The sequence below is a fragment of the Strix uralensis genome, chromosome 4, assembly GCF_047716275.1.
Source record: "Strix uralensis isolate ZFMK-TIS-50842 chromosome 4, bStrUra1, whole genome shotgun sequence".
Classification (NCBI taxonomy): Eukaryota; Metazoa; Chordata; class Aves; order Strigiformes; family Strigidae; genus Strix; species Strix uralensis.
Genome location: NC_133975.1, coordinates 10,440,134 through 10,584,312, shown reverse-complemented (window position 1 = coordinate 10,584,312; position 144,179 = coordinate 10,440,134). Strand labels below are relative to the sequence as shown.

The 144,179-nt window shown below is 40.3% G+C and overlaps 2 protein-coding genes across 6 annotated transcripts; one reads left to right on the top strand and one right to left on the bottom strand.

Moving 5' to 3' along the window:
* Positions 1-9,315: 9,315 nt before the first annotated feature.
* TNIP2 (TNFAIP3 interacting protein 2) lies at positions 9,316-17,335 on the top strand. Of its 2 annotated transcripts, XM_074865620.1 has the most exons (7): positions 9,316-9,862; positions 12,179-12,484; positions 14,393-14,476; positions 15,016-15,297; positions 15,675-15,794; positions 16,294-16,589; positions 16,976-17,335. In XM_074865620.1, the coding sequence occupies exons 1-6, from the start codon at positions 9,392-9,394 to the stop codon at positions 16,573-16,575; spliced, it is 1,545 nt and encodes a 514-aa protein (XP_074721721.1). In that variant the 5' UTR covers positions 9,316-9,391; the 3' UTR covers positions 16,576-16,589; positions 16,976-17,335. The 2 variants fall into 2 exon arrangements, with proteins under 2 accessions (XP_074721721.1, XP_074721720.1); XM_074865619.1 differs by having other exon boundaries at positions 16,294-17,335.
* Positions 17,336-63,368: 46,033 nt separating this feature from the next.
* On the bottom strand, positions 63,369-142,717 carry FAM193A (family with sequence similarity 193 member A). 4 transcript variants are annotated; one of them, XM_074865617.1, is made up of 22 exons: positions 142,583-142,717; positions 110,900-110,965; positions 108,172-108,417; positions 105,653-105,819; positions 105,193-105,360; positions 102,236-102,470; positions 98,908-99,032; positions 94,094-94,238; positions 89,209-89,286; positions 87,542-87,654; positions 87,146-87,388; positions 85,037-85,190; positions 84,756-84,935; positions 81,510-81,761; positions 78,901-79,099; positions 77,377-77,649; positions 76,764-77,046; positions 74,324-74,510; positions 72,206-72,436; positions 69,494-70,337; positions 67,088-67,169; positions 63,369-64,253 (listed from the first exon to the last, which is right to left on the bottom strand). In XM_074865617.1, exons 3-22 carry the CDS (start codon positions 108,259-108,261, stop codon positions 64,160-64,162), a joined length of 4,143 nt encoding a protein of 1,380 aa, XP_074721718.1. In that variant the 5' UTR covers positions 108,262-108,417; positions 110,900-110,965; positions 142,583-142,717; the 3' UTR covers positions 63,369-64,159. The 4 variants fall into 4 exon arrangements, 2 of the variants coding, with proteins under 2 accessions (XP_074721718.1, XP_074721717.1); XR_012628622.1 differs by lacking the exons at positions 110,900-110,965; positions 142,583-142,717 and adding an exon at positions 68,569-68,703 and having other exon boundaries at positions 64,239-64,253; positions 108,172-108,399; XR_012628623.1 differs by lacking the exons at positions 63,369-64,253; positions 110,900-110,965; positions 142,583-142,717 and adding an exon at positions 68,815-68,881 and having other exon boundaries at positions 67,104-67,169; positions 108,172-108,399.
* Positions 142,718-144,179: the final 1,462 nt, after the last annotated feature.

Sequence of the window (144,179 nt, the reverse complement as noted above, 5' to 3'; positions counted from 1 at the left end):
GCAGGAATAAATACATGGGGATAACAGCACTTTGAATGTCATGTGCTCTGTCAGAAGAGCTACAGAAAAGCCATTGACATGACAGGTGTCATGGTTCCCTTGTGGCAAAAACATCCTGTAGTTGTTACGGAGATACGCTGGTAAATTTTGAAGGTGCTGCTCTGGCAGAGCCCCGTTCAATTTGGTTTATATTGCTCTGCAGGAAAGGTACTGAGAATTTTGCTGAGGTTGGAGACATTATTAATGAAGATGGGAAAAGGAGAGGCTGAGAAATGTCTTTAGAGTATAATCTTCTGTATAGATTGACATTAACCCATGAGTGAACCTGGGAAAGAAATTCTGTTTTCTGACTATAGTAAACACCATTTTTTCTATTAACAGTAGTCATAAAAGAATTCTGCTCCTATTATTATCAGACACTACACCTATAACATCGCCTATGTATTTGTACTCTTTTCCAAAGTCTTTTCAGTGTTCTGTAGCTCAAGCACTTTATGCTTCTTCAGCTCATAGTCTTTTGATGTTATATGCAACTTCGAACAAATCTCTTGATATTTCACTCCTTCAGGTTTCTTCATTTCAAAATAGAGAAAAAAAAATTCTTGCCTGCTTCTATGAAGCGAAAATTGCAAGAGCCATTGTAAATGCTACAAAATACGGGTGTCCTCCCCAACCCCTTTTTTGGAGTAACATTCTGCCACTTACTTCTTGTACTGGGTCTGGTTGGGCTAGAGCTAATTTTCTTCACAGCAGCCCATATGGTGCTGTTTTAGATTTGTGACCGAAAGAGTGCTGATTAACAGATCAGTGTTTTAGTTATTGCTGAACAGTGCTTGCACAGCATCAGGGCCTTCTCTGCTTTTCACTCTGCACCCCCAAGGAGTAGGCTGGGGGTGGGCAGGAGTTTGGGAGGGGACACCGCCAGGACAGCTGACCCAAGCTGACCAGAGAGATATTCTATGCTATATAACATCATGCTCAGCAGTAAAACTGAGGGCGAGTGGTGTGTCAAAAGCAGCCACTGCTCAGAGGCTGGCTGGCCATGAGTTTGCTGGTCAGAGTTGATGAGTGATCACCTTTGCATCACTTGTTCAGTTTTCTTTCTTTCCTCTTCCCTTATTAAAACTGTCCTTATCTCAGCCCACAAGTTTTTCCTGCATTTGTCCTTCCGATTCTCTCCCCCATCCTGCTGGGGGGTGGAGTGAGCAAGTGGCTGGGTGGGGGCTTACCTGCTAGCTGGGGTCAACCCACCACACTCTTCTAGTACCTCTGAAAATCAATAATGCTCAAAGCACAGTTTTCTCAACTGCTAATCAATCATTTGGCTACTCTCATTATCACGCAAGTGAACTCCTTCACTCCACTTCCTTTAAGTTTACAAGAAACCTATAATTTTGCCTACAGGAAAGAACCATGAACCAAGAGTCGGATTCATTATCTGGCAAATTCATAGCTTTTCTTTCATTCTGAGACACTTCCTGGAGAGCTCACAGGAAGTAAGAGACGAGGGAGATTATGTTTCATTTTTTAAATCTGTTGGGTCAGCTAATGGCCATCACCATCATTTTAGAAATCAGATTAAAAAAGCTACAAGAAATTGTTTTATCTGTAAGTCACAGTAGCAATGGTGCAAACGTGATAGCCTACAGATATAACAGAAGCAAAGTTTGTAGGGGGAGACAGAGCAACTAATCTGAGGAACCAGAGATGGTCTCAAAAGATCTTCGTTTTTTTCCAGCTATATCAGAGGATCTAACGAAAACACTCTGTCCCCCTCCAAGCCATACTTCTCTTGCAACAAAATCTTTAAGTTTTTTAAAAAGGTGTAATTTCAGCAAATATAAGATTATGACAATATTTCAACCAGCCCTCAGAGAAACAGGAATATTTCCTAAGTCAGTTACATGAAAACCATGACTTTGGTGGAAATCCTTAAAGTTCAAATCCAGTGTTTCTGAAACTAGTCCTTCTAAAGGTGTCTATGTATCTGCACACACTAGAACTGGAACGTCATAATTATACTAAATATCACTTACTTAAGACTAGCTCCCAAAGAAGCCAGTATGTGGAGTATTCCAAGTGTAGAGATCATTTATTATTTTGTTTATGCAGGGCCTAACACAATGAACCTTCTCACAGCTGACTTCTAAACATTTCAGCCAGAAGCAGATAAGTGTATCAATAAAAAAACTCATAGTGGGTCTGTTAACCAGTTTTAAGTCAAAACTTTGAGATTTTGTCTAAAAATTAAGTAAGGGTAAGTAAAAACTGAGTATGATCTTCATTCCATGGACCAAATACTTAATATTCTGCAGCCTTTTTGCCTTTAAACCATCTACAACAAGAAGTCACTATTACCATTAGTGCAAGGTTCAAATGGCAAACTAAGCTGTTGCAAGACTTACTCAAAGTCAAGCAGTAAACTCAAGGGAAGAGACACTAGAAATCAGTGTCAATCAATTCTCAGATTATATTCTCAAACTCACTCCATTAGACGGTGGCTCCTCTATTTGTTCAGTTAAATATATTAGTAGTTCTCATCAGAAACGTTAATGAAAACCATACATCTAGGATTCCCTGTGGTCCTTCCTCTACAGCTCAGGGCAAAAAGACAGTATAACAATTTTGCCAAATAGCCATCTGCCCTAAAATGTACATTAACTCAGAAACAATCATAACATATTGCATAAATATAATTAAACGGAGAAAGCATTTCATTTAGAGCCTGTTGAAACAGGCATATTTCACTGTATCACAAGTGTAAGTTCCTGTGCCACTTGGTGATATCTCAGACAAATTTAGCCATGAAAAACAGCTGCAGTGGCTTTTTTCAGGAGTTATCACTTTTAAGAAGTATGGTATTTTTATTATGGTTTCCTGATTTAACCTTCTATAATCCACACATATCTGCATGTCCACATTAGACTCATTTATTGTGCTAAGGCTGAACAGATAGTGGTATGCAGACTCCTCAGAAATACTATTTTTTCATGTTCTGTGAATTCTGTTTGAGAGCAGAAAGAGTCAAAATGCTTGTCTACTTCAAATATGATGGACAACTCTTCCACGATTAAGAATATGCTTACTCTTGTTTATAACAAAAACATTAAAACAAGAGCTGAAGTTTTCAGCAGTTGGTATCTATATGGCATTATTTCTTCACTTCAGTCTACAAAAGACTATATTAATGACTTGAATTTAAAACTCTGCTGAAAACTGCTTTTTCTTGTCCTGCCAGGATGATTGATGGATTTTCCACTTTCTAGATGGAGCTACAGAGGGACACTACTGTGCCATTTCTTGCCTCTCAACGGGATGCTAATCAGAATTTTGGTAAATGTCATTATTTATGTGGAAATAGCATGGTGTGTGGGAGGGGAGTGGCAAGGACACTTCCACTTTGTTGTTCTGTTTACTTAATTCCTCCCAACCCTTTTTCAACATTCTAGTTCTGAAAACTATTTCACCATCTAGTACCAAGGACATGCTAAGAAGCCTCCAATATTTCTTTTTTCCTGATTTATGTATAGAATTTCTACTCAACTACGATTTCTTTGGAAGTTCCTGATAGTCTTAGGAAATGACCTTTCCCAATCATTCTTTTAAAACAAATATTTAAAATAAAACATTTAAATCAAACATTTATCTAATCAAACTCTAGAGGTCTGTTTGCTCTCTAGGTCAGAAAAGCTAAAGATCAAAAATGTGTAAACTGGTTTTGTTCTAGCTAGAATGAGTGGTCTGGAGCAGAGACACCATGGAGCCTGCATTAGGAAGCTTCATTAGACAACATGAATGTATAAAACAAATCCACAAATAATTGAGTTTTCACCTGCAACCTTTGGTTTCCAGTCTGGCAACTGAATGCCTGGCATTTAATCATATTTAATAATTTTATCCCTGCCCCCCTCCCCCCCCCCCCCCCCCGCCAATTTAGCTTTAAAACTGCCTGGCCTTTGAGGAAAGGTGAATAACAGAAAACTCGCAGCACTCTATATTAATCAAAGCAGAAAATTCAATCAGTATCTATAAAATCCCCAAAGAATCTATCACATGGATCATATGTTAAGAATGTCAGAGTTGGGGAGTGTCTCCTGTAACCCAAAAGAAGTTTGTCTGGAGTATTTCAAAGCATCAGTTTTTAGGAAAAAATGTCCTACAACAAATACAAGCCAGTGTATCCTACACTGCCCACCAGGAACAGACAGACATGGGCAACCCCCTAAGTTTTATAAAGCACAGGCTCAAAGAAGTAACTTGCTCCTAAGCAGGAGTGGTAGCTGTAGTGGTCTAAGCCTGAGCCTGCGAGTATGAAAACTGTCTCTGGTTGTTTATAACTTGTGTTCAACAACATTCCTGTAAATATCATTACAGCTCAAAAATCAGTTGTCACGATAAGAGTTTTGTAAAGGATGAAGCGTGCTGCTTGAACTTCTCAGATCAAGAGACAGCATCAGCAACAGAAATAAATTCTGATTTGCATGGGTAGACCCAGTGAACGTGTACTATTGTGCCATGGGCAAACAAAGAGAAACTGCAAAAAGTAGAAATATCCAGAGGAAACTAAAGCAGCGCCTAAAATAGCTGAACGCTTCGGGGGGAATATCCAATACAGGACCAGGGAGCCTGCACAGAAAAGTGATTTGCAGCAAAGATCTGCAGCATTAAAGAGCAACAAGGCATAATAGAAGTCTATTGCCTGGATACAGACCTGAACTGATCAAAAGACTTGTGAGAGATACATACGAGTATATATCCTGCTTATCTACAACACCTATAAAGATGAGACTGAACCATCTTAGTCCAAATAAATGTGAAAGAAACACTTCTTAGGGAAAAGCGAGAGGACTGCTTTGGATCTGACCAATGTCATGGCTCTTCATTCTGGTTATTTCAGCCTTACTGCTATTTAGAACACAGGTCCCGGGATTCTGCCCTAAGCATCAGAACACTTTTGGTTTTGACATCCTCCAAACTTCTAACCGTCAAAAAAAAACACATGGGGAAAAGCTTACATGAGAAATCAATAAAAACCATCCTATTTCTCCTAACTACACTAAACATTTTTACGTTTATAAACAGAAAACAAGACTGAAAGAGGAATGTTGTGATCCAAATCAGAGCCTCAATGCAGAGAGACGGCTACATACGCACGTCATAGCAATGAGTTCACCCAGTTTCAGGAAATCTGCAATGCCCTTGAGCTAACCTCTCCATGACTGTAAAATATGTAGAACATTAAATTATCAGAACATCCAATATAGTAATGTATAGTGAAGGATGTTTACCCCTTCCCATGTAAGAAGTGTAAACATGACTGCATCTTACAATTATTGTTAATCTATGAGTCACAGAAGCACAAACATTCTATTTGTTCAGCATGAAAATCAGATTCTTGGACGCATGTAGAGCTCTAAATTGGGCATCTTTTGTAGCAGTGAGTATATCAGATTATTTCACTGGGGAAAATAAACCATTATGAGGTTTAATTTCCTTTTGTACTGCACAATCAACAGCAAAGGAAATGTGAACTGCTATTGATTTTTTTCAGCCTACAGCATCAAGAGGATCACTTACTAATTTCTAATCAGTTCTGCTTAGTTAGGTAAATCAGCTCAAGGCAACGGAACATTTCACACGTGTCATTAGGTCATGACTTACCCTGCAGGACAATTAGTGGTGACTTAAGACAATGGGGAAAAACACAGCTTGATTAGCCGAACAATGTCTGGAGTTCACAAGTAAAAGACAAGAGTTTCTTGCAAACTGAGCATACGTCACTATTTGGAAAATGACAGAACTCCCCCCAATATGTTTTATAGTCTTGTCCACACAGAATTACACTTTTAAATATAGAGACTCATTCTTATATGATTTACACTAATGTTACAGAGATATAACTACAACATTTAGAGGAATTATTCTTACCAACTCTACAAGATATTCATGTTTTAAAATGGATTTTTAAATATATTTATGTCTTAATGTAATCTAACTATACTGTTCACATTTTCTTCTTCCTGGTTTTCTAAGATCTGCTTAACCTCCTTTTTGTTTCTAGGTAGTATCTAATCACTTTTGTTCATACGCTGTATGACACTTGTCACACATTATAACAGCTGGTTGTGATGTGGATAGATTACTTATTCAAAATAACTTTGTTAATATTTCTTTAACAAAATCTAATTTGAGGTTAAATTTTTCTCACATGGCTTTAATATCCTGTTACATCCTATACTGAGAGTTAAAGTGAACTTCATCTTGTATTTCAAGTTAAGACCAGTAAGGTATGGAAAAGTTTTCTCCTTATATAAAAGTAGCGTGGAGCATACCTGTTGTTCATGCAATTACTTGCTGGCCAGAATTACTGTATTTAACAAGCCTTAATTCTGTGTCTAAAACCCAAAAAGGACAAATGTGCCACTCCACAGACCAGCTGCTTTATCAGCAACGCAGATGAACAGCACATGAGAGGCAATCCAGGAAAAGCCAGGTACACTAAAAAACACGTCTTAAGATATGACTCATTCTTTGGCAGCAGCTTCTCTTACTGAATTCCCAGGAATTCCTCTGTATTTCAGAACTGACAAAAGGAAACAGTCATCTAAGGGCATTCCCGAGAACATATGGGATCAGTTTCTTACTCAAGACTTACGCAGGTCAAATTTCCCTTAAGTCAGTGGTGTTTTCCTCAGGGGAGTGATGGCTTTATCCAAAGAACGATTAATACCAAATTTTCAGTAATCAGACGCAAAGCTTGATTTTAATGTACTGATACAATATTACAAATATATTATGAAGTATTCTGTTTGATAGTTAACTAAATTCCCTGATGTTTGGTCTAAGGACATCACCACCCCATCTGCTGACACAGGATTTCTGAGTTTCCTTGCAGTTTGCTATTTGAACTGGCAGGAAACCAAACAGATTTCTCCATTACTAGGGCTTCATCATATGTTTCTACAAAATATTTTGACAGTCAGCAGAAGCAATCTTGCTCCAAATCTTTCACTTAGCTCTCTGACTGTAGCACAATGATGCTGAAAATATAAAATGAAGTCTGTGTAGTTTTTTCACTTCTCCTACTAATTATATGAAAACTATAAAGTGTGGGTATTTTAAAGCAGGAACTTTCTTTCTTCACAGCAAACCCAGTGTCTTAAGGTTGCAGGGTATTACTCTGTACAAGTAAAAAGCCAAAAATTGTATTCTTTCAACTTCCACACAGATTTTTGACTGTCCTTACTCACAGATCATTTACATATTTTATAAGATGAAATAGCAAATACACCACAGACCTGTACCTTAGGCAAGTGTTTTACCCTCTTCTGTCACACAGTATCTTCTATGCACATAAAATTCAGTTACATTTTTAGAAATGGCTAACAGACCATTTTGAATGTATTACTCCTAATATTTTGAAGAACCCTTTCTAGCATAATTGAAGTGACAAAATAATGACTTTCGACCTTGAAAAAGCTGAACTGAATTGCAGGATAATTCATGTTGGGAAGGACCTCAGGAGGTCTCTAGCCCAAACTGCTGCTCAAAGGGCTTTCAATGTTTGATCACCCTTACAGTGAAATAGTTTTCCTGGTATTTGATTGCAACCTCTCGTCTCAAGTTACACCCACTGTCTTCGTGAAAGGCTGAAATGTTGCATTTCATATGAAATCTTGCATTTCATACATGCCAATACCATGAAGCTTCTGATCCATCACCAGTGGAACTGAGCGTCTCAACTCTGAAGTTCAGTATCTCCTCCTTTAACCACGTTCTGATCCCTGTAAATTCTTCCACACAAATTCTTCATTGCAGTGTCTTTTTACCCTGACACCTACGAGTAGCTAAGGTGCTAACACAGGAGGCTGCTCTCTATCACGCTGACAAAAGTCTTCTCTTTCTGCCCCCTCTACCACTTGCACGCAATGATTTTCACTTGCCCTGTAATTGGACAGACGTGCTTTTTGGTCTAGAAACATCTTCTACGACTGTGCTGAATGCAGTGCAATAAGGCTGCGTGCGCATATAGAGCTCCACGTCGCATATGTTATTATATATGTGCCTACGTATACACACAGTAAACATTATTACAAATAATAATAAAATGTAACCTAGCCTTTCTTTTTGTACTCGTTTAAGGCTTCTTCTTCCCAAGCTGTTCTACCACTATGATAACACGGGCATAACTAAACCAATCCAAAAAATACTTTACATCAGTCCAGCTCACCATACTCCCCTCCTCCTGTGAGAAATACTACCCCAGCGTAACCTCTCCAATAGCTACGTCCTTGGTCAACAGGTTCTACCTCTACGCTGCTAAGAAGCGCGGCCCACCGCAGGGATGGCTGGCAGGCGCCTGTCTGCTCAGTGTCAGGCTTCCCTCTCAGCAACGCGATCTCCACGTGCAGTCCTGAGGGTATAAATGATGACATGAAGCTTGATCACTGGAAGATTCTGGTCTCTTCGAGGCCTTTCCGAAGCAAGCGTCTCCTCCAAACCTGCAAAGGTGTGCAGCCTTGGAGGGGAGACGTGCGGCTTTGCCTGGGTGCGAGGCCCTCCCGTCGCTACCCCCGCGGATCCACCACACAACACCGGACTGTTCGGGACCCCGCGGAGGCGCCCGGCTGGGCCGCCCCGGGGGGGTCGGCGGGCAGGAGGCCGCCCCCACCAGCCCTTGGCCCGCGGCGCACGCGCCGGCCTGGCCACCGCCGGGGCCGCTGGCGGGGCGGAGCGGAGCGGAGCGAGCGGCCGGGCCGCGGGGGTCGCCGCCGGGAGGGGAAGTCGCCTTCCGAGCCGGGGAATTCCCGCGGCGGCTCCTGCTGGGACGCGGCGCTATGGGGATTTCGCAACGCGGGGCCAGCCCCCTCCTCCAGCCCCTAGAAGGGCCCCTGCGCCCCCTTCTCCCCCCCTCGGCGGCCTCTCGCCGGTCCCGTCTTCACCGCGACCGCCCGCCGCTCGGCCCGGAGCCCCTTCAGCGTCCCCTCGTCCTCCGCGGACCCGCTGCCCCCCACGGCGGCCCCTCCTCGACCACTCTGCCCCTCACGCCCCTCAGCCCGGACTTTCCCCGGCCCCTCAGCAGCCTCCCGCTCGCCCCCAGGTTCCAGCCCGCTCCACGGCGCAGCCCCCGGCTGCCTCCTCTCTTCCTCACCCTTCGCCGGGGTTCCCCGGCCAGCCTTGCCCCCGGGGCCGGCTCCTCCCCCTCGGCGGGGTTCCCCCCTCCCGGCAGAGGCGGAGCGCGGCCCGGCCCTACCCCAGCGGCGGGAAGGGCGGCGGGCGGGTCCTGCGAACCCTTAAAGGAGCGCGGCCGCCCCCTTCCCCCGGCGGGGAAGGCGGAAGAGCGTAGCAGCAACAGCCGCCGCGGCCCTGTCTGGCTCCTGGACGGGTTTGTATGCACCTGGCCGGATTGCTGCTCGCCCTGGAGAAGAGAGAGAAGAGGCAGCAGCGCGCCCGCGGCTCACCTCCCTCGGCCATGTGCTCGGTAAGCGAGGGCAGCAGTACAGACCCCTTGGCGGCCCGCTTCAAACAGGTGGAGGAGACGCTGGAGAAGCTGCACCGGGAAAACAGGAGCTTGAAGAATAAAGTGCCTCGGTACAACGCGCTCTGCACCTTGTACCACGAGTCTGCCCAGCAGCTGAAGCACCTCCAGCTGCAGCTGGCTGCCAAGGAGGCGACTATCCGGGAGCTGCGGGGCAGCCTGGCCCGGCGGCAGCAGCAGCCGGCGGGCGGCGAGGCGGCGGCGGCGGGCGCGGAGCCGGCCCGCTCGCTGGTGGAGAGTCTGCTGGAGCAGCTGGGCCAGGCCAGGGAGCAGCTTCAGGACAGCGAGCGACTCTCGGCGCGAAGAATGGAAGCTCTGAGCCAGGTAAAACCGCGAGTGCCCTCGGAAGAGCGCTGGCAGGCAGCGCCTCGCCGCCCCGGGGGCGCGTAATTCCCGAGGAGCGGCAGCTGGGCTCCCGCGCTCCGCTCTAGAAAAATCAGTCATTTCAGTTTAGTAAGTGCAGCAGTGGTTGTCTTGAATGGAGGAGGCAGCCGCTTGGCATTCAGACTGCTCACTCGCGTTCGTGGAGACAGGCACCGGCGCTGACGACTTGGCTTAAGTGACGTGGCCCGGGTGGCCCAGCGAGCCGGTGGTGGCAGAGCCCGGACCAGAGCGCCAGGGTTCTGACACCCGTCCTGCCCTGCTGGTGCGCTTGACAGGACTTGCTCGACCACTGCGGGCCCTGAGTTGGACTGTGCCCAAAGCAACTCGGCCAGCTGTATCCAGCAGTAGTTCCCGCTGCCTTAAGCTCAAGAAGGCAAACCATAAAATCCTAAACCAAAAACTTAGTGTGGCATTATAAATCTTCATGCAACTATTTTCACAAGGAGAAGGAAAATAGTAAAAAACCCTAAATTGGGAAGTTCCGTATTACTGAAGACCCTCCTCTTTATCAGATGCAACAGTTTTGTTCTGTAAGATAACAACTGATGCCACCACTTCTTCTATTACAGTGCTTTTTTAAAGTGCACTTAAAAGTGGATTTTTGTATTGACGTTAAGGCAGCACGTTAATACTTGCAGAAGTAACCAACAAGTCTGGATTGTGAGGACATAGATCAGGGAAACCGGTAAAAAAAAGTCTCAAAACTCTGCCCCTCCCATCTACCACAAGCACTGTTTTTCTTACTGTCATTAAGACTTTCCCATGTTCAGTCTGAAATACTTAAAGAATTTTAAAGCATTTCTTTCTATATGAAGCTGCATAAAGGAATTTCCAATCTGAGAAGCAGTACTTAAAATTGAAACAAGTATTTTTGTCATAAGTAATCTCTTGACCTAATGCTTATACAAAACATTTTCCATATATGACACTCACCTAAAACACATTTAAGTAAGTTCAAGTTTGGAAATTTATAATAAGAGATGATCTTACTGACACTTTGCAGACAGATAACAAACCTGTGGTATTTGAAGATATTTTGAAGTCTGATGCTGAATATCTTTATAGCAAAAGGGAAATATAGCATTTAGCACGATGCTAAAGAATTTAAACATCAGTAATAAGAACAAATGCTATTTCTATAAGTTAGGTATTTAATTCTTTCTAGAAATAAATATTTTATGCCCAATCAGAAACACTGAAATCATTGTCACTAGAAATAATAACAACCAAAGAAAGACATTTTGCCTATGTGCTGGCAAAGGAGAGTGCTCCCTGTGATCTGGAGCTCCATTAGCACTCCCAAAGAACTGGAAGGGTGGAGTCAAGCTTGTACCTGTCTCATGGTCTATGCTGACATCCAGGGCATCACTGCTTCTGGAGGAGCAGTGCTGCAGAGCTTTGTTACCAGCATCTGCTACTTTTTGAGGATATCAAGCACAAGCTGTTTTTGACAAAGTCAGGACTGGTGTACTTCAGATGCATGGTACTACAGAGTGGTTTACTCCAGTCAGCAAGCAAACTTCTTCCTTCTGAAGACACCTGTGGAGACATTAACTTAATGCAGTGGGGATGATCCCACAGAGCTTTCAGTTCAACCAGAACCTGTGGCAACAAGATACACAGTTGTTTCTTAAGAGTATGTCAGACCCCCTCACATATCTTGGAGAGTCAGCTAGGGCCAAAATAGAGTCATTGCTGCCACACAGATTTAATTTCCTGTTTGCTTGTCCTTACCACTCATCCTTTCCTAGGTGGGAGAGTTGCTGTGTATGCCCTCTCTGCTTTGTCCTTGTGATGCTGTCAGGCAATGAATACACTTCACTGTTTTTTGATGACTTTCCAGTTCTATTTTTTTTGAGAAAAATTTCTACTATCTGGTATTTTAGAATGCAAGACCTGGAAGCGTTTCTCAGTCTCTACAGCTATTCCTTTTAAACTACTTTGTTTCTTGAAAGTTCTATCTTTAGATTGTTGCTGCTGTAAATCTTCCTGATTTTTTGCTGGTTGTTTTTTCATCCTACTGACTAGGAAGTGCTTGTATAGCTGTCTGAGCAGTTCTTGATTTTGATTGATTGATCTGTCAGTTCCAAGGTGTGATTATACAGAAATGAATTGGATTTATTTTACTTTTCAAGTACTTTGCAGTGAGTATAGGAGCAATATGGAATTACTGCAATATGGAATTCAGTCTTCAACAGATTTTGGCTTTTGAGTTCACTTGGCTTTTAAGTAACTTCCCCTCCCCCTTATGTTTAGGAAGTACAGAAGTTGAATCAGCAACTAGAAGAGAAGAATGGAGAGATACAGCAGATGATAAATCAGCCTCCATATGAAAAGGAGAGAGAAATCTTACGACTTCAGAAGAGCTTGGCAGAGAAAGAGAAGGCTCAGGCCACCAGTGATGTTTTGTGTCGTTCACTCACTGATGAAACTCACCAACTTCAACGCAAATTAGCATCCACAGCAGAAATGTGTCAACATCTGGCAAAATGTCTAGAAGAGAAGCAAAGAAAAGAGAAGGGGAATTCAGATGACCATATACCTGCTGGAAGATCTGATCAGGTATTCTTACTGCTACTATGTTTCTTTAAAGTCTTATCAGCTTCTGAGGTGTTAATTACAGTATGCTAGTAGTAACTGGGGAGTGGTGAGAAACATCCCTTAAAATAATTTCATGTAGGGTGAAGAGACTACCATGGCAAGCTTTAAATAATTCCAAGTACCAAAAATTTAGGATGGAAGCAGTTGTCAATCACTTCCATTTTGACCATCTCACTTTTCATCAGAGGCTTTGTTTTTTGGGAGGAGAGGATCCTGAGAGGTCCCTTCCAACCTCAGCAACTCCATGATTACAGTCCTTCCCTGCACATACAGGAGATGGTACCTTCATACCGCAGGATGCTTCTGTGCATCACTAGGTGGTGCTGTACTTTTGAATCTCCCGATTACTTGTTAAGCATCTAAATCACAAAACAAAGTAGAGATATTTCAAAGGAATATTTATGTTAAGAACTCTATAGCACGTGGTCTTCTCAGATCAGGATTTGGCTTTGCACACGTAGTACAGACCTACTGAAAGTTGGTCGGCAAGAATGAGTCAAAGTATCTTTTTTTTTTTTTAATCTGGGGTTCCCCACTGGCCTCCCAGTGCAAGGCAATGTTTCTCTCCAGCAGGGATGTTTAGAAAAATTGCTTCATGATAGGAAGGTGGCAGAAGTGCCACCGAGGGGCACAAAGAAACACCTGGATTTTGGTGTACTTTGCTAATGGCTGTGGCCTCACTGCATCATCACCTTAGCTGAAGCTTTTCAGCACAGGGTAGAGGTAGATTGTGCTGTTCTGTTGTTCCAGAAGTCAGGGTGGTTCAGAGTTGTTAGGTAATTCATGATAATACCATAAGGAAGTAACATTAGCGGTGCTGCTGCTAATATAACAGATCAGAATATTGAGTAGAATGCTACAGGCCAGTTCTCAAAAAAAGAATAATTCTGCCTCATGCTCTTACTGCTACATAGTGGTAATGCTGTGCTTCATATGACCACTCATCTATGCTTTTATCATCAACTCTATACATGCTCACTTCTGCTTTGTAAAACATCCCAGGAGCATTTCCAAAGAAAACTTATTCACATTAAGGTTACCTGTAAGAAACAGAGATTGATGGGATAAAAGAAAAAAGGACTTTTTAAGGGACTTGGAGCATTTAGCATTATCATATTTTACGTGTAATTGATAGACAGGAAACCTGATTGACTTTGATATATGTAATAAGTAGCTAACCTTGTACAGTGGGGACTTCCCTCTTGAAGAAGAGAAATTTCAGATGCAATTACTAGCTGATTCTAGGGAATTTTGTACAAAAGTGTTCTATATTACTCACGTACACCGGGGTTTTTTTAAGCAGATGTCACAACTGTAAAAAAGAGGTATCATTTTAGTCAATTATTTAGCAAGCAGGGTTTTTTTCCCTCAGTAATTTCTTCCTAGTACTGGCCAAAATTGACAGTAACAACAAAGCAAGATGAGGGCATATCTGTGTCTTTGTCATGCATTCCTCCACTCCAAACAAGTAGTTTCCAAGGAGTTTGTGTAAACCGTTAAGCTCTTTTGTCATCAGTGTAGACCCTCATGCATGTAAAATGTGTGCTATTTTTCTTGTTACCTTCAGTAGGCTCAGAATTTGATAAGACAGATATGTTTTTATGACACTACACAGATCTACTGAAAAGCAGGACCAAGATGGTACAGCTTTGCTTTGCTTAATAATAATAAAAGCTGTAGGTTATACTATTAGTATTTAGAAATATACTATATAGAAATAAGTAGACCCAGATGTATGTATTTGTTCACTGGGAGCAAATAGTTTTAGAGGAATTTAAAAAAAAAGGTTACTTCCAGTTTAACAGCATAGCTAAGTAGCATTTGGGATTTTTATGTTAAAGTAACTCTTCCTTTATCTGAAAATTACAGCTTTTAGACAATGACACTTCACTTCAAGCTCTTATCTGCAACCTACAAGATGAAAACAGGATGTTAAAACAAAAAGTAGCTCATGTGAGTACTTTCATTTTGTACAAGATTAAGATTTGAGTATTTTGAATTACAGTAAATTTGGAGTAGGTAAGGCCTGGTTAATATAATTAAATGGCAGTTTAACGTGAGTCCAAAATTTTTCTTAGTCCTTCAGCATGGCACATAGTCTTTGTTCCCTTAGCTAAGAACAACTTATTATATATTATTACTAATGCATTGGGGTTTTGTTGTAAGAATTTTTGCGTTCCTTCCATGCATCAGTATTCCACCCCAGGAGAACAGCACTAGGCCCAAGGTGAGTGCCAGCCCCTCCCATTCCATATTCTTCAGTACTGTCCCCTAGGGATTAGGGAATGGGAAAGGCTGCTGTGAGGAGCCTGGCTTATAGCACAATAATCTTCTGCTCTCCTGACAAGTGGCTTGTCCACACTCAGCAGTTGAGTCAGTGTATTATATTATCTTTTAGAGAATTTTGGTCCTGCACATAGAGACAGTCTGTGAAAGCTTGGAAGTTTGTATCTTCATGTTCTTAATGATGACTCTCCTGGGTAATCTTTCAGGTGGAAGACTTAAATGCAAAATGGCAGAAATATGATGCGAGTAGGGATGAGTATGTGAAGCGACTCCACTTGCAGCTAAAAGAGATGAAGTCACAACTAGAGCAGCAGCACTGCGTAACTTCAGCACAAACGAATTCTGACCTGATGCACAAGGAGATATTCCGGTTAAACAAGTTACTGGAAGAAAAAATGAATGAATGCATAAAAACAAAGAGAGAATTAGAAGATGTGAAGAAGGCTAGTGAAGGAGATAATGAGCGCATACAAATGCTGGAGCAACAGGTCATTAAGTTTCTTTTTCCTAGAGGTGGGAATTCTTAGTTTCTCCCCAGACCACTGAAGTCCAAGGGAGAAAAATGAAATTATTTCTTTTGATATTGCCACTTGTCTTGCCACGTTTGGCTATACAGATGCTTAACACAGATTTAAAGGAAACTCACTACTTAAAGAACAGCGTGCAGTTCTGCTGGCTTTAACAAAAATATGAAAGATCTGAAAAAGAAATACAAATACCTTTAAAGTACAGATATGATAGAGAAGATAATATTGAGATTCTGGGAATAAGTATTTACAAACAAAAGAATCATAGCCCCAACTTTTTAATCTAACCTACCAATGCTCTAATTTATAAAATATTAACATAATAATTCTTTTTTCAGGTCCTAGTTTATAAAGATGATTTCACATCTGAGAGATCAGACAGAGAACGAGCGCAGAGTAAAATACAAGAGCTTCAGGCAGAAGTTGCATGTCTGCAACACCAGCTAGCAAGAAGACAGGTAAGAGAGCAACATACTATTTTTTTCAATTAAAGCATGTCAACAGGATTCAGGGCTGAAATATACTTTTAAATATATTTTAAAAAAATCTTAGCACTTCTAAAACCATTTCAGCTCAGTGTGCAGCTATCATAAACTTAAATTATTTCATAGTCAGTTCCAGGGGACGTGCTTCCCAATGCACAGGTAATACCCCTTTCCAGTCCATTTTCCTTCTATTTAGGATCAACATAGTAAGGGTGAATTCTTAGAAGGAAGAGAAGGATGGCCATGAGCCTTGTAATGGTGCCATCTTTAAAGTCATATACTGGCTCTATTCTGTGTTTCCTGCCAGCCACCTTTACAACTATATTAATAAAACTACAAAAACTGATGCGTATTTTATTTACAAGTCTTCTGATAAAAACATGAGCAGTGTTTCAGATAAAGGTGATAAATATTCTGTTAAAGAATATCTTCCTACTGCATCTTTTTCAAGAGCTCCTCTTTCTCTTTCTAGGACTCAAGAGACACAAGTAGTCATTTCAGAGTTCACAGGGGTAACCAAAATCATATGTATGTACAGACAAACGTCGAACATCTACGAGGCAATAGCCCAGGCCAAACAGGCACGAGAAGAACATCTTCCCAGTCTGAACAAGCCTCTCCTCCTGCAGACAATGGGAACTCTGGATCCGAGGGCAGGGCACAGGGTGAACTCAGATGCCCTCATTGTATGAGGTTTTTCAGTGATGAACTCAGTGATGAATTCCTCAAGCATGTTACTGAATGCTGTCAGTGACCATGGCATGTGAGGTGTGTAAGTCGATCACTACTTTATAGACAGTAAAACTTTGCTCTGTACATATCTCCTACAGTCCTAAAACAGAGTAATTCAAATGGACAGCTCTTAGGAATTAGGAGGATGAACAATATCTACCTCTTACTTGATTTCACCTTCTCTTGGACTGTATGAAAGGCTTCAAGATAAAGCAAAGTGTTTTTATGAAGAATTATTTTTGACGACTACGAGGAAGGCAAGCATAATGCAAATTCTACTACAAAGTAAACTGAAACTTACAGTGCTAATTAGCTTCAGAGTGCAACTTGACTTGTATTTGAGTCTAATTCTTTACAGCAGTCTGAAGGCTTGTGAAAAAAGTTACTGAACTTGAAATTTTCCTCCTCTTCCAAAAATGTAGGCTGAAGAGCAGAGGGGAGAATTTTGGCCGAAGACAGAAAAAAAGAAAAAACTACTCTGCTTTATCTGGATTAAAAGTGACAGTATTTTTTTTATTGAAGCCAAACTTTCAGACATCTCATGTGAAAATCCTTGTGTTTAATTGAAATCAGGAGAAGTGAAGAAAATATAAAAGGGCTGGTTATTGACTAAAACTAGCCTGTCTTTTTGCACAGAAACAATGTACAGGGTTATTTATTTTTTCTGTGCCATAAGTAACTATTTTACATACTTGTAAATGTGTATTTGTGTAATTATTGATTGTATTCCTATTTTACCTAAGGATTATTTTTATAATAAAAGTGATTGTGTACTTGCTTTACTACGTTAGTAAAGTGGTCCAAAAATCTCTCTTTCAGTGTAAGTATTTAAATGTGAAATAGTCCCAGTAACTATACTAAGGGCTAACCAAATGTCATGGTTTCAGATGTGAGTTATTTCATTACTTCAGTGATAACCATTGTCTTGGGCTATTTTCAAATACATTGAAAAATCACTCTGCATTTATGAGAGGAAGAATGACCTTTCAGATGCACAAGAACACATTTAACGCCCTACCCTGCCGCACATCTGTGACAAGGCCAATGCTAGCTTAAATTCCTTCTGAGCCTGTCTACACTGGAGATAACTTCAACAAATAGCAGGGGACTGTTTTGAGAAGAAGTACCAGAAGTTCAAGTGTATAAATGTAACAGGGCCACAGGTTTTTTCAGCCTTGGCTCCAGGTTTTTCTTCCCATGTCAGAGGCCAAGTTAAGGATGGGATACAGAGTAAAGGCCTAGTACAACTGTAACCCTTCATAATTACAGAAAACTTACTTTGTTTAACAACACTCCTCTCTTCTGCTTTGCTTCCCTCCCAGTACTATGCTTTAGGACGATTATGGATATTTTCCTTGGTAATTCCTTTGCAGCCCCAGAGGAAGATGATTGATTACGACAATGTTGCCTTAGGAGGGATATTACCAAAAGAGATGCATGGGCCACTGCACGCCATGTGCAGGTGCAATGGTTCTTATTCAGCTAATCTTGAACTGATTGCAAACCCGTGATTGATTACAAACTTGTTTTTCCCAACACAACATGCACAAACATGCAGAGATTTTTATTTTTTTCTGTTTTTTTAGTGACCTTTTTATACATCGCCTTTTAAGGTCTTAGAGATCAGATGCAGCCCACAGAATATAGGCTGAGAAACATATGATTAAGCTTCCTGTGGCATAAGCTGATCTTACTTTTTCTGACTGTTCTCATTAGACAAACCTTGTTTACAGCTTCAATGTACATCAATACTATATTGCCAGTGATTGATACAGCAGAATATGGGCCTTTTTTTCTAGTGATTCACATCACAAGACAATTAAGACGAACACAACAACAAAGCAAGGTAGATCTTGGCAGCGCATTTTTTTTTTATTGCATTTGAGATCATCACTGCTTTAATATACATCAGTCAGAAGCTCAAGCCTGCTATAGATTTCCACTCATTTTAACCCCTGTGGGTATAGCTGGACAGACTGATCTACAACTATTAGATGCAGGAATTAGATACAAGAATCTGCAGTACACAGAAATTAGCAGTACATATTCTTGTGGTTTTAAGACCTGTGAATCAGTTCCCTTGTCAGAGCAGAGTCCGAATCCAGGGAAAGGAGGGCACTTCAGTGCTGGGACACAGGGTATCTCTCGATGGAGGATCACACTGGACCAACATACACAAACAGGTTAAGTTACAGGTCAAGCACAGACTACAGCTACCACCTAAAGCTATGCAGTAAACGTCTGGAATTTGAACACCTGTGGCAAAAATCTAGGACAGATCTGCTGTTTTTCAGTGTAAAAATACCTCACTTCAGAGCTATTTTATTTTACCATTTCTTACTGAGGTTGGTTTTTTTTTTTCTTACATCTGGTAAAAAGCCTTACTTACTTCTTTCTTGTTTTGGCTTAACCAAGAAAGCAGTTACACACACTATGAAGAACTACCAGTGTCTCATATGCAAATGTTTGTTTCAAGGTACAGGGCATAAACTATTCCTCCTAATAAAACTTGTCTACTATTCAGTCCTTTGACTTTTACACCAAAGTCACTGGTGTATCTCTTGAAGAAACAGTATAAAATCTTTGCTTGCCCTCTCCTCACCACACAAAGCATACACATCAAGGCATCCCAAGCAATTATCACCACCACCTACATTCACAATTCACATTCCTCAACTTGTAGACCAGAAAGCAAGCATATAAACTGTCAGCTCCACTGCCCCAGCACTGAAGTGAAAGCAGCCACAAGTTCCCAGCATTTTTTGAACTCTTTAAATAAAGGAAAACTCCTCTGGCCTCACACAGGTGTTCTCTGCCCCCTTGGATTACCATCCAAGTAGCGTGTGTCTTATTTGGTTAAATGGTAAAAGCAACCCAGCTCCTTTCTCAAAAGAAAGCAATAAAGGCATATGAGTAAGAAAGTAACTGCATAAAGTGAAAGGAACTTCAACAGCATAAACTTTACGAACTTTCATTATCCATTTGTACCGCACTAGTTCACTGAAACACACATCATCTGTAAAACTGCAGAAAAGTCCTCACAAGAGAGGCTCTTGAAACCATACAGAAGAACTACGTGACCATACATATGGGACTGGGTTCCTTATGTGCTGTATTGGTAACAAAAGTCATCCATGATAACTGAACCCTGCTATCTGTCAAAGTTAACATCTGTTTAGGCTTCTGTAAAGCTCTTGTTGCTGGTGAGCAGCGCCTGTACTAGAGAGGCATGCCAATTCTAGAAGACAGACAGAGGGACCTCTGTAGGTCCAGGGAGGCTGGGAGGAGGAAGGATAACTGTCTCTTCTGGGACTTGCAGAAGTGTGTCTTAGCATATTAAAAGCTGCCAAGATATATTTGTCCAATTACCTTGATGATTAGTCCCTCCCCTTTTTCTCCCTCATTAAATTACCTTCCCTTAGTTTTGGTCTCCAAACCAGCCTGAGTTCAAACCCAGGACAAGCTCAGCCATTTTCAGAGCATATATTGTCCAAGTGCTGGCAAGCTGGTTCTCATTACTCCTGGACCTAATTATAATGTATTTTGCTTGGGATTTGAAAGCAAATGCTGTTTACTAATAACTATGCTGGTTGCCATGCAGAAGTAGGCCCTTAGCACACAATCATGACAGCAGCTGTAGGCAAGACTGACTCACTGAATCTCAGAAAATGCAACTGGAAGAAGCCTCAGAAGTTAGTCCCTACCCCAAAAGCCCCTAGGGAGAGAAGCTCAACAATAATGCTGTCTTCTGTAGCATGGGCAGTATAGAGCCTAAAAAGCTTCTCAAATCTTCTGCAACTTTTAAGGCAATGTCTGCTTCCCCCTCCAATGATTTAGGGCATCACATCTTTTAAAACAAGCTTTAAATGATACCTCAAGATTAAGTGCTCACTAATAATAAAACTGACAAGAATAAAATTTGTTCAAGAAGCAGATACCTATGCTCTTTGGTATTTTTTTTTAAACTTCCATTTCCTGTGGCTTTGCTGCATGTGTATATATAGAAAGCAAGGGAAATTCCAAACAAGATGCCACACCGTTGTACTCAGAACAGCAGTGCTTCTCATTCTAGAAAAGGGAAGTCTCAAATACTTTTTCTACAAAATCTATGTGAATTCATAGTATGCTGTAGTAATATTTCCTAGTATCATGTTCCAGTAGCTATCAGCTGGGGGGTGTTCAGCTGAAAACCTAAAGCATAAGAAATACTTACAAAGCACTAGGTCAACTCAGCAGGACCTAAGCAGAGGGACAGGGTATCAGGTTAAGCACTCCTGTCTTCTCACCTGATGCCTCAAATCACTCACTAAGGGCAAAGCGCAGCCCAACACCCTCACTGAAGCTATATAGGGGACTCCTGAAAGGCATCAACCATCCCAAGTGGCACAGCCTCTACTCCTGCTGCTGTTCAGTGCATTCTTCCCCTCTCCCTTTGGTACGTTCACTTTCTCCTCCTTTTTGACATTCACTGGTAAGAAGCTGTTGGTGCCAGAACTCTTCACAACATGCACAGGACGTATGGCATCTATAGTGGCCGACAGCCTCCCCCAGGAGCTTGAGATATTTCCATAGCACATGGAGCTCCATTGTGAACAGCACCGAACCAGATGGTGAGTTGAGACAGATTACTTTTAGAAGGCACCAAAAAACCTATTTGAAGTGTGCACTTGGCTTAACCACGCTTGTTCCCCTGACTGTCCTTTCCCGGGTCAGCCTTCCAGCCTGCCTTCTGGAGACCTGGCTGACGGATGGGCCAAGCACCCGTGAGCAGACAAACTCTGGCTGCTTGTGCTGACGCCCACCTCCTTGGTGTCACACAAACCCACCTTGACTGAAGCTTTCACACTCTAATTTCTCAAGGAGTGGGAGGGAGGAAAGAGCAGTGGGACCCAGTTCTGCAGCGCTTGCAGATCCACCTCCATCCCCTCCCTGTCACCACTGCAACCCTCTCTCTCGCCACCTCCTCCCCCATCTTGCACTCACCCAATCTCTTTGTCAAATCTGTCTTCATAAAAAAAGCATTTGCCTTTTTTTTTTTTTAATCACCAATAGACACCTTCTTGGTTACATGCAACTATTACAGGCTGTTTTTACAGGAGGGACACACGTGTCACCAGGCAAGTCTAGCGTCTGCCCTGTCAGCTCTTCAGCCAGCACGACCATCCTCCATGCCTTGCTGAGCTTCCTGGTTCCTGCTGCAGTCAGACTTCCTCCAGCCACGTCCCAAACCTCCCTTGCACAGCCCAAAATGCCATGGCTGAATGGGACACTGGGTTTCACAGCTCGATGTCCCGCTCCACAGCGGTTCAGACTTGGGCGATGCCCAGGTTTACCTTCTCTGCTGAGACAGGAGCCCACGCCTAGGAATAGTGCCTTGCTGGCACGAAAGACAAGGTGCCAACCTGCGGTCTCCCTCCAGCTGTGCCCCCGCAGCTCTCCCTGGGTTGGGCCAGCTGCAGCTCATGCAAACCAGCCACCTGTGCCCACCACCTGGGCCCCGGGCTGGGAGGGGAGCCCCAGGCACATGCACCAGCTCTGCGAGCAGCCCCACTCACAAAGCCCTGGGGTTTTTCCCGCCCAGTGAGAAGCAGGGAGCAGGTCTGCTACAGGGCAGGGTCTCCATCTCTCTCAGGACACACAGTGGGGGAGGTGAGAGAGCTCACATCTTCTCAGACCAAATGATCTCAGCTCATAAGACGGGGAAAAGAAGTAAAGAAAGGAGCACAGACACCCACAGAGGAATCAGCCCTCATTCTGACCATCACCACCACATCTCAAAGAAGCTCAGGCATCCAGAGAGGCATGCAAAGGTCCACAGACATTGGAGGAAGAACACCATCTACCAAGAGAAAGGAGGACTTGGTGGGGTGTGAAGTCATTCATGCACACCACAGCTGAGCACAGTCTAAAAGAGCATCCTACTTCTCCTTCCCACCATCTGAACTTGCCCTCAGTGATGAAGATCCAATTGAGTGGTTCTCAGCTCTTCTGATCTCAGTGCTGAGCATCTGCTCTATCTTCTGCAAGGCCTATTCTTACCTTCCCAGGTAGACAGACAGGGCTTTCCCATGTGCCACCCCCAACAACAGCTGGCAAACAGGAACCAGACATCTCTGGAGGGAAAGGGATCTGTGATAATGGCCTCTCTGCCCTCCACTAAGACCAGTTCTAACTTGAGCCCCAAACTTGACTAGTGGTTGATCCTTACCAGCAGGAACATCCGTCACCCATGAGACACACCTACTGGGTGTATTACACCCTACTCTGCACTGCCAGAGCCACCAGGCAAGTCCCATTAGAGACCTGGTGTATGGTTCCTAGAAAACAAGAGCTAGAGCGGTCCCCATCCTTAATGGCATCCAAGACCTGTTCAAGCACTTTGCAAAAACCCATCTCTGCCCCTCGCACATCACCACAGGGCAGTCAAAGCAGAGCCAGAACAGCAACAGCAGCACAGAGGCAGGTGGTGCAGAAGTTCACCAGCAGCTGGTATCTCCTTACTCCCAACATGGCATGACCCCTAAAACACAGCATATTTTCCAGGCAGTTAAGTGATGCACGGAAACAGCACCTTTACCCACAGGTGTGGTAGGCATGAGAAAGGACGTGTTTTTAAGGGGGGCATCTTTCCCCATGTTTGGGCACCTTGGTGCAGGTCCACCTGGGCGCAGCAGTGGGGAAGGTCTCCTTCCCAGTGACAGCTCTCCAGCAAACCCTCACCTGGGAGGGAACAAATTGTACCTGTAGTTGAGGATCAAACAGATGCCAACTGTGAATGTACATGAGATGATCCTTAGGAAGAGGGACACGTCCCCTGTGCTTCACTGCTGCAGAATGCAGAGGAGGGGCAGCACATGAAATGCAACTGCCTGGAGAGAATATGAGGGCTAAATGTTATTAAAACTTACATCAGTGGCAGGAATGGGAAAATATAAGTCTTCATTTACTGCAATTACAGAATTCATTGATGAGGTCCACAGTGATCTACTCTAATGCTCTTAATTGCTCTTAAAAAAACCATCCTCCCAGTTACCAGTATTCATTTGTCTGGGATGCTCTTTGCCACGTGAGCATGTTGAGAGGGGAAGAGATGTGACAGTCCAGAGCATGTAAAGATCCTACAGAACAGTGGCTGCAGCCTGTGGGAAGAGCAAGCAAAATCCAAACTAACCTCATTACTACAGAGCCATGTCCTGAGAGCAGCTTTTAAACAAGAAGCTGAAGCTCACAGTACCTGTAATTGCAAGGTCAGGCCTAAAATTAGCCATGAAAAACAACCCTCCAAAGAGAAGTTGAAGGGATATAGATGAAGGTAACACGGCATCACCAGGGAGTGATGGAGAAATGGAGTAGTTTGCAGGGAATTTGAAACTTAGGTATAGCAGGCAAGAGGCACGCACGTGCAGGTACACACACTTCTCCTTATGCTAAAACAAGAAGGGATTTTAGCCTTTATTAGAGGGTGAATGACGCAAAATAAGCTCTGTCTGCCTCTCAGCTTGCACCTCTTGCCTTTTTTTTTTTTTTTTATAAAGCAGAATTTTGTCAGCTCCTCCATGACTCTAAAATAGCTTTAAAACCACGAGCAATCTCTTTTAATAGGACTGAGGAGGCTGGGCCCTCTCTCTCTCCTGAGCAGTCCACTTACTGATCATCAGAGACCATTTTTGCCCTATTCCAGTCACAGTCAAACACAAAAACAAGAGCAGGACCCATGACACTGGCCACCCCAGTCAAGTGCCTCTAATCACCAGGACACACAGCTCAGCCCCAAAACCACCATTCTTGCTTCTTCAAGTACCTCTTGCACCATCAAGCTGAGTGGTCATCAAAAGGCATTTCAGCTCCAGTGGTAACATAACCACCTTCCCCCATGGCACCTGCGAGGTTTTACACCTTTTCAGGGCCAGTCTTCTTGCAAGATTGATACTCCAAAATATACAGCACACAGATTGTGCCCAGTGGTGTACTAGGACCGATGGGAGGTCTCTGACAGCCCAGAAGATTTCTGCTATGTGCCAGCCAGGAGTTCATGAAAGGGATGGCTCTGCAGCACTCGCCACCGAGCAGAGAGGGTCTGGAAAGGGGAATAAAGTGGAATTTGTTTGAAAGAGACACCGAGGCAAAGAGGTGGACTGGACCAGGGTGTTTTAGAAATAGTTATGTACACCAAGTCATCCTTTTACATGAATCTCTGTGGCCGAGACTAGGAGCCAGTGTGCGGTGCAGGCAGGCTTTCCCCTCCCACACAAGATCCATCCTTTGATAACCAGATGCGGAATCCCCTAAACTCTCTGCATGTTGACAGCTCCTGGGGAGGCACAACGTGCAGTGGAAAAAATTGATGAGCACAACCACTTCATCACCATCACCCAAAGAATGGGCGACTACTTATTTTATGCACTGTTTTGAGCCTTCGTTTTGTTGCACCTACACACGCTGGTCACACGGCACCGCAACCCCTCCTACAAAATGTCAAAGTCTTCAACTCCTAAAAATAACCATTATGGGGGAAAAAAGAGTGTGTGCTGACCAGTGTAATTCCTGTGCAGTGGGGATTGCACTGGTCTTGCCTTTCTCCTCAATGCAGAGTTTGCACTCACCTTGTCCTAAGTTTCCTCCTGGTGGCATCTCTTTTGACAAGCAGTGGGCAAATACTAATTTTTACCTCTGTGGTAACTCTCTCAGGGAAAGTTTACTGGAGCTTTATCTTTCCTGAAATGGCAGCAAAGCCGAATAACCACTTCCTCTTAGCACAGCTGAGGAACTTCAAATGTGCAGTGTTGCAAAACAGTGTGAGGACACTCTCCCTCCTGCCTCTGCCGTACTCTCTTGCGTGCATTAGTATCAGTTGTTACACACACTGGGCAGTAACAAGGTTGGGAAACACTTGAACAGTAAAAGCCACTCTCACAGTCTGGAAAGGCAGGCCAGTGCTACCTTTTACTGTCCCCTGCAGTCAGCTTGTGCCTTTGCGTTCCCAGCAGCTGTAAACAATCCAGATCCTGCAGTCACTAAAATTTTCACCTGGACCTCTTTTAGACTCTGGGCAACTGAATGATTTTGAGCCAAGCCCCAAAAGGATGCCTGCACTATATGTGCTTGCAAGCATTTCTGTTCTGCTGCAATAGTGAAAAAACAAACTGTGAGAACAGATAACTTGTAACAGCTTTACACAAAATTGACCTCTTAGGTTGCTTCCTTAACCAGAGGGGCACATCATGTCCCCAACCCTACAGAAAAGGACCCTGATGTCTGTAAGAAGCTGGGCTTGTGTACCTCTTCAGCAATTGTCTCCAACCAGTGTTAATATTGTTATAATGCTTAATATTAGAGCGGCTAATGTCTGACTGGACTTTAAAAGTCAAGTTCAAGTCACCTCTATGCAGCTTTTGACTGGAGGAAGACAGAGGACTGTGAATCATATAGGTGCTGTGCCTCACGGCACCGTGCAAAACACCGGGGTGTCCCTGCAGTTTTTCTAGAGATGGTGCTAACACAAACCAGAATAAGCTTTGTGCAAACATTGCAACTGTTTTACCATCATTTCAGTGAGACAATCCTGTGATTTCATGTAGAAAGCCCTGGTCTATGTATGCTAAAATTCTCAGACTCACGTCACCTATATAGACACAAGCTACAGACTCCACTGGGGCTCTTCTTTCTATAGACATCCATGTCATTTAAATGTTTTTCCTCCCTGTGGCTGGCAAAGAATGAGCAAGCAGGCAGGCCTAGTTCTGTACCCAAATTGTCTCAGCCCATTTTTGCAAGGACCAGCAAGTTGCATCCACTTGTGCTTTTAGGCAGTCACCAATTCGACTTGTGTGGGGTGAAGAGGCTAACTCTGAGGCCTGAGGTACTGCTGTAGTCTAAGGCTGTACCCGCATTTGGGGGTTATGTATTTAAATAATTACAGTGATCATGCAACTTTTTAAGTGCATTAAAAAACACCAACACAAAAAACCTCTGAAAGCTGTATTGACTGAAAATCTGAGCTATAGAAGAATGAGCAAGTCTCCAGTACACCCAACCCCATCCTATTACTTGATGTCCATGAACAGGCTGTGGTTCAAAACCTGCCTTACTCAATATATCAACACATCATTAACACCTATTTCCAAACAAATATGGTTTGTACAGTGAAAGTGCAGCCACTAACGAGTTCAGGGAGCACTTGTAGCAGCAATACAACCTGCAATAGCCGTTCAGGTCTTCAGTGCACCAAACCAATACAACATGTAGCTACACAGTTGTTCATACTGGCGCAATTACTCCAATTACCAATGCAATTGCTCATGAGTCAAGATGAGTCTGATCTACACAAGAGGCTGACAGCTGAGGCAAAGCAACAAACTCAGACTCCAGTGTAAATAGTGCAGGATCCTTCACATTTGGAAAGCCAGAATCTCTCTGAAGCAAGAGCTGTGGACTACAGGTTCAAAAAATGTCAACTTGTGTCTGTGTGTCTGGAGTTTGGGATTTCCACTCCAGCTCTTTGCAAGTGAGAGGTCAAATATGAAAGAGAATAATATAAACACATCAAAAGGCTATAAAGGCTTACTGATTTGGAAGCCAAGACTGAAGGAAGGGATTCTTAGAAAATAAACAGTAGAATAGCTTCTAAGCATCCATTAAATCAATAATGGAAAAGTCTGTATGCATGCAAGAGTACTGACAGGAATTAAACGTCACTGAAAAGGACATGGGTACCTAAAGGAAGCAGAAAGAAACTTACTGGAGCTTATGAAGACAGCAGGTCTAGGCATGAATTGGCTAAAATTTATGACTATCACAATCAATAACAAGTTTGCAAAAAATCACTGAATAGTCAAGCTTGGGGAGAGGAATGTCTGAAGATCATCTCGTCCAACACGCCCTGCTCAAAGCAGGGTCAGTTAGAGCAGACTGCCTGGGGCTGTGGCCAGTCAGATTTTGATCATCTCCAAGAATGAAGAGTCCACAAGTTCTCTATACAACCTGCTCCTCGGTTCAATCACTCTCACAGTAGAAAAGTTTTTGCTTATGTTTAAATGGAATTTAATGTATTTCAACTTGTGTCCATTGTCTCTTGTCCTGTCACTGGGCACCACTGAGAAAAGTCTACATCCATCTTCTGTACTGCCCCCCCATCAGGTATTTATACACATTGGGAAGACCCCCTGAGCCTTCTCTTCTCCAGGTTGGACAGTCCCTGCTCTCACCTCTCCTATTTAACAGGTGCTCCAAGGCCTGAATCATCCTTGTGGCCCTTTGCTGGGTTCTCTCTAGTATGTCCACACCTGTCTTGTGCTGGGGAACCCAGAACTAGACTCACTGCTCCAGGTGAGTCTCACCCATCCTGAGCAGACGGGAAGGATCACCTCCCTTGATCTGCTGGCAATGCTCTGCCTAACAGCAGCCACCTTCAGTGCAAGGGACATTCTGATGGCTCATGTTCAACTTGCCTACCAGGACCCCCAGGTTAACCTCAGCTTGAGCTCTTCGACACCAGTCAAGCAAAGAACCCCCAAAACAAGCAACCAGCAAAACACTTGTTGATTTTGACAAATTATTATTGTTAAAAAATAGACCTGTTTCTCCCTTTCTCCTGCCCCCGCTATGGCCCCAATCCTGAGACAGGTATTATATATTTATTTATTAACTGTCACACTCAAAGTAGTTAAGATCTCCAAGTAAATAATACCAGGTAAATAAATAAATAAATAATACTCTATGGCGATACAGAGGAGACACTTAAAACCTCAGCTAAAACACTAGACAAAAGTGACACACTTATCTCAGGAACCAGTGCTGAATATTCAGAAAAATGGCATATTTGGCATGGCTCCTAAAACAAACACTTCTTGAAGTGTTTATAAGAAAGATGACACAGTCCATTGTTGGCAGGGTTTGAGGGTGAAGAGGAAGGAAAGAAATCCTCTACTTCTTTTGGCAGACTCTAGAAATTCCTCAATTCAAATGCACAGGCTTGTTTTAAAAACTCAGCTAACAGACTGGTACAAAGCAAGAGAGCCTTGAAAACCTGAGAGGACCAATGCAGGTACCCATTTTATTCCTAGGTCCCCTAAATCACAGCAAGTTAAAATCCTGATGATGTGGTTTCACTATACATATGTTAGACCCTCTCCCTCTCCTGGTTGGATATTGAACAGAGTTATCCCTTTCCTGAATTCATAGTTCATAACATTTGTAATTTTTTGCACTTTGTGAAGGTTTTACAGTAAGCCTGGGGTACAGCAACTGTTTCCGTTCTTTTGTTATGCCTGATTTCCTCAAGGCTCAATTGGATGAGATTTCTAAATCGCTCTCATTGTAGCTGCTCTCCCATTTTGTGAATACGATGAATCACACCAGACTATGTGCAAACTAGTGGGCGATAACATAAAAATCCCTCACATTTACTGTCAGAGCCTGTAGTATTCCCTCCTCTGTCTTACAATGCTGATATGGCTCCATGGCTCACAAAGGTGAGGAAACAGTAGCGTTAACTAAAACCAAGCAGTCATTTTGGAAACTCTCCCATGAGTTTGTGAATGCATCATGAATGTGACCTGCAACCTCTGCACTTTCCTAGGCTACACGAAGGTGGCCCCGAGATGTTGATCTACATCTACTGAAGAACTAGAGCAAGACCAAGCACAAAACACTTCCGTTGTTTTCTAAGCCAGGATCTGAATTGCTGGTACTTACAGTAAAGAAAGGCATTACTCACTACTGCTGTTACTGCATTTCTGATCTTAGTACAACAGTGAATGTATATATAAAGTACACTGAACTTCAGCATGTCCTTCTGCATCTCCCTTGCGTGCATATTGCATTTAGGACCCTGGTGTTAAACTGAAAGAGGAACACAAAGGAAGGGAGTTGGACCCTGACTGAGACAAAAAGACTGAAATTTGATACAAGAAGTGCACAGTTCCTGCTGTCTTTACAAAAATCAGCTGTACCAGAGCAGTTAACACAACAAACACAAGTGATAACAGGAACATGAAGTTAAACTAGGCATTCGTTGGGTACATTAGGTTTTTCAAAGTGACTGTTCTGATGCTAATTATCATAATGTTTATCATAAAAAATTGGTTGAATCTTTTGAATTCTCAAAGATATTCAGGCTTGTTTGGTAAATCATGGATGAAACTCCAGAAGCCCCAAAAGGACAAACATCTTTAAAATGAAAACAAACTAACTTCAATCCCCCCTCAAAGGAACAAGCAGATGCTTTTTAACTGCCTACCTGACAGCAAGGAGGTGATTTATTCTTGACAAATCCATGTTGGCTGCTACTCATGGTCAAACTGATAGTTTCCTTCTTTTTCAGGATAACAGCTCTTGTGGACAGAAGAAAAACAGTAGATATTGTGAGAGATACTGAAAGTTTCAATGCCATTTTCACATAACATTTCAATAAGCAAACTCTGAAAAACATTATCTCAAGGGGGGCAAAAATCAGTCTGGGAAAATATATCAGCAAGGCTCCTCAGATATTGGTCCTGGACCTAACAATCAGATATTTTCATTACTGCTTGGGGCATGGGACAGAGAAGATGTATTAAATGCACATGCAGATCCCAAATGAAAAGGAGGTGCCAGTGCACTGGTGAAAAGAATCAGAACAGCTACAACAATTGGATAGGTGGTTTGGAAAATGCTGGCAATTCAGCAAGGAGAAATGCAAAGTTATATAGTTTGAGGACAATGAATTGCACAAATACATGACAAGGAATCACTAACAGGGCAATTCATCAAAAAGGTTCATAGGCTGGATTGAGTCACAGGCTGCTGCGAATAAACCAGACATCAAAATGCAGAGGATAAACAGGAGAACTGTCAGCTGGATGTGAACAAATCCCTTTGCTCCGTGTGGTGTTAATAAAGCACAGCTGAAGTACTGCAACATGCTTTGAAAACTGTACATCAAGTAAAATATGGAAAAAAAAAAACCTAGACAAAAGACCACAGGACTTTAACAAAAGATTATAAAGCACGACAACAGAGAAGACTGAGGGAAGTCCAGCCACATCCTTGCAGAAGGCAAGGAAACCATGCAGCCTGACTCGGGTGGTGTGGATGGAGCACTTGCTGGTGAATATTGAGGCAAAAGAGTCGTTGAATACCTCAGCCTTCTCCATATCCTGGGTAATCTAGTCTCCCGTTTCCTCTGGAGAGGGCCCACATTTTCCCTGCTCTTCCTTTTATCACCAAACACACCTACAGAAGCTTTTATTGTTGCCCTTGGTGTCCCTGGCCAGATTTAATTCTATCAGGGCTTTAGCTTTCCTAACCTGATTGTTGGCTGCTTGGACAGTTTCTCTGTATTCCTCACAGGCTATCTGCCCTTGCTTCCACCTTCTGCAGGTTTCCTTTTTTGTATTTGAGTTTGTCTAGGAGCTCCCTGTTCATCCATGCAGGCCTCCTGGCATTCTTACCTGACTTACTCTTTGTCAGGATGCATTGCTCCTGAGCTTGGAGGAGGTGATCCTTGGACATTAACCAGCTTTTTTGGATCCCTCTTCTCTCCAGGGCTTTATCCCATGCTACTCTGCCAAGCAGATCCCTGAAGAGGCCAAAACCTGCTCTCCTGAAGTCCAGGGTAGTGAGCTTGCTTGTGCACCCTTCTTACTGCCCTAAGGATCTTGAACTCCACCACCTCATGGTCACTGCAGCCAAGGGTGCCCTTGAGCTTCACACTCCACTCCAGCTCCTCGTGTTGGTGAGAACAAGGCCCAGCACAGCACCTCTCCTCAATGGCTCCTTTATCAGTTGGAGAAGGAAGTTATCATCAATGCACTCCAGGAACCTCCTGGATTGCTTCTGCCCTGCAGTGTTGTCCCTCCAACAGATATCGGGGTGGTTGAAGTCCCCCATGAGGACCAGGGCTTGTCTGTCTAGGGGAGGGCCTCATCTGCTCGGTCTTCCTGGTCGGGTGGTCTGTAGCAGACCCCCACCATAACATCTCCTGTCCCTGCCCTCTATTTATTCCTGACTCAGATGATCTCAGTCGGCTCCTCATCCATCCCCAGGCACAGATCCATGCACTCCAGCTGGTCACTGACATAGAGGGCAACATGCCCTCCTCACGTCCCCTGCCTGTCCTTCCTAAAGAGCCTGTATCCTTCCATGCCAACACTCCAGTCATAGGAGTCATCCCACCATGTCTCTGTGATGCCAGTCAGATCGTAGCCCTGCAGTGGTACACACGTCTCTAGCTCCTCTTGTTAATGCCCCATGCTACGTGTGTTTGCATAGAGGCATTTAAGTTGGGCCCTGATGAAGCTGAGTTACTGGCTGGAATTCCTTTGTGCTGCTCTTCAGGTGCTCTCCTGCTGACCTGTGACCCCTCTCTAGGCTCTGGGTATCTATTGCTGGCACTGGTGTCAGACTGGTAGAAGTGGGATGGATTGAGGTCCCCCTCCCCTGGCAACTTCAGTTTAAAGCCCTCCTCACCAGCTTGGCAAGCCTATGACTGAAGATGCTCTTCCCCTTCTCTGACAGATAGACCCCATCAGCCCCCAGTAGACCAGGTTTCTCAGAGTGAGTCCCATGGTCTAAGTAGCTGAACTTAGCGCAGCTGAACCTGTGGCACCAGTCCCATAACAATTTGTCGATTCAACAGATTTGACTGGCCCTTTCAAACTCCTTCCCTTTGACCAGGAGGATCGATGAAAAAACTACCTGCACTCCAGAGTCCCTTACCGCTGCTACCAGGGCTCTGTAATCCCTCTTGACACTCCTCAGACTGCTCCTGGCTGTATCACTGGTGCCCACGTGAAACAACAGCAGCGGATGATAGTGGACTGTACGAGGCTTGGCAGTCTCCCGGTGACATCCCTGATTCGAGCCCCCAGTAAGGAGCACACCTCTCTAGGGGGTGCATCAGGTTGGCAGATGGGTGTCTCTGTACCTCTCAGAAGGGAGTTGCCTGCTACTATCACCCATTGCCTTTTCTTAGTTGTGCTGATTGTTATACGGGGACCAGAGTGGGCTGCTTCAGCTCCAGCATCTCTCCTGACGGGATGGGTCTTCCCTCTTCAGTCCGCAAAGCAGTGAAGTAGTTCAACAAGGGCACCTCGGGCTTTAGGGGAAGTGTCTTCCTCCTGCAGGTCCTTGCTGTTGCAAACTTCCATTCTTTCTGATTATCAGCTCCACTCCCTTCCACGTGTGCCAGCAGGGGAGCTTTTGGCTGTTTGGCTGTCGGTCCACTGCAGACTGCGCTTGGAACCAGCTATCCAACTCCTTCTCAGCCTCCCTGATGTTCCACAGCCTTCTCACCAGATGGCTGAGCTGCAGGAGCGCCTCCATCTGGGCACAGCTTTTGCAGGCAGGTCTGCTGCCTGTCCCTGCCCCAGGAGAAAGGTCTGGGCACTTCCTGCAGCCTGAGGCCTGCTCTGCAGCCTCTCCCTTCAGCAGCTCCAGATGGGGGGAGGTATTGGCTGCTGCTGGGGTCGATGGTGGGGATCCCCCAGCCTTTGTTCTCAGACGAGTGCCCACCATCCTGCCTTGGGGTCAGATAGGATGAGTGCCCTTGGTCTGTGCAGATGGCCGCAGAACGATGCCTCATTGCTGGGTTGTGTGTACTTCAAGTCTCTCCAGTCAGCCCATGGAATGTCACCGGGGCGCTCTCTTCCTGCATCTCCCCTGGAAGAGTCAACAGTTCACCTGATGTTAAGTTTCAATAAAAGCTTTGGTTCTGCTAAGTTAGTTTTCTCCAAAAACAAAACCAGCTTTTCAAAACCTCCCAAATACCTCCAGGCTTAGTATTTCAATTCTTTCAAACATCTCACCCTGTTTTCATTGATTCCTCAAACACTGCAATTTGAAAATGACTTGGTTCCATGTTCTGCAAAGTGCATGTCTGTGAGCTGCATCATTTGCATACTTCCTCCAATGCAAGGACACCAAATACAGACAAAAATTTTGCATCCCCCTTGCACTACTCAGGACTAGAGAAATTATAAGAGACAAGAGATTTTGTTCTTCTAGCCTTCAAAGACCTTCAGCTACGCAGATCCAAGTCATGTTTTCATGAAGCTGCACGTTTACAAGAAGCTGAATCCCCTTTGCCAGCTCTTCAGTTCCTCTTTGCACCCACCTCTTCCCTTCTCCACCCTTCCAGGCTTAACCTTTTGTTCATTTTTTCTTGGCTGTTGCACAAGCCTTTCCACTAAACACCACCACCTTGGGGATGACTGACATATGGAGACCTATTGTATAAGTAGGGTTTGACTCAGCAGTTGTGTCTATCAGTTTATAACTTCCTGTTCCTTGACACAGTAGTAATGGGAGTCACCTTAATGTATTTAATCTGGGCTGGGCTTTAATCAACACTGGTGACTAATGCGAAACAATTGGAGACTGGGGGGGGGGGGGGGGGGAAGAGTACATTCCCTGTGCCACCCCCTATCTGTAACAAAAAAATCCCTGATGCCAGTGATTAAAGTTCCTGGATTTTTAATCCCTTGATCCAATTTCTCAGGCTCCTTTCTAGATCTCAGCCTCACAGCAGTAGGGTAGTCCCACTCTTAATAACAGACTTGCAGTGGTTAAAGCTCCTACAGTTGCCTTAAAACACAGCTGAGACTGGAGTGACTTAACACCCAAGTGTGACACCCAAGAAGCCTCCACTGCCAGGGCCCGCTCAGTGCCTGCGATGGGCGGGAAGGCACCGAGCAGGAGACTGCTGCAGCCTCCAGCAGAGCAGCGATGGGGTTTCGCTGCCCACAGTGTGGGTGAAATGGGTTGGCACGCAGCGGGATGCAGGCAGCTCTGCAGCAGCAGAACATGGGCCAGCTTCAGAGCTTCCCAATAACTCCAATTCATCCAGTTTGGTGCTGCTAAATGAGTGCCCAGCATTGCTGCAAAAAAGGACAGCATAGAAAGGCACTAAATTTATGGACAAGTGGAAGGGCTGATGTAGAAAAAATGCCAAGAAAGAAATCCTGTCTTCGGCAGCGCTGGGAGAACTGCACATCTGACTTCACCTCCTACTTCCCTGCAACGCACCCCTGCATGGGTGGAGGGTGGCTGTCGGAGCAGGGAAGAGACAGGATGCTGCTACAGCTGCCTCCCAGCTAAGGGGAGGTCTCTCTGGCTGCAGCCAGGTGTCCTGGCCTCCTAAGTGGAGGTACCATGTACCTGAAACTGAGACATCGGCCACAGGGCTGTCTCTTCTGCTAAAAAGGAGACGACTTGGGAGAGCTGAGGAAAGCAAATAAAGGGGGCTGGGGGTCAAAATAAAAGGCAGGAAAACAAAAGGGATTTTGTCTGATAATGATGAGAGGAATGCCAGACAAAATCATCCAGGAAAAAAATAAAAATGAAGTGAGACAGAAGAAGACACGATGCATACTTAACACTGGCTTTGCATTCCAGTCCAAATACAACATGACTTCACACAGAGACATAGCAGAAGGGCTGGAAGGTAACAGAGTCCTGCAGAAATGGAAGTTGAACACTACTAAGGTCTGATGTCATCTTTGATGTGCTTGTTTTCTCAGGACAAGGGGCTGTATAAAGATGGTATCTTTCACTAGACCAGCTAATACCTTGGAAAAAACAGCTAATCTTCTATCTCAGCTCAGGCTGAAATAGTATTTCATCTTTTCCACATAATAAATGAAGCCCATCCCAATTTTCCAGGACAGCAGGACCCCAGAATTGGCCTTACTTGTGGTTAGGCTGAAAAATTAGTTAATTTTTTTCCTCCAATTTTTCCAAAAAGAAAAAGATCAACTGTTTCAGAGTAAGACTTGTGTTTCAGAACTCATTAAGGTTCTTTAAAAAAATTCTGCAGTGATTTTCTCATATTACCTCCCAGAGCTTTCCTAAACACCTACATTTCTTAGCATACATTTGGACCTTCCAGTACACTTGAATATATATATACAAAAGAGCCCTGATGCTTAAAGTTTCTGTAGGATCAAGAATGTATCAGCACGTATCATTGTCATTTAAAGTTTCTTTATGCTTCTACTTTCCCACAAAACCAAAAGTAGTTCAAACCAGTAAAGCCAATGACAAAATTCCTCAGTTGCTGCAAAACCCACAGCACTTTCCATCCCTTAAGTCTGAGTTTGGGAATGCTTTTGAAATCGAATTCCTCACACGCATCACAGATCAGACTGTCAGGATCAGCTTCCTGTTTTCTGCTCAGCTCCTCTTATAATCAAAAGAAGAAAATTATTTGCTCTTGTAATCCTGGGAATTATTAGCATTCTGAAGCACAACTCAGCTGTTTTCCTTTGGAATCAGAAAAGGAACCAAAACAGTTTTAAGGAAGATTTTTTCCATTTCTCAGAGCTGTGTCATTTGGGATGAGAGAGAGGAACAGAGGGAAACAGGCATGGAACTTGAAGAGGACCAATGACTATAACCTATAACAATGTAAAGCCATTCTCTCCCTCTCTAGCAAGTCACCTTTTGTAAAAATCACAAATCCATGTCTTAACTGATATGTATTGGCACATCCTTCCACAGAAAGTCTCAACTAGCGCTTACAGGCAGAGTATCTTTTGTGAGTCATTCAGGAAGTGTTACGTCCTTTGCCATTTCAAGGTTAGTTTTAAGCTCCCTGAACATACCAGGGCAGCGATCAGGTGCCATGACAGACAAAAAGGAAGCTGGGAATTAGAGAGAGAAAGAAAAGACATTCTGCTATCTTATTAATCCATTTCTCATCACCACTGTACAGCTTGTGTCACCTTCTAATAAATCGAGATGCAGACAACATACAAAATACACAGAAAGGGAACCAGATACAGAAAAGCTTCTGCACAAGGGAATATTAAATAAGCTCACATTTCTTAAGTAGGAAGAGAAATGACTGATGTCTGAGGCTTATAAAATCATGAGTGAACAAGGTGGTGAATGGAGAATTAGTACTTGCTGGTTTTCATAATGCAACAGTTCAGTATCAAGCGGAAAAAAAAAAAAAAAACAACAAAACCAAAAAGTTATTGTGTTAAAAAGGTATAATCAGATTTGAGAACTCACTGCCATGGGATGTTTTGGATGGCAAAAGGATAAATGGTTTCAAAAATGATCAGCTGAATCGAAGGAAGAAAAGTCTGTTGGCTTTTAAGCACAAGTGTGGATGCAGTATCTGGCTCAGGAAGTCCCTAAAATCACTAGCTGACAAAAGCCAGCAGGGAATCCTCAGGGAAATAAGATTAGAAACAGAGCAAACACAGTCATCACTGTATTATTCATTACTGGCCTTTGTCAGAAGCAGATCCTAAATTCTTTATCAAGGACTGCAGTCTTCACATTCTTGTATTGGCATGTACAGAAAGGGAACAAAGCTCTGTACCTCTTCTTGCTTCTGGGAGATTCCTACAGAAAGTCCGTCTTGGTCTGGGGGTTTGTATAATTGATTTTAGTCCTGTTCATTCTAGCCGTGTCTGGAAAACTGACATACGAGAGATAAGAAATCAGATTAGTAGATGATGTAATTCATTTTGATGACTGTAAATTACCTGCTGGTGCACACGTAGTACTACTACAGCACAACTACCTGAGGAACATACTGAAATTACGAAGTGTCTGACATTGCATAATGCTCTATTGGATCCAGCTTCTTTCTGTAAAACACACCAAAAAGGGCCAATCCAGGTAGCAATCCAACTGAAAGGACAGACACCTCTATTGTACAAAGCAAGGAGAAACTGTTGGTTTCTGGCCATTCATCTACCTTGCTTCCTTCCCTTAAAATCCCTCCAAGAATTCTATTATTAAAAACCCACCAAAATCTAAACAATCACCAGCTAGATGATCTTTATTTGCAAGCCACCTTCAGCCAGTCTGTTCAACAGAAGAAACAATGGTTGCTTAGTGTCTGCCATTCAGTAAGAGTGGTCTCTGGTAATATCACAGCACAAAGGATTCCAAAAACTCTGGTTTCCTATTGCTGCTTTTAAAAGGGACCTTTCTGAGGAATCCATTTTAATAGTCTTACTATAAATGCATTATTCGGTGAAGGTACTTGAAAGTAGTGTCCTTTACAACAGGTATGCTTGACTACAATCTGACTACTCATCTTGACACTGCTAACAAGACAGGAGAGCTCTTAAGTGTGTCATGACACATCCCTCTTCACCTGACAGATCTGTTACAGAGTCTCTGAATGGCCTAGAGGAACCTAAGCTTGAAATTTTTAGTATCTTCCCCACATCCTCCACCCCCAGGATTTTTTTTCTCTGAATGCCCACTGAATAACCTGGAGGAAGACACACATATTGTGGTTTCCCATCTCTGCATCGAAGTGAAATTCCCTTTGATAGCTGTATAACATGGCATTTGCTTCACAGTTAACCTTAACTAAAAGGCACATGGATACCACAGCTGTGTTAGGTTCACAAAACTCCACCGCTGGAGATTTTTACTTTTGAAAACCCAGGGATTTTGTATTTATTTGCTCGAGAAAAGGAGTCGCTTCCCGCAGTTCTTTGAACATGCCCCCCCTCACCCTCATCAATTTTACCCCGGTACTTTTGACCACGACCACGCAGGAGGACAGAACGTTCACTTCCTTCTCTGGCTCACTGGAATTCCCTGATTTCACCACGCAGAGTACGCTGGGGCGCCCGAGGACGCGGCACAGGAAGCCGAGAAGCTCACTTCTTAACGAGAGCCAGAGGACACCAGAGCTGCCTGGGAAAGCATAACAGACACTTCACTTTAATTATTCAAACAAGTTTTGCAAGTAGCCATGACTGGGGGCACGTGCATACACACAGGAACACAGATTTATCATGAAACCTTGGGTGACAGCTAGAAGAAGCATTTACTGCCACCTCTACAAACTTTTCCTGGAACATCGTGTTTTTAAATTTTTCCTGTCACAAAAACCTTGCTGCAATAGGGAACACCACAACCAGCTTAACTTTTATATGACCAAGCATTTTCAAACCATGCTGGGAATGAAACAGCAGCATTAGAGTCCCATTAGTCACTGCAGTACCATAATGCCTTTATGTTACTTAAAATGGGACATGTTTTATGCCTGTAATAAATAGGTTAAAAATTCCTCCTAGAAGTTAGAAGAATTACCTTGGGTGATTTATCTCAGTATTGACCTGGTGCAACTACCAATAACACCAGGAACTGCAATCCTGAAATTTTTTTCATTTAAACAACTTTAAACACATCTGCATAGTGCATCAGAAGAACAGGAGTGAGTCTTGAGGTGATCACCTTTAAAGCAAACTACCAGCCGCAGGAACCTGATGCAGAAATGTCAACTGCTTGTGTTAATTACCCTGCTACTTACCACTGAGCAGCATTGCTCATGTCTGCTCAGAGCAATCAGAATCAAAAATCAGAGCAGTATTACTGGGAACTGCAAACACAGAGAGTCTTAAACAGCCCTTTGTTCCTGGAAGATAAAGCCCATCCCTGGAAGTGCTCCAAAGATGATCTCTAAACACACCAGGCAACATGACACTGCAGGGGCAGTTGTATTCATTCATTCTGAGAGCTGACCAAGCCCCCTCCTCTCCCCAGCCTCCTCTGACCATACAGGAACAGGAGAGAATTTCTCACGTTTTCTGGACAGGAACGTGGAAACGTCACTGAAATCCACTCCTGAGATAGGAGTACTGATGTCCAAAATAAAATCCCTGCACGTTAAAGGCTGTTACAAAACCATCAGCGTTCAAGTAACCCCAAAGGGCTGGCGTCACTGTGCATAACCAAGAGGACCCAGAAGCAATGTGGAAATTCCATCCTTAAGTCATCGACTGCGACATCCTCCGGCAGTTTTCATCACTAGTACTTCATGTCAAAAAAAATTAAAATCTTTCATCTCACAGTGTGGCCTCTTTTATGGCTTGTTACTTGAACTGTTATGTGTGCAGGTTTTTTCTGGTTCAGCATGCAGCCAGAGGGCCAAGAGGGTTTTTTGGTTTTTTTTTTTTTTTCAAGCAGATTTTTAAATTCTTCTGGGTTTTCCCCCCTGTCTCCCCATCCAGCGACTGAACTATGTACCTGCGGTCAGAGCTGCTGTGTGCCAGACGTTATCTCGTGGCCAGTCTGACATATCACACGGCCACGTGGGCTGTGTCACCCCTCTTGAACAGGTTCCTGGTGCTGCACGTTCCCCCTCTGTGACCAAGGGACTGCTTGTCCAAAAATGCAGGAGCACATACAGCAGAAGTATGAACCATGAATGGGCTTCCAATGTTACCACGAACAGGTTCATGGTATGAGCCATGAACCAGGAACAAGCTCCAGATCATCTTTCAGAGCCCCAGTGACAAGAGGTGTGAAGGCTTTAGAGATGCAGGAGAGTGTTGAAGCAAAGTACGGACAAAAGAAAGACCATAGCTGCTATGTTCACTACATCAAATCACACTTCTCCCACACAAATCTTTCTCCTGCCCCAGGATGCTCCTCATACTTTTAAACCATTTCCTTTTTCACTCTGGCACCAGCTGCCAGTCCAACACAGAGATGTACTTGGTAACAACCACCAACCCTGCAAAAACTCAAGGGGAAGGATGAGGGAGAGAAAAATAAGACAGACAATATGTTATCTCTCATTACATGCATCATAGCACTTAGGTTTCTTCACTCAGTAAGTGTTAAATTCAACTGGTTTTGGTCCTTTTCCTTGTCAGCAGAAGAGAGGACGAGACTTTCGAGCTTGTGGAAGATGCTGACTGGTAACTGTGGCGGAGACCAGAGAGCAGGTATGACACACGGTGAGCTCCCGCCTGTAGCCATGGTAACACAAGGCAGAGGGGAGGCTGCAGTCGCTGCATGTAGAGAATGTTAATCTCTAATCCTGCTGTGAGGGCTGAGAAGGGTCCTCCAGGTCAGCAAGGTCTGCCCATGGGTTCACTGCTTATTATTGCTCATTACTGCCCTGTGAAGGCAAACTCAACCACCCTATCCGAGATTCTGCCTGCAACAAGCACCAGGAGGGCATCTGTAGGAAAGGCAGCCATGCCATACCCACGTGGCTTCTTTCCCATCTCCTGGAAAGAGAAGAAAATAGTTGTGCTTCAAGGAAGAGATGAACAAACATAGAAAAGACACTGAAAGGAAAAAAATCCCTTAATGCAAATGTAATTTATTCAGCATACTACAAAAAAATGCAGTATAGTGACCAGACCTAAAGAGATTATAAGAAAGGGATTATTTATTATAACAAATAAATATTCATTTTAAAAGGGTAGAAAAAGTAATTTCTTATGTGGTCAACCAACACTAGAAGCAGAATTTGGCCTTCCACTAACTTGTTACAAATCTTGAGAATAAAGGAGAGAGGTGGAATTAGTCCAGACAATAAACTATGAAATCGGATAAATCAGAGGAAAGTTGGAAAATTCAGATGAACTTGAGAATTCTCAGAAGACCAAATTAAACAAAAGGAACAGCACAGGAAGAAAGCCTTCCAACAGATGAGTTGGAATGTCATGCAAACCCACAGTTTCTTACTTTAGATAAAGGCCCTCATTGTTTTATCAGAAAGTTATGTTATTGTTCTATGAGGATGTTGTAATTTCTGGGAGAATATTCCTGGATGTGAGAGAGAAAACAGGAATAGCTTCAGGTGCTCAGTAACTTCTGGACAAGACAGGGTCGAGATTTTCAACATAAATTCCAAGTTCCAGTTTTGACTTGGTGCTAACTTCCTATGGTACCTCCTTTGGGTTTTGTTCAACTGATTCCTTGTACCAAGAAATGGAGCTAATGAGTGATTACCATCCTTTAACAGCCCAAAAAGTGAATACTACACAACTTGAGATTGCTATGGCACAGGTAAAACATAGAATTTTGTTTCTCCTGATCCCATGGAGAGTTACCACTTAACAGCAGTGATACTTCTTTTTAACAAAGATGTGTATTTAAAAAGTTCAATCAAATATGACATTCTGACCATCACTGAGAAGGTTATTTTCAGTGATCTTTTGTTTGTGCTCAGTACATTACTAGCCAATATAACAGCATTATCTAAAATCAGAGACAGCATGTTCAAAGAATGCCTGACAGGCAGCATTACCTTTCAACAGAAAAACACCCACCCAACCATAAAGACTTGTGAAGGACAAAGTTGAATAGAGAACACAACTATGGATAATCAGCACAGTCCCAAAACAGGGCATCACTAGTGCAAGTGAAGGAATATCTGATTCTGTACTGATGCTAAGTGAGCTTACATCCTAGTAAAAATAAAAAGCCACGAGGTACGGGAAAGGGAAGGATCGTGACGGTAGGCAACAAATGGCAACTTCAAAAAGGTTCCAGCTAGTGTCTGAATTTTCATTTGCTCTAATCAAAACCTGGTACAATCTCAATGCATGACCTCTTCAGCACGCACACAACCTGAAAAAGAACTCCTGCTGTTCTGAAGTTCACTGTGATGAAGGTAGAAGCAATGTCCCTCCTCCCCTTACCCCAGCAAAAAAATCCACCCCAAAACCCTAAGAGGAATTGATACGAGCCTAACAAGTGTTGGCCCTTTGAGGCAGAGACAGTGGAACGTCTTGGGATTTCCTACCCAGCATGTGCATTCCCATTGCAAAGCAGTGAAATTCTTAGGGCTGTGAAACTGTGCCACCTATGTGATCTTTCAGACGGTTTTGGGGAGGGGGGGATATGTGATAATTCTGTTGCTGTGGTTTGGTTAAAGATGGTTTCCTGTGAGGCTGGGCCTTCAGCATATAAGCTTCAAGAAAAAAAAAAAAAAAAGGACTGATAAGCAAGTTAGACGCAAGCTTAGACTCTCCAGGAAACCACAAAATAACCCCTCTGAAGACTGCAGAAAGTGCTATTTCTGTGCCTCTATCATCTTTTAAGGAGACAAGAATGGAGGAGGAAGGGCTAGAGAAGAGAGCTGAGCGTGAAACCAGAGCTTAACACATGCTGAATGAACGCAGGCACGAAGGAAAGAACGACTGGGGAATGCCAGACCCTACTGAAGTAAATGGGAATTTCATCAGCAGCTTCATGGAGCTGGGGCTGCACACAAAGATGAAAATCCTTCTAGACAGGAACAAAGACAGACACCGGGTGTCAGCACGAGAGCCATGCATGGGAATGCCCCTGTCAAGATGAGCAAGCTACGCATGTGAACGGTGCGCTGGAATTACCAAGCTGGCTAGAGCTATTGCAAGGTTAAGCCACCACAACCAGACTGTGGTTGAAGGATGCTGATATTTTAAGCAGGTCTTCTGCATAGTAGGGAAGATAAATGAGGTGTGGAAATTGTTAGTGGGATACCCTCTGTGCATCATTAGCTGTACTAGCCTTCACCACAAGGGTTTGGAAACCTCATGGCCAAGAGCAGAGGTTAGCCTCAACACTGCCTGTAGCAGAGATGCTCTGTATTTGCTCCAGCTCAAAAACTGTAACTGAAAAACATGTAGCTTGCAGAAATAATGCAGGAGTATGGTTCATCTGCTTCATTCGGTTTTGACACTTAAAACTGGGCAACATTTCAAGAAGAAATCAGCTAGGAGAGGAAAAGCATTTATATCAGATTAATGGCTCTTAAATGACAATGAACTGATCTTCCCCTCTGCCATGCCTTATGGCTCAAATTCATTTTCTAGCAGTGAAAAAGCATAGAATGCTGCATTCATTAGGGTGAACTCCAGCTTTACACTACACTTGCACTACTGGAAACCACAGGCACCTATAACAGGCTTCAAATTATGATTACTAAGAACTAGAGCAGAATCAAACACTAAAACCAGAGAGATATCAGTTGGTTGAAAGACGTTCATTTGACCATGGTGAAACAGTGCTTTGCAGGAAACTGCGAGGAAAACTCACTTAAATATTAAAATCAAAATATTAAGTGAGAAAGTCTTCTGTAGCAGGTGACATCTATCCTGTAAGAAATTAAGTACAGAGCATTTTTCAGCACAAGCACATTTCTTAAACACCTATTTTGAACATTATAGTCTTTCAATCAAGTGACAGATCCTTTTTAACTGTAGTTCCAAATATATTCATATTTTGCATTTGAATTGCATGAAGTTATTTTTGAACTTGAATTTGCAACTGTATTATGGTAGCAAGGTAAAGTTTGCTTTTAAAAACATGTTTTGTTTCAAGTGAAACAATAAAGCTATGGGAGGAAAGAAGACAAAGTACCTTTTCTTATAACAGGAAAAGCCTTCTTAGGAATAATGATTAGCCCATACTAACACAGACAGACACCGCTAGCTTGATGCATGAGCAACATCTGTGTTTCACTATAAAATTATTTAGGCCATATTTAAATGGGTCTCTAGTTTGAACACAAAGAAGATGCTCCATGCTCTGACAGAGACTTACTGTATTGCTTCCAGCAAGTCATTTAGCTTTGCAGTTTACCCTCCCACTGACCTTATGAATGTGATGCATGCCCTCAGCATGAATGTGTATATGAAAAGTGCAATCTAAGTGCAAAATAATCTTATCAGAGCACTTCTTTTTCGGTACTTGTTTACTAGCCTGAACTACAGTGAAAGGTTATTAGGGTTGCAAGTATAAGCACACTCACAGTTAAAAAATTGCTCTCTCCAGCGAAGCATCAGTTCAGTTCCTTCACTTACATGCTATGGCTGCATATTTATAACTATATCATCACCAGGAGATTCTTGCTTTACTGAAAGTGTAAACGGACTTAGCTGGGGGCAAGATCACTGCAGTGAAGGAGATGTCGGTACACCAGGCATTCTCTACATGAAGGCACGCTGCAGAGAAATAATAAATCCTAAGAAAAATCCTTCCTCCTTTGCCAGTACTCCCTACCTTTCATCTCCTCAAATACAGAAGCTCTGTATTTGCTCCAACTGAGGATGAGCTGAACCAAGGCTGAAGCTCAGGTATATTGTGCCTGCAGCAGAGAGGCTGTCTGGGTTTGGGCTGCCTCTTTATTTCTTTGGCTTCCCACTGTGGCTCAAGTCTACTTTCCACAGCACAGATATGCTCTCTGGCAGCTGTGTTTCCTTTTCCCCTGAAGGTGGGTCATAAGACAGGACAAAGCAGCAATGCACGGAGAAGCAAGGTCCTTCCTCAGTGCACCTCTGCAGAGACCAATGTGCCAGGAGCAGAGGCACACAGCTGATGAACCTGATGTGGAGGAGCTGTGGTGAGCTGACCCTGGCTGGATGCCAGGTGCCCACCAAAGCCTCTCTATCACTTCCCTTCCTCAGCTGGACTGGGGATAGGAAAATATAATAAAAAGCTTGTCAGTGGAAATAAGGACATTTACCAGTTACCACCACAGGCAAAACAGACTCAACGTGGGAAAAGTAACCTAATTTATTGCCAATCAATTCAGAAGAGGGTAATGAGAAATAAACCAGATCTTAAAACACCTTCTCCCCCTCCTCCCTTCTTCTTGGGCTCAACTTCACTCCCCATTTCTCTACGTTCTTCCCCCAGCAGTGCAGGGGGACAGGGAATGGGGGTTGTGGTCAGTTCATCACATGTTGTTCCTGCCACTCCTTCCTCCCCAGGGGGAGGACTCCTTATGCTCTTCCCCTGCTCCAGTGTGGGGTCCCTCCCATGAGGAGACAGTCCTCCATGAGCTTCCCATGGGTTGCAGTTCTTTACAACTGCTCCACCATGGGCTTCAGTCCTTCAGGAACAGACTGCTCCAGTGTGGGTCACCAGTCCTGCCAGCAAACCTGCTACAGCATGGGCTCCTCTCTCTCCATGGGCCCAGAGGCCCTGCCAGGAGCCTGCTCCAGCACACATTTCCCATGGGGTCACAGACTCCTTTGGGCATCCCCCTGCTCTGGTGTGGTGTCCTCCCCAGGCTGCAGGTGGAGATCTGCTTCACCATTAACCTCCATGGGCTGCACCATGGGCTGCAGGGGAATCTGCTCCGGCGCCTGGAGCACCTCCTCCCCCTCCTTCACTGACCTGGGTGTCTGCAGAGTTGTTTCTCTCACATTCTCACTCCTCTCTCTCAGCTGCAATTGCTCTCCCACAGTTTTTTTACCTCTTTCTTAAATACGTTATCACAGAGGTGTTATCACCGATGCTGATGGGCTCAGCCTTGGCCAGCCGCAGGTCTGTCTTGCAGCCTGCTGGCATTGGCTCTATCAGACACAGGGGAAGCTTCTAGCAGCTTCTCACAGAAGCCACCCCTGCAGCTCCCCTGCTACCCAGACCTTGCCACAAAAAACCCAATACAGGTATGCAGCTGATGCACCCGATGCACCAGGGACAGAGGTATGAAGCTGATGCACCGGGGGCCCAGAGAGCGCAGGGTAGCTCGGAGGGTGAAGCTGGCTTGGCAGTGGAGGAGCATAAATCTTCACTTAGCAGTGGGTATGGAAGGGTGAGTGTCCACATGAGACTGAATGGAGCCAGAGCTTGCTTTGACAGACCTTGGTATTTAAAGTTACTTTGGATCAAATACCCTGTTACTGCAATATAGCCACCATTAATGTACATGATGACTTGTTAGATTATGTTTTAAGGAGCCTGCAAATGGGAAGAAGCCAGAAGTTCGATAAAATAGATGCAAAAGCATTAATCAAAGAAAGAGAAAGGAAACAATTGTTTGTGTGTAAAGTCTCAGTGCCTGTATTGAACATGGGACAAGTAGGCAAGGACAGAGTGATCATTACAGCACAGCTGAAAAAATAAAGTTACCCAAACACTACTCTGGTAATCTTGAACAACAAAAACAAAAAACCCACTTTACTATGATTTTATCAAAACACACATGCCCTCAAATAAGTGGTAAACTGAGGAAGTTACAGTAAGATATTCTTGTACTGTCAAAGCATGTCAAAAGCCCTACTCCTTGAAAAGGATTCTGCTAACAGGCTGTTTCCACCTTCACATCTGCCTAGTGACAAGCTGCATGCAGTAAAATGACACAGCAAGGCATTCCATCCCAAGGTTTTACAGCTGCCATCAGTCTCCCATCTACTTTATTGTAACGTTTCCACCATAACCAAGTCTTGCAGGACACACACTCTTGGCTACAGGCAGGTACAGTAAAGGAGAGCACAAAACTGCACAATCTGGTCACAGCAGCTGCATAGCACAGGGAACACAGCACAGCTATAGGTGTGACAAAACAGACAATTACTGTGCTATAGAAGCACAGGGTTTGAAATATGTTACAGAACATGGAGACATCTCTTGAGTTTTAACCAGCATAAGAGAAATCCATTTGACAGTGGACAGTATTTGTTGTGGGGGTGGGGGGGGCAGGATGGGGACAACACCACACAGGGGACACACAGACAGACACACAGTGCCACAATGACTGACTAGTTTCTCTTTTGAAAAGTCTCTCAAACTATGTACAGCAGAACCCCCCTCAAACAGAAAGGCCAAAGAGAAGTTACTAAGATACTACAGCCATTGAGCACATTGTAACTTCTACAGCTATGGAGAAGTGCTCAAGGGAAGTGTGTACTGAGCTCCTAGCAATTGTTCTAGGACAGTTCCTCTTCAGATAGTCAGGGCATAGTTTAGGAGCTATCACAGCCTGGGTGGAATTCACCTGAAGAACCCTGGACATGAAAAAAAATAACTTCTAATCATCAATAGTTGCACACAACTGAGTAGAGATGAGGATGTGGGAGGAGGGAACTGCAGTCTTCCAGCTTCTGAGGAGGAGGAACTACAGGACTGACGCCAGTTGATTCTGCTCCCTTACACTGGAGAGAGGAAGAAAAAGTTTTCCTCCGTTCTTCCTCATTGGGGACTAATTCTCAAATCCACTGTGGGACAGTCAGAGCTCACCATCTAGAAAAACACTGAAGAAAAGCACAATCTGCTTGAAGAAGGCTGAACAGAAGTTATCACAGAGACAGAATACATGCATGTGTTTGTGCAAGTGCGTTAAGTAGGTGAAAGAATGTATTAACGTAAATCAGCTGGGATTTAGCATATTTACAAGCTGTCTTAAAGAGTGACAAGTGTCATTCTACAGGTACAGAAACCCGCCCTATGTCATAGAAGCTGCATATGAAAGAACCAGATTAGAAATGCCTGTATCTCCTACTGTGTGCTCGCTCACTTGGCCCTAGAAAGGGATTACAGAAGACCTTTTCCCAGGATATAACAGTACCGAGGAGCGACACGCCTGATATTTCCTACACAAGTGGAGCAGCTCCTTTCCTTCCCAAAAAGATTAACTGTGACACCAGAATCAGTTCCATGGAAAAGGAAAATTAAGGAACAAATAGTAGCCAGTGTCCCTAATCTCTCTCCAAGACTCTCCCACTCTCAAGGTGTATCACAGGGGGCCTCTCTGAAGGGCCTGTAGACAAACAAATGCTGCAAAACAGAAGAAATTGGAAGTCCATGTGCAGACACAAAGCTATGATACCTCTAGGAGTAGAGCTGCGGTGGGATAATTTACAAGACTGCAGTGCTGTGTGGATGGACGAATGACGACTCTTCAGGAAGCAAAAAAAAGAGAAAAGAGAGCTTGGAGCTGTGCTCTATGCAAAGACGTGACCTGAATGTGCAGAGCTCTGCAAAGCAAGAGGTGACAGACTGGTCAAAAGCTTATGGGTCAGGACAAGAGAGGAGGCCAACGAACATAGTAGTGTGATGGGTGTCTGCTACAGGCCACCAGAACTGAAAGTGAAAGAAATCAGCTGTAATCAGCCGGGAGAAGCCTTTTGACTGCAGACCCTGTTTCTCCCTGGGGGTATTCACCACCCCCAGTATCTGCTGGGAGGGCAAGAAGGAAGGGTGCAAGCAACTGAAGAGAGCAAGCCTGGAGGTCAACTTTTTGAAAAAACTGACAAGTCAATTAAGAGAGACACTCTGCTGAACCTGCTACTCGTTAGTCAAGACAAACTAGTTAAAGCTGTGAAGGCTGATCACAGCCTTGGCTGCAGCAATCATAAGATGGTGTTATAAAGATCCTGAAAAGTGAGGTAGGCAGGTAGCAGAATAGAGATCTTGAACTTTGGAAAAGCAAATCTAGGTTTGTTCAGGGAACTGGCAGGCAGGATCCCATCAGAGGCTGGGGCAAAAAGGCCTAGGAGGGTCGGTTGATCTCCAAGAACAACCACCCAAAGCAGAACAGCTTGTTCTGATGTGCAGGAAGTCAAGCAAACCTGGCAGGGGGCCAGCTCTGCCCAAGGGGGAACTCCTGACTGAGCTCAAACACTAAAAGGAAGTGTATGGGAGGTGAAAGAGGGGACAGGCTGTAGGAGGAATATGGACAGGACACAGGAGGATAGGAAAGTAAAAGCTTAGCTGCCGTTGAAACATGGATGGGGTGCAGAAGGCAGCAAGAAGTATCTCAGCAGCAAGGAGCAAGTTGGTCCATGGACAAAGGGCACAAAAAAAGACCAAGGTATAAAATGCCTACTTGGCTGGGAAGGTATGCTCTCAGACCGCCCTGAAGGTAGTGGGAGAGTCTGTGCAAGTGAAGCATGACCCAGAGTAGGGAAAGAGTGGATTAGGGGTCACTTGAGCAAATTAGACATCACACAAGACAGCAGGAGGCTGAACTAGATGACCTGCAAGGGTCCCTCCCAACCCGAATTAGTCTTGATTATAAATTCGCAGGGATTACCACAGACTCTACTACTAAAGAAAAATCAAGGTAGAAGTGACATGTCATCCTAACCACAGCTGTGCCAAAGCTAAAAAGCTGCTATATTTGAAGACAGAAAACATAATATAACAACACATATGATAAATAACAATTTGAAGTTCACTAACAGTTCATGTCCATATACACTACATTGTCAGATGCTGACATCACTGGAGTTCCGTTTTCAGACACCAATCTCTCAGGTGAGAACAAGATGGGGCCAAACATAGTGCTGCCCTCTAAACCATAACAGAAAAGCTGTTAACATCATTGCTTCCCCCTATTACCAAGGGGTAGACAGAGATCTGGTGGCTGAATATTTAATCCTGTAATACTCTAATATTAAAAAGTCCCCAAGCCCTTAGAGCAAGCATATCCATTAATTGCTTCAACAGTACAGTAAACTCATTTAGGATTGAAAAGAGTAACAACTTCCATGTGGAAGACATCCTACCCTGCTGTTTGTGTTGCTAACTTCTCCAAGAGTACCTGAACTTCCTTTAAGTCTGGTCTGTAGGATGCAATTGCTAAGGTATTAAGAAACCTTTCCCAGAGGTCATCAGCATCCTGTTGCATTGTCTAGTGGCATTATTTTGATGTAACATCAAAGCAACCATTAGAGCAAGAGGGAAAAAAAGCCCCTACAGTGCCACCTTCCAGAACTACTTGGATCACAGTAATAACCAATTTGAAGGAGCTAGTCTGCAAATACAGACAAGTATATTGGCTCTGAAGAGAACAAATGAGATGAATATTAGGAAAATGAGTAAAACATGCATACATCATCAGTGCTCTCTGAAGGTCCCTTTACTGAACCATCAGTCAGATAACTTCACATGCTCCAAATTCATCGTTATCTTGCAAACGCAGAAAGCAACAGTTTTAATTATTTTTTAAATAAAGCAAGGTCAAGCAATAAAGCAAAGCTGCTGTAACAATCAAATAGCAACACAGTCCCAGTGCTACAGTAGGAGGGAGCTGAGCTGTAACAGCCTGTACCTTCAGATGTTGGAAGCTTTTAAAGATCAAGCCTTTTTCAGACCCTTAGAGGCTGAAACATTCTCAGTTGAGTACATACACTCATAGATGCTCGCTTTAATGAACTGAAAGTGTCAACTTCCCATTGGTGCGTCAGATGGACTTTTTCTCAAGCAGTGGAAACAATTGTCTAGGTAGCACTTGCGTGGGGCTGCAGACACCACTGAGCTGCTAAAGTACCTTTTATAATAAAATTGAAACTATGAGGAGAGACCATTCATTCTTTATGTCTGAATCAGGAAGTCCACTCATTCAAGCAATCATCAGCTCCTGTAGCAAAACACGTAACATTCACACCAGCCTCGCCACTCCTCCTCCAAGCATTAACTCACAAAAAGCTGCTCAGAGGCTTCCTCAAGCCCACCAGGAAAATCAGCGGGGGCTTTTTGTAGATGTAGCTTATGGTAGTGTAAGGTCAACAGCTAATTTCAGCCAGGGAAAGCCCATTGCCATTTATTTACTATTTTCTTAATGTAACTTACAAAGGGTGAGTAGGTGAAAAAGGGAAAGGCCTGAGACAACCATGATGCAGCCAAAATGAAACAAGGCTCCTCATCAACAAAACCAGCCTGAGACAGTATTAACAGACATATCACACTGCATGCCGGGTTTAAACAAACAAACATTACCATTGCAATGCTCACACCATTATTGTCACATAGTGGAACAACCTGCTGCAAGAACATGATCTCTACCTCAAGGCTGATGTAAACCAGGTGCTTCACCATCCAATGGATCAACATTTAAAATATATGAATACAAATTGTCATGAAGAGCTTCTTACCCCAGTACCTAGAAACAGGAGATCTGGATCCTGTTCTCATCTCAACATCCCTATCCTTCAGTTCCTCAGGAACTGAGGTAATACTTGCTTACTAGAAGAAGCATCAAATGGTTTGTGATATCTAAAGGTACTACAAAGGTCCTAGCAGCAGCCCAAGATACATGGAAAACAGCCCTTCCTCCTCTACCACTATCATAGGTATGGGTAGGAAACCATGTAAGGAGAAAGAACCTGGAAAAGACAGTGTGAGTTTTAAAAAAAAAAGGGAGGGAAGATGCTTAAAGAAAATGGAAAATTGGGAATGGCAATGCTATTTCACTTTCAAATTCTTGAAATGTGTGGGTTAATCCCCACTCTTTCCCCAGAACTTGCTTAGAAGACATGAGATTGCTTTTAGCAATACAGACAGAAAGCTTAGAGACATGAAAGATGAGCCTAAAGGCTAGAAAGTAAATGAACAATAATAATAATAAAATGCCAATTTATTACAACCAATAAATCAATGAACAGATTTCCCAGAGAGGTTGCACTCTCTGTCTTAAAAGGTTTTCAAGGCCAAAACGGATAAAAACGCAAGTAACCCGATCTGATCTCAAAGCTGACCCTGCTTAGAGCAGGAGGTTGGACTGGAGACTTTTGTAAGTCCCTTCTGACCTGAATTATTCTGCCCTGCATCCTTCCTGGGTTCAGCCTCTGACTAAAGAGGCTATCAAATTCCTCAAGCCTGGCAATACAAACATGTTCACATGCAGCCTTCAAAACTAAAATTCTCCTTGCAGGCTTTCCAGCTTTACAATATTAAAGTGAGGAAGTCATTAACCCTCCTGCCCAATAAAACAGAGCCATCAACTCCGCGATTATCTATTGCTAGGTAGCGCAGCAGCTTTGAGAGAGCACCAGAGAGCCGGGCAACAACCCTTGAAGCAGCACAGGGAGGGAGCTAGAGAGCATCTAAAAGGATGCCCAGGCTGTAATGTGTGTTAAGACTTCACTACCCTGCCAGATTTCAGGACTCACTAGAAACCACAATCACTGTGAAAATCGCAGCATATACTTCATGTCTGTAATCGGGCTGACATATGAAGCACAGCAGGCAGGGTGGCAAGGAGGTGGCATCTTGTAGCAAGTATGGCCCAAGCCCGTCTCCTTGAAGTGTCAAACCAGACTGAGCCATACAGAATTAAGTCAAGTTCAAAATTTTAAAGGGAAGCCAAAATCCCTGCAAAATGCCCGTTTCCTGATTATCGGCGGCCAGCCTTCCACTGGGTGCGGACTTTCCCCAGCCACCACCTCGTGTCTCCCAAATGCATTGCCAGCAGGGGCAGGATGCTACACCAGGAGTCCTCTCTAGAGCACACTACCAGCCTTCACTGGTCTGTGCTAAACATTCATTTTCTTAATTAACACAGGGAGAAGTGCAATTAAAATTCCAGCCAAACTCATAAAATTAATCTCTCTAGCCATCATCTGTTTTTCTCATCTGTTCCTGGCTAGCAGTACTCCTAGCTAATTGCCTTAAGGAACCAGCTAGAATTTATAGCATTCTTTTTGATGCCCTGTTGGTTGTCCCATTTATTTTGACAGGAATAGCATCAAACTGCATTTGCAGCTTTATTGTTACCTGAAAATTCACCACTTTTTCTTTCCCCACCCCGGAAAGTGCAGCTGCTAAGTTCTGTTCAAAGAACTCGTTTGTCCTTTGAGGTATGTCCACTGAGACACCACGTATGGGGTAACAAGGACAGAGAACTGGAGATTATTTAAAATTTGGATAAACTTTAAGACATTCCAGAGGCTGATCCCTAAACACGGAAAAGCATCTAGTGTTAGCCACGGGAAACAGCAGGGGATGATGACAGTGAACATAAAAAGGAAGCTCACTTGGCCACGAAGCACATGACCTTCTGTACTGGCCACACCACTCTCACTATGGCCAGAGCATTTCCTTTCCTGGGCAGCTTCAACAAGGGACTGCCAGAATGCCACTATAAAAGGGAGCAGAAGTATTTCAGCAACTCATGCTAGAGGAAAAGCAGGACATAACCTCCACACACCAAAAGGGCAGGATTCATACAAATTATTTTTGTGTTTGACAGGTGAAATTCTACTACTATGTTTTGAAACCCAGGTTTCCAATGTAACCAAGCCCCTGCCTTGGTTACACAGACAAAAGGCAAACCAAATTGCACCTAAGTGAATGTTACCCCAAAAAGGCACTTTAACCCTTCAGGGTAACCTTTGGGTCTCATCACCACTGAAAAAGTTACAGCTTTTGCAATCCTGTCAAGTCCACTTTGGCTGAAGCACAGCAAATGACATGTTTTGGTCTTCGGCACAGATTATGGCAACTCTTAAGTGATCTAAAATCATCACACAGTCCTTACATAAATCTAGCATCCAATATCTTGTCTTGCTGGTTAAAGGTCTGAAGACCAAGCCGCTGAAAAATACTTTTTTTTTTTTAAACAAAGTGTCAAATTTCATAGTGAATGCTCAATAAAAAGCTTTAAGAGGCAACTTTTCATTCTATTGGAATAAAGTTATCCCACCAGACTAAGTTGGTTAAACATACTTGGCCAAGCTCTTCACATACACCTGGTCTCCTTCCCCATGTGTTTGCACAGCAGTAGATGATTTCAAATCCCTCTACACTTCTCGGCGGGAAATGGCAGATTTAGTAGCTGAATTAGATGAACGCATTCTGAGCTGATTGTTGGAAATTAGCTCACTCCCATGCAAATGAGTACATCTGCTATGAGACAAGGATCCTCACTCAATGCAAAACTTGCTAATGCTGGTGAAAGCTCTCAGTTTCTTTCTATTAGCAAAAGTAAGGTGAACAAAATAAGTCATGTGCTTTCCTGGAAATTCATTTCTAGTAGGTAGAAACCACTGCCATTCTACAAAGTAGACAATCACTGCTGGAGATCACATTTATACCATAGCTGAACTGCATGAGGTCCTGTACCTTTAGAGTTCCTTAAGCATTAAACATATAAGTCAGCTGATTCACTTCCTCATACATAGTGATGCTGCACCGGGTAGCCAGTCTATGCAATACTGACCTCAGAATGTAACCTACACCATTAATTAGCATTTAATGTTCCCATCACCTCACTTAATAGTTGCTGCTGAACTTCTGCACCACACCTTTCAGATGAGAATTCCCCCCATATGCTTGTTCCACACTCTACAGACCAAGCACCCTGCAGGGGTATAGAAGTATTTAATAACAATTAAGCCATCTTTCAGAGGTACCAAAGTGATACATAGTTTTAGGGTCACTTCACAGTTCCTATTCCCACATGGAAATGTGGTCACACGTGATGGAAAGCAGCAACCAGATTAACCCGATACCCTGACATGGTAAGACAAAAGACAAATTTACTACAGCCAGGAGCAAGAGGGGAAACCAACCCATAGAAAACTGAGCACTAGTGATCTTGACTGCAGTCTGGCCACAGCTGTGAGGTACATGCTTTCTGATTTATAAAAATGTACCAAGAGAGATTATAACATGCCAGGAAACCAACAGCTTCTATCCATCCCAGTGACTGCCTTCTCTAGCACAGGACATGCCATTACTGTGCCAGGAATGAATGAGCTAAGAAACAAACACCAGAACCCTCGTCTTTCTCTCATCCAATGCTACTTAAGAGAACAACTAGGAGTTTTACTTCATTCTGACCCCACCGAACTTACTCGCAACACGGTCTGACTACGGCACAGGGCACTCCATCTGTTTTCAGCCACACAGCTGTCCACACACAATAAGAAACACTACAGTGTGATGGCGGCATTTCAGGTGCACATGAGATAACAGTTTATCTGAACAAACTAAAACCCATAGTATTAATTCCCAAGTTCTTTTGTCAAAAAGCTTCAGGAGCACATGACCACTTACACAACCCAATCGCTCCTCAGGTACTTCCAGGGAACCTCAGCCACAAGGTCTGTAAGGAACAAGAAGGATCAATGAGATGGTCTGGGAGGTGGTGTGAGGAAACAGACGAGGAAGAGAACATTTGGTACAAAAATCACCATGAAGCAAGAGGCCAATGCTTCATAGTGCTTCTCCTCTTTTTTTTCATCCTGTGATAGTTCTTTTACAAATCCTCATGACGTAAGACAGGCTTGTAATTCAGCCACAGACTCAGGCCTCTGGATAACTGGGTTCAAGTTTCCAACTCTGTTTCAGACTTGCACTGTGGCTGGGGCAAAGCTGCTTCACCTCTTTGAGGATGTTTCTTCTGTAAAATGGAGTAAAGTCATAGTTGCCTCACATCTTTCCTGCCTCATCTATTCCAGTTGTACACCAGTGTAGGACACCAGTGTCAGCTTGCAGACATCTTTACCACAGTTCATTAATAATCCTCCTAAGGAAAGACCAATTCTCAGTGCAGTGATGAGCTACTGAATTGCATGGGTAACAATAAACCAGAAATACTGTCAGCAGGTTAAGGCAAAAGCTATTTAAGAAAGTAAGTGGAATAAATCGGAGTCATGTACCAAAAGAAAGTAACACTTTTCCAAAAAGTTGTAGGACACAGAAGCTTGCACTAAAGATTTACAACAACCTTCTTTTTCACGCTTTACAAATCAAATTAAAATGCAAAAAAGAATTGCCAAAGACCTTAGGATGAAGAAAAAAAAATACCTTTAAAAAAAGTACTTAAAAATAGCTATTTTTCCTTTCTTCCATTCACCCACAGCTACCTAAGTTTGCTTATCATACAAGATACAATGCTTGAAGTTGTGCAGAGCACAACAATTGCTCCGCATGGCCAAGAAATCACACATTTTACAAAGTTCAGGCCTATAAAAATGTTACCACAACCAAAATATTAAAGAGGAAGTGGGATTTTAAGAAGTCATCTCTGTGCAACGTTTAAGTGTTACACATATAAAACAACGCTACCTTTAGGACCAATACCATTTTAGACCATTACACATTAAAACAGGGCATCCATATTTACACACATAACTGAAGTAACATGCTTGGTTTTCGTACTTATGCTGCATTAATCTCCTGCAGTCTAACACAAAGAATGCATTCCAGGCTATACCCAAAAAGAATTAGGTTTTGTGTTGTTGTTTTTCTCCTCCCAGTCATTTCAAAACACTATCACTTCCACAATTTCTCAACCAGCTGCACTGTTTCCTCATTGGGCTACTTTTGTTTGGGTGATTCTGTATTACAGCAACATTCACATTGCTTAAATTGCCAACGGCTAAATATTACGAAGTGTCAATTGGCATCAAATTCAAATCCAGAGTATAGATGATAATCTCCCAGTTTAAATACTTAAGTGCTTGGGGGTTTTTTGATTGGGTTTTTTGGGGGGTGGGGGATCGCGGGGGTGTTCGGTGGGTTTTTTTGGTTTTTGGGGTGGTTTTTGTTTGGTTGGTTTTGGTTTTTTTGTTTTGTTTTAAAAGAAACTGGGCAATAAATAAGATCAGCCAGCCAGCCTGGAGACTGATCTACAACTGTATTTGGGCTCCAGCTGTTTTTAATCAATGCTTCTCCCACATCATGCCATGACATGCTGACATATTGCTGGCATGAGAAAAGGGAACTGGCAGCAGGTCATGCCAGACCTTACCTGTCCCTACACCACGTCATTTAAAGGATTCCAACCCAAGGACAAACATACCTTTGTATTGGTAATGACTTCATTTTAAGACTTCTCTTCCATGTTTAGTCTACTTGCATGCATCACGCAGATTATCATGTCCTAGTTCAAGGCGTTGCCAAAAATCTACGTCTCTGCCAATGCCTAATCCATTCAAGCCCCTGACTCCCACGCCTAAGATGTTCCAAGGCATGTAGAGATGACGATCTTATTACACAAGTGTAGATTAGTGTCCAAAAAAGGCATCTGCATCAAGAAAGAGAAAAACAGTAAGGCTACACTGGCTAACACTGACAAAAGCAAGAGATTGAAAGTTCAGACCACATGAGAACATGCCAACTCTCTCCAGTAACTCAGCTGTGACCAGTTTGGATTGCCCAACTGTTAAGATGGGTTAAAAATGGATTTCAGGAGAGCAGTTACCATAATGATCACAACTGGTGGTCTTTGAATGAAGTGAAATGAAGAAATATTTTGGAAGAGAGAAAAGTTCTGATGTGTCAAGATAATTATTTCTAACACCATGTAAACACTACACTGACTTGCTTAATTCTTGCATTTCCATTTGGTCACCTCACTATCTGGTAGTACAGCTGTAGCTCAGCAGATAATTTCAGAAACACCTGAAACCTCTTATGACTTTACATGTGCACTTACATAACCCTTTCACCAGGGCTCAACTACCAATTATGCTTTTGTACCAAAAAAGCAGCAAAACACAGTACAGAGAAGTTGAGTGATGTGCTTGCAACTTTCTCTGGCAGGTTGTCTGATGAACTGCTTTGCTAGGTGTTAAAGGCCCTGTAGTGTGAATAAGGAGCCACATAGCACACAACAGACTTAAGCCTTTTGCCTCACAACTCTGTTCTTACCCACTCAGTTTATCTTCACTGACATGATGCCAGCTTCTTCCAGAATTACACTGAAGAACACAGGCAGTCCCAGAATTTTTAATTTTTTTTTTTTAAATAAAAAAAGAACAGTCAATACACAATTTCATACCTCTTTACTCAAAGAGCATAACTTACAATACAGAAAGGATAGGATTTTCTGCAAGACAGTCTTCAGAAAGTTTCCTCACCTGGTAAAATATGACCAATATAAATGACACAAAGGCTCAGAGGCAGCTAGGGAGAATCAATGACTAAAACAATTTCACTATAGACCACAAAATGGCTCGGGCAAGTGACATGCACTGCAGTTACATTACTGAAAAGGTTAATTCTTTAAACGGACTTTTCAGACATGCACTTTCAGTCTAGGAAGGAAAGAGTTGTTACCTTTTAACGCTTATAAGATAGATTGATGGCACAGAAAAGAATAAGTAGAATCCCCATATATAAAAGGTAGCAAACTGCATTTTCATTACTCTTTTCAAACATAAAAGTTTGTTTACTTGTTAACCAGAAGACAAAGACTTTATCTGTAGACTGTTATAGAAAGTAAGAAATTTAGGAGGTGACCTTGCATGACAGGATAAAGACAACAGTATTGTTGCTACATTAGATACTAGTGTACTAGGGCACTCTCTCTTCCTCTCCCACTTTCAAGAAACAGTTCTAGCAATCACATCTTTCATAGTCAGTAGGACTACACAACTATGGTTCTGCTTCCAGTCTCAAGAATTCACTTACTAGAGCAAAGAGCTCACACCCTGATATAATCAACACACATAAGTGAAAAGGCTGATGTAATGTTACTTAAAACTTGTCTTTCCCTGTTAGTCTGTTAAGATTGTCCCAAGAGGACCTCTCTTACAAACTGGCTACTTCTAATCCACCTTCAACTTAACAGAAAACAAACCAACCAAAAAAACCCGAAAACCTCAACTTAACTGGCCTTAACAATACTGCAGAATCCATTTAGCAGTCAAGCAACAGATGGACAAAAACTTGTATGAGGTCTTGAAAACAGAGTGCATGAGACAAGGTATGTATGTTCAAACATCTGACTTTGAGTGACTTGATTCCCACTTTTTTTCCCTTTTGGAAGAAGAAGGCTTTGCTGATTATGTATTTCTAGTTTATATGGAACCACGCTCCCATGAGCTGATGCAGATGAGTGGTTGCAGCATGAAGTCTGTTGAAACAACAGCAGGCAGCAATACACTCATCTGGTCTGATGAGTTCAGCATTCCAGCTTCTCCACTCCAGAGCCCTGGATTCACATCTCTTATTTCAGTCACAAGCAAAACAACCTTAGACAACATCATGCTGTTCGCATACAAAAAAATCCTCCAAAACCAGCGCAAACCATTATACTAACTTGATTTTAGTCAGCAGTCTGTTTAAAAGAAACCAGAATGGGAAAACAAGTCTAGACATCTTTCCCTCACAAAAATTAAACTTGTATAAGCTGGCTGAGTGACATACTTGGTGTGGAACGCATGCTAGTTTATGCAATATAACGGACATAATTATTTGTGAGTACATCAATATAGATTTTTATTTATTCTTTTGTTTAATACTAGGCACCACTTTTTCTTCATTCTTCTGCCCACTGCCTCCTCTCTTCATAGGTGGCAAGCTGGACATAAATATTATTTGCAGCCAAAACATTACCTTCTCACATGTTCCTTGCCAGTTAACAAATCTGAAGTTGTCAGCTTACGGGTATTACAGCATTATAAAAGAGATGGTAGTTTTACTTTTCTGTTCAGCTTCCAGGAAAACTGGTGGAGAAAATGGAGGTTAAGAGCTGACACGAGATTTCTGAGCACTCATCACCGGTAGAGGTTCAATTTCTAGAAAAGAGCTGTCCAGTAGATCCCTCTTGACACATTGTGTCTATGAAGATCTGTGGTTTGCTGTACTTCTGCAACACAGACATACTGAAAGGAAAATGTAGGTTAAACAAACATCCAGACTACACAGTCCACTCTCCTGGCCACTCTGCCTAAAAAGCCACTAATGACACAATAAAACTACATATTTTCAATCAAATAATACCTGGTGAAACAGCAATATTAAAGGCTATGGACCTGTGATTGAAGTATGAAAACATGCTTCAAGCCATCCTAAAATGAGACATTCAAACTAGTAGAAGTTTTAAAAAAAAAATCACTGAGAAAAACATATTGGAGAAGACACAATCAAATATATATCTTCTCTCATTTTGTTTTATGTCTTCCACAGAGAGAGAAATTGGACACCATCCACTCTAAAATCCCATACATACCTATCATCTTTATAAGCAAACCAGTAAAAACCCAAGAGTAGTTACAGGAAAATATAGGTTTACCTGGTATGTTTTTCAACAATTTATGTAGACCCAGAGTGCATCAATAGGTAGTTTCTTCCACACCTCTAAGCACTGAGCTGGGAGAGGCCCAACTGTACAGATAAAAGCAGCAGCAAAGCTGAAACTAAATACACAGACCTGTTAAGAATAGAAATGAGGCCCAAAGGTTTGGTATTGTTACTTTGTTCAGTGGGGAAAAAAAGAGAAGAGAAAAACATCCTCCCTTTCAACAACAGTTCAATTACATCAGCTGCCTGTAGCAGCAGTACAAGATACAACATTTTTATGATTATTTAACATTTTCAGCTAATGACAAATGGGGTAACAGGACAGACAAGTTGTTGTTGATTAGGCAGGCATTTAAAATTCAGAAAATTGGAATTTTTTGGAAAAATTCTTTCTGATGGACAGGAAGAGGAAGGGAGACATCCCAAATCAACACTTCTGTGACTTCACTTCAGAGAACTCCCCTACCAATGGTTTCAGTCTTCAGATTTCCTGGAGATTTAAATACAGAGAAAGAGCCAAAGACAACAAAGATATTACACACCTAATCTTGCTCAGATGTATGTTACAACATAGCAAGCAGAGGTGTTTTGTTTTGTTTGTTTGTTTTTTAAGAATAGCTTCTGCAATTACAAGTTGCACACCTTCATTTGTATTGGGAGATGTGGAAATTGTGAATATTAGTGTAAACAATCCATTAAGCATTAATTTCTCCATCGTGATACAACAGGATCCACACTAAAGTGAGCTAACCTTTCACTGAAACAGAAAGCAACTTGCAAAGCATTTTTGAGCAGCAGTGAGCACACCAAACGCTTATGCGCTCAACAGTCACTATGTGAATTAATTTTTAAACATATCAATCCTTCTCAGGCTATGGTGAGATCTGTGTTGCCAGCATGCTGAACTTTGGCTACACAGTTTTAGCTACCAAAGATGCCACACCAAAACAGCGTGCTGAAGACTTCTGAACTCTGTTACATTACCTTGGAAAGCAGCAATAATGAATGACAAGCAGAGACGAGACATCCCTGTGTAAGAGCTGTCTTGGAGTATCCAATATCAACACTGTTCAAGATACAAACGTCTAGTGTAATTACAACGTCTTCCGTTAAGGAAATGCCTGAAAAAGTATCACACCCTCAAATTCGGCAGCACTGGTATCAGCAGACAGGCCTAAAATAGGTATGTCACCAGTCACCTCCAGAACTTAGATATTCATCTTTCATACAGGTTAAAATGAGTAAGGAATAAGGGGACAGGTTACACTACAGTTATCCAAGCAGCCCACTCCCAAAGGTGGAATTCTTCCCCCTTCCAACTCTCATGAGGAACGCAAATTTACTCAGTCATTAAGTATTATTTATAGAGGTCTCCTCTACTCAACATTACCTTTGAATATATTTTATCTGGATTGAATGCATCTGAACTACACAAATACCAGTGTAGAACATCTGTGCTTCCAACAGAAGGTTATAGTGTTGCACCTAAACAGATTTCACATAGCTACTTATTTAGGCATTAAGAAACATACTCATAATTCAGCAAATCCTTAACAAAACCATTTAATGAATGCAGTAACAGTAGCTAACTCATTTGCCCAAGGCCACAAAAGTGGTAGAATTGAAGCCAGTACTTTCAAATCTCCTGGCTCCCAGACTGGTCCGTGCCTATCTTCACTTAATTATGAATTTAGAAAAGTATGACTTGCCTTTCAGTTCTCATCAAGATGCAACAAGAGCAGATCCAAGGAGACTCATTCTTCATGCATTCTGTGTAGTGTGTGGAATCATGTCAGCTATAATAATATACCATGATGGAGCATAATGCAAGGATCTCTGAAGGATATTACAAGTACATACATATATTCCTCAAATGCAAAAGGACTTCTGTTGTCTTAACCCAGGATTTCAGAATAAAGAGAAGCACATCATATTCACGTATCATTCTTTGAACAGCTTTGTTAGTAGAGAGTAAAGACAACTTTCTATCCCATTTAGTAGTGAAAGCAAGTACTATGAGTTTTCTAACACCATTAATAATGTCAGTACTTTCAAAGCATTCCTAGTCTAGAGAAGCTGCATCAGTATTTGCCCATGTGACATCAACTAGTTTTTGCATCCCATGACTCCATTTGCTGAGCTCCCTGACAGAAATTACTACTGATGACATACAGCGCCACCTTGTGTTACAGTTGAAAACTGAAAAAGCCTGGCAAGTTGGGACTTCACACAAACATCCAGCTTCATCTGTTTTAACAGCAGTTTCTTTTTCTCCCCACAGCCACTGTCCCACATGAGAAGCCTCTTCACTTTTACATAACTAAGACCTAACTCAGGCTGCAACAGATGCAAGCCTCCACGGTCCCATGAAACAAAGTTCATTCTTCTCCACTGACAGACGCAGATATTTTCAACAGTACATAGTTTTGCAGAGACAGTTGATGCTAAGTGGCACAGACGTTACCTTTTAGGTTTGAGATGCTATTCCTCCAGCACAAACAAATAAATATGTACGCTACAATACTGCATTGACAAAAAAGTAAGGCTAAGCCTGAATCTGAAGAGTAATAGAAGTTGTCCCCTTTATGTCCCTGGACTATATTTTGAGAATGGGTATTGTGCCATTCCCTCCCCTACAAGAGGAGACTGCAGGCTCATTTACCTACAATGGCTGGATATAAACTGAGCAACTATATTCTGTACCAGCAGCACACTCCAGGGCCAACAAAGGGATGCGAAGTTGTAGATATGTGAGTAATCTCTAGCCACCCAATCCTCCTGCTACATCTGGGCCTCATAGGGGACATGGAAGCAATCATCCACTAAACCTTCTCAAGTCCAAAGCTGAGCGCAATTACACTGTGTCTTGCAAAGCAGTCCTGAGCCCAGTGGATGTATCACAGAAAAATATGTGTTAACAAGTAGAAGAAAGATGTGGAATGGTTCTGGAAAGGGACGTTAGTGGGCTTTGAAGCTGTATTGTCCTTTTAAATATGTGCTGAGTGGAAGCCCTATTTTCTTCCAAAAAAATTAACAGAAGACTGCCTTATAACTTGGGTAAGTATGGTCATCTGGAAGTAAAAAGAAAGCTTCTGTTGTTTCTATTCCAAATAAATAGCACAGCATCAGAAAAATTACACGTGCAGCATCTTTACACAGATCAAAATCCTAAACTACCAGTTCTCTTCCATGCTGGGCAATACTATGCAACATGTAAGACATTACTACATTGTTAACTCTTTACATGATAGTAGCATTGAGCCTACCTACTTCATTTCTGCACTGACATTAAATTGGAAAATTTTGTATTAACTTGTTTCTCACAAATTATCTATTGAAATAGAAGCATTACAGTAATTCACAGAATTCACAAACTTAATTCCAGCATTCAGCAGGAGTCTGTCTTGCTCTAGCAGATAGTAGTTTTTCCCCATCAGGTGAGCTGTCAAACAAGGAATATACTGAAGTTAAGTAGCATTCACTGACCAATTTTGACATAAGATGAAATTTAGTTTAAAAAGCCATTATTTTTTTGGTGTGTTTCTTTCCTCCCTTTCCCCACCCAAGCAGAAAAAAGCAAGACACAAGTCTTCTGCCATACTAATGTATTCCATCTTTCAAAAAGAAAGACATGATTTTAATATTACTTAACAATATGTTAAAAAAGTAGCCAGTTAGGCTTCAGTGTTAATACAATTATACACTCTATAACAGATTTGATAGTGTGAGTACTGTTCTTTTTTAAATTTTCTCATTCTGCAAGTATTCTTACACAAGCTGGCTACAAGTCAGGAAAAAAAAAAAATCAAAACACAAATAGCGTAACTTGTACACTCTTAAACAGTAGATTGTGAAAGAACTGAGGAAATATTTGTCCCATAAGAGCCTCTTTTTCATGAAGTCATGTCAGGAGAATTCTGGAGCAGATGAAAGCACAACTGACTAGGTCCATTCCTTTGTCAGGAGTCAGAATGACAAAACATAGCTAGATGCAGAAGTGACAGGAGCCACTGCAGATGATGCAAACTAGCATTTTGGCCTCCACCCAAGCCTAAGCAATTTAAAGTCTTTGAGGCCAAGGCATTCAGAAGGAGATGGAAAAGAGCTATTGTTCCAACTCCAACGGCATACAGCTACAATCAAGTAAGTCTCACTCACAGACTACAAGCACACAAGCTAACAAATTCAGGTAGAAAGTGGCAATTTTTCAGTCCGCAAGAATTATCAGGCCAAAGGGTTCAGTGCAGATCCACACAGCACTGGGGACAAGGCAAGGCAGCACTGGCTCAAGACCAGATAAGCTCTCAGCACAGCAGGACAGATAAGTGGAGTTGTCGTTCATTGATTCCTGCAGGGTTCCCTCCCCATATTGTGTCATTTCAATGTGCAGCAAAGGTGGTTTTTTTCAAGCTAAAATTGGACCAGTTGATGGAAAGTCTCTGCCTTGTCTGTCTGGCAGAATCCAAGCAGAATCTGAAAAGAAGAGAGCAATAAAGTGAAACCAATATACTTAAAATCAAACCACAGGTGTTATCCCTCTTTTGAAGAGCAGCTGTCATTCAGAAAGACAAAACCTCTTAAAAAAATAACTTGTCCATCACTCAAATACATCACAAACCAGTTACTTTAAACACCAATGCATTATCAAGATTAAGTGAATGAAGTAGCAAAGAATACTGCATGTTTAGCAGTATATAAGCTACTTGAACGTTAACTAGAAACAGAGCTGACATTGCTGTATTTACCAAAAGCCTTGTTAACAGTAAGACTGAGTGGTAGGTAATGTGTAAAGCAGCAGCACCAATGACATGGGACACTGCTGCTTCTCTTCTGAATACAGCGAAGTTATGTTTGAGACAAAGACTTAGGGAAAGAAGGCTTGTTTATAATGCAGCAGATAAGTAGCCCACATGCCTGGAAAAAAGACCTTTAGAACAAAAATCCACTTATTTGCTTTCACTGAACACAATTTATAGAAGACATTTTGAAAAAGGTTGGCATGTGCAAGCATTTCAGTGATAGTTAATTCATGCTGGAGAACTTTATTGAGTCAAGGTGTAGCTTGTTTAGGCTAAAGGCTTGCACAACAGCATCAAGGTAGTGCATACCCCTCCTTATGAAGGCTATACAGCTTCTGCAACAACTGAAAGCCAAGAAAGGGGAGCAGACAGGAGAAGCAAAACAGAAAAGTGGAAGGTAATTAAAAACAGACTTATTTTGTTCTTTCTATACTAAAGTTAGGTGTAGCTTGCAAAATTAATTCTGAAGTCAGGGTGTAATTAAAGTATTAATCTATTACATCACTACAAAGCAAGAAAAAAAGGTGATGAATTAGCAAACTATCAGTAAAAAGTATGAATTCAGTAGGTCTGTTCAGCTCATTGACGTGGAGGGTTATTAAAACAAGCAACGTTGGTAGCCTTCTAAGTATTACGTTGGAAATGATCAAGTGATAGAAAACATATGCATTAAAGGTGCCTTCCTGGCATTAACTAGACATTTTCCTCCCCTAGAACAGCACCTATCAGGGCTTTTCACAGAATCATCTAGGTTGGAAAGGACCTTGAAGATCATCCAGTCCAACCGTTAACCTAGCACTGACAGTTCCCAACTACACCATATCCCTCAGCACTATGTCAACCCGCCTCTTGAACACCTCCAGGGATGGGGACTCCACCACCTCCCTGGGACACCTTTCAGACACCTTTCTAAACAGGTATACATAAAACACTCGGACAGTTACACATGCTTCCTAACAGATGACAGTAAAGGAGTAGATTACACCAATTACTGAACTGATTGCAAAACAGTACAGTTAGAAGTGTTAACTCTTCATTTGGAATCACGTTTGACAAGTTTATCTCCAAACTTTAACTGCACTTCTACAAATATAAGACACTGCTTCATTTGTCCTATTGGGAGTAGAGAATGGGTGAAAAGAACTTTTCTATTTTCTTGTTACAGATGGTGCAAACTTGAATGAAGCTAAGAATATTCCATGAAACCCAAAGACTTATGCTATAACAACACTAGCACAATCTAATATATGCCACATTTCACCCAGAAAACCCATATTTTGATAAAAAAATCCTTTAATTGGCACCACTCAAAAATAACTTCTAAGAATAGTGTATACACTTTTGAAAATTTCCTTGCCTAGTACATCTTAACTCTATAAATAATCAGACACATACATTTGATATAGTAGTAATAAGCAGCACAGACAAGCAGTCGTACTGTCCTTTGCAAGACACATACATGCATTACGTCCCAGGCACGCAGACTATGAAAACTATATAAATATAGAAAAGAACTTGAAATTCATAGTGAAAGCCCTTTCTTAAAAAAAACCCCACCCTTTAAACAAATAGTTTTAGTTGTTTTGTGAAATACTACTGTTGATTCCTAAATTACTGAATTGCAAGAAACTGATTTATTTGTAACATTTCAGATTTGTCTATCATGATGAGACACTTACTAGATGTATTCATGGGTAACTAGCATACCCAGCCACCATTAAAAAGCACAAATTTGACTATATTTCAGTATTATGAAAGAACATGTGCTATATTATTTAAACATGAGCTGTCTACCCATATCTGAGGAATTCAAAGGTAACTAATGTGATGCATAAATCCCAACAGCAACCAAAACGCACAGAAGTTTCACAAGCACAGGTTCATATTATCTATTACTGTCACTGCACTAGCATAAGCATCCCCTCTTTATGATTGGTATAAGCTAATATCCCACAGTTATACCATCTCTGCCTCATGTACAGTATAAAATTCCAAACTAATAGCTCCTATAAACAGGGAAAAAATCCTCATGAACAAACCTTTTTGAAGTATCTGTTCAGAAACTTAAAATATAAAGTTTTACTTGTTCAACACAACACAGCATTTTTATTTTTTTCTAAAGCACTGATCAGTATTTGGTCTGTGTGGATAATGAAATATTCACACAGACATTGCTTATAGAAAAAAATGGTAACTGAGGATATTCTGAAAGCCTTGATGAGAACCTGGAGGACACAGAGATGATTCTGGCACTCATTTCTGTATTTGTGCTACTCGGCTACAATCTGTGCCCATAGATCTACAGCTTTGGCGATTGTTATAGTATTCAGAATGTCAGCTGTAACACGATTTGCTATGTTACAACACAGGCTTTTCTGCCAGGAGATAGTTATTAAGTTGTGGGTTGGTTTGTTGTTTTTTTGTTTGTTTTGGTTTTTTGTTTTTTTAAAACCATAACATATGGGAAGAGGCACAACAGCTTAAAGTGCAGAAATTACAGCACTTTACCTTTTAAAATACTCCACTTCTCGCTCTGTTTCATCCATTTCCACGCTGTCTAGATCAATGTCTTTGGGTAGAAACACATCATCTACAAAGGAAAAAGCATGACACTATATTAGATTTCATGGGGAAGGGGAAGGAGAGAGGAAGAAGCTTGAAGAAGTTGCATTAAAGATATTTTTGGAGAACTGCCTGAACTTTGTAGACTATTGATTATTCATGTTTAGGCTGAATTAATACAAACTTATAATTAAGATCTCATTTCTGAAGCAGCTTCAGAATTTCACATTCCAAAAAGGGTGAGACAAAGAAACTAATCAGAAACACCTAGTACACACATCAGACTCTCTAGAATCTTTGAGGTTACAAGAACAAACTACTCTTTTCTAAAGGTAGTTTAAGAGTTGCACATCTTTGCCATGCAACTTATTTCTGAAGAACCAGAAAGCCCTATAAATACAGGGCTTCCCTATACCCCCAAGTTTTCGTCAGCTTCTTCATAACAAGGAGTTAAAATACTCTGACAGAATAAATTTAAGAAACAGAGATCACACCAAAACCAATAACATTCACTGCCTTAACACTTATTTTTAAAACTTAGTTAAAATACCCCTGAACTTTGCTACCCTCTTTTTATGTTCTTTCAATTACCCTAGTTCTAATTTCTTTTCTTAGTTAATTTTTTTGTGCCTTCACTAATTTGGTATATCAACCCTATGTTTTTAAGAAATTACAACTAAATTAAAAATTTTTTATTACAGTATCTTTTGTGTAGTTCTAAAGTCAGAACTACTCACAGTAGTGATCCAGTCCTGACTCTTCAGAGCGCAGCACAACTATCTCTAAAAATTCAGAAACATGTCGCTGGGTTTTTTCACATTTAAACATCAGTTTTCAGAAGTTGTAACTACACTTGATTTAAGCAGCAGAAAACAATGGCGAGGGGCAGGAAGGAGGAAAAGATGCAGGAAGCTACCTGCATTCTCCTAAAGTAAACACCCTCCATAGTTTCTCCTTTAAATGGCTTCAGTCTTCTCTTTCTGCTTCTAATTCTAGAGTTTTGTCTTTCTCCAATGACAGGAGTACATTCTCCCTGGTAAATTAAAAAAACCCAAAACACAAACACACCATACAGTATGCACAAGAACTAAGGTATCAGAGAAAAGGGTTCAATGCTGTATCGCTGTTTGATTGACATGGAATGGAAACACTGAACATAAGAAGAGTTAAAAAGAAAGACTGGTGGGCTGACTGAACTGAACCATGAAACCACAAAAACAAAGTTGGGCTCTACACCTAGTACTTGCAACAACCAGGAATTTGGTTTACAGTTTTGTAACAAAGCTTAATAAACATAAATATTCAGAAACACTGGCAGAGACTGCCAAAGGATTATGGTCTTGTATCTTGATGTGCTTATCAGACAGAATGGCAGTGAGAACTGCAATATTAAGTCATTCTGGTGAATGAACATTTAATTTATGCACCGTTACCACTCAGCTACTGGGTGATCCCAGGGGAATGACCGGGTGCTCTGAGCAGACAGATGTCCGTACCACAAAACTGCCATCCCAACTGGCAGTCCCAGTAGGGACCAAGCATGTGCAGGAATAAACTGGTGCCTGAGAATGGAAATTTCATTAGTGTGCTGACAAAGCCAACCAGCTAGCACTGCATGCGCTTCTCTGCTCTAGTATCAGCTGTTAGATGTTTTCAGGAAAACAAAAAAATACCTTGGGAAGAAAATTATGCAAGTGCAACTTGCTTGAATCAACTCAATCTTCTATGGTTTTATTATTTCTATCAGACAAATAAAAAAAAATCTGCTTACTAGCACAAACTAATATTCATGTGGAGAAAACACTTAATATTATCAGCTAATTAACATTCCACTAAGTTTTCACTCTGACAAATAAAACCTAGCAAGTTAGTTTTTGTATTTACTTACTTGCCTGTTAACATAATTAATACATGAAAGGAATTATTTCCACTGAGAAAATGCATATGTATGCATGAATGATCATTCTTTGGCTGCAGAATCCCCTTATTTTCCCTGGTCAGAGTAAGACCAACTTTAGACTATACTCCTAATGCCATATGAAATACAACCCTGCTTTTAAAGAATAGGCTTTATAGACGACACTGGCTTTCTTAAAAAACAAAAACCCCATACAAAACCAGCAGCATATGCTAGCTTATTCACACTTTAAAGCATCCTACATCTCTTTACTAAAACCATATGCATCTCCTGATTGTTATAATTACAATGACTTGAGTTTTCCTGACACCAGTTTTTCTGTTTCTTTAATTTACATTGGCAAGAATGGCTGAAGATAAAGATTTCAAACTTCTGGACTGAAATGGGGACAATAAAAAAACAACCCAAGTTCTTCAACTTTCTTATATACTTACCAATGGAATTGTTGACTTTGTCCCCTTTTTTCTTCTTGTTTTTCTTGTTCTTGCCTTTTGGTTGAGGAGAATCTGCAAGTATTAGCTTATTATTTTGTTGCTGTTCACTTGGTGAAGGGGATTCACTTGTTACAGGTGCTTTCTCTTCCTTTACATGGTTCAACTGCTTTTTGTTGTTATTGTTTAATTTCTTCTCCTCTTTTTTAGGTTCTGCAAGTGTTGGGAGCTCTGCTGCTTTTGCTTTGGATTCTATTTGGTTTCTGGTTTTAGCCTGAATCTCAGCTGCTTTGGGAGATTCAACAGGCTTTTTCACTTGTTCAGCACATGGTTTGTTTATCTGCTTTAGTTTCTGTTTACTATTTCCTTCTTTATGTTGATGCATAATATCAAGCAGAAAAGAGAGGGGCTCATGCTGCTTTACACTCCCCTCTTTCTGATAAAGCAGCTTTGAGTCTCTAGTGTTTACAGGATTGGATAGTTCACAGCCTGTCTCTGAAACTGGCCTCTGTTCTGTATGATTCACATGTCTTGACAGTGAACTGGAGGAGGTTTCTATCTTTTCTGATTGCTCAAGTGTACCATTCTGAATGTCTTCGGGTGCGTTTGGGACAGGTTCCTTCACTGTCTGGCAGTTTCGAGTAAGCATGTCCACCTTCTGACAGTCTTTACTTGTTCGTTCTTTCTTCTTTTTCTTTACAGCCCGCAACTGCTGAAGTTCTTGAAGCCGTTGTAACTCTTGTTTCAGCCTCTCCTCTTCTTCTTCCTCACGCCGCCTCTGTTCCTCAAGCAACTGGTGATGCTCCCTCTCCCTGGCTTCTGCTTCAAGTCGAGCTTTTTCTTCAAGCTACAAAATAACAATAGGTTTATTGAAAGTGACAAATATTTTTGGAATTATAGTTTTAGGGATTATTATTACTTTTCTCTATGAACATTATAAATCCTAGGATGTTAACATATGAACACTTAATCCAGAAGGCTGCGCAACAAGCAAATACTATTTATACAAAAGTTGCCCTTTAAAGCACATTAAAAATCCTTTCTATATTTCTATTTTCTATGTTTCTGTAACCTATTTGACTTGTTAATACCAACCACTGATCTTCTTTTTGATACTGCTAAGCCTTACTCCTTATCAAAGTTTTCCACAACCACAAAAACCTAGTGAAAACCAAAACATTCAGCTTCATTCTCAACAAGTGTATGTCTTACTAAGGTAACTCAGGTTTCCATCATGTTGCATTGTTTACCTGTTCTGCTCTGCTAGCAGAGTTGCTCTGTTTCAGTGTTCATGAACATTAGGAAGAGCAATCATTAAGAACATTTTAAAGCAAAACATTAAGCACATTAAAGTTACATTAAAAATTGTCAAAAATAAGGATAGTAAAGATTTCTGTTGTCAGCCATAAGTTCATTAGCCACATGAAACAGACACAAGGGATTTTTTCCAGCCATTACTGCAAATGCCTAAAACTTTGCTGTGCAGCATTGATCTTGCATCATTAGCAAAATGAAAGTCGTACACTGAAAACAATCATGTCTGTTTATTTTCTTGCACATTTAGAAGCGCCTGTATGGGATTACTTCTTCCGTTATAGAAATAATGCAAAAAACCCTATGAGAATCTTCCACTTCCTATGCTTAAACTGTATTGCAAGAGCAAAGTGAATTTTACAAAGTTATTTTTATTTATAAATAACTTGCTGAGACCTCATGTTGCTGGATAGTGCTGCAACATGAACATAAAAAAAATGTAACTTGTGAACTTCAGGTCTTCCAAACCCATGGAAGTATTTAAAGAATACAGAATTAGTGCCAGCAAAGGAAATCTACAAACAAGAAATATTTACAGTGAAGTCACACAAGTGCTTAAAAAATTCAAAAACATTCAGCAACCAATCTCATTAGCCTTGTACCTAAGGCTGATACTTGAATTGCAGTAAGAAAAATTAATTTTCTGCTTGTTCAACTTAAAATAAATATATATATTTCCTCTATTAATTCAGTAAATACTGTTTTCAAAAAGTAATTTCACTGTTACACATTAGTTTTTTTAGAAATGTTTTTGCAAATTTCTATTTGAAATCAACCTGTAATTTTTAGTTCCCTGCCTCATCTCTGCAGCTTGTCACTTCATTATAACTTGGAATAGCCCTTCGTGTCATCATGTGGCACAACACTTAATCTCTTTCAATCAGGACAGCAAGATGCCCAGCACAATAATTCTAAAAATATCAAATTTCGACTTTTCCTCTCTCATACAACCACTGACCTTATGTTTCCTGGCTTCCTACAGAGAAACTTTATCATAACCATTACCCAATACAGAAACACTGTATTGGGATAATGGTTAGGAAACACTGGTTTACTAACTTCCCCCACTTTTAAATGTCAATTCTACAAAACAATCAAATTCTTAACATTTCTGACACTTAGATATAGCTTTCTAAAGTGTGGAAATTTCCAATATAAAGCTGATTTGCAACAAAACACATGACAATGACACTGTGAGGAAACTTCCCAGTCTACTGCATAGCTCCTTAGGTATTTTCAGAACAGGTAAGCTAGCTGTGTATATACAAACAGGCAGCATACCACAAACTACACAGAAAACAACTATACCATTATTATAAAGTCAGTATATAGTGGTATACTTACAGAGAGCACACAGATTCAAAAACATGAGGTCTAGGATAAACATATTTTATGTCTTACCTTTCTTTGCTTATGTCTGGCTCGCTTGGCTGCCCGAGAACTGCTTACTGGTTTGGTTTCAGAGCTGTTTATAAATTGGAGCAAGTCTTCCACCTTTCGATGGTCAACAACACTTTCCCTTTCAGAGATCTGATCTGGTTTCTTCGGCTGTTCCTCTTTCCTTTTTGTTAGACGTAAACGAAGCTTTTCTCGCATTTCTGCATAATTTCTACTGGTTGGTGCAGCTGGAGGCTGAAGGACACGAGACAAAAATTTAGTGACTAAATGCAAAAATTTCACTGACCTAGTACTTTCGAAATTTTGAAATTTTAGAGACCTTCAAGTAACTTGGAAGGTCCAAACCTGAATATCAAACTCCTTATTGTTTGTATGTGTACCTAAAGGTGTATTTAAGAGGCAACAAACCTGTCAGACTCGATGCTAGCTTGTGAACTGTATTTTCCAACTGAAAGAATGACTGATCTTGTGGAGGAATGCACAAGTGAGAAGACAAAGAAATACCTTTAAAAGCAAGAAAGATTTCCATATTCTCTTGTGATGGGTATATCACATTTGAAAATTTGAAAGCAGCAGACATTTGCTGCTGCTTCCATTTTCTGTGAAGTCTGTTTTAGAGTTTAGGCTACATAGGCCTCTGGGCTGTTAACTGTGAAGGCTTGATTACCCTGCACTGAAGCGTGCCAGCATACCTCCAGCAGAGTCACATCAATAACTTGTTAACACTGCTGCAAGTTGAATCCTTGCATCATGTTTCATATCTGTATTCCCATCCACAGCTCCTGCCTCTCAACTCCTCATTCCTCCTCCCCTCCTGCTGCCTTACCCTCTCCCCTCCTGCACCAGATCTGGTGCCCATCTGTTTGGAGCTACACCAGTTCAACTCATTAAACCAGCAAAACAAAGCCTATTAACTTAAAAAATGTGTAGCGTTCTGCCACTTCAGCAAAGTGTATCTCTTACTGTGCAATCAGATGACTATCAAAGACAGATCAATCATGGACATGAAGGCAACACGCAACAAGAAATGGGATCCCCTCCCTGCCCCTTTCAGCCACAAGGCAGGGGCTTTTAATTCACTTCAAGCCCTAAGACGAAACTGCATCTGATCAAGTACATGGCCAAGAAACTGAGCTTTTACTTCAAATAGGAAGAAAATGCCAGACACTCAAATTCTATTAGTTAACAGTTAACAGACTATACACAGATTTACAAATGAGGCCATCAGAAAAATGAAATTTTAACTTAAGAAAAAATGTAATGAGGCAACTTAACAGCTTCTAGCATTTCATTTGTGCAAGTGAGAAGATATGATTACAAGAATTCAGCAGACATGTTAGTGGTATGAAGTTAAGGATCCTTCAGTCAGTGTTAAGTATTAAAATAAAGAACGTAAGGGAAAATATTTTATATAACCTGCATGCTTTAGAACTTCAAAATTTTCTCAAAACAGCCCTTAAATACAAATACAACTCAGTGCCTATCAAAATGCACCAGTAAAGAAAATGGTTTGTAATATTGAAAACAGGGAAAATGCAGTTTGGGTTTTCCTTTGATAAAAGCATAATTTAAACTTACACTACCCAAGTTCAGGTAAGAATAGTTCCTTTCTTCTTTTTTTTTTTTTTTCATTTTTTTTTTAAAAAAAATCAAGTTAAAATCAATACTTTGAGAACTGCTATTTTTACAGATGGGAGAATGGATCATAAATTGCTATGAACATTTAAAAAAATATCCTATATTAAATGTACTTTTACCCAAACTCATCACATTATTTATAATTACAGTACTAAAGATGAGCACATGAATTTTGTAAAGTTATTTAAATGGCTCAATGCCCTGCATGCAGTTTCAGTCAAACATGGTATCTATTATCCAAGTCAGTTGCTTCCTAAATCTTTTAGTCATTTTTATTGCTCTTGAATTGCTTTCAACTGGAAAGGTTTGTTTCAATTCTTTATTTAAAGAGGAAAATTACTTTCTAACCATGCTCCTTTTACTACCTCTCTTGAGTGAGCTCCAGTACCACCCCCTTAGTTGCAGTCTGATAAACCACATGCAATCAGTGATGAGTAAGTGACAAAAAAGAAAATAAAACCAGTTTAAAATCCAACAACTTACTCCTCCATGGCCGAAGAACTCACAGTAACAGCAGTCACAGTATTTTCCTTCCTTTTGATTTGTGGATGTTGAGGTACTGGAGCTATGCTCTGAACAGCTGTCTTCATCTTGGCTCTCCTCTCCATCATACTGTTGATGATCATACGTGTTACTGTTCTCACAGCGATGGCCCTCACAATCAGGATCACTACGTTAAATTAAGAAAAAGCTTATAAAAAACTCAAGGTTATAGTAAGTAAGGTATCTGAAAAAAACACATCTACCAGGAAAATGACTCTCAGGCTGGGACATCAGCCACCAGTGATACATCAAATCCTAAAGCCCTCATCCAGTAGCCTGCAAATGGAGATGCTCAAAACCAAAGAGCAAGATAAGATGATACATGGGAAAGTGATTTATAAAACCTCATTTAGTGACTCACTGAATGAGCAGCCTAGAGAATGAGCTTTGGAACTGGTCTTCCTGCCTTTAAACAGGTAAAATAGTTTCAGAAGTAGTGATTCTAGCTTTCTTTAAATGGAATGATTTTGAAACTGCTGCCCATCTCATCACTTGTGGTCTGAAGAGAGCTGTGCAGTTACAAAGCACTCAATTTATTTCTAAAACACCTGGTTTTAGATAGATTTTCAAGCTCTTGACTTAAAAAACCCCAAACAATTCAAGGTTGGCTAAAACCAGAATATTCCCATTACCCTGTTTGCACCTTGATTTTCAAAGGGAAATACTAGCATGACTCTTCAATAAGCGGGCACACAGCAGTTTATTCCTTCCAGAGCTTGGCATAACTCTGCGCCCAACATATCCACTGTCCAGTTCTTCTAAAACTCATGTGATCTTGCTTCAAAAATAAAAAGTATTTTAAAAAAATCTACTCATCTAGTATTAATATTTCTTTATTCTTATGTTAGAAAAGTGAAAACATGCCATAATCCATCTTAGCTGCAAAATGTACGTGAATCCGCTTTCTAACTTCACTTCTCCCTCCCCTTCTCTCCGCCTGTAAATTTTTCAAGAATTACTGACCATGACAGAATGAAAAATTGTTCAACTTCAGTACCCTAGTCAGAGAAAAGTATGCAAAACTGCTGCACATAACAGGAGATGCTGCCAGTCAGTGCAAGCATTCTGACTACTCAGTCCAAGCAGCCCTTGCACAACTGTTCCTTGCCTGCTGAGAGTTAGGCATTACAGCACCTAGCAGCACGGCGGGATAGCATGTGCTAGGAGTAACAGACACAACTCTATAGAAACAAAGCCTTCATTAGCTCTGTCGCTCAGTCACTGGACTGAAAGACTAGAGCATAAAGCAGTTTTTTGCATTGTAGCACATGACCAATTCATATAGACTGCAATAATTGTTTCTGGGTTCTCAAAGTTCATTCCTTATGAACTAAAATCGCTTTATCATGTTCACACCTGGAGATGATAATAAAAGGGGGATTTCTATTGCATTAAATAGCCTATATTCAATTCGCTCCCTAGGTAAGAAAGTGTCTTTACAAAATTGCAATGATTTCTTGCGCATGAAAGAACAGTTACTCATTTTGTGATATCATCAATAAAACCAGTTGATAACAGAAATAAGGGCGTTTTTAGAAGCACTTCAGGTATGCAGTTATCTAACTCTGCCTAAATCTCATATCATCTTCTGAAAACTACTGCAGTAGCCAGGAGACTACATTCATAGCAACCACAGCCCTACAGGTCAGAGAACTTCAAGCAATGACTCAACTGCTTTATTGTTATGCCTGCACTCTTCAGACATCAAAGAGCTGGCACCATTGTCAGTCTGCCACAATACATAACACTACCAGAAGACAGCTCCACCAAACTCCTCCCAACCTCCAAGACCTTTGAAAACCTTTGGAAATCAGAACACCCTTCCACGCTACAACCATTGTATAAATGGTGGGACTGATACCTAAGGAGTCTTAAGTGTAATCAGAAAATTATGTTACTACATGGCAGGTTTCAAGACCATGTACGACCTTGTTATAGTTTGAGCTAAATCTGTCTACAGACTCCTTACATTTTCACAGCTTTTCATTCCTGCTTGCCACGTAATGCCAAAATGACAGAAAACAGATACATTATACAACAGGTTTGTGCCTCTGCAGCAATGACAGAGTAAGAAAGAACAGCGCTTGACTTATTTATCCCAGATAAATAAGTTCAACTAAATGTAACTTTTAGTTACATTTCTAAAGGCGAGCAAACATTTGTTTTCAAGCGTCTAAACTCAGTAACTAGATTCTACAATGGAAATCATATTTGTTAAGTCTCACCCAAGTTACATACTAAGTATCTGAACTGTCTTATTTGCTGAACACAGACACAGCTCTTCTTTCACACTATAACCACTGGCAAAGGAGAAAAGGTATCTCTATTTTAGTCCCCCTTCTACTGGAGAAAAGAACAACAATAACAACAACAAACTTACCTGCAGACACTTGGTGGGGCACTTACAGAGCTGTCTGTGGTGGAAGTGGGAGGTGCAACTGTAGTAGGACAAAGACCTGAATGAGGATCCACAAATCCAGGGGCTGTTGCAGCAGTTTTGGGGAAAGAAGGAGCAGCAAGATTTGGAAGATGTGGTGTAGAGGCTGGAGACAGTGCAGCAGGAGACAGTGAAGGAAGGGATGCTAAACTGGTAGGACTATTTCGTGGTGCAACTGGTGCAGAATGTCTATGGTCCTCTTTATTAATATTGTGGAAAACTTCACCTGAATTGGGGAAAAAAAAGAAACCTTTTACAATTAAAAATAATGAGTGAGTCTCCATTAACTACCCAAACAATCATGCAAAGTGCTGGATGTTCTCAGCTTCTGTAAAAATCAGCAGTATTTCAATACCTTTCTATTACCAGTTCCAAACCCTAACATCAAGGTCTTTAATCCAGGAGTAGAGAAACTGTAACTCAAGAGTAAGAAGAGCAATTAACAAAAATAGTCATGTATACATAATATTATTAAAATAAACACAAATAGATCTTTATAGTTAGCTAAATGTACTTGAGTCAGTTACTAAGATATATGTGAATTACAAATCCTTACCTATCGAAGAAGGTCTCTTGGATGATACTTTGAATTGGTTGCTGCTTGACTGCACTGTAGTTGCTGTGCAGGAGACAGAAGAAGTGGCAGAAGAGGTTGCCATGACAACTTTATTAGCTTCCATAAAGGCATCCTGGAAATTGTACAGACATTTCTTCTTTGCAGCATTTTTTTTCTCTTTGCTGTCAGTAACTGCTGTTGCTTCATTGCTAGATGTAGTAGGAAGTGCTTCGGGTCTTATTTCTGAGAGTGCTGGTGCTAATATATCACTCCCTTAAATTGAAATACATATAGTAATTAAGAATCACAGAATTGTCTTTATGACATTTAGAATTAAACATTCAATAATTTAGATACAGGCAAGCAAGGATATATTGTTAGTGTTGGCTTGGTAGGATTAGCGAAGTGATCCTCCTTTCCCCCCCTCTCTCTTCTCCCAAAAATATAGCTGTAACAGTAAGTGCTAAGAAGTCTCAAAGCAGAAGTCACAAACCTTAAAGTTAAAATTGTAAGAACACTACTAAATGTGTGTTAACAAGCAGCAAAAGTGCTACAGATACCTTTATCCATTTATAATTTCAAAATTAAAATTGGACACCATTTTACATGCTAAGTATATAAGCTTCAGTATCTGAAACCCAGGTTAGCCAGGCAACAATTATAAGCAGAAACAATATATCCTTCTGTCAATATAATATCATAAGTCTTATCTTTACTTATTTGAAATTCCAGCCAACTGCAGTAGCACCTCTGCGACAGACCTTCCACACAAGCTTGCCACTAACCATCTGTTGGAACAGCTACCCATAACTACATTTGTAAATGGATGAGCTACCCTACTGGGGAAGTTTTCTGGAGGTTTTTAATGCCTTTCCTTTTAAATATCACTGTAGTAGCTTGACACAAGTCAGCAGCAGATCAACCTGAAAAAAAGCTGACACACAAAACCAAGCTTTCTTTTTCATACAAGTCAAATAAAACAAAAAAGGAATTTTAATATTTGCTGTGATGTGAATGGAACGATCTCTTATTTCTCTTCTACTCTTTTTCACTTCAACCATTAGTATTTCCAAAGGCTTCCTAGCTTAAATTTATCTTTTGCTAGATTTATGCCTCTGTCTTTTTGAATGACAATGCAGTTATCTCTGCGCATTATAAGAAGTAGGATGTAGTACCATGTTACCAGTGCTCTTATGACCCTGTAGAAAAAGAGCAGGCCTTTGTGGTAGAAGACCAAAAGTTATTTAAGTTTCCCCTTAATTCCCATTTCTTTGCAATCCTAAACTTCTGAAGAGAAAGATACATCTACAATGACCGTAAATGGGAAATAGCATGCTATTCTTTTGCCATCAGTATCCTTAATTTTCAGCCCCACCGCAGTAGAAGTGGCAGCAAATCTCTTCCAGAATCCCATTTTATAAAATCATGGTGATGAGACCTACTATTCCTGGAAAAAAGTGCCACACTCCATTTCAAAACATAAGGCTTTTAACTAGTCACTGTGAAGTAGGAACACATCCTCACCAGGAATTGTATCAGGCAAAAATGTAGCAGGATTCCAGTTCTTGTCATTCATCATCTCTGATCCCCAAAGACTTATAAATTTAGAGCTATTCCAATCTGGAGTGCTCCCAAAACAGCTTGGATAAATATGATCTTGGAGAGATGCATTGAATACTTGATGCTTGTTTGTATGATTCTGAACTGGAGCTGGCGGTAATGCCTACAAAAATAAAGAGTATTTTCCTCATTAATATTCTGTTTGCTTACACAGTCACTCCAACAGCAATATTCAAATCATAGTGTTTCAGTTGTGAAAGGCATTATAAAAAGCATAATAAACAATATTTCCAGAATGATAAAAAGACTGGTTTGTTGTTTATTAATGCAAATAATATATTATATATATACATGCACATACAGTCTATTTTATAAATCACAAACACTGCTTTTAGATTTGGCTAACTGACAAACAAAAAAAGTGTTCTCCAAAAATACTTGGGTTAATATATATATTGGTCGGCCATCAATTTTAATTAAAAACAGTATTTGTATGAGTGTAGAACTTGCTAGGAATTATTACATTTCAAAGCCCAAGCTGCCAAAACCAATCCTCTGTGACATGATAATCATTACCACCTAAGACAATTGTGATAAAGGGATTACAGACACCTCAGGATTGAAAATATGCACAGTAGAAAAAGAACTAAAACACTTATTATTTGAAAACGAAGTTGATTATATTCTTCTGCTTTTTCCACCTCCACGTATTAACAGGTTTTTTACTTAAAACTTAACAGGTAAGGAATACACCCTTTAAAGAAGCAACTGCAGAAAAAGAAAGGGGGAACACACTTTTTCTTGTTTTATAGAGGCAAGTTGTCATGGCTCACCCCATTTCTTCTTGCTGATATTGTTTATTCACATTCTAAAAGGTTAACTTTCTCCCAGAGACCTTGGGCAATGCAAGCATTACATTCAACTACTGTCACCTTTAAAAAAGTCAAGGAAAAGTTTGTTCTATTTTTGCACTAGATTTGATGCAATGAAAAGCTACACAAAAGTAGATGTAGATATTATAAATATCAGCTGAGTCCAATGGCATTTCAGACATGAAAGTCTAAGCAGTCATGGCCAAGCAAACTACTTATATACCCAATCTCCTTTTTCTCCAATACAGAAGGATTTTCATTATCTGACTAATGGTGAAGGTGGGAGGGGCTGGAATACCCTGTATTAAAGAAAACTTGCATACATGGGTACAAAGAAAAACTTCACAGGGCAGAAGAGCTTATCTATGATAAACCAAGCCTGTTCCAACAGGTCTTATTAGCTCATTCACTACCAGCTCTGTTGAATTCAGCTGGCTCTTCAAATGCAAGAGCTCCCTTAAACTTCAGCTTCCATGTATGTCTTTCCACCACCAGCACAACATATATACATGGACCCCAGCTGGTTCAGGTGCTGTGCCAGAGTTGATATATCAGGCCTGCATTACAAAGGCACTCAGTGCTCGAAGCCCGCTGCTCTGCATGGGGCTTCTGGTGCACCTTGACAGTGCGCTGCAGATGTTCCACTACACAAAGTCTTCTGAGAGGAAAGACAGCAGAGATCAGGGATGGGAACTTGAGTAGATGGATGGGAGCCTGAGCTGACTGCTATAAGGGATGTAGAAAGAGCTCTGAAAGGATGGTAGAAGATGGGGCACAACAATTAGGGGGTTCAGAAGAGCAGCCGTGGGCTGTTGAGAAATGGCAGGCTGGCACACTGCAGTTATTGAACTGGTGCACTCCAACAGAGATAAGGAAGGGACACCGATAAGACAGGAAAAAACAAAGTGGATGTTAAGAAGAACAGTAAAAGTAATAGTCATATTAGTGAACTAGTCTACTCTCCCGGCAACCACAGGATGGCTGGACTAGACAAAAGGGAGATGACAGGAATATGTACCTAATGACAAAGGCTTTGCCCCTTTCAGCAGCACCCACAGTTCGACTGATTTAAATAGTATGTGAAACACCACACTAACAGTAAATCTTGCTTTTGACTCATACATCTGAAAAGCTGTCACCTGGTCCCAATCCTTGTTCCACATCTTTCTCTTACTACTTAAAAGCCTTGGATCACAAGAATTTTGCAGAACCTGCAGAAAAGCAAGTTCTCTCAATGCACAAAAAAACCCCTTACAAATAGACCCCTATGCATCAATTTTCTCAAAAAAAGCCCCAAGCCAAAACACTAACATTTTGAACTGGAAATCTCAGGATATTATTGCCAAAATAGAATATTAATTTTTGACCTTCAATATATATATATCAAATGAAGATTTAATTAGTCCTATTACACTGACTAAAGTTCCATTCATTTGACTTCACATGCTTTCTAATCACAGTAAGAAAATTATCAGTCTTCCTGACAAAAGCTACCCTTAGCCCTTCTGTATGAATCTTCCACCAGTTATGAATCTGTCCTATTCCCTATCCCTCACTATTCTCTCCAAAAGGACTACTATAAACAGACCACAATTTAAATCAACTGTCATGGTTTCACTGATACTCAGTCATGCTGGTTTATACAGGTGTACAGTACTTTTCCTGGGATGAGGATGCATCCACCTCCTCCATCAGGCTTACCTTATTGTGTGTAAAGGGAGAAGCTGTATACAAGGTGGGATGGATAAGAGGACGAGGCAGATGAGGAATTGTATGCAATGGTATATGTCCATGGATGTGAGGATAAAGATGAAGTGCAGGATGTGCAGGTTTTTCAGGATTCATAAACTGGTGGCCAGCAGGCAGGCGTCCAGTTGCAAGTGCAGACGCTGTTAGACCTGAGGCTTCTTGTTTGCAAACGTGACATTCACAAGCATTTGGACCTTGGTCAGCCTGTAAGAAAATAAAAATAATTAAAAAAACCCCAAACTTTTTCAATCTACTTAATCAGTAAAAGCAGCTACTTGCCCCATCCTTTTTTAGTAGTCATTATTTCATTTTGCATATATCAATGTTTTCAGAGCATCCACAGAATTCTTTCATCTAAGACCGATGGGAAAATCTTGTAGTGAAGTAAAAGCACTAGTGGAGCATCTTTATCTTAGTTAAGAAAAGAATGCCCTAAAAATTGACAGCATTTCATACTATACAGACATTTAATGTCTACTATCACTGACAACAAGCGAGATACTGATACAAATAATCAAGAACAGACAGGAATAGGAACCTTGACAGAATTTGATTGTTACTAGGCAATTAATTACCCCACTATAAAAGAAATTAAACCATATGTGTAGAAAGTTGTAATAAGGGTTGATTAGCTGATAAAGTTGGAAGTAGTCCTGAGCTGCATTAAGCAGAGCACTACCAGCATGTCAAGGGAGGTGATCTTTCCACTCCACTCAGCACCAGTAAGACATATTCAGAGTGCTGGGTCCAGTTCTAGGCTCCCCAGTACCAGAGAGACATGGACATACTGCAGTGAGTCCAGTGAAGAAGCAAAGATGATTTAGACCTTGAAGCATCTGCCATACAAGGAGAGGCTGAGAGCTAGGACTGTTTAGCCTCAAGAGAGAAGACCCAGGGGGATGTCAGCAGTGTGCGTTCCCTGACTGGGAGGGGAAGACAAGAGTAAAGACGACAGAGCCGGACTCTTCTCACTGGTATCCCATGAAAAGACACGAGGAAATGGGCACAGACTGAAATACAGAAAATTCCACTCTAACTTAAAGAATTTATTTGTGAGAGTGGTTGGACAGTGGAACACGTTACCCACAGCAGTTCTGGGCCTCCATCCTTGGATACTCAAAATCCGACTGGACACAGTGCTGACCGACCTTCTCTAGAGGACCTTGCTTTGTGCAGGAGGGCTGGGCTAGACTATCTGCAGATGTTTGTTCTGAATTCAACTATTCTGTGATTGTGTGAAGCTGACATTGCTCACAAAAAATTTTGTAATTGCATGAATTCTGAGAAATCCATGCTTTATTAGTACCTTTTACTGATCTCAAGGTATCATTAGCCTCTGTTCTGTCAAAAGGATGCAACACTTCGGAAGAAAAGCAGCCCAGGAAAGAGCAGCTCCATTTCCTTCTCTCAGCTCAGCACTTTTTTCTGCCACAGTCATCTGACATTTCACGGGAAGATAATTCTACCAGAAGCCATACCAGGAACATGTCCCAACTGCTTTTTCCCAGTAATGTGGCAGTACATGTTTTTCCAAAAAGCAACACTAGCTAACTTAGCTTTCTACATAAGAATTGACAGGTGGTATTCTTCTTAAATATGCCTTCCACTCAGAAACAAATAACTCTTCATTATTACATAAAAGCATTAGAGCCTTTGACACAAGGTATATTTTAACAACCAAAGATTTCATAAACCAAATACAATGATTGAATTAGGTGTATAGAGAAGAAAAAATAACCTTCTCATAAAAAAACCTGGTATTATCAACAAACCAATACTAATCTACTAACAAATGAAAATGAAAAGATATGTCAAACAGTATGGTGAGATTCAAAATTCAATTCTGACAAACCTTTCAGTACTCAGCATGCAAAGGAATGCAAAGAGAAATAAAGATACCAAGTAAATGAGCAACCCCAACAGATAATGCCAAAAAAGTCTCAAACGCACGTGACATGTACCAGTGAAATCTATCACTTGAATGCAGCGTTACAGGGTAGATACTCAGCTCTGATTAGAAAATCAGGCTAAAAAAATCATCGAGTTCCTCAGAAAAATTCTGAGAATACTCTTTTTCCTCAAAGAAAACAAAAAAGAGAAAGGTAAAATCTGCCTTTTTATCTTGTATTTTAGTTCACTTCCCTAAAGCAAGTAGGCTTACATAATCTCATTTGATTTTCCACAACAAATGCTGAATCTGTTCATCAGTTTCAAACCAGTTTGACAAAGGTCTCAGCCCATGTAAGTACTATGCCATTGGTCAGCTATACACAGAAAAAAATATCAACATACTCACTGAAAGAAAAGCAGCTTAATACTCTTAAAACATGAGAAAACACTTCCAGTGGAAGACCTTACAAACATCCTAACCACAGGGGAACATCTAATGGGAGTTCCCACCTGACTGTCGTCTAAGCTCTCAAAGATGCCCCCTCCAATGTGGATTCTTTTATACAATAAGCAATAAAAGCGACTGGTACATTCTCTCTCAAAGTAGTGAGCCTGTGTTCTAGCTGCAGGGTAACTTAGATTAAAAGCCACACAGTCACAAAGACAAGCCCATCAGATGCTTTGCTTTGGTGCTCAGCTGTTAAACCAAACACCACTACAAACTGAGCAGATACTCTAGGCATGGTTCTCTGGGTGGTTTGATGACCTTACAGTAGAGAGCTTAATAATCTTAAGTCACTTAAAAAGAAATCAAACACCCCAAGACCCATGCCAGAGGTCATGCAATGGATTTAACTACATAGGGTTTCAACAGGGAAAGTTAGTCCTCAGATATAGTATTAAAAAGTGCCCGTTAACTAAGTACTCACATCATCTGTTCCCCCTCCCACGCCCCAGTTTCAAATAACTTAACATTAATATTTAACAACAACCAAGCTCAAACGTCCAAGCAGAAATGCTTCTAAGATTCTGTTTCTCAGTCGTTCAGGCAGGAATAATTTTTTTCCCCTTTTACTTTTTCCCCTTCAATATAACTAACTTATTTCAAGTTTTGACTAAAGGAAGATATTAGCTATGACAATATACAATCAGATGAAAAATAATGTAGGTATCATATCTACCTGCTAGATAACTTAATATATTAGAAGTTAAAGATGTAATTGAAGATGTAAATGTATTGCATTATCATTTGAGCAGCCAAGTTTAAAAAATTAATTTACTAAAAGGGTTGCTTTTAGATTACTATACCTGCTGACTGGGGTAAGAAGGTGGTGGACTATCCATTTTTGCTTCATCTTTCCTTAACGCCCTTTTTCCTAGAGACATTTCCTCTTTTTGAGTCCCTGGTGGTTCACCACTGCTCTCCCCATCTGCTTCTTCATCATCTGCTTCTGAGGAACTGCTGCTAGTACTGCTCACCTGAGGAGACTGGACAACATTAACTCATTAACATAAGGGTGAAGGACAGACCCTTCTCCAGCAAGCACATCCAACTGCCAGAAAAAGATACGACACCGTAAATGCTGTACCTCATCTTTCAATGCCATGTTTTCACCGCCACCATTTAGCTCACTGTGAATTCCATTCATGTTGGCTACCACCTCTGCGTCGTCATAATTATTCAGTGGGTAGATATCAGCAAATTTTGCTGATAACGGTGCAACATCTTCATCATCACTACCACTGAGGGGAAAAGAGGCTTTGATAAGTCACAGTGCTCAGTAACCTCAGCTATTGTGAAAGCAGGTAAAACACCAAAATGAAACAAAGTTGAGGGCATCCCTTGTATAAATGTTCCAATTAGGAGTCAAAGGACTGTCTTCCAAGTTGTTTAACTGAACTTATTTTTTCAAGCAAGTAACATCAAACAACCTGCCATATCATCCTACTGAATATAGCAGTTGCATGCCTGAACAACAGACTGGATTGAAAGTAAGATTCTCTGCTATTTCTGTGTAAAATATTTTTCCACCACTGTTTTCTGACCAAGAATTTATGGAATTAATAATGGCAGGATATGGATGATCTTTAATTTGATAAAAAAAGCCATATGCCAATGTCTTCCTTTAGAGAAAGTGTGAAGTGGAAAAAAGTACAATATAAAATTCAGGTTTTTCCATACAATAAATGTCAAACCAGTAACAGTAGGTAGGGAACATTGAACACATCACACTAACTCTGAAATTTCTCAACAGCAATTAGTTCCTAGACAACGCCACATCTACGTGCTTTTTAGAATCTGCTCTAGAATACTTAATGGAAATTTTTTCCATACAGACAGCTAGTAAAAGAACATGCATGTTTAATTACCCGCTCCAGGGAAGTGTTGCAAAGATTGGTTAGTTAATGTTTCTACAGCAATCCAGAGCTCTTAAACTGTGCACTTTATCTTTTTGCATTCCATGAGATACTGCGCCAAAATTTAATTACATGATGGCACCATTAGGCATATTTCAAATGTGCAATGAGGAAATAAAACACAGCAGATATTATGAGACATAAAATGGCCCTTCCCCAAGGAGCAGTGGTATTTCCCTGAAAATAGGCTTCTTAAATAATACATGGATTCAACTGAACAAGCTTCTGAAGAGAGAAATTGAACACTTTTGGACATTTCAGCACCAAAACTAATGAGAGTTTACAGAAATCGCAAACCACACATTTAAGAATATGTACCTAAACGTACCGCCACAGAATCTGTTTTCAAGCACTCCCCAAATGGGTTCAGAAACTAAACTCCTGTTATGGAAGATTTAACCACTGATGGTAGTACATGCAAAGGTAAACACGTTCAAAGGAAATTGAACTTAGCGAAGTGATATTCATCAGAAACATCCCACACATCTGCACTGTCCTCACTCATCACACCATAATAACATAGAATGCTAATGCCAATTTCCTTGACTGTACTGACAACAGGTATTTCATTAGTGTTCCCATCAGTATTGAAGTTGGGTTTTTCTAAATATTCCTTTAGAATATCACATGACAGAGGAGACTGCTGTTCAGCTATACCCTAACCACATACAGAAACCAGCCTACCAAGCAGTTTTAATCCTTCAGAATTATGGAAGGGGCAGAAGTCTACCATTAGACTAATGCTCAAATCTGACTGTCATTGTGATCTGAATAAAAGAAAGAGGGTGGCATACACTTCTGATAGAGACATTTATTTCTGATGCAAGACTCAAGTTAACACAACTGCAACAATCCTAAAGGCCTCCTAATAAAGGCTTTTTTGGAACTAAACTGATTCACATGAAATGACCATCCCCCAAAGAAAAGATCACCTGTTCCCTTGCTCACTCTAAGAAAACGGGACATTTTAAAATGATGCTCTGTAGATCAGTATCTGATGTCCTTGTAATCTCAAAGGAGGAAAATACTTACTGCACATACTTTGAGCAATACTGTTAAATCAACATCTTAAAAATTTCTGAAGAACTTTACAGGATTTGGTTTTTTAATTTATGTTTGTACAACATATAGCGCTGGAGTTATGGTCTGCTGAATACAGTACCATTACTAAATAATTTTCTGAGGCAAAACTAGCATCACATAATGACAGTCAGCCAATGCAACTTGCCTGATTCAGTTCAATTCACTACGAAATTTTAAAACAGAAAAAAAGAACTTACAAAGTTGGTGCAGAACCATTATCTGCGAGGATCAGTCTGGGATGTTGCTGAATTGTAATAGGCGAGCTGGAACCTGATCCTGAACTTGCTGAAGACATACTGGGTGGGCGGATCTCAGATAGATAATCCGGAGTAGAATCAATTTGTAGTGGTAACTGGTTAATGTGGATATCATCCGTTATAGGAGAATCCATGATGCCACACGTTAAAATGTGTGAAAGGCTGCAGTCATCACAAGTACATCTGTTCAAGAATTGAGATTATGGATTTTTATGACCTTATTTAAGTAGCATTCATTGAAGTAATCACACTCTTTGTTCCAATAATGTATTTCCTTTTTCCTCAAACAAGAAATTAATGATTTATTGTGATTTCATATTAAAAACATCAGCTCACCTTCTTCTATAATTACAGTTGGGACAGTCAGGCATGCTCAAACGTGATGACAGCATGTGTCTCATTGTGTCTGTGAAGTTGTTCTCCCCAGCTAGTGCTTTCTTGTTATTAAGCTGAAGTAAATTATAAAGGCAGTGTTTTAGTAGTGCAAGTCTTTCCATTACCAATTCAATGGCACATCATGATTAACAAATTACATAATCACGAAGGGTTCTTTCGGCAAAATATTTTAAAAGGAGAATAATTCAGAACAATTTCATGAAGGTGGTGTTTTCATTATGAACAAAAAAAATGAAGGAGTTCAAAGATACATGTAAGAAACATTTAGCACTGAAACTCTTCAAAGAAAGTATGTTTCTACAGTGAAACAGAAAAGCGGCCAAGTTCATCTCCTTGACTTATTTTTATGTGCATCTTGCGTGGAATTTCTGCTGATGCACTCCAAACTTGAGCAGTTCTTGTCTTGTTACACAGTATGCGCAAAAGGACACTGCTGACAAACGGAGAGAGAATGCAAACTCACCCTTAGCTTGCAAAAAAGAATTAGGACTAATTCTGTAGCCACAGTGGGATAGATTCAAGGAACGAAGTAGCTGCCCAAAACAGGACTCAACTGCATTGATGAAAAAATACAATCCAAATAACCTCCACCTGGCAGAGACCTAATCCTGAAAGTACCTAATTTCATTAGATACCTACAAACCTTAGGTTAAACAAGGGTGTGCCTAAGCATCCACTTCTACAGATGCCCAGACCTGATCCTTACCTAAGTAGCCATGGACTTACAGCTCTCTTAAGGCCAATTAGGATCAAGGAAAAAGAGGATTCTTCCTCAAGTCCTCTGAGGAGCCCTGTATACCAGATGTTCTGAAGACATGGTTAACACAGGCTTATGTTTCTTACAGGAAGAAGTACTTACTGATGACTGCTTTGAGACATTGCCAATTTAATCTTAAGTTTATTAAAATATATGCCATACTCATTCTGGCTCATGACTAGCATTTCTTTCTGCACAGTGGTACAGGAACAGAGAAGTTCCCCATTCAGTCTTAACTCTAGCCGAGTCACACTGTACTCTTACGAAAAGCATGACAGATACTTGAACACTTCTAGGCTACTGTGTCTTAAACAGCAAATAGCTTTATAAAAAAGTAGGAACTTCTACTGGCCCCTCTCTGCCTACAGCTTTTCCCCACAAAACAGATGTAGGAGCCATCTCCAGAGTCATAACAGATGCAATCATCTGCCCTGCTACTGTGGCTCACACTCCCCAGCTCTGCACACACAAGAGAATTTGTTAAACTCTTGAGCACAATATTCCCCATCACGTACATTAAGGCAGCTCCATGCTCAATGTATTGGCTGTTTTGGATCCCACCCTAAGGCATTAAAAATTTCCCTTTTATTGTATAAAGAATTTTAACATCTGGTATTCAATCCTAAGACTATGGTGCTTATGTTTTTACCTTGTAGTTACTGAGATTACATATTATTACATACTCTTAGATCTTGCTTCTCTGTATTTTAGCTGACCAAAGTTCATGCCTGGCACAGTTGCAGAATTAGATCACAGAACTAGTACAATACACTACACTTGTATGTTTGCATCTTACAAATATACATGAAGCATTAGTATAACTTAGTATGGTATAAAAAAAAAATCCTACCTGCTCTTCAATAAAACGCCTCTGTTTAAAAAATTCCCAGTCTTCCTTTAGCATGCGTTGCTTTGTTTTCATTGCCATCTAAAACAGAATTTAAGGAAAACTCATTGATTTAATCATAGAAACCTATGCTGTTGTCAGTTGGTCTATCAGTTTGATTAAACCTAGCATGTCTATACAATTTTGAAAGTACTCACATAAGTCAATATAAAATGTATTTTATTTGTTAATCATTTGAGTCACTTAAAAGTAAGATTTTTATATTCATTTATGCTATTTTTCAGTCAATTTTTCCACTGTTATTTCTTACATTAATATTTATTTTCATGTCATTTTCAATAAAATGTGATTGGCACTAAATCCTCAACAACTCAGATCCACTAAAATCTATTAAAAATCTAGAGGTACAGGACTTTTGGCAAGGCCTCAACACAGGCTCAAGTGCAAACTCTGATGTAACAAATCCGGAACCACCCCAAGAGTCAAAAAACTTTTAAGTAGTGACCCAGACTAACATTATTTGCCACTTATATTCCTCAAAGTATTTCATGCCTGTGATTTATCTAAGGCTGGAAAAAATATTTACAATTACTCTACCCTGAATCACATCACCATAAATGCACATAGAGCCCCTAATTTTTTTGTACGCAAATGGTATTTTTCTGATTTAGTAAATAAATTCACTCTGATGGAACGCAAAATCTTCCATGGATTTTAACACAGCAAAACGCAATAACAAAGCTTCTCCTGTTTTACCTTACAACGTTTTAAAAGCACTACTTCAGTGAGGAAAAACTACTATCTAGGTTATCTTTCACAGTTCGTTTTTCATTTACCTAATTAATAAAAACATCTACCACCTTGTAGAATATAACAAATTGCTTCATTAAGACACATGAGCCAAGTCCAGTTGGTTACATGACTAGCAATCTTTTTTTTCCTCTTCTTCAAAAGCATGCCTCCAGAAATTGATACTTGATCAAAAGTTTAAAGACTTACTATTAACCTAAGCGTATTATTGCTATTATCATTATTTAACTTGGGAAAATGAAATTCTAAACTGGGGATTTGAAACTGTATTAAGTGGTAAAGTTTTGCCTAATGAATTTCTGAAACAATCAGCAGCATGTAATTCTAATTACTACTGTGGATTTTGATTTCCCTTGCTCCAGTGAGGTTACATTAACACCAAAAAAATGAGTTTCATGTGCATAGGTGTTTTTCTTTTTTTTTAAAAAAAATAGCATGCATGAAATATTCTTGAACCATTGGTACCATTTCTTAGATACTGTAAAAGGTACCGCAGAGCTGGCAGCCAAGAACATTAGAAATTTCATCCTGGCTGTATTATCAGCTTGTGAGAACCCTTGAGCTATATATAAACACAGCAACACTCACTGGTTTAGGTGCCCTGTCACCTAGCTGAATCCTCACCATCAAAAGACAGGCACCTACATTCACTATACATTATAAGAGAAGACTTTAATGCCAAAGAATGACATTTAAAACAGCCAGTGCATTAACTGGGAGCTGCCTACTCAAGCCTGCCAAGAAACTGTCAAAGAAAACAGCATGGTTTAAGTCTTGGTACTCTTGAGTATTAATGGGAACAGAGGCCAAAGCTAAAGTTTTCCTACTTCCAACTTCACAGACTTTCCAATACCCCATGTCTGCAAGTATCCTAAGTTATTAATTCCATAAATAATAGGAAATCACTTCTCTCCCCTCTTTCTTTTCCCCAATGAATATTTATTTCAGCAGAGCAAAGCAGCTGCAACACAAACCACATGATTCATGCCCAAGAACTCTGCTGGGGAGTGGGAGATAAATTCAAATGACATCAGAAGGAAAGATTTACACTTCAGTCTTGCACATCTGCAATGAATATGCTAACACTGATGCTCAATGGGGAAGAGAGGTCCACTACCACCCTCTTCCTTCCTCTGTTTATTTGAGGCTAAAATGTATTTGAGATTTATCAGACAAGACATGGTAAAGTGAGACAGGCAGGTGAACAAGTATTTTTCCATTCTGAAATAGATTTAATAATGAAACAAAGCCAGCAGTTTGGTCAGAACTGACACATACCACTAGATCACCTGTGAGAACTCTGATGTTCATACATACACCACAGTATGCTTGTTGCTTCCAAATTTTAAAGTGTATCAAATGTGAATAGCACATTTGAGCATCCCAAGTTTCACCTGTGAATCTAATCTATTTTCCTAGCCTGTTTCAATAGAGCTAATAAAAATAATTCCTCTTATCACAAACTTTCAGCACCCAAAAATAGTGTTTATTTATATAGCTGCCATAAACACAAAAACCAGTTATGCCCATACAATACTATTTTTTCTGTTAAGTTGACATGGACTAGGAAAAAAAAAAAATCATCACACACAAATATGAAGACACAAGCAAGAAACTCTCCCTGGACTCCTGTGGAGCTGGGCAAAGTCATTCCTGTATTCCTTTCTCCTGGGGGAGCTGGCAGTAAAAAACAAAAAAAAAGGGAACACTTTCACACGAAGTACACATGACCATCTAGCCATTACTTATGGAAATGATCCAGATATATTTAGGACCTCCGAGTTGAGCATAGTCTAAATTTGGTAGGAAAAATAGGATCTGGAGGTACAGGCTGCATACATTTAAACTCTCCTGTATTCCTGATACCCTAAACATCTTCCTCAGATTTTAACATGGGATGAATACAGGTGCTGATATGAACGAACCCTTATTCTAAATTTTATTACAGTGTACACACGCATCATTGTATTAAGTTGAATGTTTGTGCATGACACAGCTGTCTTGCATAGTCTTAAAAAAAAAAGTAGCATTTGTATTGCTTGTAAAAGCTATTAGCTTTTTTACTCAAGAACAAGTAACATAACATACAGTAGTGGAGGGTCCATTAATTATCTCTGCTGACGCCCTGTCTAAAGTTTTGGTAGAGTTCCACAGTAGATAAATGAGGACCATTCTTATGTTTTTCTCTGTGACAGTCTGCTTTCTAACCTCTGTCACACTAGCACTAAAACCTCACAATTTTGTTAAGCCAAGAAGAGACAGAAAATAGAGAACATGCATTCACTGTTAAGACCTACAGTTTCCATAGTAGCCAGGTTTCTGATTTCTACCTTGATGACAAAAATATCACTGCAAATTCAGGTAGGATGGTCATAGTGAATGACGTATTTCTGATCAAGAAAGTTTAACACAGGTTATCACCAACACGGGGTTTAAGGCACAACTATGACAATGTTTTTTCCACATATAAAAAACAATATAAATATCTCCTTTAAAATTTGATGGTTTAGGTTTTAGAATTGTTTCCTCTACACACCTCCCCCCTTGCAGGTTTTTTGGTCATTAGAAATAAGAAGTCATCATATTAAGTTTCCCCAAATGGGAGAAGGGTTTGTTTGCATCAGGATACAGGCTTCACTGAGCAGATAAAAAAATGCTTTAAGACAGTACTTGTGGCAGTTCCATGGTCACCTGATACACAAAAATACAGAAAAATAAGTTAAGAGTTGATTTTGAAGTGTTGCAAATCAACCAGTCAGAGTCCTGATATGAATGTGACTCTACAGAAATGCCATCTTCTGGAAAAGTAAGTGAATGATGACAAGTGAACTGGGCTCCCTTTCTTACTGGAGAGGCAGTATCACCCAGCCACAACACCCTGACACCATGGGGAAAATGACTAGTAGCACAAAACGGGAGATGATGAAGTGTTACTGAGCTGCAATCAACTATTTAGGTACACAAAAGCAACCAGACCAACAGCAAACTTCATAACTGATAGCTCACGGATGCACACCCCAAATACAGAATAATCTCTAAAATTAGTCATGTCCTGTCTCCATCTTGAAGGTACTGAAATTAATGGTAAAAGTTCACTTAAATCTTCATCACAGGAAAAGCTTCTGAAGGACATTTACAGTGTGCTATAAGACTTTAAAATATGACTGTTATTCCTATAGGAATAACATAGCATTGCTAAATCTCAAATTGGATGTCCATATTCCTAATGCTCATAAAACTGCAGAATACAAGAAAAGTTCTATAAAATTCTGTATCTTTAGTTATTTCAAGACATATTCTTTCTTCTAGTATACTTAAGATTGAACTAAACAGTGTTCAAAACTCTATCTTGAAGTGTTCTAAAAAAAATTCCGCTTCTTTAAACACAAGACAAAAAGCACATGAGCAATTTTGGAAGACTATAACCAACCACTTGCGAAATAAACAGCTATTTTTCAAAAATTAAGCTCTTGACAATGTAGGAGTCAGCACAACAACATGATTATTTTCTAAAACGTAGCACAAACTCAGAAGAATCAGCTATCAGAACATATACTTAATTAAAAAAGGATAACTTCAGAGGTCTCATTTATGTAGTGAGATTCTGGAATTCTGATTTTAACAGCTGTACAAAGGTCATTATCACACTATGCAACATGCAATAGTTTTTAGAAGCAATCTCTTTCTCAATTTCATTTAGTGCAACTATTATTTTGGAAGCTTAAGGGTTTTTGTCAGGTGGGTTTTTGGTTTTCTTTTTTCCTACCTTTTCCTAGTGACATCTACAAAACAGTTTCAGATTACTGTGCTATGGGTAATCTACAAGCTAAAGTCATTCAAAAATGTTCAAAGACCATCTCTAAACAATGGCACAACAACCCGCTTCAACAATTTGATGATATTTCTGTACAATCACCATTAAGTATTGATATGTTAGTGTTCTTTTCTGCTCTGAAGTTACATATTGTTGCTTCAAAGATCTGGATAAAAATACTAAATAAAGTCTTCACTGGAGGCACAGCCTTGCATGGGCTGCTCCCCACATAATCAGTCCTGAGACTGTTTACATGATTCTTACCTGTTCATCAACATAATCATCTATTCTTTTCTGGCATTCAAGCCATGCTTCAGCAACTTGACCCATTTCCTGTTCCAGCTGATGATACCTTTGTAGCAAGGTACTATACATATCTTCGCTACAGGAATCGTGTGTTGTTCCAAGCCTAGAAGTTCAAATAGCAGTTGTTATAGAAAAGGCATTTCACTGAAAAAAAAAAAAAAGTCATGCTTTTAAGTTCTGCTGACCAAAAAAGTGTTGTTGATACACCTAGGCCCACTTAGCTGCTTGTATCCCAAAATTGAGTATTTTTAGTCATTTTTCAAGAAATATCCAACAACTGCTTGTTCCAATGTTCTGTAACCAACAATAGCAAGAATGTGGGAAGTGCAACATTTCTAGAGCCTCTTTCCCACGAGCAACCAGATGTCAAACCTACTGAGCCGTATTTATTCAGATTTTGTTGCTTGATATATTTATCCTTCCAAAATTGATGGGCTAAATATACATGTTGACTATTTACTGAACAGCTATATAGTAAAAATAAAGCCAGAATCTTGTTAATCAGAACTCTCATGATCAATGCTAAAAAGATTACCAGACGAGTTGGAGTTACAGCTGGGGAAAGTGCTGTAGAATGAGGCAAGTGAGATAACTGCATGCAAGCAAATTATCTACTACACTTGAGTGGCATCAAGTTCAAAATGTGGTTATGCCATTCACTGATGACTGTCTCTGTAAGGAGCCCCAGAAATAGTAGAAAGAGAGGTAAAACTGTCTCTCCTATTACATTTTTGTACAGCAAATTTCTTGAAAAATCTAATAGAGTGCATCATCACAAAGATTCTTCAGTAAATAAGCAAACTCCTGAAATCTTGACTTCAGAAATAAATAAAAAGACAAAATTCTATTTGATAATGTGTTTAAAGCACACTGAATTGTCATGACCTGTAAATTGACACAAATAAACTGAAGCTTTTCAATATTTCTCGTACTCAGTAATTAAGAGAAAACTGATTGGTAATTAGTTAGGCAGAGAGGTTCTGTGGTGCCAATACCAAAAAACAAAATTCAAGTATCTCAAAATTTGATATGTAAGCCCAGGTCCAGTATTTCAGGAAGGTTTGTTGTAGATTTCCATTGCAACAGGATACTAACCCTACCTAAGAAATACATAGGCTGGCCTATCATCTGGCAAAGGACTAAGCCCTTAATTTAAATGCGGCAATTAAGTATAATGAAGAGCTGAGCAAACAGACAACTCAGTAAGCATTAAGTTACAGCTGTTAGCATGACTTTGCCAATAAATTCAAGCTGATTCTATTTTGTTATTTTTGCCCAGAACCTGCAACGCAACCACTTCGGAAGGGTGCATAAGCAATCCTGCGCATTAACAACTTGGGAAGCCCATGCTTGGTGGAATACAAAAAGCAATTTGAAGTGACACGGTGACTTTAGGATACCACACTTCCTCAGCATCAGTCCTCACTATCAGGACTGTCAACTCCTGTTACAAGATCATGATTTACTTTCTTGAAGCCTGTGTTTATGGTATTATGCAATTATGTGAAATTCTGATCCCTACTGTACAGAAGTCAACAATTTTTTTTCATAACTGCTGCTGAGTAGTACTATTCTTTCAAACACTAGTGCACAAAATCTTTTTTAAATACACTCTACAGTTGGAAGCAAGAGAACTTTATTTTTAAAAGTTTAGGTTAGCAATGCCACAGCATTTACACTTTCAATTTTTATTTTAACTCTTGAATAAAAGTTAACATTCTACAAGTAAATACACTTTCAGCTCTCAAGGCAAGTATAAAGCAACAATCTAGGTAATATTTCAGTCCTGTAAACAGAGGCGGAATATATTCCTGGACAGCAGTAAAAAAAAAAAAGATAACAGAAAGCATCACACATATGTAAAACTTAACAAGAATTGCTTACTTTACAGTAACTGAATCTTCCAGGCATACCTGTTGACACAGATCCTACTGTATGCCTATGTATCTTGATCAGGAACCCAGAATTTCTTGGCCAACAACATTTAACTGAAGCCGTGCATATACCCTGAGCACTGTTCCATCCCATACAGGGAAAGCAAAGAGGACAGATAAGCCCCAAGACAGAAAAGCCCCTGATGTCAGTTAGTTATTTCATTTCCAAACCCCAATAAAGTAATCCGTTGAGTGTAGGAAGCATGTCCGTGGTTGCATGTAATCAAAAGCATTTTAACTCAAGATATTTAACCTCTAAGAAACCCTTCATATAGACACCTGCATCAGGAAGGACTATGAAAGGACTGGATTTCCTTAAATACTGACTATGAAAACACAGCCTTATGGAATGCTGTGTCTGATCTAAAAGGTCTGCTGATTATTTGATAAGCATACAGACAGTTCTCGCAGCTGGTCTGCAGATTGTACAACTGAGTGTGCCTCCTAAACAAACCAGAGGTGTTGACTGGGTAGCAGAACAAGACAGAACACATTAAGACCCTGGTAGTTTATCCTGAGTAGATAATCAGTCCTGTGAAATACTGACACAGCTGATCTTGTATCAGCTAGTAATGTCACAGAATCACAGAATCATCTAGGTTGGAAAGGACCTTGAAGATCATCTAGTCCAACTGTTAACCTAGCATTGGCAGTTTCCAACTACACCATATCCCTCAGCACTATGTCAACCCGCCTCTTGAACACCTCCAGGGATGGGGACTCCACCACCTCCCTCAGCAGCCCATTCCAACGCCTAACAACCTGTTCTGTAAAGAAATGCTTCCTAATATCTAGTCTAAACCTTCCCTGGCGCAACTTGAGGCCATTACCTCTTGTCCTATCACTCGTTGCTTGGTTAAAGAGACTCATCCCCAGCTCTCTGCAACCTCCTTTCAGGTAGTTGTAGAGGGCAAAGAGTTCTCCCCTCAGCCTCCTCTTCTCCAGACTAAACAACCCCAGATCCCTCAGCCGCTCCTCATACGACATGTGCATCCCCACACAGCTGCTGTTTAAACCTCCCTAAGTGAACATCTCTCCTGGTCTGACATCTGATAAGCATCCTTGGAACTAATCACAGCACACCAACTATATATTCTGAAAAACCCAGAGATGCACAAAAGATTCAGGAATTTGAGTAAGGGATGGGAGAAAGGGTAAACAACCAAAATCTAAGTGAAGCTGAGATGCCAATATGCTATTTCACATTTCTTCAGGAAAAGAAAACAATGAGGTCAATGCTCTTTTGTAAAAAAAACTCTGGCAACCCCTTCTCTACTGCATGCAAATGATTCTCTACTGACCAAATGATCTGGGGAATAGGCTGATCCCTGCTTCTCCATGTGAGGCCTCTCTGATGGAGCCTTCTTCCACTAATTCCCAATGGAAGGCAGATTATCCTCCAGAAAAATTTCTCAGGGAAGGCCACCTAATTCTCTTACTTCAAGACCCAGAGAAGCCAGCAGTAAAACCCTGGGAGTCCATGAAAACAGACATAATCTATGTTTACCAAAGAAAAACAAGACATACACTATATAAATTAGAAAGCATAGATCACATAAATCAATCTAGGCAAAACCACAGTTTATGTGAAACAGCCTTAAAGCTAGCTAGCTAACTGGAAAAGAAATTCCTGCAGGAAGAGATTCTGACTTCATCATATTTAAGCCCCGAAGGTAACTGTCACTACAGTGAAGTTCTGCAGAGAAACACCTTCTGTTGCTCAGACTTCAATTGCAGTAGCAGGTGAAAACAACAGATAAATGAAAACAATACAGAGAAGCCTTGTCAGATAGCATGGAGATGACTGAGGGATACAGTGTCAGTGACAGGGGTACTGGGAAGTCAAACACAGATCACTGGGAAAATACGTGCTTGAACAACATGCTATTGAGCGTAGCAACAGGATTACCCGCCTGGAGAAAAGGGGAAAAAAAAAAAAAGGAAAGAAAGGCTTTCAGTACCAACCCAGCTTCATGTAAACTAACTAGACAAGTTATTTCTGAGGGACCTTAGACTTCTTGCTGAGCCTGATAACAATTAAGCTTTCTTCCCTTTCCTTGCTTTCCTTTCTAGCATCTACTAGCAAAAGGAGAACTCATCAGAAATCTCTTTATTCACTGTGAGAAACACCTCTTGTGACAGACTTAATCAAACTGCTCTTGTACCATGGAAAAATACCCAAGACAATACCTTTAAGGCACATGTACACAGAGCATGAAACCCTATTCATCAGAAACAACATTGAGAGGTCAACACAAACCATCCATGACTGTACTTTAAAAATGTTTGGACTTAGGATAAAGAATTTAATTTCTATAAATTAATAACTACTTCCTAAAAAACCCAAACACTTTGCAGGTACACAAATTACAAGCAGAGGAACCTTCCTACAAAATACACATTTTAAAGCCCCAAGAAAAGCAATATGCCATCAGACCTACAAGCATATATCGCAAAGGATTTTGTTTCTTTTGCTTTCTCCAAGGAAAAGATTGCTTAAAAGTCCAAAATTAAGTTATTTGTACACTGTGGGAAGCACAAAGGCATTGAGGCTTTAACTCACTTGTAGAGCTGTAAAGACAGTAGCAATGCCTGATGACAAGTGAAAACAGTACTATTCAGTCATACCATCAGCATTTTCATAGGATGCTGTCATTTTACTAGGTAATGTACATGTAAGCAGATTAAGTAGCAGTTCTTCTGACAAGCAAGTTATGACAGCAGCCTGCTCAATATTGTTCTCAAGGCAGATCAACAAGAATGTTTTTTTAAACACTGTGATTGCAAACATGGGTTTTCACTTCTCCTTTAAATTACAAAAGCAAAGTTAAACTCTACCTTAGCTGTGACACCAATGTTGGCAAGCTATTCTGCAAGAGTGGCTCAGAAAATACCAGGTTTTCAAACAGATGCTTATTGTGCAATTCCCATGTCACCTGAAATTTCTTCAAATGTTCATTTTCCTATAACAAAAAAAACCACAAAACAGAAATAAGCCAGGGGTAGAAAAAGCAAAAGAAAAATTATGTCTGAAGCAACATTTATTTTTTTTTAAATCTAGTTTCCAACCTATAGGATGGCTTATCCAGCTCAGACCTTACCCAGTTTTAATACCCAGAAACTCAAATTTTAAGTAATTCTTTAATGACTTAAATAACCATAGCTTCGTTCTTTGTTTTTCTAAATTGTCATGGATTAGAAAACAAAAAGAAAAATCAGACTGTTGTTGAAAGCTTCCATTCTTTTCTGCACTGAAGGGTGTATTTTATGATCTGAACCAGTTATTCTCAGGTTTTCTTGTCAAACAACTGTCTATTTCTGATTAGTCTTCCATTCTTTGAACTTATCTAGTAACAGACATATATGATGGCAAGCTATAATCTTTATTCAAAACTGACATAAATTAGGTAAACAGTTCTCTCCAAGTACAGCTTCAAAAACAAAGTTTTCTAAATAGACAATAGTCCAACAGCTTCTCTACTAAACAGAATGTTTTTCTGTTTGAGGTTAACACATAATTGTATGCAATTTCAAGGCCTAAAACTTAAATCTATTATTATCAAAACATAAGAATCAAAGACATAGTATTTTTTCAAGTCAGTAAGTTTTCCCACATATAGCCAGCAGTACACAGGTTTTCTATACCAGGACTCGCCCACACAGCAAAATTAAGTGCAAACATTCTGGCTATCAGATCAGCAAGTGAGCTCTACACATTGTAACCTTGAGTACCCTGAAATACCAGAATACTCTGGAATTTCCAAGTTTTGTTAAACATAATGGGTTAAAAACTAAATACGTATTTATATCAGAACTATACACGAGACTATCAGTATTCGAAAAGAGAATGAAGTTTGGAGGTTTATTACTATTTAAAACAAAAAAACCACGACCCACCCTTCTTGAATTGCACAAGACACATACCCTTTCACTTGGAATATTATGCCTTAAGTATTTTGAAGATTTCTACAGATTACTAATAATTTCTCAAGGGTCAACACCGAGAAAGGTTGATTTCCTAAGCAATTTCCATATTATGCTGTGAACAAAACAGTCAACACTTATCTACAAAATCTTGTGTATCAGATTGCACAGATCACAATATTTCTCACAAAGAAATACCAAGTAAGTTTTCCCTTCTGGTCTGTTATACTGTGTACTTAAGGTCTTTTCTGTACTGACCACAGTCTTTCCAGCTTGCTGCCAGTATAATCTGTCATCCCCTGGTGGGGCACAAAGCTTTTAGTTCCTGCTCTTAAACTTTGCTAGTTAGCTGTTCATAATTTCACTGAGAAATTAGCTCCTCACAGGTGGAGCTTCAAGGCATTACATGCCTTTGTATAGCATGCTACATGCGAAGGTTTTACCTTTAAAAGGCTGCACTAGGTTTAGAGATCTTGACTGTTTTTTACCTATTTCAGCTAAAAAGATTCCTTCTTCCATAGTGCACTGGTATCTTAAGAGAAAACAACCATGCATACTGAAAAGGCTAGTGACCATACTACCTGTACTGAAAGCTGTGACATACTACTCTAGTTAATAAAAAGGTTATTTAATACATTTAAGAAATGTATGACAAGACGCAATATCCTACATTCTCACATTTCAGCTTAGTGGAACTAAGTTTTCAGTACTTACTGGGCTCCAGAAGGAAAAGGACAAGAAATATCTGGGGCATTTTTTGTTTTCTTACGCTTTGTTTTTTAGAAAAGAACAGGAATTTTATTTTACTTTGAATTTTGGCAGAAAAGGGGTAGATTAGGAAGTTCAAACATCTTCTGTCTCATCATGGCTATTACCTCAGTCTCTTATACCTACTAAGTTTTCATGACTACTAGTTCACAATAACAACGAGTGGAAAAAATATTACAAGGTTATTTTCTGATCAGCTATGTAATTCTGGCACTAACGAGTTCATTACTGGCAGATCTACTTTGAGAAAGCTAACACTTGTACTGTAATCCATCTGCTTTTCAGCTGAATAAGTTTAAGTTCCAAGGCAAATCAACCTGAAGAGCAATCTTTTGTCAAGCACCTTGTTAGAGACTTGATGACTATTAAAGCAGCCAATAAACTGGAGATGGCAATGGCCTCACATCTGTATCTAAGAGAAAGCTGGGGAAGACAATACAGACAACAGCAAATACAGAGTACTGACAACAGAAAAAAGCATCAGATATGCTCAAGTTTCTCAACAGAAACATCTTCCTGCTTTGCCATTCAATTTTACTAGCAGTCCTACCTCAGTAACAACACTCTGCTTCCCCTTCATTTTATACCCTTCTCACCTGTGGCCATCATAGTCTTGTTACTGCCTACTGTTTTCTTCTTTTTATATACCTAGACAGTCGCTTTCAGCTAATTGGCAATAAAACCCAAATTTACCAGTGTATCCACTTTTTTTTGCGCAAAGTTTACACAAGAAAAGGGATGCACAGGATAAGCACATTAACAAAGGATGTACAGGAAAGGATTATTAACAAAACGGGATTAATAACCTTCTCAGCCCTTAAACAAATAGAATTACAGAATTTGTTTACTGTATTACTCACTCATGATGGACAGTTATTCAAGAAGAGATTTTTAAGGCTATTGCTTATTTTCTACCTGACAATATAATCCCAAGTCTAACATCACAATTATTTGACAGAACAGGCATTTAAGAACAAGAACTTCAGAAATAATAAATAACATCACAGATTAATTCTGAGGCAAGAGATCATCTTCTCAAGTAGCCATTCTTGCTTAGAAGGGAAAAGAAAAATTGAACTCTGAAACAATCTAAATTAGCAATACATGTAAAAGTTTGTGTCCTTTAAATGTGGTTGTCAAGAGACCATTAAAGATTAACAGAGAAGTCTTTCACACATTTTCAAAGGCATTATCTAAAATCTTGTAGTTCTACATAAGATTAGTTTCAGAATAAGTGCCACAAACAACATCCCACCTTTTCTTTACAAACAAAAGATCATTTCAACAATTTGCTGTAAGAGATGCCTAATCTACATTTCTGAAGAATTAAATTTGCATTTTCAGAATCTCCCTGTCCTCAAGCACGCACACACAAAAAACATATTTCACAAACCACAGAAGAAAGAGCCCAGAACAGCTCTGCTAGCATTATCCCTAGCAAGCAGAAGCATATAGGTGACTTTTTCAGTCTTACCAGAGTAACTAGAAAGGCGCTGATTGTACATGCTGCCTGACAGAGTGCACTGTATTCTTCAAGTAGGAGTGAGATGAACTGATGTGCTTGCGGTGGCCCTTGTATTGCTAATGTTGATGCAACTTTAGATCCCAGTGACAAGTGTCTGAGCAGACGAACCTTCATTTCAAGCACATATTCTCTAGCTTGCTGTTCCAACCGTTGATAAAGCTGATATGGATCTCTTTCACAAAGCCTGTATTTTTAGAATATTTATGAGAAAAGAAAGTGTGTTATCAATGTTCACTTTCCTAAAAATATTTACCAGTTACCATCATTGTCATCAAAAAGAAACAACGGCTAATATTTACAGAACAACCTTAAATCTGGGAGAACACAGTCCAGCTCCCTACTTTTACACTGCGGAACAGAGCTCCTGGGTAGCTTAGGACTAGGATGCTCACACACCTGAGAAAAATTAATTTAGGACTGCAGTATTTCACCTCAACTTGTGAGCTTAAAAACCCCTTTATTCAATTTGCATACAACCCTACAGACACCTAGACTCTTTAGACAAGCTTCTTTACAACTTCTCTATGTTCTTACATACAGCCCCAATAAATGTCCCGGTTGAAACAGCCAGACCTAGGCCCAATTAGTATCTTGTTGAAGGACAGGAATTTACTTCAAGCTATTGAAGGAGCTTGATCTGTTAGGCAGCCAGAACATATTTAAATATATACTAACCAGACTGGACTTGGTGACTGCTTTGGGGGACCCTCTGTTGTTGAGCTGAACTGAAAGATGACATTTTATACATTTACCAAGCTTAAGACACTCATTCATGAAACTCCTTCTCACCTTCATGAGAGTTTCTTACCCCAAGTTGCAGATCTTCTCTACAAGGACATTTCTGGCACCTTTTATTAAATCTGTGCCACTGCATAGCTGAGGTGTAGGATTCACAGGGCCACAAAGAACGTCCTTCAAGGAACATGACTTAGGATGCTCTACTGAGGTAGCACTTAACTGCAATTATTACAAATGACTGGTGTATTTTTTTTTATTATTTTTATTTAAAATCTAGAATAGGGACCAGAATTTGTGCCTCATTTGTCCCAGGGAAGATTCAGAACCATATTGCCTTCCATGCACTTTATTCAGCCACTCAATACCTGCAAGACTTGTCACTCTAAGACACAGTTTCAAAGAGGGTCAGGGCTTCCTGCTAAGGACAGCATACAGCTGGCTAGGTCTGATACTCTCTTGGAAGCAAGACATGGGTTTGAACCACCTCACACAGAAGAAAACTGAACACGATGGCTGCTTTGAAGTACTTTAGAGAGAAATCATACTATTTAATGTCCTGTGCGAGGAGTTTAAGCACTTGCCTCAGGGTTTTTACAGCACAGGGAGGTGGGGAAGAAGAAAGGGATTAGATAAGTACTTAAGAATTAGATGAATAAACGTCTACTGCTATCTAGTCCCTGCTCTTCCCTCACCACTCATCAAATAGAGTACTATCATATTGCCATAAAGTGCTCCAACATACAACAGGGACAGTAATTGGCACCACTACTTATTTTCAAGTAAGACCACCAGGCAGTCCGTTTCTTACCAGCTGTGTCTAACAGAGCTGAGCATGGAATTAGGAATTTCTGCCTTTTAAACACAGTTACTTGGACACAGCATGATTTTTGGCATGCTACCTACATGGTTTGTTTGGGGTTTTTTGTTTTGGTTGGTTGGTTTTATTTGTTTTTACACTTTGAATACCTACATTGACTAGCTTTGTTAAAAAATTTTGCATGACATTAGCACCACGGACTGGACACACTGGTGTCTGCTCAAACACAGTATCTTAATTTTATTCATACTTTGGAGGCCATAAGGAACCAGAGTGAACAATAATTACATTGACATTTAAGGTTTCCTTCTCTGAGATCCTGTTTCTGCCTTTGTATTTTAATCTCTCAAAAGTGAAAAACAGTTCTAGAGAAATCAAAGCACCCAAGTACATAAGAAAGGCACACAGTATGTGTTCCAATTTCCAAAATTTTTCCATTAAAGAGAAACCACATAAAAATCAACAACCATTTTAGCAGTGATTCAGTTTTAATTACCTACACACTATGCAACATTTAAGCATCTTTGATTTCAAAAACCTACACTGCATGTTTTGATCACTTAAATAAACAAAGTGTGACTAATAAGGAGGCATGCTATATTACTCTACATTTACACAACTCATGTTCAAAACCAAACACTCAGTTTTTATATAACAGAAGTGCAATAAGCTTATTTAATTATCTATTAAGGCTGATTCAGGGTATAGTCATCTAAACAGCAATGCTAGATGACTATAATCTTTCACAAGTTTTTTACCTTGCCAGAATTTAGCTTCAACTAGAAACTCCACATAAGAACTACAGTTTGTCAGACCTTAATATACTAAGGAGATCAACTATTCCTTGACCACACCTTCAGTTAGACAGAAACCGAGATGAAACTCCTCTTTTTTCCTTTTTTTTCTTTTGAAAAAGTCTCTTCTACCTGTTACAACTACAGTAAGATGCAAGCACTATAACTACCCAGGTTAGCTCGACAAGGTAAGATTTTCATGTGGGGCAATTCAAACCAAACAGTGTCTTACTAACAATACTCATTACTTACTAATAATAAACTCAAGGCCTTCTGAAGAATAATATTTTGGGACCCTTCCATAATTATACATTAATATTGCAAACACCATATAAATTTAATAGCTTCCCATGCATTCAATCTAGCATTTAAAAATCCTGCATGAAATAGAATTGACTGTTCTGACTTTTCATTCTAGTGGAGAGGCAATCATTCCAAGCAATCAGACTTACAGATGGTAAATAACGTTCGATTAAAAAGCAACATTCCAAACTACTTAAAAACTAATCTTAAAAAATCCTCTTAGCAATTAATAGGTATTTTTCAAACTGCTATACCTATCCACCAGCTCTTTCATTCCTTCTTTATCTGGTACCAAAGACTGGTCTTGGTCATCTGCCAAAGGGGTCCCAGCTTGGCGATATATACACCGAACCATATATCTTACTTCTGACCAGTAATTTTGAAGCTGCTGAGGCTCACGTTCAGGCTCTGCTGAATTTTCTCTGCAAATAATGACAAAAATAATTACTCTCTATTTGTACGTTGCATAGGTGTATTGATTCCTACTATTCTGAAGATGCTCTTCAGGAAAAACAATGTACATCTGAAAATGCCTAAAATAAAGTACATGCCTAAAATAAAGTATAAAATTGGATAGAAGCTGCCATCCATAAGTTACTGTTACTGTCAGATAGACTGTTTAAAGAGTTTAAGCATGCGCCAACAAATACACGACAACACTGCTGACAGTCTGACTACAGCCACCATGCTGTTGAGTTTGACTTCAGTTCTTACCTGCGCTCATTACACGCCTCACAGTTGCATGCTATGTCTGAAGGAGAGGAATTGCTAAGGTCTGCAGCAGGCACTGTCTGTGCACCAACAGTTATTCTTCCTCCTCCTACAGATTCCTGCTGTGATCCGCTGTTTCCAAGGGGCATGTGCAAAAGGAAGTCTTGGCTCTGAAAGGCAAAAATACAGTTAGCCTTCAGTTTAGGGCAGATATCTGAAATGTTAATAGGTAGGCAAATATCAATGTGGCAATTATTAGTGCTGAACGTATTTTGGGAGGACACTCAAGCAGGCACAAAGAATTTACCTTCAAAAAGCATAATAAATGCAAGATATGGACTGAGAAAACCAATGATGTAAATATAGTTTCGTTTCTAATAACCAAAGTATGTTGGTTATAATTATCACCTTTATGTACTCCAGCATAAACAATGCACTAAGCTAAAGGCTTGCTCATTCCATGATTAATCATAAACTAGTAATATCTCTTCAGTCTCTATTTGACAGCATGTTTGACTTCTGTAGTTCAACAATCCCTTCTAGCAAAAAGCATAAAATCTCCTTGTTTGTAACAGTCAGACATGCTACTTCATAGTAATGGATGTTAGGAAGCTGCTGTCATTGGGAATGGATGCTCTCTGCTGCGTACAGTGCTACTCAGTACTAGCAGATGACACAAACCTCTCTCCCAAGGCTGCTGGTATTTTGCGTTCCAGTTTCTCTCCTTTCTCTGTGCTCCAGGCACAAATACATACCATACTTCCCTCCTGCACCCTCCCCAGGTTGCCAGCTTTCTGTGGCATGAGGCATAGACCTTTCACACATTAGGAACATGACTGAAGGGGGTTCCTGTGCTTCACCACAGATCCTGGAGCAGGATGCAGATGCAGGTCAAAACAAACCTGCATGCATTTGCTGCCAACAGCAAGACCAGCTACTGGGGATGGTGCTGAGGCAAACCATGCTAGGTTGAGGGCAACAGCAACCTGAACACAGGAGCACTTATTGCAAACACCACTTACACTCTGTCTTGCAGTGACTGCTAACATGATTTTTTTAGCTCGGTTTGCTTTCTTCCCCAGCTGGTTTCTCTAATTTGACTAGCCAACTAATCCATTTAGTTGCTTTTTTTAAGTCAAGCTTCCCAACTTGGAAAATACTTTCACTGTTGGTTTTTAAAAATTCCTCTTTAAATAAGAAAGCAGTTGCAAAATTTAAAAAATACTGTCAATTTTTATTTTAACTGGAGTATCTATAACTTACCAAAATGTTTAGAAAGCAAATCCTGCCTTCCTCGCACTTGTAGTACGCTTACTTTCTTTACTAGTTCATTAAAACAGAGCTTAAATAAGTAAAAAATTTTGACTCAACTGAACAGTAATGTGCTTCAGTCTTGCTGTGTTCTGAACTCACTAGGATGTGTTTACCATCAGACTACCAGTATAATTCCCTTAGATGTAATCTCTTTTGATTAATTTTACCAACCCTTGTTAATAGCAAGAATATCAGTAAACACTAGTTGTATAGAAGTGATATAGTCTCAAATTTTCCTTACAGAAACCTATGTTAACTGTGCTTTTAACATGAGTTTAACAACATATGCTATACAAAGACAATCTTTCTTAACACTGATTTGTTTACTGAAATAAAAATTTGTATGTGCCTATGGGCATGTGCACAGTCTGTTAGCTCTCTACAAGGAGATGTCAGCTGGAATCTATAATGCTTCCAATTATCGCAAGTGTGTGGCTTCCCAGATGAGTTGTGAAGATTTGGTTCTGCAGTACAGCATCAGAGTTTACTTCCAATGGGGTTTTGCTGGACCTGTCAACGAACTTTTTGTATCTTTCTGCTACACTGAGCACAGCTCTTAAGTGAGACTGAATTCCCATTTGAAAACAGATTTTAACACCTAATTTAGAAAATAATCACAACTTGAAATAGTAGCACCATGTATTAAATCAGTGTTTGCAGTGCTACAACAGAGTAAGAAACTGCTATGTGCATACTACTCGAAGTTGTGCTTCTTCATTAAAAATACAGGAAAGAAAAGATGACAAAACTCAGACTCATACAGGAAGGTGGCAGTGCAAGTGCAGTGACTCAAGAACACTACTGAAAGAACAAGGAAAATTCAGAGTTTACCTCACAAAGGGGGGGAAGTACACATGAGCAGACAGAGAACAGGAAAAAAGTGTAATGATTAAAGTTGCATTAGTAAAAGTAGAAGAAACAGAATTTAAGTAAAGGAGAAAAGGAAAAAGTTTGAGATGAAATAAACTGAAAGGGCAAAACCCCAGCAAGAAACAAATCCAAGCCTTGCTCTACTCAAAAATCCAAAATTCATTATCAGAACTCCTCATTTTTGAAAAACTTGCCTGTTCAGTTTACTTCATAGGAAAACCAACTCAAACTCTCCTAAAATACTTTCTAAGCATTTAAGTGGTTCCAAAGCAAAGTAGCATTCAGCCTATAACAACATACCTCTCCTTAGTCTACTAAACTGAAGTACTTCAACTTACCACAAGAGACTGCTCTATTGTAGCATGCCTTTCCTCCTTTTCGACTGTTCGTCGACAGTCTGGACACACCCACAGTGGAAGATGCAGCATATTGTTTGCTTTTGGAGATGTGGAAAGTGCTGTTTTGCTAGAATTTTTTATTCCGCTCTCTGAAAGCGAAGTATCTTTTCGTTCACTTCTACAAAGAAGACAATGCTCGCCAGTTGTATATGGTGCCCTTTGGCCCAAGCCAAAGGTAAACGGTGTCTAGAAATAAATGTTTTAATAGGTAACTTTAATAGGTATTCACTGAATACATACCAGAAAAACTTATTCTGAGATTTAAAAAAAAACCCAAAACAACCCATATTTTAACAGTCATCATTAAATAGTAACTATTTGGAGTGTCCCAAGATCAAACACAGCAGTGCTATCTGCGTGGCAAACAATTCTGATTCCCATTTTAAAAGCAATGTTTTCAGGGAGCATTGACTACAGCCTTCCCCTCTAAAATAGTTCAGCCTACATGCAATAATCTAGTAAGTAAAATAAAAAAGCAATAGTACAATTCCTTTTACTGTTGTCATTCTTAGGGATAAAAAGGAAAATAACTGCTCTTCAAAGTTCTGCATCACCTCCTTTTTCAATGCTAACTGAAACAAGGACACTTTCAGCTAAGCTTCTCAGAAAATAAAAGCTTAACTCGGTTTTAGTTCGGTAGGGTCTTAAAATCCACTATTGGCTATGGAATAAAGTACACTTGGTAACTTATGAGGACAGAGGCAGTTCAAAACTTTCTCTTCCAAGATGCTACTGTGCCTGAAATCATGGTGCAGCCATGAGATACTGATTATTCACCAAGATCGATACTTAAAAACATGTCAAGCAGCACAAGCCAAACAGAACCCAACTTTACAAGACATAAGCAAAGTTATAATGAATGGAACAAAACATCTTGTAGTGGCGGAATCACAGATTTGTCTAGCTCTGCCTTAATTAGCAAGATCTTCTATGTAAGCCTCAAAATAGTTAAAATCTTTTTCAAAGGAAAGACAAATTTAAATAAGTCATTCAAGCATTCCTCTAGACACTGCTTCAACCTCAATACTAACAAATATACTGCTTTAAAGATCATGTAGGGCTGAACTGCACAAGCACAGGTTAAAAGTTCTTTAGAGCCAAGGACTAGTTGAATCTATAACACAATTCACTAACTCTCTTCACAGTAACAACAACTCAATTCCCTATTACTGACATCTGAAGAAAAACAGCACTGCATTACAAACTGATTTTTTGTGTTCTTTGCATCTATAAGACTGACACGCTCAGCAATATGGAAAGAAAAACTGAGAATTCTAGACATCAAAGAGACACACTGAATTCATCTCCACAAGTATCTTCTTATCTCTCAGAAGTTCATGAGAACCTTAAGTTAACAGATTTACTAAGAACATCTTTACTGATGCACTTCAAGAACTCACACCTAAGCATTAAGGCAAGAAAAAAACCACACAATTTTTCCAGGTGTCTACTGCAGGTTTTCAGAAAATATTCTCATGAGGGAACTCATGCTGCCTCCTGAAAGGCTGGAACCATCCCCTTATTGGCTCTACAAGCAGGAACAGATTTCTGAAATTAGACATTCCTCTTGGCTGACCTGCACTCAACTGCAGATCTTATTAATGCTTAAAACCTGCATGCAGGAGGCCATGCTCATCTCCTTAGTCCTGAAAGTTTCCTTGTTAAAATAAGTTTTTCTGAAGCTAGACTAAGTCTCTGTTGGAACGACGATGACATCTTCATAGCTATTGCAGGCAAATTCTTGTGAACATCATCTGCAGAACATCTTCCAACAAGTAGTAAAAGCAGAGCACAAAAATGTAGAGGTTCAGAAGTTAAGACAACCTGACACTCTTTTGCAAGAGTAATCTCCCAACTGGGCCCATATTTGTGACAGATAGGAAGTTCAAATGAAAGCACCTGGTTCCTGGACCACGATGCAAATCAACTACTAAGAATGAAAATTTCTAAGCAATTTATTTCTAAGAAAATTCACAGAATCTGGACAAAATCTAGATCATAAGCATCTCAGATTCCTGTTATGGCTTTGTCATACTAAAATGAAGCTATGAATTGGAGTTATTTATTTAAAAGATGATGAACACAGTGACTGTTCATGTGACCATTTCAAGAGCAGCAGTAAACTCTTCCTGGATTAGTTAAGGTTGGAATTATATATACATTTGTATGTGTCTTCAGTGTAATCAAAGTGTACATTTTGAGAAAAGATATTTTTCCACTAGTCAGGCTTCAAAAAATGTGTGATGCATCTCTGAAAGAAAACACCCAGTCTCACTTTCTCTCTGAAACATGTTCAGATATAGCATTCATAAACGAAAGCTGGAAGTAGGACAAGCCAGAACAGAAATAACTGCATCTCTGCTATGTATTTAGATTTATCTCTAAGAATAACTTTATTACCATAAAATTGCATAGGTTTTTTTTACATCTATGTCCAATTTCAAGCTTATTATAACAATAAAGTTTTACTTTAGAAATAGTAGCTTTCACTGCTTTTTAAAGCTTGAATAGTGAAGTCATCAGAAACTGACTTCAGTTAGCCAAGTCCCAATCTCAAACAGAAGTCTTTTAGAAGAGTTCTCTAGTACCTTTAATACTGTTTAATACCTTCTCCTGTTAGTAAATAATTCTGCTATCATATACATGCACAAAATTTGTCTGCACATACCTGAGAAACACCTGTGAACTCTGATCCAACAGAACTGTCTGTAAACTGTGTACCATTTAGCGAAACCTGGAAAAAAATTAATAGTACATTGGTTACAATAGTTGAGTTTAATGCTAAAAGAGCATTAAAAAAATTAAACAACAAAACCTTCCTCTGCATCTGAGGGTTGATAAAACAGCTTTTGAAGCTTGAATAATTGTTTGACTGCAGATATGAAAAGCCCTTTTTCTTTTGTAATAGAAGTTCTACAGACGCAAAAGTTTACAATTTACGTATTTTAAACTTTTGCACTGTAGCTGTTTTATTAGCAACTCCAAGATGAAAGAATTGATACAGGAAAAAAGAAAAGTCATAAGCAAAATGACATTTTTCCTTCTGTATTTGATTGTTTGCATTTAGCTTTTAAACTTCTATTGTGAATCGAGACAATTACCAAAGATTCTTGCCTTTTGAAAGTTGAATACAATACTGCTTAGAAAAATATGCAGTGTTAACCAGGAAGACTCTTCCACAGCAAGCCTCCAAAAGGCATTCAGCTATTCCGCCACAGCAGCCTTTCTCCTGCCCCAGGTTATAATTCACACAGAAACCTCTCAGAGGTCTCTTCCATACCATGTTTCTCCACAAGTGTTAACAGAGACTACACCAGATACCAGTGAAGTGCCTTTCACAAGCCCCAAGTGTTTTCATACAGCATTATTTGAGGACACTAAAACAAGAGTAAAGTTAAAACAGAATACAAATTCAATGAAGAGCCCTAGATCACACTGACTTGAAGAAAAGGCACTTGATTTAAAAAAAAAAAAAGGAAGAGAGGACATAAAGTCAGTCAATTATTTTATTGTTTATCTTCCCTCTTCTTAAACACTGGTTTATCTCTTTCAGATATAATTTACCTCATGCCTCTCTTCCACCTTTCACATGTTTTTACTAGCCCTCTTTTGCTCTCCAGTTTTCCACCTACTACTGCCTGGAATTAATATTTCCAAGACAACTCTAAAGACTGCAATAAAAAACAGCCTATATAATGAGGCACCCCCACATCTTGTGAGTTGGATTTAGAGTTCAGAAAATATTTTTACCCTGCTACCAAACCAGAAACTTCTCAAACTGAAGCGTCCTCCAGTACAAAGGAGCATCCTTCAGTTTTACACCTCCCCAGAATTATGGACTGCTTGCTTTACAGAGCCAGTGAGATTATTGCAAAGCCATTGTGTTCAGCCAGATTTTTTCAACGGCGAAGTGGAGGATAAAACGGTCTTCAGTTCATTGCTATAGAAGACAGAAATAAGAATCCACACAACTTCACTTACATACCCTATGCTAGGGGTATCAAAATATCAAGAGTAGCTGTCTAAGAAAAAAACCCTCATATGCAAGTCAAGCATCTCAAATCTAAAATCATGGGAGCAAAAATGCTGATGTGGAACAAGTTCCCTATTTTTATACAGCCACTTTCCAAAAAGTAGAAAAAAATAAAAGGTCTTTTGAATTAAAAAAAGTGTTCTTCACCAAGAAGAGAAATCCTCCAGTACTGGAGGTCCACCAGTTACTGGCATGCACATTCAAGAAGAGAGAAACCAGTAAGAAAGTTTAGAATCAAATAGTTATCTGCAGCTCAAAAAATTTTTTTTGAGAAAATTAAAAAAAGACAACTTTATCGAAAAACATTACCTGTTCATTAAGGGAGCATATTTACCTTCTTTACATTCAAGACAGTGATAACGAGAATGCAGGAGCTGTCACATCTAAACATGCAAATGTTGAGTGACCAAGCTGAAGGGAGTCAGAAACGTTACAAAAGCAAAGACAAAAACAGTGGGAGGTTTCCGTTATCCACTAAATGTCACAGCCAAGACAAAATACTGAACATCAGGAGCAACTGCTTCATGGAATGAGTTGTTGTGCTACTAAAAAAAGGAAAGGCATCTCTTGATCCTAAGCACTGTGCAGAATTTGGTTCAAAATATTAGTGTAAACCCCACAGAATTTAGTAGTGACCTAAATATCTACAGGAGGAACAAACACCAAGAAATTTAAATAAAAGAGTTGGATAAATAGGAGGAAACTTAAAGAGAATCATCAAAAATTAAGTGTCTGTAGGCAATGTGATTAAGACATTGTATGTGAGGCTTAGAGCAAACATAAAAAAAAAAAATCACATAAAGGACTTAAGTAAGGGTGAATAACAACATGACAGGCAAGGGAAGGAGATGGGTATATAGCATATTAGAGAAAACATTATAAGAATCTTGTAGAATTTGTCCAAATGGGGCTCAAACAATAGCAAGCTAAAAACAGAGAGAAAAAAAAAAAAGAGAGTCTCGCAAATAATTTAAGGAAGTGAGGGGAAAAAAAGTACAAAATCTACAACTAAATCCTTTTTCAAGGCACTTAAGGAGCAAGGAGCAGTAGGATCTGTAATGTTAAAGTAAACAAACAAATAGATGCATTAAAAAAATGCTCAAACAAGCTAAGGTCGTGACAAAAACACCAGATTTATTTTTCACATCTTCATGTTCTCTATGGAAGAGTTTAAAGATATTCTCCCAGTGAAAGGCTTCTTTACAGAAGATGCATTAGAGGATCTGTTTCAAAGCAAAGCACTGCTAGAAAAAAGTATGGAGCAAATGGACAACTCAAAAATTAGCAAGCCACCAAGAGCAGATGACATCCAGCCCAAGACTCCTAAAGCAGCTCAAGGACATTATAGTTGCACTAATAACTTCAGTATGTTAATGCTTGCTTTATACTTCGTCAGTACTAGAGGAGCAGATGATGTTGGGGTTTTTTTTTATTATTTATTTATTAAGTTTCAAAGGAAAACTAAGAAACTGCAGTTATCTGAAGTCTGTAGCAAGAAAGTGCCTGAGATGACAAAGTTCACTAATAGCACTAAATTCTTCATATTACTAAAGAGACTGGAAAATGGCAGAAGGACCTTACAAGATCTAGTTACTGGGCCATATGTTGACTGATATAATTCAGCGTGCAGAGATTTAAAGTAGAAGTGACAAGCTAGACAGCTGTCACTTCTGGACAATCCTTACTTTTTTTTTTAAATAAAAAAACCCTTATTTTTACAGTCCTGAGTATCCTTTTCAATGGTTTTAAAGTTTCATGTTTTAAAAACTTATTTCGTGAAGATAAGTGCCAGAAGGAAGGCTGACCTGGATCAGGAACATGGGAATCTCTGCATGTATTCTTCACCATAATGGAAAGTGGCAGGTTGGGGGTGAAAATCCTTCCATTCTTTCTATAAATGTTATTTACAATGGACAAGATATATGGAAATACTGTTTTTCTTGCAAGCTGCTGCCACATTAACTCATTCTCTCTACAATGTTAATTTTCTGGAGAATAAGGCATACACCATCTTCGCACGGTATAACTTGTACCAGAAAGTATGAAGAAAGTGAGAATCACAGCTTAAACTATACTCCTTGATTTCACCTGAATGACCTTGAAGAACCAGTTGAGCAATTGGAACATAAGCACTCAAAGACTGCCATAATCTGCTCCAATAGCCTGTCACTATCAAAATCAGCCCTTCAGTGGGCTGGGTGGCATATTACTAGACAACAAACCCCCATCTTTCTCACAGTTGAAGCCTGGTGAAGTCACACAAACATCATGAAAGTGAGAGTGATGCAAGGTCTCAGGAGAGCTCAGGAAAAGAACAACATAGGAAGAAAATTTAGATTTGACTCATCATCACTGAACCCTAAACAGTTCCACAGAAAAGTGATGCAGGATTTAATCAAATTTCTCCTGAGGGAAAACAGTTAGAAAATACCGCACTGATTTTCTCAGGCACGTTAAAGATACAAACTAGGAAAAAAAAAAACATGTTGGCAAGAGATGATTAAGGCTACACTTTATTCTACACTTCAGTCTACAAGGTCCAAATAAAACAAGGTTATTCCACACCACTCGAATTAAATTCCTGATTTTTATATAGGGAGGTGAAAAATTAAGTTTGTTGAAACATCTGAAACAACGCATTCTTCTGTAAGTGTCCAAGCAACACTAGAGAAAGGTATTGCACTTAACCCTGGCTGCCCCCACCAAAACCCATCAAGATGTCTTGTCTATGCCACTTGCTCTCCTGCCTACACTTTTTATGCCAAAACCCATTTGCCACAGCTGTTCTGTGCTAAGCCTTCTCTCAGACACTTCCAGTCAGCGAGCACACTATGACATTGCTCTACAGCTTCACATAACAGCTCTGCCTCGCTTCCCACCGCTGTCGCCCAACGCCGTTTGGGAGGCAGCAGTCTCAAGTCGCACTCGCTAGTGGAGACCTCCCTCCCCACAGCCCAAGTGAAGCTCTGACTTGGGTGCTCTCCAGTCGCAGGCTGAGCTGTTCCTCTTCTCTCCCAGGCACAGCTAAATTGGTCACAGAACTGCTGCTGGCAGATGAGTGACACTTACAAAATCCTAAGTGATTTGCAGATATGAAGAAAGATTTCTTTATGCCTTCAGTTCAATAGATAGGAAACTATCTGATTTCAGTAAGTGAAAATTTAGGATCTTTCCTCCCTAACCCCAACTGATTTAAGGATAAACCATTGTAGAAGTCAAATGCGTGGATGAGGGGAAAGAATGATGATAAACGCATGAGAGGTTCAACAGCAGGTAGCAAACAAAATCTGATGCAGGACATCTCTGAACTGGTAATACCTGGGAAAGGCACATGGGAGGAGGATTAGTCTACACACTGACTGTAGTTCTCTTCTCCATTCATCTAGTACCAAGCACTGTCAGACAGGACAGTAAGCTGGCCAAGACCTCTAGCACAGTAAGGCTTTGGGGTTTGTTCACTTTAAACATTGCTCCTGAACACTGGCAGTAGTGACTGTAGTCTCTGCAGTAACAACAGCCTCTGCAGAAGGTATATTACAGCACTGAATAGATATTATAATGTAAAAGCCATGAGTAAACTATCAACACTTATTCCTTCCTTAATCCTTTTTTAAGTCCACATTATACCTAGTTAACATCTGGCACAGGCCAGTTTTTCAAAGGAAGAGCAAACAAAGAGATCTACTTGGCTGTGTCATCACTCTTGCCGATGTGATTTCATCTGTTTTAACACGCTGATTATTTTTCAATTGCTGTACTTTAAGAAATTCATGAATGGTTTTTAAAGCATTGGAAGTACCCATCCAAGAGACTAACCAAAGCACTGTTTGGTTTCTCACAGAAAAGGTTGTCTTCGCTACACTCTGGACAGACCAGTTCCATGCACCACATGAAAGTGAGAACAAACTCACCCATCAAAATACCATAAGCCCTGCAAGATATCAACTACTGCAAAACCAAAGCAAAACAAAGCATATGCCTAATAAAGCAGAACAACACCTGCCCTACAAAAAACAGTGTATTCCATCATTTTTTCATGAAAGTAGTTCTTGTTAAGGGTGGTCTAACACTGAGAGAAACAGTCCAGGGGGGTCTTGGAATCAGATGAATGATCAGCCAGAACTATATTGAGGAATCCTCTCGGAGAGGATTACTACTGCAGTTATGGGTATGTTTATAGTCAACAGCAACATGGCCAAGAAGTGTACAACTGCCCTCTGACACAGCATGTCTGGGCCTGCTGCCCTCAGTGAGAGGCAGCTGGGCTAGCCCAAGGTGATGAACGGTCCCTCGCCATGGTGGTCATGGAAGTCTGACACCAAGGTGGCAGGTGAAGAGGAAATTCTTCTAATAGAAGGTAAGATAGAAGTCTAAAGATTTCTTATTTTTCCACTGCAAAATAACCCCAAAAGTACTAGAGGTTTTGCAGAAAGAGGACATGCCCTTTCAGGAAATCATACAAAAATGGTATTTTAAAAAAGATTAAATATAAGAGTTTTCTTCCTAGCAATAGAGTATGGAGAATGCAAAATTAGCATGCCCAACAGGCAGGAAAATAATTAGCAATACACAACACATTTCCAGGTTCACTGGCATGGCAACACTGAAGAAACTCAAGCAGCTATCAGAGTTTATTATTATTGTTTCAGAGAAGAAAAAGTTCTTTTGCCATCAGTTATACAAAATTTAATTACAAAGACCTTTTAAGCAGTAGCTTGGAAATTGGTAAATGTTCTATTGGCAACAGTGAAAAGTTTGGAGGTTCCTACTTCTAAACACAGTCATGGTTTAGTGTGATGCAGCAGCCTTTGGGGTGGTGGGGATGGGGCACATGTGAATAAAGACCACCAAATAGTTTCACTAACTATAATGATAAAAGATGAACCAACTACCATAGTACCCCTCTCTGATTTAGAAGCAAGAGTGTTTTGCTTAAGAAATTGACATTATAAACATCTAAATTTTTGATGTGATAATCACACATCTCTAACTGCATTCTGTTCAGTGTCACTATACTTACTAACACATGCTTGCCAGGGAGTCTCAGTATTACAGGAGAGACGCTGACAGAAAAAGCGATTACTGATTGCAAACGTCACCAACGGAACAGGGAAAGTTGTGAAGGTTTCCTACATAAAAAGATCCTTGTTTTTACTAAGGATGCCAAAGTACCAAATAGAAACCAGAGCAAGCAAAGACGAGGTGATAATAATTAAAATTCAAATATCCATAATTAAGGCAGCCAACATTTGATCAGGCCAATTGATTAACTTTGCAGACTATTAATCCCTTTTACCAAGCATGCTATTCTGGGCATTAATACTCATAGCACTTAAGTTATCCTTTCCCAGCCCAGCTTCCATTATTCTAGTGTAGCCCAGGTTCTTGAAATTGGAAAACTTTTCAGTGAAGAAAAACATATCCGTAAACAAGTCAGTGGTGCAAGAAGCCAGTCCCTTGGTTCTCCTTTAAAAAGCTACTGGACTACATGCAATTTCAGAGAACCTTTAAATCTTTACATCCATTATCAGGGATATAGAAAAGTGAAGGCTGCAGAAGAACAAGCATTCTAAGGAGTGTCACAAGGCTTCTGTGACTCTCTTGATATCCAAAATTTGAAATACAATCCCAGAATATTACTCTCAAATATAGACAAACTATCTTTCAGATCTGAAATAATTAAGTAGCAGGAGAAAGGGAAGTTGCCAGAAGTTGAACAACAGCCAAGAGTGAAGTGTTAGTGAGAAACCTGGCAGAGGCTCCAGATGGCAGAAAGCACCACACATCAATACAGCTCACATGTCGACTCAAACCTTACTTGCACTGGTATTTAATACACAGCGCATTTATGTTCAATAACTATTGTACTTAACAGAAATCATTAACATCATACTAGAGGGTTCAGTCAAATATATTACCTTACCATAGTGTTCTGAAGTAGAAATAAGCCAAGACTCCACCTGACAGCCAAGAAGCTAAGCACGACATGACTGCACATCCCCCTCCCGGTCACAGAAGACGTTTGTGGAAGCAGATTTGCTGCAGAACACCATGTTAGCTGTGAGATATATCAGCTAGCTATGATAACCAACACTGTGTTACTAAAACTGATTTATGTATGATATTGTGTATATACATTTGGATAGGGCAGGTTGGAAATCTTGTGACAGTAAAGCACACTAGCTCATCATGTCACACCCTCTCCGTCATGCTTAGCCAGCGGGAATTATGTACTCAAGGGCTAACCACAGGAAATAACCTATGAAGAGGGAAGGAGGAAGAGAGACAATGCTGGCACTAGGAAAAGATAATTCATTTAACTTGAGAATTTGCACTCATTTTGTTTGTAAAGACAAGCAAAAGAGAAAAAAACACTGAGCAGACAGCACCAGCGTTGTACTCAATTACAAACCCAAATACATGTTCAAAGAGCTAACAAGGCCCTTGTCAAGTAGGTCACTCATTAGCCCTCCAAAAGGTGAGGTATGGTATTACTTCATCTTAGGAACAACATATTAAGATATATCTATTAAAAATTTTTAAGATAAATTTGGTAATAGATAGTCATCATATTAATTCAAAATTAGGTACTCACTATCCAAGCATCTCCACAGAAAATTATGAGCCAAATAGTTCCTATTCCTTTTCACTTAGGCTGTATTTTAGCAGTAGCACGAGACCCCAAACAAATCTCTCTTTAGGAAATATAACAAATATTTTCTTATTTGTAATTTCCTTCATTATTCATATATTCATATATAATTGACATTATGAGACTTCAATAATTTTAGTGACACTTGTATTACAATTTTAATCTTTTTGATGTAATAAGATTGATTTCCAGTGTTTTCTTTATTAACTAAAAATCACACCATTACAGAATTTGACTAACCTGCAAGACAGGTTTTCTGAAGGCTTCCCTTCTTCAACAAGTCATATTATTGAAACTTATCACTTGGATTTAAGTAAATGTAATACTGTATTTTCATAGCTTAGTAAAAGCTATTCCTAAAATAAATTGCTGATGTCAAATGAGCCAACAAGTCGAGGGTGGGGAGGCTTAATCTAGAAAGCTCAACCTACCTTGCACATAGATAACAAAGCAAGTTTACTATGAACGACTCAAAACCCCAACAAAATTATTCCTTTCCCCACACCCCCAAGATCCCAAACCTGATTTGCTTCTTTTCCAGAAGTGAAATCCCTTAGGACCTTTGATACCAAGTCAAAACGTCAACGGAGTTTTCAACAGAAACTGAAAATATTTCAAAGGAAATACTTTTTCCAGTTAAAGCCTTTATTATTATAGATGTTCAATCTAGGGAGAGGAATTATAAAAAGTGGAAGTAGAAGGCATATACTGTACCTGTTCAAAAACACCAATACTTTGTGGTTTAGCAAGAGTTAAGAGTAAGGTTGGGGGTAGGTGGGGAGGCTGTCCCTGACTCACCCATTTTGGTAGATACCCTAAACCAGAACTAAGATGACAAGTCTCTACTACCTCCTGCTAAAACTCAAGCCTAAATTACTCAGCCAACAAGACCTTGTGCCAAAGAATTTTTAAAAGATGTAACTATTTACAGGTTCATCACAGGGGCAGGCTAAGGAGGGAGGTAAGTCACCTGTACACAGCCCTGTTTTTCAACATAAGGCATGATATTAGTAGTTGCAGAAAGTGAAAAGCATTTTTTTCCTCCATGGTTTGGTAAAGTGCTGGTCATGCACTGTTAGCATCTGCCGGATCAAATATATAGATAAATTTTAAAAGTATACATAATCCAGGTTTTGTTTTGGTTTTAGTATGACCACACACACAAGCCTTAAAAATAGAGCAGGGAGGAAGGAAATCAGACAGCACCAAACAATGTAGAATAGGAAGAACACCAGTCTTCCTCCTACTTCTAGTTCTTTAAGAATTCAGGTCCTCTGAAAATAGGTAAAAGCAATGCTTCTGCTGGATTTACACAGAACTGATTATTTTCCCGCTGCATCTTTTGTTCCTTTGGGTCCTCAGAGCCAAGACATAATCTACTCTAACGCAGTAATCAGAATAGAATAAAGTCTAAACAGCTACTTAAATTCACAAACCACAAACCCATCAAACTTGGATTCACAAAAAGCTATACTTGGAAACACAGCCACCTGAAATGAGCTAGACTGCTCATACTGGCAAATGAAGGTGCCTGAAACTATCCTGGGAAAGTATTTTTTCCAGTAGTACTTCAAAAAGACAACTTTGAAGTAGTACTTTCAAGCGTACGCAGATATTGTTATTCTGTAATGAGTTTAAGGGAGCAACATCTATATTCTGTGCCCTCCCTCCCACGCATTCTTCTGTAGCACATTCAATTTTTCTTTTAGCTGAATCAATCTAAAATACATCCTTCAGGAAATGAGCACCTGTTAGGAAATAAGGAGTTCACAGGTTATAGTGCCAAAATATGAAAATGTTAGCACACACAAAAAACCTATGATCTCTACAGGAGCTAGGAAGCTTTCATAAACCAAAATTAAAAAGATGAAACTCTGATTTGTATCTCATTATAAGACAGAATAATCTACAGTCACTTAACTTTTTAACTGGAAGTTAAAGCAAGGTTATACTCGAAGAGGTTTTTCATCTATTTTATTAAACAAGGACAAATTACTTTCTCGGACATTAATTTGAATGATACAGACTTAAACTATTCATTCCATATAACTTACAGATGGGTATATTCATTCCTACCTTAACCACTATAACAAAATCCTTCCCCCTGCCTTTTTAAAAAGTAGTCTGATGTGACAAGTAATCACTACAAAGTCATACCCTAAGGAAAAAAAACCCACCACACCACAGCTGCTTAGTAGAATGAAGTGTCCAGACCCTACCAGAAGTCCTGCTGTGCTATGTAGACACTCTCAGTTGAATGCTACCACTGAAATCAAACCTACATAAGCTGTACTTAAGAAAAATATCTAAGCACTGCCTGGCACATGATCTCATGAAATCTGTATTAAGAAAAAGCTAAAGACCTTCCTGAATTAACTCCTGTTTGGGTGCTTTTTCCAGAAGATATGATCTAGCATAAACCCTATTTAAAGACTGCAAGTAGCAAATCATCCAAGACAGAATTCACCTGGACTCAGAATCAATGAGCAAATTTAAGCTTATTTGTTTACTCTCTATCATCACTTTTCTTCTGTTATATATTCAGCTGCTTCTATCTGATGAGCCATTCCTTACCTTCTGAGAAACTGGAAAGAGTTAGAGAACAGACCCTTGGAACCCTGGAACACAGACAATTAGCATGATCATTCCCACTAGGTAGCCACAAGCACAGGTATTCAGTAGGAAGTCCCTGCTGGATACAAAATAATCTCCCTACTCCCCCATTTGATACTATGTGAATAGATTCAAGGACCAAGCTAATCTTTTTTTTATACACAAAATACTGTGCAGCTAGGCAGAAGCCATCAGCATAGCAACTCCCAAGGTCAATCTATCCAGGCAAGTCACGTGAAATTTGGTAACAGATGAATACTGGGTTTTTATAGCATATGCACAAATACTGGTTTTCCTCAATCAGTTGAAAGCTCTTATCGGCCCTTTCCAAGTTATTATCCTCTGGAAGCTTTACCAAAAAAATTTCATGTTTTCTTCCAAGGTACCTCAAAAAGGTTAACAGCATTCCCACAATTCCCTGTAACCCACTAGCAATACACCCATTTACAATTAATAACTGAATGTTTTCCAGGACAAAAAGCTGGAAAATCCACGTCATCTGGGAACAAAAATACTCCTATTGCATTCAAAAGCAAACAAGCAGAAGTCACCCTCACTTTTTCAAAAGCAGTAAACACTAGATGCAGTGCTATCCCAACCCTGAAGATAAAACTCCCCAGCCATCCTTGCAGCCCTGCATACGTTCATTCTCAAGGAAGATGTGTGCTTCCAAGCAACGGTTATTAATGCCACAGTGAGCCTGCACTGACTGAAGTCTCTGGTGGTTAATGGTTAATTGCCTTCCAGCAGAGAAGGATCGATACAGGAGAAAGCAACAGATCCCCGATGCCATGAAAAGTGCCTATGCTTGCAAGTCCCGTCTTGTCATTTTATCTTCCTTTGAACCTAAAACCATCTGTCTCATCCTACAAAATACTAAAAATTATCAGAATCACAATTTATACCATGCTTAAATCTAAAACACATACTCGAAAAATATATATCAGCTACCATACTGAAATTCACACTGTATTGCAATAAATGAAAGATATTGCCCTGAAGGGGGGAGGAAGTAGAAGCCTAAAGCTTCATTTTTACTCAACTGTCAAACTTCACTTTGTAAAGTACAAGCATCACTATTTGTACAAATGGGCAGCCTCAGCTAATGAACCAGTTCCTCATAGCACCATAAATAGAGGAAAAATTTGCTTCCAGAATAAAAGAAAACATTAATTTGGGTCATTAAAAAAATAATAATAAAAAAATCTATATTTAAGCTTAATAAGGGAGGAAGTTAAAACGGGATTTGGCACAGAAATACTAAAGTTTACTTAGTGTACTAAACCAATGACACTTCAGCAAAGAAATCATGAAGACAGGAAGAATCCAAGCCCTATGTTTTGAAGTAAAAAATGAAATACAAATCAGAAAGCTGCAAACCCTGACATACACTTGTGCTCATCTTTTTTGTAATTTTATCTTCTTTCTTTTCAAATAAAAATGTTTTTAAATAGAACAAAACCCAACAAACTACAATAAATATGAGGCTCTCGGCTCTTAAATTGTGTAACCAAGAAACTACACATGCCTATACTTGTGCAAGCAATTACTTGGCTAAATAAGACCATTTATTCAGATTAAAGCCAGCAGCAATTAATATCCTTATCTTCTTTGTATTTTGCATTGCATTGATCTGAGGTACTGCATGTAAACTGAAAAATATGTTATTAGAAATTGGTTATTTTTAAAATATCATCACTGTGCACATGTGTATTTAATGATCTGTACTGATAATTCTGTAACTTCTTCCCTTTCATCTTTTTCAAATAATTATTCATACTTCACATTTCCAACTGTCAGAATTTTTCAATTCCCAGCTCTAAGTCAAGAAATTCCACATCTTAAGGGAAATTAAAAAAAAAAAGTCAGAGACACTGACAAGTGTCTCATGCTGTGTTTGCAACCAAATATCCTTTCTGAGATTAATTCTCTATCAAAATTGGGAAGCGAGTGGGGAGAAGGATTTGGTTATGCTTATCCCTGAGACTGTGAAAAGGAAACATGATTCCAAGATGCATCACACTGTTTTCGAGAGACACTGGAAAGTATTAGTGCTGCTTCACAGCCCTCTGGAGGAGACCTCATTTGGCCAACCACCTTCAAGAAACAACTAACTGGAACAGACACCGTGCCAGCCAAAACAGGGTCGTCAGCAAGAGATCTGGTTCGTTTAGCTTAGCAAAGCAATGAAGTTCTCTCTGTGAATGCACTGGGGGTGGGCAGAAGACAAGAATTAAACCGAGGGCAGGGAAAGCAGAGCAAAATGTCCTGGAAAACATTCAAACTGAAGTAAAAGACTATCAGTCACAGCATGAAGGATGTGAAGCAGAACTGAAGATAGGGATCTATTTCAAATGAAGTTGAATCAGTTAATGAAAAGGCATTTTATGGTATTTCTACAGATAGGCAGTACCAAAAATTCTGCCCAGATCCCTTCACATTTTTATCACCATTCACATGAAAAAGCTTTGCAGTTACCCAAATATATTTGCAACTGAATTATAATACATGAGCTGCTTTTGTCTTCTGGGTGTTTTTTAAATTATATTTGTGGCAGGGGAGATGAAGGGGAATTTGATTACAGTAGTTTTTCTAAAGCTCTTACACATCTTTTAACACTGCATTTAAAATAAAAAGCAGAAAAAAATAGTATTTTAAGTTTTGTGTAAAGGTATTAACAATTTGCAAGATAAAGCAAACTTGAAAACCTGAAACCTAATTAAAATCAAATTCAATGTTAAACCATAAGGGGAGGAGGAGGAGATCACATCTTTTACTGGTTGAAGTATAGTAATTAATTATATTTAAAGAGTTTTCTGCACAGCATTAAATGCTATTCCCTAGTTGACAAGTGAAATGGCAGCAGGTATACAAAACAACAGAACTCATTTAAGTGCAGACAAGCTTGGACCTGAGTGAAAAAAGACTTGGGTCTGTAAATACCCAGATGTGCAGCCACCAAGAACCCAGGCTCTCCAGGGGAAAAAGGGAGGGAAGGAGATTTAGTTTTAATTACACACATCACAAATTCTTTAGGAGCATATATTCCACATGCAATGCTTCCCTTCTTGGTAGTCAAATATGACACAGCGGAACAGAGACAATCCACCTCCTACCAGGATTCTGCCCTTCCTGACCAGAAAAATGTTCCATGTCTTTCCAGCAATTATGCAGCCACATGTGCTAAAAAAAAATACCAAAAGCTAATAATGAAGATGATTCAAGCATTTATTTTCCCAGTACAATGTCCAAAAGTGTTCTGAGCAGGTAGTTAAAACGTCCCAAAATTCTCTCAACTAGCCCTGACAGGTAACAACCATGCATATACATTTTTTTCCTAGTAGAGAGTTGTTAGAGATTTAATCTGTTGTTTATACTTCAATCCTGAACAGAAATATATAAAATTAATAGGATTATGCAAAACAAAAAAAACCAAAATGTGCCAGCACTTTCCCTATGAACAGTAAGAAGCATTCACCCAAAGGCAAGTTTAAGATGCATAAGACAACATTTAGGAATTAATTACTTGACTATGTAGCTTCAATGACACAACTGTAGATGCTCTACTCCAGGAATTATGTACAAGAAAATGACCTCACTTGATAACTGGTAAAAAGGTTAAGCACACTCATTCTTGACAGCAAAACCTCCTAAAATATTAAGTAAAGCCATGCATGAAAGAGAGCATTTTCAGAAGGATCCACCAAATATAATTTCTAAATCTAGCCATGTTTTTCCCATAACAGAGAAATAGAACTGCAAATTGCATATGCTGTACTCGGACATGACACAGACAATACAAGGCAGAGAAATAATTCTCCAGTTCTAAGCCCCTTCAATTCTGCAAAAATCACTAAGAATCAGAATCCTAGTTTAATAGCTAGATAGACTTAAGAGCAATCAGCAAAATTACAGGAGAAGATGGATGCAGCAAGTAAGCTTTAACATCAGAACTACATCCAAAAGTTATGTTTCTAACAAATCACTACAGAGTTAATAAAACCACAGGTTAAGCTAATATCCATAGCAGATTACCTCAGTCCTTCCACTTCATTAACCCCTCACTGCCCAGCTCTATATGTCCACCATGCATGCATACATCACATATTACATTTCTTATAGCCACATGAAATAAACTACTGAAACATAACACATGGTATGCTTCACCTACCAACTACCACTATGGGAGGGACCAGAAATTTGCTGAGGAAATATGTTGAAGTCCTTTGACCAAAGCATCTGATTTACTGCTGCAACTTAAGGAGTGGAGATCAGAGTCTAGGGAAGTTTATTCAGCTATCCCTCACCAAAAGGCAAGGCTGGTAATAGTAGGAAGCCAACCACGATCCCAACGTACATAACCAGAACAAAAAAGTAAAGTGGCATCTCCAAAACTCTCCCTCATATGTTCTCTGACCCAAAGATGTAAGGGCTATATCCAGGTAGCAAGCCAAACCTATGTCCTGGACTGGATTTGTAGGAACAGTTGCTTATACTTCCTATACTGAGGAAGATCATAAGGAAAACATCCAGTGCAGTAAATTCTTCATTGCAGATTGTCTTAGAAAGGTGTTTTGGGGGTGTGGGTGCAGGTTTTGTGGTTTGGGGGGTGGGGCATTAAGGAGAAGTAAGAGGCAGCTGAGCTGAGACATCATGATCACGATGTCTTTAGGGCTATGTATGAGGAGACTGCCAAAGACAAAGGCAGCTAAACAGCTGTATCAGAGAAAAAGCCACAGAGAACAAGCTGTCTGCTGGTCCCTCCTAGGGCTGCATACTGCTCCAGTTGTTCTCTGCCCGCTTCAGACCCCAGAAAACAAAAGTGGTTGTCTGGAGCAACTCCTAAGAGGAGCAGAAATCATATATATCACACGTAACCAAGATGCAGATATGTGCCACCATGAAGGTGTCAGAAATCTGTTCAGTGTTCATTCATCACACCAACTACTGTTCATGGCTGCTTATCCACACAGGTACTAGTTATACCACTAACAATGACCAAGAATGAATAAGAAGCTCCCAATCAGCCCTCCATATCTAACGCTGTCACAAACTCATCCCACAGACAAGCCCATGTGTTTGAAAAAGCTATCAGAGGACAGCTTGGGCTTCTCTGATCATGTGATGAGGTTCCACATGCTGGTAGGTGGGAATGTAGAAGATTTCAAGGCATTAACACACAAAAGAAGCTCTTCCTGCTTGTTAACTTGAATGAAGAATATTTTACACTAGGATCACAAGCAAAACAGCAAGAGTCCAAAGATGATATGCCAGGGCAACCTGAACAAGAGCCTAAAAGTAAAAACAAGTTATTATTCACACAAAGTTCATAAGAAACAAGCAACCAATCCATCAGTCTTAGAGGCATGCATAGTAATGTACAAAGCATAAGAAAAGGAGCTAGAATTCTTTGAATGTGATCAAGACTATGGTCTACTCCATGAGTCCATTCCCAGCTGAAATACACTAGCAAAGAGGATACAGTCAATTCATAGAAAAAAACCAAATCAAAACAAAAATCCAGCCAACCAAAGCAAAACAAACCCAAATGCCCAGAAGTATTAATTCCTGTATCTAAAGGATGTAAGCATCACAAATGCAGAGAGGTATACTGGAAGTCTACAAATAATAAAAGGAGGAAAGCACAAGTGCTATCAAGCTGCAAGCTTACAGGCCATCAGAAATGGTGGACAGACAGACGAGACCTTTTCTGAGCAGTTAAAAGAAAAGCATAGGACTTCTTGTTACAAGGAAATACTAAAAACCTAGGTACCTACTGGGAACAGAACATAGCAGAACTCCAGCAAGAGTTCAAGGAACTTACTTTTTTAAAAACACAGATAGCAACCAGAGACTCTTCCTTTAGCTGTAGCCAGCAAGAAGGAAGTAGTTGACAGTAAACAATGAAAGACAGTTTCATTGGAAGTGAACCGTCAAGTCAATGGTTACTGAAGAGGGAAAGGAAGGAAGAACAGCAAGAGACAGATTTAACATCACTAAATAAGAGCTCACAGAAGGCAAGTCTAAGGCAAGGAAGAGCTAATTCTCAAATGACACAATAGATACAAACAAATTCAAGAAAACCAAGCACAGCAAGAGAACAGAAAACAAAGCAAGAGAATAATGACTCAGAAAAAGCACACAGAAAGGGAATAACAAGCATGACAATGGCAACAGAATACAGGGGACAAATCAAAAAGGCTAAAGGCACAAAATGAAATAATTCTCACAAAACAGCTTGAGGCTACTAAGAAATCATTCTATCAGTACAGTACGAATAAGAAGAGAATTTGTCCATTACTGAATGAAGAGGGAAAACAGATTAATGAAGAACAAGTCCTCACTAAAGAAATCAACTACAAGCAGGTGACTAGCACAATTAGCACAAATAAATGGGTAAAAATGTCCACCCAGAGTCAACCTATTATTGGAAATAGCCATATTTACATTTTTTTCCAAACTGGCTAGATCTGATAAAATTCAACCAAGTCACTCAGGAAATCCTCTGAGCCATCTCAAAATCAATAAACCTATCTTTGAAAACTCATGGAGGATGCCTGAGATATCAGAAGCTTAGAAAAAGGTGAACTATATAAACCCTTTCTTTCCAAAACTGAGGAAAAGAAAATGGATGATGAAGGGCACAAACACCTGAAGAATAATATTGTCTTGTCTTCAGCTCCCACAAAAGTTAGTCAAATATATTTGAACAAGTCTTTTTAAGCACTTAGATATGGAAAGGAGGAACAGCCACCTTGGTTTTGTCAAAAACAAGCCATGTCAAACCAGTACAACTTTCTTCCATGACACAGCTACCCAGGGGAGAAAGAATAAATGTCATGATTTACTTGATTAATGTTTGTGACAGTCTTAATTACTGAGACTCTCATAACCAAACTAAAAAGCAAGATCTTGCTAGAACCACCATGAATTTCCAAATAGGCATAGGTGACTATATGCAAAAGAGGAGTCAACAAGGTCAGACTGTTAGAAAAAACCTAATGCTACCTTGGGATGTATAGCTTATGTGACACATGACATAATCCTTCCACCTAATACTGCTCCAGTAAGTCTCAGAGGGACAACTGCAACTCATTCTGAACACAGGTCTTCAAGCCAGACAGGAACAGCTGGAGAAAAGCCACAAGAGAACAACTACCAGACATAGACAATATTACCTGCCAGGAAAGGCTGAAAGAACGGGAGACACCAAACTTACAGATCAGAATACTGAGGGGAGGAAGAGCCAGTTCTCTGTATCCACAGCAAACAGAACAAGCAATGAAATGTTTGAATTGCAGTAAGGGAGATTTCTATGCAACAGAAAATTAACAGAGAAGTATTTAAGGACAAAGGCTGCTTGGTGAGATTATGGAGTCTTCATCAACAAGGTCATTTTAAGAGCAGGTTAGACAAACAAGTGACACAAGTATAATCAGTGCTGTCTCCACTGGCCAGAAGACAGACACATGAATAAGATAAAAACAAGGATGGAATGAAACTTGAAGTCAAGATTTTACAGCACTGATAAGAGATTCTGGAATATTATATTCAGCTCTGGTATCAAACTGAAGGAGATAGTTTTAAAAAGCACGGAAGAAACCAAAGAACTACCTGAGAGCCAGCGCACATGCTTAGAATAATTGAGAGTCTAATGAGTTTTGATAATGACAAAGGAAGTTGAGGAGTAACTCTGCCAATAACAAGTACCTTCGCAAGAATGAAACACCAGGTTCTAACAGACTCTTTAACAAGAAAAATCCCCACACCCAAGAACCATGGCCTGTTCAGGAAGGATACCTTTGTAACAGAATGAAATTAAAGACAGGTGTTTCAGTAAGACTGTAGCAAGGCATTTTTGTACAGAGTAAGCAGCTATTTTAGACCAGCAGCAAGTCTCACTACTTGGCTAGCATGCGAGCATAGTTAAATTAGCATGGTTCTGAGCAGTACTCTAAAAGATGGTTGCTTGGATTTATGTCTGCTTCCTACAGTGCAATTTCCCCCCCAAAAAAAGAAAACAGAGAAACCACCACCAACCAAAAAACACCAAACAAAGCCCGCCAAACAAACAAAAAAAACCAATCATAAAGGAAATTAATTGTATTCTTCAGACAAATCATCTACCTTTTAGTATGTATCAAGGTAGATAATTACCAATACTGTTGTCCATTAATATTTTAAAAGAAGATTAAAAGTACTGTAATCAGCAGAGTCTACCTAAGACAATTCACAAAGAGAAAAAACAGGGCCAAACTTCCCTGGTAGCTACGGAGCTCCTCGTACACTGCTGTGCTCAGACTGCCTGCTTGCTCAGTGCCTGCTCACCAGTTACTCAAATCCATGCTCTCCCTCACAAACATACAAGTAAAAGTGTGATTAGGAAGATGGAAAAAGACACCCTAATCAGAAGGATAAATCCAGACAGTAGCAGTGGGACACATAACCATCCTTTATACCTTTCCCACCACTATTTTCTGGCATTAGAGTGGAGTTGTAAGCCTATCCAATGTAATTTCCTTTCAGGAAGGCCAACTAGATCAGGATGCCTGACCACAAAAAGGGCTGGCTTTCCAGAAAGAAGAGCTACAGCCATCCTCCTCCCTGTTCACTAGTGTCGATCAAATTTTGCTTAAGAGGAAAGGAAGAATCACAAAAACATTGGAGAGGCAGACGCACCAGGTGCCAGAAAGACATCTTCTTCCAGTGATCCTCTCATGGTTTAATGAAAGGGATTCGTGCTCCACTAAACCCCAGTAAACCCCACTAAGCAGACAATTACAAAAGAAATAATCATCAGACGTAACACCTCCCTGACCACGTACTAACACTTATTAATAGATTATTCCTATACTTACCCAAACTCTCTCATGTCACAGACAGCCCCCCTACAAAATACCCGTTTTGGTGAAAAAGATTAAGACAAGGACACTAAAAATTTACTAGTCATAAATACAAAGCCTTAAAACCATCAATAAAGGCAGACTCCACCGCATGAAGGTTTTTTTTGCTGATCATGAGTTAATACAAACATTACAAAAAACTTTGCATGTAACTTCAAAAAGTTAAAATTACTCAAGCAAACCATACAAAACAATGTTTGTGGCAAAAGTGGCAGATAGGACAATGCAAGCAAACAGTGAAGACTAACTTCCTGCTATTAAAAAAAAGGAAATACATGAGTCACAAAGAAACCATAGAAAATTCTTTTCTCATCAGAATAATTCATCCTGAACTTGGGAAAACAATTCAAATGTAAAAATACAATTATTTAGGACTTTTTTTTTTTAATATTAGGGCAATACCTCAAGTATCCTCATATTATAGCATTGCACACTATGTATCAGCCATTTTGCCAAGCCAAGACTTCATGCAAAAAGCTAATGAATGATAGGGATGTTGGCTTTCTCAGGATTATCATAAATATTAACAGGATTGGGAGTAACTGGATTTAATGGATTTTTTTAGTGTCTTCAGTATAAGGGAGGTCTAATGCTAGTTAGGATCCTCTAGGCTTTAACAGGAAACAGACATGGACTACCATAGACTTTTGCAGCTTAGCTGTCAAATCGTCAGAAATACCTTATTGACTGAGAGGATGAGCCAGTCCCACTAACAGGAAGCATCATAAGATGCAACCCACTGACTTCAGTATTTGTTTCAGAACTGGCTTCACATTTACGCAAATACTCATTTTTGTCCTTCGTCAAAAGCCACAAAGGCAAGCACCCATTCAGACTTCTATTGGAAAGCTCTATTTGTATTAAGGAATAAATTTCCACAAGCCATTACTAGTAATGTTTTGGCCACTACTAGTAATGTTTTAACAAATTCCTGGGGACCAGAACAATCCCTTAAACCACACGCAGTCACTAGATATTCCACCTGATTTGCAATGAAAATATATGCCCAGAGTAACTTTAAATATTGACAAAAGAATACTCTTCTCATTCTTATTACAAAGGCATAAGACACAGCCATCAAGTTTAAAGAACATGCAACAAGCAGTCTAAATAATAGTCAACGTATGCATGATTAAATGTCATGATTTCCCCATAATTCTGAAAAAGCTAGGTCGCCAATGCCATCACTTCCAAAAACATGAAATAATAATTAATATTTAACTTTGTTACTCTGCAGTGTTCCTCAGTACAAAGTTCTTCCTCCTCCTACATAAGGTTTCAAATTTATAGCTGTACAAGTATGGTAGCCTGTTCTCAGACAGAGAAAAAAATCATTGTAATTTTTTTCCATTGAAAGCATAGAAATATTTTTTTAAAGCAAAGTATATCTGAAAATTATGGAAGTTTAATTTTGTCCACTTTCATTCCTGTGGTTCAGACTCTTAGCCAGTTATGACACTAACAAAAAAAAAAAAACAAAACAGTCAGCTTCAGGCTGCTGCTGCAAGCTGTCTCAAATCACAGCAGACACCAGTACAATTCCCTGCAGACTCCCTGAAAAAAGCAGAGAATTGACAGTATAGTGGAGATTAATCTTGGGAGTAGCCAGGAAAACGAAGTAAAGATAAAATAAGATGATCACACAGATAAAAGTGCAAAGTTTCTTCTGACAGTAAAAGAGTGTTCTATCTCTTGCTGAGTGACAGAATAAAACCTTAATTCATCTGAAGCCTATTCCAGTGAATATTTGGGTTTCAACTACACACTATACCTGCATAGATAAGTTATGGCCATTAAAATAAAGCAGTGAAAAACTTCTAGTGAACCACTGCTAAACCACTAACTTGCCATCTGTTGTAGCAGCAGCTTATTGAAGATAAGCAGCCTGGAAGCATTACGGCAATTAAGAAATCTTTTGGTCATTAACTCCACACCAATTAAACACTAAAGGCTGGCAAAACTGTACTGTGGCTTAGAACTGCTTTTTAAGGCAAACTCTTCTGTTCCCAATGACTGGTTTCACTGAGACCCAGTGTGGCAAAGAACCCTTAAACATTTACTCAGGCACTTTTTATCCCTCAGCAGCCCTAACACATATGTATGCGCTCTAATAAAAACAACATACATGCACACAAAGTATTTACTTCGTGCCTACACTTACATAGCAACATCATTAATCCACATTCAAAAATGCCATGTTTTAAAAAGCTTGGATACATGCACACACATGTATAAGCATGCACACGCCCATTCTCACTCACACATCTGTCCATGAAAGTGTCCCTGGGCTTGCATCAACATTAGTGCCATCCAAATTCAGAGCCTCACATCCATCTCTGTTCAATACTCCCTACAACAAGTTTGAAGTAGTCAACTATTGGGTTTAATATGGTTATAGAATTTGAAAGATGGTCTGTAACTTCTTGTAATATTCACAAACAAAAGTCTGTCTATGAAAACATGTGAACTCAAGGTATTTTTACATCACAGTTCGTTGCACCTAGATCAATGGAAAAAGCCACTTACTATTAGAAAATAGGTGAACTACCCTTGTGTACAATTCTGTGGTAGCACCACCTTCCCAGCTTTGGAAGAGTTCTGCTCTCAGAGCTAAAACTACTATTTCTGCACGTAGGAAAAAAAAACACCAAAAAAACCAGCCAGAAAACAAGCTTTGGCTTTCAAAAAAAAAAAAATCATCTTAGTTTAAAAGCAAAATTACTTTAGTCCAAAAATACAGAAAAAAATCCAAAAGTTTGCAGTGCCCACAGTCAGTGCACTGACTCCAACCACATCAACATACAGCTGTTTGCACTAGTTCTCTCTCTTTGAAGAAAGCCTCAAAGAGAAGAAGCGGGTGGCAGAGTGCATTCATGTCTGGCACCCCTGCCTAAAGCCACTTCTTTTGTTTGTAAAGGAGCTGTCATTGATGCAGTCTGACAGCACAAAGCTTAAAGCAGAACCGGAGTCAAGGTAGAGCCTTACAGCATTTTGCAGACCATTAGGTGTATGTTACATTTAATACAGTTTCCAACAAATTTCAGCACTACACACAATGAGATACGCCCTAATAAAGAAACACATAGATTTTAAAGAGTCATGTCTTGCATTAATAGACTTCTTCCAGGAGTAGGATTCAATTGACAGCCTTTTCTGTCCCTCACCTTACAATGCTGATATAATTAAGTTTTAGATGTCACTAATGACAGATACTCAAAACCTATGAAGGACATGACCAAAACTTATTAGTCAAGTTAAAAAAAAAAAAAAGGTTACATAATGTCACGCTCAGTTAATATGTTCAAGAGTCTTTCTTTCATGAACTGACTTGCCCATTTTAAAAGGCTAAGCATATTTCATGTACATCAATAATGCTTGCTCTTTTACAGCTTTCTCTCCTCATCCACATTAACTCATCTCCTACATCATCCAAGAGGAAAGAAAAAGCCATTTTAGTCTTATTCTATCCTTCCAAAGACATCATCCCCATTCACTAACCACAGACTTCTCTTATCAGATCTGTAATTGCCACCTGTTTCTTCTGACAGATGGGGAGAATAAAAGTAGACCAAAAAAGACCAGCCCCTGAGAAAGCAGTATTTTGCTAAATACAAGTGTTTCAGGGTCTTGTTCAGATGTCAGTCTAATTGACAAATATCCAGGTTTATAGCTCCTAAATAGTTGGTGGTGGTGCTACAGAAAGAATGTTTGATGGACATGGCTGAACACGAACTCTGAGTTATTATGCACCAGCTCTGGCAGAAGCCGGACAGCCATGCTAGCACACAGATGTGCTAAATCCACCTGAGAGGCAGATTACTACCACGAATCCAGATCATCGATTAGGTTAGATGACCAATTTTAGATGAAAGCTGGCTCAGTAGATGGATGCTCCTAACACAACACGCCATATGCATTTTTCCCCCCTTGCCAATAGCTGTCTGAGTGTTATAACTAAATGAGATTCCCATTACTGTAAACCTCTTTCAGCTTCTGATGCTGTACTCTCCAATACCCTCTTTGGGGAGTAATTTCAGCTGGTACTTCTGCTATGTTTGCAGATTTCCTAAAGGAGGTGAGTGAGACCGTAAGGGAGAGGGAAAAAGAAAACTACACAGAAACACCTCTCAATTATTTCACTGTTGTCCACATAAGGCTAAGTACCAAAAGCCTTAGCAGAGACTTAAGTTGCTAGTGTTTACACTCCTAATTCAGAAAACTACAGAGAGTTATGGATCTATGGAGTCCTTTACATTTTTACAGAACAACTATTGGATTTAATTACTGTAGCTAACCTATCAACCATATAATATTTAATAAACAGATATCAATCACTAGAGTTCTATGATAGTGATGCATATATTTATATACAACCTTTAGAAAGCATATTCACAGATTTGGGACATAAACCAACCACTGCCCAGTTCTCTACACTGCTTGGTTTTGCTTTAACTTTTAAGCAGAGAAGCTGTTATTTCCAAAAAGAGCAACAACTGACTTACGGATCAAAGTGAGCAAAGCTGACATTGCAATGCAAGCTATGACTAAACTAACACTTTTGATAGCGTAGGCATAATTAATATCTAGAAGAATAAAGATGAGCATCTGAAAATTTAGATCTAGAACAGTGAAGTCCCCTGGGCTGCCACCCGGACACTTCTATCCACCCTGCTACCTTTCCCTGGAGAAGACAAGGAACAGCTATTTAGAGCAGCAAACACTGCCCCAACAGCTGATCACATCCTCCATCTGTTCACAGCTCAACACAGACCACTGAACTGCTGCCAAAGCAGTTAAAATAAAACCAGCAGCTTTTTCTACCAGCAACTGCCATCCATGCACACTCCCAGAAATTAGTCCTCGCTGCCTACCACAGCGGAAGGCTCCTGGCCCCTCCTGCACTGCCAGGAGTTCACTTCTCACAGCCAGGTTCTAAGATGAGTAGAAGATGAGACCATACAAGAAGCCCTAAAGCCCAGATGCCAAGTCTGCTCTAGATCAAGGCACTCCAAAGCTCTGGACTTCAAAATACTGACTTTAGTAACCCTGTAAAAAATTATTTACCTGGATGACTGTGGTCTCATGTTTTTGAAGTTCCTTCAGAAGCAAACACTTGACAAAGGTACTACAAACCAGTTCAACAGATCAACGTGTTAAAGGAGGACTAGTGTAAAGATCTACTGTGCATGATGACTTAACTTTGTGGCATTCCACCACAAGTAACACTACAGAGGCATTTGCAACCTATTCTGTTTTATTTCTCTAGGCCTGAGAAGAGACTATGTACAGCAATGTTTCATGGAAGTACCCAGAGCTTTTCTTCCAAGAAACGCATAGTGGAGTCACTCTTCTGTTCCTCCCTATACGTGAGCAAAGCTACCCTTTCAGTTTTAAGAAATGACGCAGGGGGTCACTCATCTCAACCCTTTTGAGCTCCAGCTGGTTTTGGTTTGGTTTTTTTTCTTTCAAATAAAGAAAGAAGCCATAACTCAATAGACAAGCATAGGCTAAGCATGGCCTCCTGCAGAGATTTTTCATACTATCCAACTCTAGGCTCATACCAAAGTTCCTCAAGGCTTCCTTTAATAAAGAGTAGAGATGGCCACTCTACAGTGATGCAAAACAGGAGCACCTCCCTCTCAGATGCCCGAGTATGTTCTATCATTACAAGATATTTGAGATGGAGAGAACTACATTTCTGGCCTGTACAACAAAAGGTAAGTTGATTATTTAAGAACATGGTTAAAGTTCACACTCCAAGAAAGTTTTTCTCCAGCACTATCACCAGTCCAACATGAACAACTTCAATTCAACAGTCAAACAGGCTCACAGGCAACCCCATTAATTTTTCCCCTAAAATCCACTTCGTAAAACAGTGCTCATACTAACCTCTGCACCACTAAGGCAGCTGTACATTCTATATTAAAAAAGAAAACATATAGAAAAGATATGAAAAAGAAAATATATACTTCAGGAAAAATACTATATTGCTCAGACCTATCTTTAATACTATTCCTGGTGTGTTTCCTCACACAGCTAGGAGGTAAAGGTCAATAATGTCACAGGCTGCCATGAATTTTGACAATATAAAATTAAGTATTTCTTGTATCAAAAAAATAATGTCATAGTTATTTTACTGCATCCTCAGACGAGCCTCAATTTGGGCAGTTCCCATAATAACATTAAGAACAGCATCATAAAAGTCATTTCCCAGCTGAACTCTTTATTTGCAGCACAAGAAATTTGGAACTTGTAGATTAAGATATTAGCAAAGAAAGAGAACTGAACTGCAGCACTCTTCTATCCATTTCAATCAAATTTTTCCTTCTGTTTAATTATCCTCGGAAAATTTCACATATGGAATACTCTTTCTCAAACAGAGCAGTCCAAAGCTACCTCAGTCACTATTAAAATAAAAAAGTTACCACAAGAAAGGAAAATGTAGGAACTGTTTTCATTACCTTAATAAAAGAGGATATATGACCTCCTTTCCCACCAGTGAAGGAGCCCTGACAAATATTAAATCTTCTTTGATTACCCAGATCCATATAAACCTGGAACACTGCCTAGCACATCCATGAAGCCCTGTACATCCTAAACAAAGCAGGTTTATTTCCCAGTTATTTCTCCTAATAGCTTCTTCACAACATATCTTCAGCAGACCTGTATTTGTTAAGGACCACCCTTACTACACATACATCAGTCCTGCAGGCACCAAACACCACCAAATTGAATTTCCACATCCACACAGTTCTCCTTGCCAGGCAAGAAGAGAGGAAGCCTGGATCCCTTCCTTACACAGACTGTAAAGCAGAAAGGATTTGAGGGCTCCCCTCAAGATGGGATACCACTACAAAATGATAAATGCCATAATCAAAAAAATAATGTGGTATCAGATATCTAAATGAAGCTTCAGGTACTGCTTGGGATCAAAAAAATTGCAGGACAAAAACTGGACAAGAACCCTGAATAGTCTCATCAATATGCACCTATTTCAGAACTAACTTTTCATAATAATCTAGTTCCAAATTAAATCAACAAGGTCTCATTTTCACAGACAGGAAACAGAAGTTTGGAGGAGAAGGGAGTCACTACATTTTTTTTTAGAGTAAAACATTTCTCCCTCTCAATCTCTCTCAACCATTTTGCAAACAATATAGCAAGGAAAAAAAAAAATCCTTTGCCTTCACACCCAGAATCAAATATCTCATAACAAAGCCATAGGAGGATAGTTAGCCTAGCTAGTACAGATCAGACATCACTGAACCAGATGTCTTTTTTTTGGACACACTTTCCACATGTTTCATCTAACAATTCACAACAGATTATTCTCATTATCAATTCACCATGATAGAGCAGGTGCAGGAGGTGGGGGAGAAATGGAGTGCTCAGGGATTGGATATACGTCAAGGTCATGAGTACACACAGACACACACTTCCCAGGAGCAGTATTACAAGATCTGAACACACCACTAATACTTGTGCCTGTGGTCTCAGATCTATTAGTCTTAACCGATCACAGGAAGAATCTAAGAAAGAGCTATTAATGTGAATGCTATGCAACTATTAAGCTTGTTTTAAAGTTCGAAATGTTCTAGTTAAGATTCATTTAAGCCACAATAGAATCTCTTTCTAAATTAGCAAGTTAACTCAACCATACCACCTAAACCCAATCCTAATAGTGTTATCCTATTCTGTTACATCTCCTTTTATCAAAAAAAAATAAGCAGAGCATAAGCTCTTCAGGGCAGGGACTGCATGTCTATTTAAAAAAAAGAGAGAGTGAACTGCATTTAGTCAGAGGAACAAATATGCTATCAGACTGTCAAAAAGACTTATTTTTCACTGAGTAAGTGTTATGAGTGTTTAGAAGTACCTGCTTTCTCAGCCTGAGGAGTAGAGGTTACAATACTATTTTATTTATTGGAATTTCTCTAGTTTACCTGAACCTTGACCAAAAAAAATGGCCAAAATAAGTTTGCTTTTAGACAGGAGGAGGCCCAACATAAAAGTACAAAAGCTAGCTATTTGCTGAACTTCTGAGTTCCTGACAAAGCTCCTCTTTTGTATACTATTTCTTTTGAATGTTTGAATCATGGAGGGGGAAGAGAAAAAAAGGGAAAATCTCAAACAATAAATCAAGCACAGATATCAGTAAAATGCAAAGAACTTCAAAGCTGCTAAAAAAAATGGTCTAAAAGGTGGCAATGTATGGTCTGCTATGTATAGCATCTCCCATTTAAAAAGCAGTATCTTGTAATAAAGGAATAGTCCAGTGAAATATTTGATGAAAATTCTAAAACAGACAGCTCACATGTAAGAAGATTTAATACATTACTACAATTGACAAACAATACTTTGAAAAATGTAAGTGACAGCACTGTAAAATGGCTACTAAATTATTCCCCTTAATAACACAAGGTCAGGCCTGTAACAAAAACTACAACTGCAGCTGATCAGCCACTGACACAAAACTCCTCACCCCAAAGTACCTGAACATAAGGAACAGACAATTTTGCTACAGTATATCTATGAGTTATACAGTGGTTGATAATCAAATGCATCTCACAGCATCAATAATCCAACTGTCAGTCAAAAATTTATAGGATCAAATTATGAAGGCCTGACGCAATGCACTACTGAATTTTAAAAAAAATAATAATTAAACAAACCAACAGAAAGCAAGATCTATTTCTTTAAATATATACATTAAACTTCAAAATGTTTATTTTATTTTCTGGCTAAAAATTACTATTATTTATAGGATACCTAACTCTTCACTCTGTAACACTGCTGTAAATAGTTCTGTAAGGAAAAAAATGTAAATCCTAGGGAAGTCCTGCAGCAGCACCACACAACTCAATTACTTTGTTTCCAGTAACTCCACACAGCTACAGGTTTCCAAAAACTGAGATACTCCCTTCCACTGAAACACTGCCAAAGCATCCTTAATTTCACTATCATTCTAAAACATCTCATAGTGCTAGAGAGGATGAATTTGGATGCTATAAAGCATGTGCATGGGGCAACGTAGCTTCCAGGAAGATTCCATTAGGAGTTGCCCACTTGCATCCCAGAACAGGACTTAGCATGTATTCTAATGCAGAATTTAGCCTACAGTCTTAAAAAACCCCTCCAGATAAGGTGTATAAAAACCTCAAATAAAATATACTTGTTAGTTCTAACAGGCTTAGCTAGAATTTCAATACTGGCACATGTGCTTTTAGTTTCAACCATAAATACAGCCCTTTTAAAATTCTGTTCAACCTGTTTTATAAAGCATGTTAAAAGCATACATCATTCTGAACTATTATTGACACACAAGAACATGGAGCATACAAGGGATGACTCCTTCAACATCCTGTTTCACTCTACATTTCAGACAAGTTTTGGAATAACCATCTAATAGAATGTTAGCAGAAGGATGTGCCCACCACATTCAGAACGGATGCCCTAAAACCAGGGAAGTGACGAAAGCTGGAAAACAGAAAGCATGCTAACAAGGAGAAAACATTATGCTGTGCAGCAAATACAGAAATCATGGGGTTTTTATATTTTATATATTTTGAGAGATTAAACATTCAAGATTGTCCAGCAGAGAATTGGCTGATGATTTCTCTTACCCACTAACAGGAACTTTACAATATTCTGTGTAAGATGAAAGTAAAGCAACTCTGGTTACTACTTTACAGCTATTAGTGCATTGCTTACTCTCCATACAGCCAAAACAAATATTGCACCTAATTTAGAAGTGATCAGTCATGTAAAATACACAGTTTTCTTTCTCAACTTAATCCAGAAAAAACATATGCTAGTCTTTCACTCAAAGAACTAAGTCTTGTTTTGACCATGTACCCTTAACTAGCAAATTATTAACCATTAGGGAGATCACATACTCATGTAAGTAACAGTCATGTTATGCTTTAAGATTTCATCTTTGAAGCAAGCAGTAGCAACTTTCATATGTCACCACCATTGGAAAGGTATTGAAATGTCAAGAAAAAGGTCATTGAAACCAGTATGGAGGAAGTAACACCAACTTTAAAGGAGCATTATGGAGTATAAGCATTACCTTTCAGAAACTGAGCACAGGGATTTATCTATCCTCAAAATCTAATTCTACTATGCTTACTGTTTGATTAAATAAGGTGTGTGTTGCAGGTTTATTCTAGCTCAACTAACTGATCTATTCAGTCAACTTCTTAATTCCCCATTTGTCCATCAGTCTTCAGAATCACTTGCACTACACCGTTAAGTGAAATAGAAACATTTGACAAATTGCATAGACATCCAGGAGTATAAGCAAAAAAGATCAATTAAGACAAAGTTACAAATGCATTCCAAATAGCATGTTGTGCTCACTTATAAGAGTATGAATAACGTATCAGTACATGTAATATACACAAGTATTTTCCCAGAAATTTAGTGCCGAAATACTGTATTTCATTTTGAAGATATGACTTATACTTTCCAAGTGAAGACTCCTGAAGACTGGGAAATTTTATTAGGAAGTACCTAGTCTGAAAGAAAGAAGAAACATTAAGTAGGAAGACTAGCAGCGATGTTGCCCTTTCAAGACAAATTTCAGAATTCATTCAGTGTGATTAGATTAGAACTAAAGTCCTCGACTACACATAACCACAAGATACAAACAGATCAAAATTTCAGGGATAGTGGAGCCTTCACTATTTGAATCACATCAATGCTCCATTCTGCATATCACTCCACTGCTTGTTGTCTTTCCCTTGGCATTACCATGTTTATTCCAACAATATCTAGGAACCTGTGCCTGGAAGAACTTGCAATCTAAAACGTAAAACAAAACAAGATGTATCTTCCTGCTAGAGGTTTAACTAGAACAGAGTTTAGTGATGACTTGCAAGTTACAAATAAAAACCTGCACACCTCTTTGCCATTATGTACATCATTCTGGATATCTAAATCATATAAGGGTTACTGTCCCAAAAGGAAATTATGCCTGAAATAAGTGTCAGATTAGAACAGACATACAGAAATGGTTAATCTAAAACTGTGGATTTTGGGTAACCAAGTATGAGAGCATAGAAAGACAAGATTTAAGGGGGGGGGGGGGGGGGGGGGCGGGGAGTGGAGAGGAAGTTAATCTACAAACATCAGATTGCTTGTTGACCTAGCAAAATAGATGGGCACAAAATTACAAGGAGAACAAAAAAAAAAAACATTTGTTACATCATGGTATTTCAGAGACCCTACATCACAAAAGCTATTTTTTTCTATTTCCCCCTCACATGTACAAGTTTATGAGAGTGAGAGAGGAAACGGAGCAGGCTGTATGACATACACATGGAAGTCTAAAGATGCTGTCAGCAGGAAATGCTTTTGTAAATATGATACCTAAATGCAAGCTTTGTGTAGATAACAAAAAATCTGGGGTAACCTTTACATGAGAAAGGAACGTAAACTTATTTACTTTTTTGTCACTTGAGCCAGTAGTATACCTTTTTAAAGGCCTAATCCTTGAGCAATTTTTATTAAAAAAAGACCAATTAAACCACACAATCGGCTCCCAACAAATTTCACCACATTATGAAATAATGTAACAGATCTAAATTATTCTGAGGCACCAGAGTGCAAACCACAGCCCAAGCTACAGTGAACCTTCTATGCTTAACGAAGTTGTCTACTGCAAAAAGGGCTCCAATAGGAAAAAAAATACACAAAGGTATATTTTTGATTTTTCAAGGCCTGCCCGCCTATTTCCTACAGCTCCCGCATTAAGGTGGGGCCCGAGTCCGAAGACCCCCAAGGATGAGGACCCTGGAGCTGGCTCCTGCCGGGATTTCAGCAGAAACCCCCGGACGACACGGCCCCGAGCAGCCTGCGCTGCCCTTCCCCCACAAAGGGTGGGGAGCCGAGGACACTGCCCAGCCCCACCGCCGCGCCACGCCGGGCAGCGCCGCGGCCCCCGGCCGCTGCGAGGGGCCCAGCACTCGCTTCCCCCGCCCCACCGAGGCCCCGGGGCCCGCACCCACCGAAAAGGGCTGGAGGAGAGGGCGGATGGCGCGGCGGCCGCCCCCCGGCTGCCAGCACCGCCCGCCCGGGTGGGTGTGTGCCGGGCCCGCCGCAGCGGGATGTCACCGCCGCCCGCCCTGGCGCCCCCCCCCCCCTCACCTCGCCGTGTCCCGCCGCGGCCCCGCCGCCGCCCAGGGCTCCGTTGCCGGCGGCCGTCGCCGGCGCTGTCAGCAGGCCGCCCACCGCGCTCGGCGAGGCGGCGGCCGCCTGGGTCGCAGCCCGCAGAGGGGCCGCTCCCGCCGCCGCCCCGGCCTTGCCCAGGCCGCCGGCGCCGCCGCCGCCGCTGGGTCCCGGCCCGCCGGTGCTGCTGAGGCCGCCGCCCCGCTTGTTCTTCCGGCGCTTGGCTCCGCGCTTGGCGTCGGCCGGACTCATCGTGCCTGACACCCGGGCAAGGGAGGAGGGAGCGGGGAGGGGGGGGGAGGGAGGAGGAGAAGAAGGAGGAGGAGGAGGAGGGGAAGGGGCGCGGGGCCGCCGCGAGCGCCCGGGAGCGGAGGGGACGGGCAGGGCCGGGGCACGGGCTACCCCGGGCGCCGAGGAGCGGAGCGCACCGACTGTCACGGCCACGGGGACTCCCTCGGCCCCAGCGCCGCTGACCAGAGTTACCGTCCAATATGGCGGACACAAGGGGAAAGTGATCCCCCTTTACGTCGGGGGGCTCCCCCTTGCGCTGACGGGAACCCGCCCCGCGGGGCACGCTGGGATACGTAGTTCTCGCTCCGCGCCACAGCCCGTCGCCGAGGGGGACGGCGGACTACAACTCCCGGCGTGCACTGCGAGGCCTGCCCGGGCGCGGCCGGTGAGCTCACCCGTCCCCGCGGTGGCCGCTGGGAGCTGTAGTCCCCCCCACAGCCGTTAGCCCCGCTGGCCGACGTTGCCACCCCGGTCAAGGGACTACACCGCCGCCCGAGAGCCGGTGCGCACCACGTGACGCGCGCCCCCGCGTCTTAAAGGGACCGCAGCTCCCGGCTGCTCCCTCAGGGGGCTGAAGCGCCAGGGGACGTGTTCTCTCAGAGCGGCGGGTGGGCTGCGGCCCCTTCCGCGGGGGAAGGAGCCGCAGCCCACCCGCCGCTCTGAGAGAACACAGCCCTTCGATGTGGGGCTGCTTTGGCAGCAGGTGTTGCTCGGTGGGATGGGCTTCCCCCAGCACCCCACAAACACCGCCTCCCCCAAATCCCAGGCAGGGCAGGCTGAAAATGGAGGTTACACCTCTCGGGCTGGTGGCTGAGGGCCCTGCTCCGCCCTGGAAGCTCCCTGAGGCCTTTGCCTCTGAGGCCAGCAGGCGCCTGAGGTGCTAGCCTCCAGGTTAGGCCAGGCTCCTCCAACCATCATCACCTGGTAGCAGATTATAAACTACTGCTGCCATCGTTTCCCCAGGTTGTTCTCCACAACGCACAATCACGTGTATGGGCCCAGGAAAAATGCGATGCTGTAGTGCTGGGCTTTGACGTGACTGAGCGGGGTGATATAAAAATAATAGACACAAGCACATTAGACCTGGTGATAACTTACGGCTGTATAAAATCTTACTGCAGCGTAACCCCAGCAGAAGTAGGGAGGTGATAGTCTCCCTGTACTCTGCACTGGGGAGGCCACACCTGGAGTATTGTGTCCAGTTTTGGGCAGCTAAATACAAGAGAGATAAAAGGTGCTGGAACGAGTGCAGAGGAGGGCAACGAAGCTGGTGAAGGGCCTGGAG

What these genes read in the sequence shown, in the direction of transcription:
- TNIP2 (XM_074865620.1), top strand. Translation starts at nt 9,392, where the DNA reads ATGCACCTGGCCGGATTGCTGCTCGCCCTGGAGAAGAGAGAGAAGAGG. An exon ending in TAAAACAAAAAGTAGCTCAT is followed by an intron (nt 14,477 to 15,015) that starts GTGAGTACTTTC and finishes GTAATCTTTCAG; the next exon opens with GTGGAAGACTTAAATGCAAA. An exon ending in ACCAGCTAGCAAGAAGACAG is followed by an intron (nt 15,795 to 16,293) that starts GTAAGAGAGCAA and finishes TTCTCTTTCTAG; the next exon opens with GACTCAAGAGACACAAGTAG.
- FAM193A (XM_074865617.1), bottom strand. Translation starts at nt 108,261, where the DNA reads ATGCTGCATCTTCCACTGTGGGTGTGTCCAGACTGTCGACGAACAGTC. An exon ending in CTTCTTACCCCAGTCAGCAG is followed by an intron (nt 81,762 to 84,755) that starts GTATAGTAATCT and finishes ATTTTCTTACAG; the next exon opens with GCTGACCAAGGTCCAAATGC. An exon ending in CAAAGTCAACAATTCCATTG is followed by an intron (nt 67,170 to 69,493) that starts GTAAGTATATAA and finishes TTTCCTTTGTAG; the next exon opens with ATGATGTGTTTCTACCCAAA.